Source organism: Sinohyriopsis cumingii, chromosome 18 (assembly GCF_028554795.1).
Source record: "Sinohyriopsis cumingii isolate HCF-2022 chromosome 18, ASM2855479v2, whole genome shotgun sequence".
Lineage (NCBI taxonomy): Eukaryota > Metazoa > Mollusca > Bivalvia > Unionida > Unionidae > Sinohyriopsis > Sinohyriopsis cumingii.
Window position 1 is genome coordinate 41,243,439 of NC_142978.1, and position 144,179 is coordinate 41,387,617.

At 35.0% G+C, this 144,179-nt stretch overlaps 4 protein-coding genes across 4 annotated transcripts in view; 3 read left to right on the top strand and 1 right to left on the bottom strand.

Annotated features, from left to right (window-relative positions):
* Window positions 1-5,646: 5,646 nt before the first annotated feature.
* Window positions 5,647-64,937, top strand: LOC149776475 (CCR4-NOT transcription complex subunit 1-like). Its single transcript, XM_089940908.1, has 20 exons — window positions 5,647-7,693; window positions 13,475-13,681; window positions 29,549-29,708; window positions 42,089-42,166; window positions 44,527-44,638; window positions 46,600-46,767; window positions 47,862-48,007; window positions 48,674-48,881; window positions 49,254-49,321; window positions 51,628-51,862; window positions 52,074-52,310; window positions 52,972-53,135; window positions 54,527-54,644; window positions 55,343-55,444; window positions 56,127-56,378; window positions 57,352-57,420; window positions 58,036-58,219; window positions 59,160-59,292; window positions 61,103-61,234; window positions 63,009-64,937. The coding sequence occupies exons 5-20, from the start codon at window positions 44,564-44,566 to the stop codon at window positions 63,076-63,078; spliced, it is 2,361 nt and encodes a 786-aa protein (XP_089797034.1). The 5' UTR covers window positions 5,647-7,693; window positions 13,475-13,681; window positions 29,549-29,708; window positions 42,089-42,166; window positions 44,527-44,563; the 3' UTR covers window positions 63,079-64,937.
* A 14,267-nt stretch (window positions 64,938-79,204) lies between these two features.
* Window positions 79,205-115,973, top strand: LOC149776476 (CCR4-NOT transcription complex subunit 1-like). The gene is made up of 18 exons (XM_089941309.1): window positions 79,205-79,360; window positions 79,925-79,992; window positions 80,026-80,061; window positions 91,332-91,446; window positions 95,856-96,023; window positions 97,303-97,448; window positions 98,902-99,109; window positions 99,491-99,558; window positions 102,842-103,079; window positions 103,290-103,526; window positions 104,204-104,367; window positions 106,129-106,246; window positions 107,721-107,822; window positions 109,589-109,843; window positions 111,818-111,886; window positions 112,495-112,681; window positions 113,773-113,905; window positions 115,955-115,973. Exons 4-18 carry the CDS (start codon window positions 91,369-91,371, stop codon window positions 115,971-115,973), a joined length of 2,190 nt encoding a protein of 729 aa, XP_089797435.1. The 5' UTR covers window positions 79,205-79,360; window positions 79,925-79,992; window positions 80,026-80,061; window positions 91,332-91,368.
* A 35-nt stretch (window positions 115,974-116,008) lies between these two features.
* Window positions 116,009-119,802, top strand: LOC149776477 (CCR4-NOT transcription complex subunit 1-like). The gene is made up of 2 exons (XM_089942408.1): window positions 116,009-116,137; window positions 118,181-119,802. The coding sequence occupies exons 1-2, from the start codon at window positions 116,022-116,024 to the stop codon at window positions 118,284-118,286; spliced, it is 222 nt and encodes a 73-aa protein (XP_089798534.1). The 5' UTR covers window positions 116,009-116,021; the 3' UTR covers window positions 118,287-119,802.
* Window positions 119,803-143,098: 23,296 nt separating this feature from the next.
* The window catches only part of LOC149776478 (uncharacterized), a 4,480-nt gene continuing 3,399 nt past the window's right edge, over window positions 143,099-144,179 (bottom strand). Inside the window, exons 5-6 of the mRNA XM_089941310.1 lie at window positions 143,990-144,074; window positions 143,099-143,224 (exon numbers count right to left, since the gene is read on the bottom strand). Coding sequence (XP_089797436.1) covers window positions 143,099-143,224; window positions 143,990-144,074 — 211 coding nt within the window. The remainder of the gene's footprint in view (window positions 143,225-143,989; window positions 144,075-144,179) is intronic.

The window sequence follows — 144,179 nt, forward strand, 5'->3', positions numbered from 1 at the left end:
GCTCACTAAGCCACACAGAAATTAGAAATGTGATTACTGGTCTTTTGCATGCATTGGAAAAAGACGAAATTTCCTTTCTTGTTATCGTCTTCCTCTTGATGTTTGGAATGGTAATTCTGAATGAAGCTTTCGTGTTCCTAGTACACAATTTGGCGACAAATGTGACATCGTTTTTTTCCTTGAAAAATGTGTACCTTGGCACTATTTTTGCCTTGTCCACAATTAGGGCAAAATCTCAGCAGTTGAGAATCACTTTTCTTCTGTGAACACTGTGTCTTCAGTTGTTGTTGGTAACAGGTTGGACTGACAAAAGTGCACTGACAAGCTGGGCAAGGCACCCATTCTTGTCCTTCATCAAGACAGGGTTGAGAGGCCAAACATCCTGAGGATTTCGATCCACAATGCTTGTGCTGCTCTTGATTTTTATAGGCATAGTCACATTTCTCACAATGACAGAAGTATTTCAGGAATGTGGCAATACTGGTAATGGCATCGAAATGTTCATCATGATAAATGACATGAATGTATTTTCCGTCTTTGAAATCTTTGCCTCGAAACAACAGAGTTCTATGCATGTCTCGAGGGTGCACTTTCAATTTGTAGAGTGGAGCCAAGACGTCTTGCAATTTTTACATTTCAGGAGTGCCATGGGGTGTTTCTTTGTATAGCCCAGCTTGCTGTAATAGGAGTTCTGTTTCACTTCGTTGTTTGGCTTGGTCTGATTGGCAAATAGTTTTCCAGGGTCTTTTCCATTCTCTCATGTCCTTCTTGTCGGTATACGTTTGTGCTACCTTGATGGCCCTGGCTAAAACATTAGGTCTATGGGGTTGGTAATTTGGGCGAGGTTCTTTTTGGTGCTGAGGAGGTCTTCCACCAATAATAAGTTTTTGCGTCCAGTCCCATGGGGAAGAGACACATGGATCATGAACACTGATGCTTTTCCGTTGGTCATGTGACACTTGCTGGTTTGTTGCACGTGTTGAATCTTGTTGATGACTTTGGAAGGTATTAATTCTGCTGGGCTGCTAAACACGATCAAAATGGGGAACTTCAAACTGTCATGATGAATGGAAAGTCTCAAGTGATTGTCTTCTTTGGCTTGACGTTGTTACAGTGTGGTTAACAAAAATTCCCACACCTCAGTGATGAACTCTTTTGCTTTCTCCTTTGGTACATCAGACTTGAAATCTTTAAACATCACCTTGTACGGGTAGGCCATAGTTTAAAATTTTCTAAAAGACCGCTTTTCTGTCTCTCGAATGTGGTACTATTTTTCGGGTGATACTGGTGGACTTTGGTTGGGGTTAGACTCTCTGGGCCTGAATTCGGACACACTCGTGTCATCTTCAGAATCGTTGGGATGAATTTGATTCAAGGCTGCAACTACTGTGCGAGGTGATAAATCATGTTTCTACCTCTTACTTTCTTCTCCTTTCTCCATGAAATGATGCGATCGTTTCATCTTGACTGCAAAAAGTCAAATGACTACATTTGAAACGCTATGGGTTTTTTATATTCATGTTAAACCAGTGTATATACAGAGGGTCATTGTCTTCCCTTTCAGCATTGATTTCACTCACAAATCGATGGAAGAGCCTGCACAGATCGAACTTTTGATCAGAGCTTTGCGAAGTGTCATACGGAAGTTTTCTTCAGACAAGCCGTTGGACTATTGACACTTGTCAGAAGAGACAAACAATAAGATACTTGTTATCATTGTCAAGAGAAAGGACATTGGTCTTCAGTCTGCCTTAAAAGAAAACCAGGAGCAAGAGGAAGAGAGGGGATCCAAACAGAAAAAAAGAAGAGGTAGCCTCCTAAAAGGAAGAACCCAGACACATAAAGATAGAGAAAAAAGAGAAGAAAAGAAGACAAGACAAAAATCCTGTGACAGTGAAGAAATTCCAAAAAAAGAGAGTGAACAAGGGCACAGAAGAAGTCTATGAACTTTTAAAAATTGTGTTGTGTTGTAAATCGGATTGTATATTGGTACCAGAATAGATCAGAAAGAAAACGTAAGTGTTTCTCGGCTTTGATTTTTTTAGAATAAGGACATACACTCACTCACTCACACATGTACATCATGGACAAAAAAAAATGATTTTGAGTTTTAATTGATTTTGGCAAAATGAATACTATCTCTTTTTGAGAGCGGTTTGTGGCCATGAAAAAGACTGTTGGGTGTTTGTTTTTATATATATAAATGGGACGTAATCAGCTTTAACTGCCTTAAGCCTTTGCCATGGCCATGGCCTACTTCTGGACTTGCTCCTGTCCATGATAATTTGGTCGAAATCACCAGGGTGGGTATCTCAGACATAGTAATAGAGTTGGGCTGTTTGGCCTGGGACGGTCTTTTTCTCTTGGGCCGTAATGAAAAAGTCTGATACATTTGTTTCAGACTCCTTAATTCTGCTAAAATACCTAAGAGTACCGTCACTGTTCGACTTTCACTGTCCTTCTTTTCTTTCAGACATTGTTTCTTCTCTGCTTCTGTTCTTCTTCCTGTGGTTTTCCTTTTTCTTGCCTCTTCTTCTTCTTGTTGATGTTGTTGAAGGAGCAAAGCTTGTTCTGCTTCTTTCTGCTGCTGTAAAACATTCTCCAATTCTTCCTGTCGCTGTTTAAAATCCTCGACATGAGGTAAAGAAGGAGAAGGCGGCAAAGGTACTGATACAAGAACAAATTCTTGTGAAGAAAAAACAATAATCAATTAAATCCCAATTAAAATCAGTCACTTTTGGTAGTAAGACTGTGCTGACTTTATTAGCCGCTGCTATGACATTGAAACCTCTGTTGCATTGATTCACTGCGCACAGATGCTTGCGCATCTATATATGGAATGTGACTTCACAGTCAGCTCTCATTGGATTGGAAGACAAGACTTCACACTGTGACTGAATTTTGTACCGCATGTTAGGTTTGGTGAAAAAGCTCAATCTGTTTTGATCCATTCTTCCACTATAATTAACCACAATTCAATTCATTCCCATCACCTGTTGTCTTCACAAGATGATGACTAACGTTGAATCATCTGCCCTCTTATCATCGATGCTGTTCCAAACGGACTTACTCATGCATGTGAAATCATCATGGACAATCATCTGGATCAATGATACGAGCGTTTGGAAAAGAAGAATGTATGTGGTGAGACTAGGCTGTCTGTGGCGAGTACACATCTTCGTCCGGAAGCCAGAAGAAATTTGAAGAAGAGAAGAAGACTTAGGTGATGACCTCTGTGTTAACAGAATGGTGTTAACATAAAACCAATGGCCCTATTCAGAGCCTCTCCATTTCCTTGAAAAGATTTGCTTTCTTACCTAAAACAATTTTTGTTAGTGTTATACATGTGTTATCTAAGATAGCACATATTCAGATCAACCACTTGCTACATTGTTGCCATTTTCCCCCTAGTATCCAGTGTAGTGATGTTATTGATGCCTGAAATTTTGAGGCTATAAATGTAGACTTCGGGTTTTCCATATAAATTTCAACAAGCTGTAGCTATAAATATATATACTAAGGTTTTCAAACAGGATCGCCATTGTGGATCAATGCCGTCTCACCTCATTCTATGTGGGTTCGAGTCTTGGGTTCGGCTTGTATGGGTATATGAGAAAGCTTGCCAGTAACTTCTAGTGGGACGATGGTCCTTTCCGGGTTTTTTCCCTTCCTCCACCATTACTATTGGCCGCCATGTATTGCCTCTCATGCAGAAAAATGGCATTAAACCCTACAGAAACAACAATGACCCTCTGTGTGGGTAGTATATTTTGGATTTGTTTTTTCTTCATCCATCTGTTTTGTGTGTGTGTGTGTGTGTGTGTGTGTTTTTATGTGTTCATGTATGTTTGTGTGGATATTAGACTGTGTGGATAGTAGAGTGTGTGGGTTTGTGTTCACATACATTTGTGTGGATAGCAGATTTTGAGGTTTGTATGCGTGCATGTACATTTGTGTGGATATTAGAGTTTGTTTGTACGCATGCACGTACACTTGTGTGGATAGTAGATATTGGGGAATTTGATTGTAAATATTGGGGGTTTTGATAGTAAATATGAGGGTATGTTTGATAGTAGATATTGGGTCTTTTACCCTTCCCTTCTATATGGAAAGTAAAATGTGAGTGGGGTTTTTCCCTCTTCCCTCTGTGTGGATGGTAAATTTGGTTTTTGTTTCTTCCCTCTCTGGTGTGTGTGTGTGTGTGTGTGTGTGTGTGTTTGTATGCATTTGCCTATGTTTGTGTGAATAGTAGATATTGTAGTTTTTTAAAGTAAATATTGGGTTATTTTCGATAGTAGATATTGGGTTTTTCACCCTTCCCTTCTGTGTGGATTGTGGAGTGTGTTTATGCGTGTGCATATGTTTGTTTAGATACTTGGGTTTGTTCTTTCTACTTCCCTCTGTTGTGTGTTTGTATGCGTCCATGTATGTTTGTATGGATAGTAGATATTGTGTTTTTTCATCCTTATTGTGTGTGGATAGTATATTTTGGGGTTTGTATGAAAATAGAAGAAACCCAAAGGCCCTTTTTAAGGACCACTCATATGCCTTGAAAAGATTTTCTCCTTGCCTAAAAGTTTTTTTAAGAGAAGAAGACCTATGCTGTGATCTCTATGTTACCGGAATAATGTTAACAAAAAGACCAGAGGCACTTTTCAGGGCCACTCATATGCCTCGAAAAGATTTGTCTTCTTACCTAAATAATTTTTTTGGCAATTTTATAGTTAATTTATGATAGATTGATGTTCATCAATCTGTGTCTATGTGTTGTATATGTGTATGTCTGTATCTCTACTGTATTTGTCTCTCCCTAGAGTAGTGCATATTCAGGTCAGACCCTTGCAACAATGTTGCCGATACCCAGTACCATGATGTCACCCACATGATCCATTCATGTTGTCCCTATACAAAACCCATATATGTCTATGTCTATATCTCTAACGTATTTGTCTTTCCCTAGAGTAGCACGTATTAAGGTGAGCTCCTTGCTACATTGTTACCAATGTCCAGTACCATGATGTCACTACACCTGTTCCATTCCTGTTATCCCTCTACAACAACCCCACTTTCCCTTGACGCTATACAGGCCCAATATTCCCGATGTTCAATACCCCTTGACACTAAACATGCCCAGGATGATCTGAAAAGTCTTGATGCTAAGCATGCCCGAGGGAGTCTGTAATGTATTTTCCCATTGACGCTAAACAGCCTGCATACACTACTTCTATAGTTCCAAATATGTTTTAGCTTGCTCTTTGGATTATAGTCATGTTCACCCTTTGGCATGTGCAACTCGTTATTTGTACACGTTTCGGTACTTCTTAATTTATATGATTAACCACAAATAACAAAGCCTCCCAAGCAATCCACCAAAAGCTAGGTGCCAAAAAAACAAACCTTCTTCTTCCAAGGCTGCCACTAAGTATACTTTATGATAAGTGCATCTATTTAACATCTATGCCCAGTTTCCTATTTTTCCAGGTGGTCCCTAACTTACTAGCTTTTCTCCTTTCCCCTTTTCACTGTTCTGCACTTGGGGCTCCAGTATTTCTCCCTCGACATCCCCTGAGTGAAAAATATGTTTTAGCTATCATGTTGCACCTTAGCGCAAGTAAAAGGATTGAAAACTTCCATCACAAGGACATACTGCAAAACACTGTTGTTAAGCAGTTCTAAATTATATACTGATATTTCAGTTAGTAAGTAAAGAAAATATTCCAATATTTTAGAAAGAAGAGGTATTCCAAAACTTATTTCAGCAATTTGAAAATAGTTCAACCAAGCAAGATTAGCAGTAATCATTTGAAGTAAATTAATCAAGTATTCTTATCATAGGTAAGCTGGATTCTTTAATTATTAAAGTTAATTTATGTGCACTTCAGTGTAAAATTTGGGTTGAAATTATTAATGTGTAGTTCTTGGGTGTATGGTAGAGATGCCAATGTTTTAAAAGGGAGTTATCCTTTGGCAATTTTGAAACTAAATCAATCAAGTTGTCCAGGTAATTGAACAAATTTAATAGTGATCAACTCTGTATTAAATCTTAAATTAGATTAAATATAATTACAAGTAAGCTTGAGTCTTTAAGTATTAGAGTTAATTTGTGTGCACCTTAGCGCAAAAGTCAGATTGGAATTTTCTATCATGCGGATGTGATTGAAAACATTATCAATGTGTAGTTTTGGTTGTATGGTAAAATTGTCAATGTTTTAAAAGAAGAAGAGTTATTCCCTTTGGCAATTTTGAAAGTTATTCAACAAAATCATTATCAGTGTTTTGAAGTAAGATCCCATTTATAATAGTCTGTATTTTGAGTCAAAATCCACATTATAATAGTCCACATTTTGAATCAAAATCCAAGTTATATTAATTTCTGTTTCTATCACATCATTAAAATATTCTCTTCTGAAAGTAATTCTTCAAAATCATAGTCTGTATTTTGAAGCAGAATCCAATTTATAATAGTCCGTATTTTGAATCACAAGTTTTTATAGTCCATATTTTTTAATCAAAATCCAAGTGATATTAATTTCCATCGCATCGTTGAAACATTCTCCAACATGTATCAGTCTAGGTTATTCTTTTTGTTGGTTCATTTTCCTGGGTACGACCGGCATTTTCCTGTTTAGTGTGCGTGTTCTGAGTGGCTCCATTACAGTCTGTGCCAAGCGGGGCATACTTTGTGAGAAGTACCAAGTAATTTGTTTTTTCAGTTCCAAAGTTATTAAGTTAATACTATTCCATTAGAATTTCTTATCCATGTAAATTATCAATATTCCTAGGTCCAAGTCCATTTTCATTTCTGATTCTGTGTCATTGTACGTCAGAATATCCTGTGTCTTAAATCATTATTCTAAATCAAAGTCCTTTTTCATTTCCATTTCTGATCCTTTTTTTGTTTTGTTTAGCTGTTTGTTTGTTTTATGGTTTTTCTCAGGAAAATAGCCCAAGATTTCCTCCCTTACTTCTGCCAGACATGTTCTTGTATTGAAGTTATACCTTGCGCACTTGATACAGACTGAAATATCAAGTACAACCTTATCTCAGAGATTCTGATCATCTTGAAAAAAATAATTAAAAAAATCAGTTTTAATGAATTTATAATTTTTACGTCAGTTATTATTTTTGAATATATTAGGAAGCACTGATGTATTACCCAAAAAGGACGTGTGTCATATCACTAAATAAGAGGGGTAGGGGTGGAGACCAGACAGTGGGGAGATCAAAAAAGGGACCGTGTACGAAACTATCGCCACAAATAATGGATTTGAAAGTCTGGGGGTGGGGTGGGGTGGAATAATCGTCAACATCTCATGCCAGATTTTCAGTGCACTTGGATTGGAATTCTGATCGATTTAAATAGGGATTGTGTAAGATTTGACTAGATCCGACGGAGAGAAGGAGAACAAAATTTGACTATCTCCAAAAAATAAATAAGGTGAAAATAGGTATATCACATATATTGCAGATCAGAAGCAAAAAAAAAAAAAACCCATTTGTGTTTGCCTATAAATGAGACAAAAATTATTTTAAAGAAAGAAAGAACATGGTACCAAACTGCATGATGTAACTGTATCTTTTCAGGTATCTATGTGAAAATACTCTTGAACGTGTAACTTGTATGGGTAAATGGAACACCAAGTGACCATGAGAACAATGACAACTCGAAGGATCAAATACTTGGTTATCCAAGGTCTGTTAATAATGTTAGTCTGTTCGTCTGTATTTAAGAGAGATGGGATGTTAAATCCATGTTGTTGTTGTTGTTGTTGTATAGGTTTAACTCCATTTTTCAGTACATGATATACTTTGATATGCTATACATGGGTGGTCAGTATATTTAGTGGAGGATAATGGTCGACCCACAAGAACAGGGTTCATACAGTCTTTGAAGGTATTTGGCAGTTTATGAAAATGAGGTAGCATTTTCAAGGCCTTGAAAGTTTGGGAAAATTGAGCAGATTACCTTGAGGTCTTTAAAAGTCTTTGAAAATTGAAATAAACCCAAACATTTTAATTTTTTTACATAATCACAAATAAAATTCTCCAAGGTTGTTTAAGATTTGGATGTAATCAAGTTTTCCTGGTTTCTTTCTTTTGATGACCCATTTAATTTCATTTCATCATTAAACATTATTGTAGTATTTTGCATTCATTGTTTCCTCATATAACACAACTTGCATACAAAATGTTAGCAAAAATAGGTCATGGAAATCTATGTTAGCGAAAATAGGTCTTGGAAATCTGTTTATGATCTTTTAAAGTGTGGGAAAAGTCTTTGAATTTACCATTCAGAATTCTGTATGAACCCTGACTATTAGTTTTGCCGTTTGTAAATGAATTTGACATAAAATATGATTATGTTATAACACTGTGTTTTTTCTTCAAGCATGAGAAAATGAGCATTGTGGTTCAACAGTAATAACAGCATATCAGCACTATCAAAAATATAATATACCATCCTGCTACTAGCCACTATTTGATTCACACAGATATCTCGCTTACAAAGTACAGCGTTCTAAAGAAACATATCTTGATATATAAATAAAATTTGTTCTGGTATTATCTATTTTTTGTTCCGGTATTTTCATTTGTACTCCTCTTAATCAACATATAACAAGAATAAAATAACCAACGTCAGTATAAAATTAATTGAAATTAATGGAATCAAAAGTATAACTAGTAATAGAAGTATAATTTGTTGCTTTTTAAACCTTTGTTCCTGTATTATCTATTTTTTGTTCTGGAATTTTTGTTTGATCTGTCTTGTTCCAGATTTTTCTGCTAAATAGTATGATTGACAGGGTCCTATGCCAAAATGAATCATGGGGGTTAATCAGAGGTTATTTTGTCACTCTGTGTGATGTTTTTTTCTTCCTTCAGGTTATTGCATTTTAATTTCAACATTAAACTTGTGTCAGCCACCTGTGGTTTGTTTGTACCTCTGTACCAATGTTAAGTCATTTCATTCATCAATTTATAACTTCTAACCTGAATTCACAGGAGTACCTTAAACCGTTAGCCTATTGGCATGTGAAATCTAACAGAAGCCATCGATGTGAACAAGCTGACAGAATCCCCACTGTCTATTTCTGGTTTATAGAACAGCCCATTTCAGTCAATCCTGTTTTGTCTCCCTGCAGTATTTACATGTCTAGCTTTACACTTTCTCAAACAAATTGAAAAATAACAACGATGAACCATACACATGAGATGTAACTTGAAAATAAATAATTGAGATTATCATAGACAGTAAAGTACATCACAGCTGTTGCTTGTTGTTGTTGTTGTTGTTTTTGTGGGGTTTAGCGCCATTTTTCAGCACACGATAGGCTATACATGGTGGCCAGTATTAATGGTGGAGGAAGAACCCGGGAAAACCCCGGAAGAACCACCGACCCACGAGAAGCTACTGGCAAGCTTTCTCACATACCCACATTGGCTGAATCCAAGACTTGAACCGGCGCAGACAGAGGTGAGATGGCAGTGATCCATAACAGAGAGCGCTTTAGACCACTCGGCCACTCGGGGCCCCAGCTGTTGCTTGAAAATATAGACTCGCTCATGCAAATATGGGAACTGTGTTGTTCAAGAAACTCTTTGTTTGTTTCAAATGCAACAAGTTGACAGTGTTTGGGATCCCCTGGCAATAGTCAGGTTCAAAATGACAAATTGATGAATACAAGGACACAATGAAATGACCAAGTTTTATGCATTTTTTGTGTCCTTGTTGCCATTTATTTTTAAAATCAGTATTGGGTACAATCAATTTGGAGAGTGTGCAAGTGCTATAGATGTGAATAACTTTAGTAGCATTTTAAGTTTTCATCCCAAATCTTGTGATGTGAAGCTGGTTGAGAGATGGTTTACCAGTTTTTCTGCTACAGGAATTTCCATGCTCATCATTTCATCAGCTGCATACATTTTCCATGAAAGAAGTTTCCACATGGATGTTGTCAGCAACCACCACATTAGCAATTAATTGTGTGAAAACTTTGCTATGAATAGAAGAGCTATGAGAAGGTGCAAAATGAAAATATTGCTAATTAATGTGTTAAGTAAATATAAACATGAGATTTCGGCAATTGACCAACATAAAAAACAAATCTTTTTACTGCGCAGTAATTATTATCAAAGACATCATAATAAAACTGTCAGATTTGCACATAAAAAAGAAGGTATGAGTAGTTATTATATGCTCATTTTTTCCCTCTTAACTTTACATTGTCAGAATCATTCAGTATTACCCGATACTGAACTTGCACAACAATACACATATAGCATTCTCGTGCATAAAGGAACTACTTTCTATTGTAAACAAACAATGGATGCAGATGCCATCACTTTTGATTTGTATACAAATCATGTACACTCGCGTAAGAGGCTCTTTACGTTGTGTTTGTTTAAATTTGTTTCTGAATGAACTAATGTTTCATGGACTGCCACATACCAGCTGATTTGGCACAATCTGCGTTGATACATTGTGTTGTTCTAGGGTTTAACGCCATTTTTCAGCACAAGATAGGCCATATATGGCGGCCAGTATAACTGGTGGAGGAAGAACCCTGGAAAACCCAGGAAAGAACCACAGACCCACGAGAAGCTACTGGCAGGCTTTCCCATGTACCCACACTAGCCGAGCCTTGGACTCGAACATATGCAGTCAGAGGTGAGATGGCAGTGATCCGGAACGGTGAGCGCTTTAGACCACTCGGCCAGACGGGGCCCCGCATTGAAACAATATTACGGATTTAGGCTAGCAACATTATATAAGATACGCAAGATAAGGTCCTTACAAATAACATACAAGTGACAAGTCATATACTCTCTTCTTTAGCTGGTGATAAGAATGGAAAAATAAAATATACTTACAGTTTTACATCCTGAATTTCCGCAAAATGTATTTTCTTAATTCTGCAGATCCGAATTACATGAGCCATGTCATAGGTTTTCAATCTGGATTACACATTTCGAAATTGTGCTGTAATTTCGATGATAAGTGCAATCGCATCCTCCTTACTGCACTCAAAATGAAATAAGCATTAAATTCCATAGCGTCTTTTTGATAATTGCAATTGAAAGACTTCATATTTTTCCCACATTATGATTTCAAACATTCAATAACAGAAACACATTTGCAGATGTAAACACGCTTCTCACGCGCTGCTTCAATCCAGTGTATTTCACATATAATTTGCACAGATGAATCCAGTCCAAAGTCACAAACTTTCGTCAAATCGAAACAAAATACCAAAATATATTCATTCCAGATCAGATGGAAAAGTTGTTGCAATGTGCATTCATTCACAATATGACTACAAATTTCAATTTTAACTAGACACGCCATTTTCTTTTGAAAGTTATGTCGAGGACGCATCTAAGTTTAAATTTATCTGGGTGGAGTTATGTGCGCATTAATAATGATGTTATTTTGTAATGACAAATCTGCGCTTGTGTATTTAGTTTGGAATATGGTATTCATTCATTGACATTGTTTCTTGTAGTGTATTTTGTTTATATAATTAAACCTTAGGTAGAATATAAAAAAATGAGCATATAATAAAAAGGTTACTGCTTTTGTTTGGGAAAATACGAAATCGTTTTGTCAGAAAGATATAGTGCACTCCCAAGGTCGTGCAGTATTCCATCCCAAAACGCATTCATATTTTCCAATACAAATGCAGTAACCTATAAATACAAAATATGTTCAGCTCAAGTAACATTGTTCCTTATTATCGCATGAAGTAATGGTTCTGGCAGTTGAGCAAACTAAACTAATCCTTTTAATGTGCAACAATTATTATCAAAATAATCATGATAACAACTGTCATCTTTGTACATATCTGAGGGATGTACAAGTTAGATAGTAAAAACACAAGAACTCGATGCAAGCTTAATGTTGAAAAAAGCAATGACTTGAAGGACAAAACTCATACCAAGTGACCAAATTACCTCAAATTATGCCCATGACTTGTTCTGACATAGGCCCAGATTTTTGCTTTTTTTTTCAACATCAAGCTCGCATTGAGCACCTGTGGTGAAAAAGCGCGCAGGGCAAACAACCAAAATGCTCCTTCAGATTGATACATAATGTAAACATAGACGTGAGATTCCAACAATGGAACCAAATGGCATGTCCTTTTAATGTGCAGAAATTTTCATTCTTGCATTAGTTATAACTGCTTTTAAAATCTCATCGCAAATGCATTATGTATCTCTCCTGGTAATTTAGTCTGATTTTGTACAGGTAAGTCATGGGCTTCATATTTCAAAATCTGTGTAAAATTATAAATGTTAAATGTTGTTAACTGCACATATTTGTTTGAGTTTCATTTGATTAAGTCTAAATTTTAATTTCTTTTTCTGCTTAAGTTTTAAGTCTTTATTACTGCTCTTCTTATTGTCTTCTTAAGATTTAATTTCACTTTTTAATTTTCAGTCGATTTTTTTATATTTATCACCCATCTGCCTTTTGTGAAAATGACAATTAGCAGAAATGCAGGAAATGGAAATGCATGTTGCTGAAATGTCTGACGCTGAAATGCCAGTTGCAGAAAAAAAGGGCAAACTGTTGAGATTGAGGTTTGGTAAAATAATAGTAATAATATTTATGCCAGCTGGAACACAGTGCTGCTTCGCAATGATGTCGTAGTCTCAATGTCCATGAAATAGGAGTATTCATATTTGCACTAGTATTTGCACACCTTTCCGTTTGTTTGTACCTTTCTTGCATTTTTAAAAACAAAAAAGCATGAAGGATATAAAAATGTACAATGGTAAGTCATTTCATTCATTGATTAATAATTTCTAAATTAATTATTGCCAAATGGTCACATGGTTGTCACATGGTATAATTATTGGCACTTCAAGGCAAATGGAAGCTTCTGATGTAAGACAGACTGCTTGCTATCTGTTTCTTGTGTCTAGAATACCAGTAGTTTACTTCAGTAAAAAACTGTTGTTTGCATCCAATGTATGTAGTTTCTAGTTATAATATTTCTACAACAAATTAATTAAATAGGAGGAACTCTTGTATACATGTGTTCAAAGAGATGTAGCTCAAAAATGGATGAAATTATTTGAGATTGTCAAATAAGATGAACTACACCACATCTGTTGCTTGAAAACATGGACTGATCCAAGGAAATATGGCAGCCGTGGTGCTAAAGAAACTCCCATTTGACTTGAAATGTGAACTGGTTGACTGTGTTTGGGAACCCCCTGGCGACAATCAGGTTAGAAGTTATAAATCTATGAATGAAATTTCTAAGATTTGTGGATTGTTTTATATCCTGGATGCCTTCTGTTTTTAAAGTTGATAAAGGGGTACAATTAAACAGGATAATGCGAGAATACTAATAGATGCTGTTTTCTTGTTTCTAGTAATTGTTTTTGCTCTCTGTGTGTGTTTATGGGTCTGTGTGTGCAAAAATAATGTTTATTAATGCAGCTGAGAAATACCTGTCTGTTACAGGGCTGATTCAATCACTATGGAAACTAATTTGCTGCAAGCCACATCAGCACCAGTATTCCCGTGTTCTTTTACTGGAATCTGCAAGACTAATTTTGAATTCTGTGATCATCAGAACAGAAAGTGTCAGAAATGTAAGGATTACTTATATACCTGTGAATCCAGAAATGTACAATGTTGTACCTGTCAATTGCACTAATTTTTGTGCAGGTATGTATCACACTTGTATTTCATTATTTGCTTGTTAATAATTAATTTGTCTATCTGGCCACCATATTATATTCCAAATCACATAATTTCACATAGCTAATTTACTACACAGTCACTTGTCAAACAACATATCTTTTTCCTTCTTTCTACTCACTTATTACCTAATGATCTCTATAACTCATATTCTTTTCCTTCCTTTCTTTCTCTTCTTATTGTTATCTTTATAGCTTTCATAATCTGTATGTATGTGCCATAAACCTAATTTAGAAAGTGTTATCACAATTACTTCAGAGTCAATTTCAGAGTCAAACTTATTCAAATCAAAGTGACAAGAGAAGAGTATTCCAAATGCTGTGAGGAGCATACTATATGGTAGTATCATTTGGAACATCTTGGATAACACAAAAGTATATGTCAAAGTGATATGTAGGTGTAGGTTATTAACCAAGTATTGTAAATTAAGATTTTTTTTTTTTAAATTTAAAAACAAAGCCAAGTGGTAAGGGAGTGACCATTTAATATGTGGATGGGGGTGAGGATTGATGGAAAATATGTAGCTTTTTTGGAATAAATCCAGGCCTCCAGAACGCTTAAATTCTAGTTTGAAGAAATGCAAAAATATCTTGAGGGAAAGGAAAAAATATAATTCTGGAAAATCCCAGTACCCACTGATCCCCTCCTCCCCAGGGCCATGGATGCCTGCACATAGGGGCAAGGGTAGGGACACTTACCCTCTTCCCTTGGATTTCACCTCTTATCATGTTTTGGCCTGCATCCATAAAACAAAACTTATTTGCTTTTCACTACATGTTTTCCCCCTCTCACCAAATTATGCAGGTGCCCCTGTCCAGGGCTTGGCAAAATTAAATGATTGGTCCTTAACAAAGCTGGCTTTCAAGACTTATCTTTAAAAATTGTCTGAGTTGGCAAATTACATAAAACTGAGATGAATTGGAAATTGTCCAAGTTATCCCAAGCCTGGGCTAACTTGATTTTTTGTCTCACTTCTAAGGTTTCTGTTTGAAATGACATTACATTGTTCTTAATCTTTAGTACATGATGGTAGGAATAATGTATCATAGGGCAAACTGTCTCTCTAATTGATGAGTTACAAGTGTGTTAATTAGCGTTTTTTTATGTTTTTTTTTTTTCTAAATTGTTTACTTTCATATTATCTTGTTTGCAAATGACTGGATGAGTATCAAAAAGGTTAGTCTGGCTTAGTAATTACAGTGTGACCCTGCTATAACACGGTAGTTGGGATCCATAGAACCCGATCGCATTATAGACCAAACTATGTTATAGGCAACCAGGTCAGTTAGCTGAAGAAAATTATGCATGTACCCAAACAAAATTTGCGGGGAGCTGGTGTAGGTAATAAATGCAGGCGTTAAAATACGTGCTTCATCGGCACAGTTACCATCTTAAATGGATGCATATTAAATGAGAAATACGCCTATGCTGAAAACAGAGAAGACATATATAATAGTTTACTTTATTTAGAGAACCACGAATTGGTACATATACGTGAATACTGTTTATATATACTTGTCTAATGTATAGCATGAATAGTATCAACACTGTGTACTCACCCAAGAACCTCATCATATACATTGAATCCACAATACAAGTGATTCCATCAAAAATATGCACACACACAGCTTTAAAATATTCAATAATTTTGTCACAGATCATATTGGTCTGAATTCAGTGGAAAAATATAGCACAATCATGTAAAAAATGATGAAGCACATTTACTTTTTAGTACGTCCAAAGTTGGTAAAAGTTAGGCCTAGTTTGCGTTTTAAGCCGCTGTTGCTAGCGTTCGTAAGCATAAACTTTTTCCCTACAAAAAGAAAGTTTTCATGGCACAGTTAATGTGTTCCAGTCACGTTGGAAAATGCAAAAGTCCATCACATTCCATCACTTTCATTTAAGTTTGGTACTGACTTCCTTTGATGAAAAATTCTTTGTTTTTATTGAAAGATTGTAGTCGGCTTACTTTGATGAAGGGTGCATGCGATATTGAAGTCACCGCTAAAGGACAGCTTTGGAGAACCAAACAAATGCCCATTTCTTATTGCGGCGGCAACATCAAATAATTGTATTGCATGATTGAGACCGATTCTTTTTCTCTTTCCATTTGCTGAGTATGTTTTCATAACAGTTGGTGCTTCAGAGGTAATCTGTTTCCTTTGAAATTTCAGCAAACTATTTTATCTGGGTACATTTTTAAAAAGGAATTGGCCATCATTGGGACTATTCTAGTTACTGTCCCTCCATGCCTAGTGAATAAACCAATAAGTAAGATGTAGTTTTTATTTATTTTTCTTTACATTTGTGGTAGCAGCGTGATGCTGCCTTCCACGCATGCGTCTGAAAATTAGCAAAGGGTCAACGGATGATAGAGACGCATGTGTTCTGGTTTGATGACGGGGATTATTATAGAAAATGTGAGTGTTCTGAAGGATTTAATTCTAAGTGAAAAGAAGAGTAATTTTACTTACCATCCACATACAAATGTCCAAACCAATGGTTGTAATTATAAAAGTTTAAACAGCCAAAAAGGTTGCCAATAAAAAAAATTGCTACATGGTATGTTTTGCCGCCAATAAGGAAAAATAATCTAAATTTTGACTTTGGGGAAGACCTGCGTGATCCAAGGATACATTTTTTATGCGTTATTTTTTGTACTTTTAAGAAGAAGAAAAAACTTTTTTGTGTATAAGAAAAACATATACAAAATTTCAGGAGTCATGCCATGATCATCGTGTATTATTCATATGCAATTTCGTCCCCAAACTGATAATAAACTTGTTACGTTTTTTTCTTACTTTTAAGAAAGAATTTGTTTGTGTACAAGAAAAATACATGTATATGAAACTTCGTGAGCCAAACCATGACCATGTTATATCAGAATTCATGTTATAATGGAGCGAGCTCTAACAGACTCACACTGTATGTTTCAGGTGGCATTTATGTATGATTTGATACAAAAGCAAAAATTGCATGAGTTGTTCACTCAAGCATTTTTAAAAAATTATTTTAGAAAGTATTTAATTTTTTTAATAATTTTTTTATGCAGCCTTCATAAGGTGGTGCTTTTTTCATGTTGTTAGTCTTTTCATTCATCTGTGATCACGATGGATGTCTGCCGTCTTCTGTTGCCAAACTCTGTGTATGGCTCGCACTTGGATGTAAGGAAGAACCTATACATTTCAGGCTCAGCAAGAATCAATGTTCAAGGCCACTTTGGCTGAAGGAAGAAATATTTTTTTCTGTGCAATAGCTAGTTTCTGTCATCTGTGGTTTCTTGACTTTGTGAATGACTTGCAGGGTTCTCAACACATTTCAAAACTGAAAACTCTGAGTTTGATGACCCTTGACCCCAAAATTTCAAGAGTCATAACAGACATTTTGAGTCAATTCTTTTGGACAGATATGAGCCTGTACTTATGATTCCTTGGTATTGGTGGTACAAATTAGGTTTAAGATTTCTGGTCTCATGATGAATAATGAGAAACTAGGGTACAGTATTTTGTAAGAAACAAACAATCTGATTTTGGTAAAAGTGTTTCTCTTTCTATGTGTTACTGTGTGTTTATTTGGTGTATAAAACAGACAAATGATTATTTTAATTTTATTTTCAACTTCTCAGCATATTATTATCAACTGCTCAGTAAATTTTAAAAGTAAAAATACACCCATAAACTATGAACTATGAACAATCAAGGTTTTACATTTTTTGCAGAATGAAGCAAATTAATTGCCAATAAAACATGATCTCATGTTGACAACTGGCTTCCCACGAACCATGGTTTCCCATTTTGTTGAACTGATTATAATTTAAAGTACAATAAAAAAATTTATCAGAAATTAATCCATTGAAGTTATAAATCATACCGAATTTTAAACATTCTGCAGAATGAAGCAAATTATTTGGGAACAAAACAGTTAAAGTTGGTCTACGTATGTGAATAACTGACTATTTTCCAGTTGATTATCATTTGATGTGCAATCATACCAGTGGCGACATTTCATCAAAAGGCAATCCATTCATGTCATAATTATTTCCTTTTCCTCTATCATAAACTTCAAATGTATCTTAAAACAATCCAGCCTGATTCAGTTGCACCCAAGCATGGCATCAGTGACCTGTTAGCTCAGCCCAGTTCATGATATTACAGCCCAGTTCATATCTTCTACTGGTGTGATATTACAGCCCAGTTCATACATATCTTCCATTGGTGTGATATTACAGCCCACCATTGGTGTGATAGTACAGCCCAGTTCATACATATCTTCCATTGGTGTGATAGTACAGCCCAGTTCATACATATCTTCCATTGGTGTGATAGTACAGCCCAGTTCATACATATCTTCCATTGGTGTGATATTACAGCCCAGATCATACATATCTTCCATTGGTGTGATAGTACAGCCCAGTTCATACATATCTTCCATTGGTGTGATAGTACAGCCCAGTTCATACATATCTTCCATTGGTGTGATATTACATCCCAGTTCATACATATCTTCCATTGGTGTGATATTACAGCCCAGTTCATACATATCTTCCATTGGTGTGATATTACAGCTCAGTTCATACATATCTTCCATTGGTGTGATATTACAGCCCAGTTCATACATTGTGATACCATTAGCCATCAAGGTGTAAGCCGTTGAATAGCAGACATCATTCATTGTTTCCTTCAGTAAATTTGTTATGGGCAGCACATGCTTAGTAGAAAACTAAGCCATATGTGAATCAAGGGTAATTAAGATTGATGCTCTGACCCAAATCTACGTCATCAAGAAAAACACACAGGTTTCAATTTCCACGAATCAAAAATGGGTCATATTTTAAATTTCACATATCAGAACCAGTAGTTTGTGTCTACTCAGATCCCCTTATTAAGTGGGGAGAACCTTGTTGATTTTGGAGTATGTAGGTCAGTAGTCATTGCAACTGAATCAATAAAGAATGGTTTCTACACGATGACATTAGTTCTATACATGTATTACATATGGAAGCCATCTTTTTTGGATGACTTGCACTTTGGGTATTTAAGAAGCTTATTGTTCTTGGTTTGTGGTCACTTTGACTTTAGAAATGTGGTTATTATTCAATAATGTTAAGGACCTGGACCAAACCTTGAGTATGGCTTGCACCCAGTGTCAGGAAGAAGTCTATTTAAAGATCAATTTCACTGTGACTACAAGGAGAAAAATACTTCATGCACAAATATTTTAATTATCCACATAGAGGACAATGAAACACAGAGCAAATATACAATGTGCCATATTGGTATTTTTGATCTGTTAGGTACATGCAAGTAAACATACAATGTGCCATATTGGTATTTTTGATCTGTTAGATACATGCAAGTAAACATACAATGTGCCATATTGGTACTTTTGATCTGTTAGGTACATGCAAGTAAACATATAATGTGCCATATTTGTACTTTTGATCTGTTAGATACATGCAAGTAAACATACAAAGTGCCATATTGGTACTTTTGATCTGTTAGATACATGCAAGTAAACATACAATGCACCATATTGGTACTTTTGATCTGTTAGGTACATGCAAGTAAACATACAATGCACCATATTGGTACTTTTGATCTGTTAGATACATGCAAGTAAACATACAGTGTGCCATATTGGTACTTTTGATCTATTAGGTACATGCAAGTAAACATACAATGCACCATATTGGTACTTTTGATCTGTTAGGTACATGCAAGTAAACATACAATGTGCCATATTTGTACTTTTGATCTGTTAGATACATGCAAGTAAACATACAATGTGCCATATTTGTACTTTTGATCTGTTAGGTACATGCAAGTAAACATACAATGTGCCATATTGGTACTTTTGATCTGTTAGATACATGCAAGTAAACATACAATGTGCCATATTTGTACTTTTGATCTGTTAGGTACATGCAAGTAAACATACAATGTGCCATATTGGTACTTTTGATCTGTTAGATACATGCAAGTAAACATACAATGCGCCATATTGGTACTTTTGATCTGTTAGATACATGCAAGTAAATATACAATGTGCCATATTGGTACTTTTGATCTGTTAGATACATGCAAGTAAACATACAAAGTGCCATATTGGTACTTTTGATCTGTTAGGTACATGCAAGTAAACATACAATGCGCCATATTGGTACTTTTGATCTGTTAGATACATGCAAGTAAACATACAAAGTGCCATATTAGTACTTTTGATCTGTTAGGTACATGCAAGTAAACATACAATGTGCCATATTGGTACTTTTGATCTGTTAGGTACATGCAAGTAAACATATAATGTGCCATATTGGTACTTTTGATCTGTTAGGTACATGCAAGTAAACATACAAAGTGCCATATTGGTACTTTTGATCTGTTAGATACATGCAAGTAAACATACAATGTGCCATATTTGTACTTTTGATCTGTTAGGTACATGCAAGTAAACATACAATGTGCCATATTGGTACTTTTGATCTGTTAGATACATGCAAGTAAACATACAATGCGCCATATTTGTACTTTTGATCTGTTAGATACATGCAAGTAAACATACAAAGTGCCATATTGGTACTTTTGATCTGTTAGGTACATGCAAGTAAACATACAATGCGCCATATTGGTACTTTTGATCTGTTAGATACATGCAAGTAAACATACAAAGTGCCATATTGGTACTTTTGATCTGTTAGGTACATGCAAGTAAACATACAATGTGCCATATTTGTACTTTTGATCTGTTAGATACATGCAAGTAAACATATAATGTGCCATATTGGTACTTTTGATCTGTTAGGTACATGCAAGTAAACATACAAAGTGCCATATTGGTACTTTTGATCTGTTAGATACATGCAAGTAAACATACAATGTGCCATATTTGTACTTTTGATCTGTTAGGTACATGCAAGTAAACATACAATGTGCCATATTGGTACTTTTGATCTGTTAGATACATGCAAGTAAACATACAATGTGCCATATTTGTACTTTTGATCTGTTAGGTACATGCAAGTAAACATATAATGCTCCATATTTGTACTTTTGATCTATTAGGTACATGCAAGTAAACATACAATGTGCCATATTTGTACTTTTGATCTGTTAGATACATGCAAGTAAACATACAATGTGCCATATTGGTACTTTTGATCTATTAGGTACATGCAAGTAAACATACAAAGTGCCATATTGGTACTTTTGATCTGTTAGATACATGCAATGGTAATCTGAAACCTCACATTATAGTGTATTTGCATATGTTGTCAGAATGGAATGCTCTACTTCTTGTTATGCCTATTCTGTATGATGCCAATGAATTACATGCATACGTGTCCATGCACATGAATGTGTACATACAGATATGTCTGAACCATGTCTGTGCGCTCAATATCTTAAAATATTATTTAATACTTAAGTAACCATACATTTGACCAAGCAAGAGTACATACCATGAACGACACATTACATGCCAGCCCTGTGTTTAATAGTCATCTGTGTTGGCAGTAGTGGGTTAGGTTTGATTTAGGAGTCTATGACCATTGGTTCCCACTGACCTGGGCAGACATGTAGCATGATGTCCCACCCAGTCACATTATCTTGAGAATAGGCTGACCAGTCCTAACACTAACTTCTTAATGCTGAGCATCTAGCGTGTCAACTGTTAGTACCATTTTTGTAAGGTTTTGGTATTATTCGGCTGTGGTTTGAACCTGTGACCTCCCATGTCCAAGGTACCAGAGTGGTCCTTTTGGTCAGTGTATGTCATCTTGAATAAACTTGTGGTGGAGAAATCATTATTTTCTATTTCTTTTTAGACTTACTATAACCATGACTTTTGACCTTTTGACACAAAATCTTTTGGTTTTATTAGTCTAACTGCAAGCCGTCCACAAAGTTTAAACAAGGAACTAAGTATGGAACAAAAGCAAGATGCATTTTTTTGAGTCACAGTGACCTTGACATTTGGCTTTTTACTTCTTCCATACATTATTTATAAGTTCTTCACAAACTTTGGTCAAGATACGTGGTTCTGAACTGAAGTTACTATGTAGCCACAGCAACCTTGACCTTGGACTCATTATTTTTTAACTTTTAATCAGCACATTTCTTTCATATCAAAAGTGTAGATTGTCCACACACTTTGGTACATGGTCAAGAACTGCAGTTGTAAAAATGATATTTTTCAGTCACAATAATCTTGACCTTTGATCCCAGAATCCAGAGATGTACATCATTCTGAGTTGAAGAGCCTATTCATGAATCATGCTGCTGTAGAAAAAAATTCATAGTTATTCCTAAAAACAAAAAATGTTTTTTGAATTTGAAGCCATATGATAGTATTTTTATTTTTTTAAAAGTTTTTTATATGTATGAGAAGTTAAGTTTCTTGCAGCCATTTCCATCCAAATTCCTAAGTTGAATTTCACTTGTATTGAGGAAGCTATATATATATGAATTTGAAGGTAAAAAAGTTTAAATGTCACAGTCACTTGATCTGCATAGTTAATTTTGGTTTCTGACTAATTATTTAAGATTCTTGCCATTAACTTGATTAAAAACTGCATTTGAACAAAGGCAGCACACTCCCTCTTGATTTTAAAGTTAAAAGGTCAAAGGCATTGTCTAGCATGTAAATGAAGTTTCCTGCACCTGAGTCTCATTAAGCTTCATTTGCAGAATACACCTGTGTAGAGGCACCAGCCTACTGATTGTAAGGTTTAAAGGTCAGAGGTAAGGGTCACTGGTCTACTTAGTATTTTATGTTTCCACACAATTGGTCATTTCTAGATGTTTTCCATTTAGTTCCTTGCATCGACTATAATTAGGTTAAAGCAAAATCCTACTGATGTAGGGTTTAAAAATTCAAAGGTCAAGGTCAGTGATAATGCAGTACTCAATTAATTAAGGGAGAGGTGTAGAATAAGGTTTAAATGGTCATGGTCATGCCACCAGTCAGTGGGGAAATGGCCACTTTTCAGGTGCTTTCTTTTAACCAAAAGAAAAATTCAAATATTTTGTTTTCTCCCAGCTACATCATCCACAATGGCAATGCAGACAAGTATGATTTCTTTGATTACAAAGAAAACAGAGGAAAAAAACTTTATAACAGGTTGCCAGTGGATCTGTCTACATCACATTCATGCATTGAAATCAATGGCTCTGTCTACATCATACTCATGCATTGAAATCAATAGATCTTTCTACATCACACTCATGCATTGAAATCAATGGATCTGTCTACATCATACTTGTACATTGAAATCAATGGATCTGTCTACATCATACTTGTACATTGAAATCAATGGATCTGTCTACATCATACTTGTACATTGAAATCAATGGATCTGTCTACATAATACTCCTGCATTGAAATCAATGGATCTGTCTACATCATACTCCTGCATTGAAATCAATGGATCTGTCTTCATCATACTCATGCATTGAAATCAGTAGATCTGTCTACATCACACTAATGCATTGAAATCAGTGGATATGTCTACATCATACTCATGCATTGAAATCAGTGGATCTGTCTTCGTCATACTCATGCATTGAAATCAGCAGATCTGTCTACATCACACTCATGCATTGAAATCAGTGGATCTGTCTACATCATACTCATGCATTGAAATCAGTGGATCTGTCTACATCATACTTGTGAATTGAAATCAATGGCTCTGTCTACATCATACACATGCATTGAAATCAATGGATCTGTATACATCATACTCATGCATTGAAATCAATGGATCTGTTTACATCATACTTGTGCATTGAAATCAATGGATCTGTCTACATCACGCTCATGCATTGAAATCAGTGGATATGTCTACATCATACTCGTGCATTGAAATCAATGGATCTGTCTACATCATACTCGTGCATTGAAATAAATGGATCTGTCTGCATCATACTTGTGCATTGAAATCAATGGATCTGTCTTCATCATACTCATGCATTGAAATCATTGGATCTGTATACATCATACTCATGCATTGAAATCAATGGATCTGTCTACATCATACTCATGCATTGAAATCATTGGATCTGTATACATCATACTCATGCATTGAAATCAATGGATCTGTCTACATCATACTCATGCATTGAAATCAATGGATCTGTCTACATCATACTCATGCATTGAAATCAATGGATCTGTCTACATCATACTTGTGCATTGAAATCAATGGATCTGTCTTCATCATACTCATGCATTGAAATCAGTAGATCTGTCTACATCACACTCATGCATTGAAATCAGTGGATATGTCTACATCATACTCATGCATTGAAATCAATGGATCTGTCTACATCATACTCATGCATTGAAATCAATGGATCTGTCTACATCATACACATGCATTGAAATCAATGGATCTGTCTACATCATACTTGTGCATTGAAATCAATGGATCTGTCTTCATCATACTCATGCATTGAAATCAGTAGATCTGTCTACATCACACTCATACATTGAAATCAGTGGATATGTCTACATCATACTCATGCATTGAAATCAATGGATCTGTCTACATCACACTCATGCATTGAAATCAATGGATCTGTCTACATCATACTCATGCATTGAAATCAATGGATCTGTCTACGTCATACTCATGCATTGAAATCAATGGATCTGTCTACATCATACATGTGCATTGAAATCAATGGATCTGTCTACATCACACTCATGCATTGAAATCAGTGGATATGTCTACATCATACTTGTGCATTGAAATCAATGGATCTGTCTACATCATACTCTTGCATTGAAATCAATGGATCTGTCTACATCATACTCATGCATTAAAATCAGTGGATCTGTCTACATCATACTCATGCATTGAAATCAATGGATATGTCTACATCATACACATGCATTGAAATCAATGGATCTGTATACATCATACTCTTGCATTGAAATCAATGGATCTGTCTACATCATACTCATGCATTGAAATCAGTGGATCTGTCTACATCATACTCATGCATTGAAATCAATGGATCTGTCTACATCATACTCATGCATTGAAATCAATGGATCTGTATACATCACACTCATGCATTGAAATCAATGGATCTGTCTTCATCATACTCATGCATTGAAATCAGTAGATCTGTCCACATCACATTCATGCATTGAAATCAGTGGATCTGTCTACATCATACTTGTGCATTGAAATCAATGGGTCTGTCTACATCATACTCATGCATTGAAATCATTGGATCTATATACATCACACTCATACATTGAAATCAATGGATCTGTCTACATCATACTTGTGCATTGAAATCAATGGATCTGTCTACATCACACTCATGCATTGAAATCAATGGATATGTCTACATCATACTCATGCATTGAAATCAATGGATCTGTATACATCACACTCATGCAGTGAAATCAATGGATCTGTCTATATCATACTCATGCATTGAAATCAATGGATCTGTCTACATCATACTTGTGCATTGAAATCAATGGATCTGTCTACATCATACTCATGCATTGAAATCAATGGATCTGTCTACATCATACTTGTGCATTGAAATCAATGGGTCTGTCTACATCATACTCATGCATTGAAATCACTGGATCTGTATACATCACACTCATGCATTGAAATCAATGGATCTGTCTACATCATACTTGTGCATTGAAATCAGTGGATCTGTCTACATTACACTCATGCATTGAAATCAATGGATATGTCTACATCATACTCATGCATTGAAATCAATGGATATGTATACATCACACTCATGCAGTGAAATCAATGGATCTGTCTATATCATACTCATGCATTGAAATCAGTGGATCTGTCTACATCATACTCGTGCATTGAAATCAATGGATCTGTCTGCATCATACTCGTGCATTGAAATGACTGGATCTGTCTACATCATACTCGTGCACTGAAATCAATGGATCTGTCTACATCATACTCATGCATTGAAATCAATGGATCTGTCTACATCATACTTGTGCATTGAAATCAATGGGTCTGTCTACATCATACTCATGCATTGAAATCACTGGATCTGTATACATCACACTCATGCATTGAAATCAATGGATCTGTCTACATCATACTTGTGCATTGAAATCAATGGATCTGTCTACATCACACTCATGCATTGAAATCAATGGATATGTCTACATCATACTCATGCATTGAAATCACTGGATCTGTATACATCACACTCATGCATTGAAATCAATGGATCTGTCTACATCATACTCATGCATTGAAATCAATGGATCTGTCTACATAATACTCATGCATTGAAATCAGTGGATCTGTCTTCATCACACTCATGCATTGAAATCAATGGATCTGTCTACATCATACTTGTGCATTGAAATCAGTGGATCTGTATACATCACACTCATGCATTGAAATCAATGGATCTGTATACATCACACTCATGCATTGAAATCAATGGATCTGTCTACATCATACTCATGCATTGAAATCAATGGATCTGTCTACATCATACTCATGCATTGAAATCATTGGATCTGTATACATCACACTCGTGCACTGAAATCAATGGATCTGTCTACATCATACTCATGCATTGAAATCAATGGATCTGTCTACATCATACTTGTGCATTGAAATCAATGGGTCTGTCTACATCATAATCATGCATTGAAATCAGTGGATCTGTCTTCATCACACTCATGCATTGAAATCAGTGGATCTGTCTACATCATACTTGTGCATTGAAATCAATGGATCTGTATACATCACACTCATGCATTGAAATCAATGGATCTGTATACATCACACTAATGCATTGAAATCAATGGATCTGTCTACATCATACTCATGCATTGAAATCATTGGATCTGTATACATCACACTCATGCATTGAAATCATTGGATCTGTATACATCACACTCATGCATTGAAATGAATGGATCTGTCTACATCATACTCATGCATTGAAATCATTGGATCTGTATACATCACACTCATGCATTGAAATCAATGGATCTGTCTACATCATACTCGTGCATTGAAATAAATGGATATGTATACATCACACTCATGCATTGAAATCAATGGATCTGTCTACATCATACTTGTGCATTGAAATCAATGGGTCTGTCTGCATCATACTCATGCATTGAAATCAGTGGATCTGTCTTCATCACACTCATGCATTGAAATCAATGGATCTGTCTACATCATACTTGTGCATTGAAATCAGTGGATCTGTATACATCACACTCATGCATTGAAATCAGTGGATCTGTATACATCACACTAATGCATTGAAATCAATGGATCTGTCTACATCATACTCATGCATTGAAATCAATGGATCTGTCTACATCATACTTATGCATTGAAAACATTGGATCTGTATACATCACACTCATGCATTGAAATCAATGGATCTGTCTACATCATACTCATGCATTGAAATCATTGGATCTGTATACATCACACTCATGCATTGAAATCAATGGATCTGTCTACATCATACTCGTGCATTGAAATCAATGGATCTGTCTACATCACACTCATGCATTGAAATCAGTGGATCTGTCTACATCACACTCATGCATTGAAATCAATGGATCTGTCTACATCATACTCGTGCATTGAAATCAGTGGATCTGTCTACATCATACTCATGCATTGAAATCAATGGATCTGTCTACATCATACTCATGCATTGAAATCAATGGATCTGTCTACATCACACTCATGCATTGAAATCAATGGATCTGTCTACATCATACTCGTGCATTGAAATCAATAGATCTGTCTACATCATACTCATGCATTGAAATCATTGGATCTGTATACATCACACTCATGCATTGAAATCAATGGATCTGTCTACATCATACTCGTGCATTGAAATCAATGGATCTGTCTACATCATACTCATTCACTGAAATCATTGGATCTGTATACATCACACTCATGCATTGAAATCAATGGATCTGTCTACATCATACTCATGCATTGAAATCAATGGATCTGTCTACATCATAGTCATGCATTGAAATCATTGGATCTGTATACATCACACTCATGCATTGAAATCAATGGATCTGTCTAGATCATACTCGTGCATTGAAATCAATGGATCTGTCTACATCATACTCATGCATTGAAATCATTGGATCTGTATACATCACACTCATACATTGAAATCAATGGATCTGTCTACATCATACTCATGCATTGAAATCAATGGATCTGTCTACATCATACTCATGCATTGAAATCAATGGATCTGTCTACATCATAAGGTCAATATCAAGGAAAATCAGAATCTGGTCAGGAGAAAAGTAAAATCGTGCTTGAAAATTGAAAACATGAAAATAGTCTTGTTTGAGGGCAGTTAAATCCAATTTAAGCTATAAAAAAAGAAGAGAAAAAGAAAAATAACAAGGAAAATGTGGAAAGATGTTATTGTTCCCAAAATGAACAGTAAAATTACAGCTATCAGAAACAGGAAATATAAAGGTTGAAAATCATTCAAATTGTAGAAGAAATAAAAAGTAAATGATATTAAGATAGAACAAAGGTTTGTGTATTTTATATTAGTAATTTAAAGTAATATTTCTTATTGTAATTTTTATTGAAATGTTTGATATTACAATCATAAAATATCATTTCAGAAAGATTCGCAAAAACTTAAACTGAAATTTTAATCACTAAATCTCACTGACATTTTCAGAAATTTTGGCAAAATCTCAGTGCAATTTCACTGACATTTGGTGAAAAAAGGACATTTGAGTGAATGTCACTGAAGTATTAGTGATTTCACTGAAATTAAAAAATTTCACTTGAGTATGATTTTTGTGGAACATATTTTAGTAGGAAGCCAAAATCTTATTTCTCAGAGCAAATATCAGATCACATCCAAAATCTACCTTGTATCCAATTTTCCAAGTCCAAAAATTCATCTGTGCTTTTAGTTCTTTTGATAAAGTTTAAAAATTATGCCTAACATTTCTGCCAAAATCCATCTGACAGTAGGAAAATGAACTGGACAATCAGAACTTTTCCATCTAACAGTTATCCTTTAGGAGGAATATGAGAAATAGTATGCTTAACTATTAGATTCAGTCTGTCACCTTAGCATTATTCCCAGTCGGTCTAAAGTTTGCCTGAAATTTAGGGGTCTTAAGCAGAATACACATTGAATCCACCTAAATCCAGGCGGAATCTGCCTTAATATTTTGTATGGTGTTCTTAACCATCATCATTGACAAAACTTTGTGGATATATAGCAATTGGGAAGAAGCCTATCATTTAGGGGTCAACAAGTCAAAGGTCACTGGCTGAATGAAGAAAAATGGTTTCAGCAAAAAAAACTGGAGTTTCCCCATTATCTAAACTGATCAAACTTTGTAAAAAAATCAGCATCTTGGGTCATGAGAAAAGTTCATCAGTATTGAGGTAAGGTTAAAGGTCAAGGTTGCAGAAAGAAGAAATATTTCTTTTCAATAACTAGTTTTCTATCATCTTTGTCTATCAAACTTTGTACATGGCTTGTACTTGAGCTTGGTTTTATGGTGTTGTGTCCCCTGTTCAACTTCTAACTTTGCCCTTCATTTTCCACTTTTTTACTTGTAAATGGGTGAATGGATTAAAACATTGTTGCATATAACATTTGATATTAACATTTAGGCCCAATTTTTGTTTTAATGTTCATGGCAAATTTTATGAAGTTATGTCCCTTATTTAAGTTAGTACTTTTCATGGCTTATGATCTCATTTTTCAGCTGAAGATTTCTTTCAATTATTTTCCGTGTGTTGCTGATAGCAATTATCACTTTTCCATATAGGATTTGATCTTGTATCCAGAAGAAAACAAAATGACACTGAGGAGCTACACATCACATGGTTTGGAAACTGACAGCAATCTTGGCCTTGTGCACTTGCCAGGAATGTATGTACATCACGATCTCCACCAACCTCAAAAATACATTAGTGATCACGTTCTGGGTAAGTCAGTCTAGAAAAACACTTTTTTTTATATTGAATAGTATTTTTACTCTGTGTGAAAATATATTTATAGGCAACCAAAGGATATGTGCATTTAAATCTCAGCTTAGTATATAAAATAGCTTGTGCCTACCTTGATCATATTCCTTTTTAATCTTGTTTTTTGTCTCTATTTAAACATAGGTCAGATACAGAGATCAATTTTTTAATATGGGCATCAGCGTGATGTTTTTTCACTTAGCTTAATTTTTCTGACACTGTTGTTTACACAGTCATGAAACTTTATGGTTTATTCATCTTCAAGGACCCTACTCAACACTGGAAAAAGTAGCGTACAGTGACCTAGTTTTTGTGAGCTTGTGACTTTCTAGGTTTTTCAGTTCTGCCTCAGTGTTAGAGATATGACATACAATGGATTTATTATACAGAGTCTTTTAAACTCTGCTAGTCACAGACCAGAAGAACTTACATGATGGTCTGTCATCCATCGTCCTTCCTTCCATTGGCACCAGTTTTGTGGTTGCTGCTCATCTTATAGTACTTAGAAAATTGCCATGAAACTTTACACACATCTTCAAATCAAGGTCAAGTTGGTCCTAAATGAAAATGGTGCTGCCCAGACATCTAATATGGTCACCAGGGGTTTTCACTAAAAGACTTCGTCCAGTAGGGCCTATTATGCTGACCTGACTACAGTAGCAGTCATCTTGAAAATTTGGTTATTGCTACTCCTTCTAAACAAAAAGTCATATTGACATGGAGTTTTCACCAATAATATAATATACCGGCCACAGTGGCCATTTTCAAATCATCTATGTAAGCATCACATTTGGCTAGACCAAAGGTAATCATATTCATGTTACATTGAAAAGTACTTGGCGAACCTTTCATCCCAAATGGCATTACTTTATATTGGTAAAGTCCATCTGGAGTCACAAATGCCGAAATTTCCTTTGCTCTTTCCATTAGTGGAATTTGCCAAAATCCTTTCAGAAAGTCAAATTTGGTGCTATACTTGGCATATCCAATCTTATCAATATAGTTATCAATTTTTGGTAATGGAAATTAATCTGTTTTTGTCACACTATTCACCTTACTATAATCAGTGCACATACAGAAAGTTGTATCAGGTTTTGGAACAATTATGCATGGTGAACTCCAATCACTTTTACTGGGCTCTATAAAATCATCCTCCAGCAAATACTGAATTTCATTTTTCAAGTATTCCTGTTTGAGAGGGTTCATCCTGTATGGGTGTTGTCTCACTGGTTTGAAATTTGCAATTTCATTGTCATGGAAATTTTTGTTCATTCTTGTAGGAACATCTGGAAATAAGTGCTCATATTCAAATAATAACTGTTAAAGTTCATTTCTTTCTTCCTCTTGCAAATGTGAAAGTTTTTGGTCCAGATCTTTCATAATTTCTGAATTCCAAAGATTTGTCAGTCCATTATCAGTAGAATCTGGTGATATTCCTTCACTTAAATCTTCACTGAATGGGACAGGTACAACTAAATTATTAGAGCCCTGAGTGGCTGAGTGGTCTAAAGTGCTCTCCGTTATGGATCACTGCCATCTCACCTCTGGCAGCGTGGGTTTGAGTCTCTGATTCGGGCAGTATGGGTATGTGAGAAAGTTTGCCAGTAGCTTCTCATGGGTCAGTGGTTCTTTCCAGGATTTTCCTGGGTTCTTCCTCCACCATTATTACTGGCCGCCATGTATAGCCATTGTTTGCTGAAAAATGGTATTAAACCCAACAACAACAAAAACAACTAAATTATTACATGTTTAACCTGGCGATCTCTTTCAATATACTGGTACTCCTATAATTTATTTAGATCCCAGGAGCACTAATATTATAATTATCTCATTCATTTTCCTCTTAAACTTGTAAGGCCGTAATATTTAATCTGAAGAAAAATTTGAAGAGAGACAGAAATATACCAGACTCAAAAGTTCTCTCCATTGAAGTTATGTCCAACAAATAATTTCACTTTTGACTTGAACTGCCGAATGCCAAATTCAAGCATAATAGGCTGGAAAGTTCCAGATCTAAAATTTGACTCTTGACCCAAATGGACAGATTTGGGAATGCCAAATCGAGTAAAATAACGTTATTTAAGTTCTAATATTCCTCAAAGGAATTGCACACATAATGGTCAACAAGTATTGGTTACCTGACTTGGTCCTAGGTAAGCAAAGCTGCCAACCTTCATGAATTTGGTGTGAAATTCATGACATTTTCAGCGATTCACAGATTCACGCCGCAAGCCAAAAATTCACAAATTCTCCAATTCTCAATTATTTTAAAGCTTTAATAAAATAACCGATTTCCTGTTAAGCGCTAGTTGTGATATTCTCAGTTGCCAAAACGGTCTGGTACTGCTGATCGCAATATTAGTAGAACTACAGCCGAGTAGCAAGCGTTTTAGCCTATTTTAATCTATATGTATAAGAGTAGTTTTGCAAATGCATGTGAGAGAAACTGGGGCCTAACCAGAAGTTTGCTCCGCGTATGCGTCACCAACACGGATTTAAGTTACCGTTCAGCAGCGCATGTAAGATCTTGAAAATGTCTTCACCACCAAGGAAAAAGAAATGTATTACTCAAAAAGTGAAGTTTAATTTTGAATAAATCAAAAACTGGCTGTGCATTCTGCCATTAAACATTAATATACATCATGCATTTTGCACTCAGTGTGTCACAAATTGTAGTATTGGGCACGGTCGCAGAGACGATGCGAGGAGGCACATCAGTTGCAAAAAACAGGTAGAAGTTGGGAAAATTAAGAATTTGCAGATTTCAGCTCTGGAATATTTTAAGCCACCAGTGGAAGACCTGCAAGCTACCAATGCTGAAGCATTGATTGTGTTTTCTTGTTGAACACAAGCTACTTTTACCAGCTGGAGACCTTGCTAAACATTTGTCCCGGACTTGAACATCACTTCCAAATTTTCCTGTGGAAGAACCAAAAGTGCTGCAGCTCCTGTGTATTCCTCACAGCAACAGTGACAGCGAATGAGTATTTTCTCTAGTGAGGAAAAATGAGACAGACTTTAGGGCCTCCTTAGCTGCAGAAAATTTGTCAGCAATTTTAGTCACCATGATCAACCAGCAGGCAAGAAGTCTGAACTGTTTAGAAAACAAATTTATGATCAAGCAGTTGAGGAAGTTAAAGTCTGCCACAGTATCAAGTCTTCATAAATAAATATTTCTGCATATATGTAGTGTTTTAGTTTTATATTGATATAGTGTAGTATTGACGGTCATAGTGGATGGAGTTATGGTCATTGTATTTTTCACTAATTCATGTCCAAATTCACAACTTTTTATCCCTATTTTCATTAATTGTGAGCCTGGAAGGTTGGCAGCTATGGGTAAGGGACCAACACAATCTACCATAATTCTACTAAATGTTTTGTCAAAGGCAGGAATCGGTTGTAGATGAGCCTTAGATATCTTCTGATTGGGTTTTCCTTCCATTTGACAAGCATGGCAAGATCTACAGTGTTTACGAACATCACTATTGAGTTTTGGCAAATAGAAGTAAGTCAAGATCCTGTGATGAGTCTTATTAATCCCTAAATGACCAGCCAAAGGAGTTTCATGGACCAGACTAAGTATTTCCTGTCTGTAAGGTTTTGGAACTACAATTTAATAGTTCACTGACCACTCATCACCAGCAGGTACCTCGGGAGGTCTCTATTTTCTTGTAAGAATTCCATTTGTAATGAATAACAGACATGAACTTCAGTTTCTTCAGTTTCACTAATGCCCCTTTGAAACAAGTGATTGTCATTTATCACCCTGATTAGAATAAAGAGAATGAGTCGTTAAAAGAGGATGTCTGTGATCAATACCCTTTGATTGATCCAAACAATTAGTGAAAGTTACCTCCTCAAAAGCCTGACCAATACATGTGTCAGCTAAAGGAATACTTTCCTTATCAACATCATTCTCAAGAGCTTTCCTTGCCATAGTTATGGTAAATGCACAAGCTGGAAATAAATCAGGGAATTCTTTTTCAATTTGATCCACTTTCTGATCCCAGCAAGGCTTGTCAGTTACAGGAGGATTAACCACAACCTTTCTCCAGCTAGGCCATTGCCTAGTAATAAATGAATGCCCTCAACGGGTAAAACAGGCACTGTGCCGACTGTCACGGGTCCTGAGAATAAGACTGATGACAAATTTACACAATAGAGAGGAACATTAACAAAGCTGTACTCTACTCCCTGAACAAGAACACTCTCATTAGAAGAAGACTTCTCAGAAAAAGGCAAAATACCTGACAATAAAAACTGAGAAGCTCATGTGTCCCTTAAAATTTTAAACGGAAAGGATTGGCCGAAATAATGTGTCCTTTCTTTTTACAATAGGTACACATAGGAAGAGACAAAGGATCTTGAGTCAACCTTATCTAGAGCTTGATTTTTAGAAATTGTGCCAGTCTGAGATTTAGAAGGGCTTGTATTAGGCTGAAATAATTTCTGCCAGAAGACTGTTGAACAGAAATATTATTTGCCAAAGGAACTTTATGTGTTAAAGAATACTCATCAGCAGCATGAGCAGCATTTTCCAAGGTTTCAATCTGATGGCTTGTCAAGATAAGTCTTAATGTTGCTATGGACACAGTTCTTGAACTCTTCAAGTAATACAAGTTGTTTGAAACTTTCATAATCTTGTTCAACTTTCTTGGTTAAGCACCATCTATCAAATAACTTCTCTTTTTCTCTAGCAAATATGACATGAGTTTGTCCAGCTTCTTTTTTATAGTTTCTGAATTTCTGCCAATAAACTACATGGACTAACTCATAACCCCTTAGGATGTATTCTTTAACCACATCATAGTTACCAATTTGGTGAAATGATAGTGAATTGTAAATACCAGTAACCTTACCAGTGAATACACATTTTAATAATTGAGTCCAATGTTCCATTGGCCATTTCAAATTCAACTTTTTCAAAACAAGTAAAATATTTATCTACTTCTTTTTCTCTGAAAGGTTGCACTAATCTAATATTCTTTGCAAGGTCAAAACTTAAATTTGGATTTGAAGTATGAATGTGCTTTTCATTTGCCAGTTTCTTTCTAAATTGATATTCCTCTCTTTCTCCTCTCTTTCCATTTGCATCTCTTTGTCTCTCTCTTCCTTATCTAATTGCATTTGCATTTGTTTTTCTTTCTCTCCTTCCTGTCTCGCTTTCACCCTATCTCATATTGTAACTGCATTTGTTTTTCTTGTAACTGCATTTGTCTTTCTTTTTCTTTTTCTTCTGCTTGTAATTGTATTTGTTTTCCTCTTTCTTCTTTCTGAAGCTCCAGCTTCCTCAACTCCAATTCGATCTTGTATTTTAATTCCAATTCCATTACTTTTGTGTCAGAGTCTGATATCAACTTACTGATTGAAACCAAAGCACTTTTATCAAAAACATTCTTTTCTACCAAGTACTGATCCAAAATATTTCTTATTTCCTATTTCGTTAAGGAAGCCTTTACCTCAGAAAGATGGTATTTTCTGGCAAGTTGAATTAATTCATCTTTTTTGAAAAGATCTAATTGTTCCTGGGTAGGATTTTAGAAAAAGCCAGCCAATTTCAATTAAAATTTCTGAAATATTCTAGCCAAAATTCAAAATTATCCTTTGGACAAGCACCCAATTCTTTTGTTTAGGCTTGAATAAACAGTAACACAAGAAAGAGAAAAACAACAAGCTTTGAAAACTATAACAATTTATTTCCCTGGAAATATACTGTAAAAACAAAAAAATATGAACTTATGGTTTTAAGAATCAAATCGAAAAATAATCCAAGATTAATCCACAAATAATATTTTAGAAGTCCTAATAATAAAATGTTAACAATGATTTCAAGTTCGAGTCCCGATGAAGAATCCAAGATGGAAGATGATGATGTATGCTGTAACCTGTAGTGTGTTGAAGTCTACAGTTTCTTGTAGAAACAAGAAATATCACTCCGGTTTTAGGAATCTAAATAAATTCTTATAAGAGCTGTTATGGTTCAAGAATTTCATTTGAGCACATGCATTTAACAGGAAAAAATTTTAATCGTTTTGAATCCAAATAATTTGAAATAACTCCAAATGACACAAGAGACACTTTCCACTGTAAAGAAAAAACCCAACTAACTGAGAATATTTTTCTAAAACACAGGTTATAGAGAATATTTCTCTAAAACACAGGTTATATCATATTCTAAAATGCAGATTTGAAATTTCTCAAGGAAATCGAATGGAGGGTCATGTGATCATGTTTATATAACGTACGCCTAACATGACTGATGAAAGCTAATCATTTTACTCTAAGAAATAAAATTAAAAAAACATTTTACTCTTAAATCCCGTAGTCCCATCATTACTTTGAGAACACCCAATCATTTTAAAATTAAAATAAAACTTAATTTACGTGGCTGCTACTAATATTGAATCAAGGTCAGGATCTAGGTCAACATTTGGTAGTTTACAAAAATATGATTCAGGTCAATTGATTTTCTGGAAAAATATCTTCAGTGAATACATTTACATTACAATAGCATGTAATAAAAAATATAAAAAATTAAACTGACAAAGAAACAAATTAAAAAATATATATTAAATCAGATATAATTAAGTCAAATATACATAACACCACTTAGACTACTGGAGCGGTGTCAAGAGCTGGGGAAAATTCTTGCTTTCATCTATAGCAAAAGTAACACCATACCATACCCATATTATTTGGAAAAATATTAATTATCTTGAGATAAAACAAATGAAAATATTTGAGCTCAAAAATATATATCTCCCCCCCCCCCCCGGAAAATTAAATGGTCAGCACTTTTTAGTAGATGAATTTGCTATGTGGATTTTCCTTGTTGTGTAAGATGCAGTCTAGAAGCTGTAATTAAAGTGGGATGGTTAAGCTTACACTATAGCTGATACTGTAAAAGATGATACTGATATCAGTGAACCTATTTATACAGATAGAAAGTGTTGATACTGACATAGTGGGCCTATTTATACAGATAGAAAGTGTTGATACTGACATAGTGGGCCTATTTATACAGATAGAAAGTGTTGATACTGACATAGTGGGCCTATTTATACAGATAGAAAGTGTTGATACTGATATCAGTGAGCCTATTTATACAGATAGTGTTGATAGTGACATCAGTGGGCCTATTTATACAGGCAGAAAGTGTTGATACTGACATCAGTGGGCCTATTTATACAGATAGAAAGTGTTGATACTGACATCAGTGGGCCTATTTATACAGATAGAAAGTGTTGACACTGACATCAGTGGGCCTATTTAAACAGGCAGAAAGTGTTGATACTGACATCAGTGAGACTATTTATACAGGCAGAAAGTGTTGATACTGACATCAGTGAGCCTGTTTGTACAGGCAGAAAGTGTTGATAGTGAGCATACAATATTGTAACCACACTAATAATAGAATTGGCTGTGAAATTTTGAGTGGAGTACCATTACCCATGTATATATTTATCAGAGAGGACCAGCAAACAAAAAACATACATGCTCAACTTTTATGACCCTATACCAGCAAACAAAAAACATACATGCTCAACTTTTATGACCCTGTGGTCTTAAACTAAGTGACTGAAAAGAACAAAAACCAACAGGTTTTGTAAAATTCAACAAATAATTTATTTCCCTTGAAACTGCTGTTGTGGCCTAGTGGTTAGAGTGTCTGCCCCAGATGTGAGAGGTCATGGGTTTGAAACCCGGCCGAGTTATACCAAAGACTTCTAAAAATGGTATTAAGAGCTGCCTCATTAGGCACTCAGCATTAAGAGGTTAGTGCTAGGACTGGTCAGCTTGGTGTCAGGATAATGTAACTGGGTGGGACATCATGCTACATGTATGCGGCTTAATGCCTCAGTGCTAGACATCACTTTAAACTGCCACATTGCAGACATCATAGTATTATGACTGGGAAATTGTTAAACCTACGTTAAAAATCTACGTCACACACACACACACATTTCCATAGAATATGAAGTGAAAGCTTAAGAAGAACTTACAGTAATGCGAAGTAAATCCCAAATAGTCCTAAATGATTGATCACAAATCTAAATGTATAAAGTTCTAACTGAATTCCAGTGGAAATCTAATTCATTTCCAATATTGAATGTGCTGATGTCTGTAGTCTTGAAAGTGGTAATGTGCCAGTAGCCTGAATTGTGATGATGTGCCAACAGTCTTTTTTGATATATCACAATAATATAATCCAAAAATGTTCTTTTCTGAAATCATTACAATTTCAAATTAATGTTCCTTTCCAAGAACATTACAGATGAGCACTTTGTGTTTCCATTGAATAATAATTTGAATAAATAATTTCATCCAAATGAAATACTGAACACAACAATAAAACTGATTCTGTGTCAGGTGTAAAATGCATCAATGGATAATTTCTCAAGTAAACAAAATTACTTAAAAACTAAGACACAAAAGTAGAACCAGGATGAAGGTCCAAGTTCATTTCCACATTTTTTAAAATTGTCAATAAGATAAAATCTACTAAAATTATAATAAAGAATGTGGTAAACATCGATTAGACTGGACTGGTTATTCTGTGGGGAATTCAAATGTTCTAGACTCAATAAAATAAACATGTTTTCAGTAATAATAACCTTAAATGTTTAATCCTTAATGTTAGGAAAAATATTAGCTGTGTGTTTTTGTTGGATACAAAACAAATTTTACTGGTCAGGTACAACATGAACTTGATTTTAGACATGTTAAAGTCAAAAATACGATTATACATAATGTATAATCATGGAGGAAACAAACCTAACAAACAGTACAAATTGAATAATATACAATACACAGCAAACAAGAAAATGTTTAGTAAAATGTGATCCTGTAAAGTGTAGGATAATCGTATTACAAAGAATACATATATAACGACTAAGACATGATCTCTGTTTTGTTTACTTATTTTTTTATAAAAAAATTAAATCTGAAAGTTGGATTTGGATCAGATATGTTTCTATCACATTTCATTTGCTCATGGTGGTGACATGAAAAGTGTCGAGCATGTTATTAAAGGATCATGAATATAATTACATTTGTAATTTGTGACAGGTACAACCATTTAATAAAAAAGATAATGTTTGAACTATTTTGTCATGAAAACACTGTTAATATCATTAAAGTTATGACAAGATTCCTCAGGAAGTTCTGTACATTCCATACTGACAGAAACCACAGACGTACCGGCACAGTCAGAAAATACAATGGTACATACTACCCCAAAAAATACCAATTTCATGACAAATTCCCTATAAAGACAGACTTAACTTGGGTAAGACAGATGGGCCCTAGGAAAAAGCTACTTAGGGGGAGGACAAATGCCCCTTGATCATTCCTATTTACAGTATTAAGCATGTTCATTGTTCATTTCTATTGAACTGTTTATGTGTATGATTGAGATTTTATTTACCTATTGTAACTATATTTACTATGTACAATTGTCTTCTTTGCATTATTTAGTTTCTATCATGTGTAATGTAATGTGTAATAACTACGAAACAGTTTAATAAAAGTATTTTATATATTTTTTCTTTTGATACAATACAGTCATATTTTGGTAAATATCAAACATAAATCAAATGTATCGAACCCATCTGCGTATTGCATACTATGCTACAAATTATTACTACACAGAGTAATCCAAAATGCATGCTATATTTAAACACATTTGTAAAATTAATGTTATACTTAATTACACCCACAAAATCCTACAAACTAATGGCCTTAAAGTTTATGTGATTAAAACTAAACCAAATGGTTTCAATAAATGTAGGTGTATATTGATAAAAGAATCAAAGTAGATGACATAATAGTAGTTTGCTATTGACAGGTGTTATTGGAACAAAAGTACTCCCACATAATACCTTTTGTTACTCTCAGCATTTAATTGGAGTTCATCATTGTTCATGGTGCAGTTCTGCTTCATTGCACCTTTTCTCACACAAAATCAATTAAGCACTTTATCTTGGATAACTACACTTGTAAACAGTTAACTGTTTAAACATGAATAAGTATACAATTCTGTACTTAAAATTATGAAGCATAAAATAAAAGATTCTATTTTAACAGTTATATTGCTTGAGAAATATTATAAATAATTTTTTTCATTTTAATCAATCACTATCTGTGATTTCATGTTAAAATTTCTGTGATTCATAGCAAAATTTAAACATTAAAAACCATAACTCAATTATTTATTTTCAAAAATGTAAATTTGGGAAGGGGGGCTTTTGTCCTTTTCCAGAGTGGCATTTTTCTTAAAAAGATTTTATCATACCCATGTCAGGGGACTTTTGTCTCTATCCCAAAAATACCAAGCTATACTGGTAATACAGCGAAGTTTTAGTCCCATCTATGTTTTACTTGAACAGCCCTTATTATTTCATGCCAGCAAAGCAATGCTTCAAATATTTAATAGATTTTGTATCATCATGGAATCATATCAAGACAAGGTCCTTGATTTGTCAATGGCAGATCTATATATGGGCTAATTCCTAAACTCATATGCATTTAAACCATCCATCTACATTATTCTTGGATTGTAATATTTGCTGTTTTAATTTAATGACCTTATTGAACTGAAGAAAAATAAAGAAGCTCTGGTGGCACAGTGGTTAGAGCATCTGCCTTGGATGCAGGAGGTTGCAGGTTCAACTCCAAGCCAAGTCATATCAAAGACTTATAAAAATGGTACTAAAAGCTACCTCGCTTCATGCTCAGCGTTAAGAGGTTAATGTTAGGACTGTTTGTCCTGGTGACTCGGAATAATGTGACTGGGTGAGACATCATGCTACATGTCTGCAGCATGGTGCCCCAGTTCTAGACATCACTGCAAACTACCACAATGCAGACATCGTAGTGACATGACTAATGCTGTGCTAAATCACACAATAAATCACCATGTCTTGATCCATTACTAAATTTCATGACAGTGACATGTATATGTTTTGCATATTCAGATAATAAATGTATGTACTTGTACAAGGGCAATGATTAGTGTATTTACATATTTTTAAACAGTATTGTTTACACTGCAGAAAGAAATATTTGGGCATTTATTGTTGATTGAACATAAAATTGGTACATGCACACCCCTAGCTTCCATTTGGATAAACTTAAATCCATAAGAGTGGTTCAGCTATAGAATACAAATGTCCATATGGATATTTCTGTAAAAGTACTTATGGATTCCATATTCAATCCATGTGGAAAATTTTGTATGGGTTGCCACACTGCAGACATCTTAAAGCTAGGTTAAAATACTAAATCACACATTAAATCATTTTGTCTTAGTCCAGTACTAAATTTCATGACAGTTACACGTATACGTTTTGCACATTCTGATAATAACATGTATGTACAAGGGCAACCACCAGTGTATTTGTATATTTATAAACAATTTCTTTAAATTCAGAAGCATTTTGGGACATTTATGTAAAAAAGCTAAATTTTAAGCATTTAGTCCAGGCTTGAATTGTCTGTTGCTCCTGTCATAAGCACATTCTTTGTTTTCAGGTAACACATTTAATTAATATAAACTATGCCATAAATAGATGTTCCTGATGTTTGTACATGTCCAAAATGATAGTACTTTATTAGTGTGTCAACACTAACTCTGATATAATTTGATACACTTTCCAAAAGTCTTGATCTACATTAAGCCATTGGATTTTATTCAAAAAGTCATCATAAATCTCTCCCTAATTAAGACTCGAGCTGCAATGCTAAGTTTGTGTTTTGAGATGTTTATAAAATACCCCATCTGATTTTTTTAAAACCCCAGATAGTTTTAATCTTTGGAGTAAAAAATGAAACCAATTTAGTCAGTTCATATACAGAGCACTGTAAATGTAAATACATGTATGTATTAGGGTTTACTGCATGCTCATTAAAGCAATGGTATTTTTACACCTTAGAGAAAAACAGTTTAGACTTCCTAATTAAATATATGTAAAAAAGAATATATTTTATGCCCATGATATTTAGCTAACATCTTGTACAATTATCTTGATTAAAATCACTAAATTTGGAAAAATACCTTTTGTGTGAGAGTTTTTGATCTTGTGTCTGTTTAGCAAGTCACCTTCCTGCAATTAAAAAACACAATACCTGTCTAATTCTTAGCTTGGGGTACTCAAGAAGAGGGTCTCAGTGACATCCTGTATATTAGCCCCAAGGTGTTTAGATAAGCTCTCAAAACAGATGTAATTAATTTAATATGGCACCCCTAATACTCAGTGCCAAACTTGGCATACTTATGTTTTGTTTAATAATTAGACCAGGGCTATAAAAAGGGTATTCATCTTTTCTGTATCAAACAGTTGGATTATTACTGACGAAGTAAACAGCTGAAGTCATCATTTTGGACAAAATTTTCAGCACCAGCTTCATACTGAAAGGTAGGTGTTTTGACTTTACTTTTTTCTTCTTTGTGCTAAGATTATAACTGTTACAGTGAGAAAACAATTTCATTAGACAAGGTTTTGCTGATTAGGATCAGAAGCAGATTACAGACTAAACCAAATTTGTCACATTTGTTTGCTGACCCATATATTTTTTGTGCACTTTTTTCAAACAATAATCTTGTACCTTGATCTGAAAGTTTAAAAATAAAACATCAAATGATTGGATGAGCTTTGTCAGGCACTATCCATATTTGTATTGCATTGTACTATATTAAACTTTTTAAATTTTCAATTTTGTTATTAAAGTAATGTTTTAATGTTGTTTGAACATAAAATTGGTAGTCATTCACACCCCTAGTTGCAACCTTTTATTTCACATTGTGACAACAATATATATTCTTAAAATTGTTAATAAATGTTCATTCATGAGTTATTTAAGAAAATAATTATATTACTAAGATACATACAGTAGTAGTATGACAATTTTATAATAGTATTAAAAATAGTATAAAGTATTAAAAACAAACATTTAATGGAACAAAGGCAGATATAATAATAATACTAATAGAAAAATAATATGAAAATTGTATATTGCGTTATTTTAATATAAGTATATGAAAATAACAGTTACATATACAGTAACAAAGCTAGATACAATGCTCACATGACACACTGCAGATTTTATACAACAAAATTGCATGAATATATTAAAAGAACAGCAATATTATAGTCCTAATTATGCTGCCTCATTGATATATATTGACTAACATTCCCTGAAATAGATGCACTGTCCTCCTGATTTTGAACTATTGGAGCAGTTACCATTGGTATGGCCAAAAGAAATAGTGAATGAGATTTTATCATTTCTTTCAAAGTTTTACTAAAAGATTTCTACTTTGGAAAAAGTTTCTTAACCTTATTACATTTGTCAAGCATCAGTCGTAATTGACAACATTTCTTTCACTGAAATATGTAAGTAGTTTTTAAAAAAATAAATATAATGTAATCAATGCATACCAAAGTCAGTATGTATATGTGGCTAGCTTTGGGTTTTTATGGACAGTGTATTTTTAATCCAAAGATGTTAATCCTGGAACACTAGTAGAGTTTACAAGTGAAGTGTTGCTGTTTCCAATGTCCAATGTTTTCAGATAAAAGTTACCCATCCTTTATTGATAGTGCTGATTTTGTAATGGCATTATTATATAAAATTATTGCCTTTGTTCGATTAAGCATTCATATTAAACTTATGTAACATATTACTTTGGTAATATTATCTCTCAATAAGAAACTGGTAATTATTTTATAAAATTATTAAATCTGGCTTTGTCACATTGAGTCTGCCTTTGTCATTTGTTGGGGTACATAACTGTCCTACTCTATCTGCAATTATTCTATTAAATATGTATGCAGTATAATATAATTATTTTTTAAACGACTAGTTACTGAAGACTTATTAATGTTGGCATTAAAAAGACTTTGTCTAAATTTGCATGACTGTCTGACTTTGCATGACTGTCTGACTTTGAAGTGTTTAGACATGCTTTACTCTTGGAGCTAATTAAAGAGTAAATGTCTCAACATGGTCATGTAGGTTCATTTACTCAGATTAAATGAGTTATTATTTTTTATACACAGTTTGATATTAATATATTTTAATCAAATCAATTCAATCCTGATTATTGAATACTTGGCACCTTGAAGGGTCCTCAGCTAAACACCACAAAGTCAAAGTTAGGCTAAATTAGTCAGACAGTCATATATAAGTCTGTTTATTTTTGTTTTATTTGTACATATTAACTTTACTTTGACAATATTACAATTAAAATTTTGAAAAACCAACTTTTTCATGTTGTTTGAAAACAAAATTGGTATATATGTACCCTTAGTTGAGTCCCTTTATTTAGTACCATGGCAACAAAATATATGCTGACAATTGGTAATAAACATTCATTAACTATTTATTATACTTTCATATTATATTATTGACATACAAAAATAATATGAAAGTATATGTTGCTTAAAATTAATATAAATATTTAATAGAACAAAGGCAGATTGAGTTGACAGACTAATAACACTGTTTGACATAGGCAGATATTAATCTCACAAAAACAGATTTAATAATTTTATAAATTTTTTTTCATAGAAATACATGTATAGCCAAGCCAAACTATTATTTGATGGCTCCTGTTGACATATCTCAAGAGTACATGCAGTCTGTAATTGAATTTGCTTCTTGTTTATGCTGAATGAATGTCACTAAGAAATAGCCTTATTTAAAACATCTATGGGAACATCAAGCATGTAAACTATCTTGAAACTTATATGATCATGGTTTCTTATTTATTAAGGTTTGTGACGTGACCCCTTGGCAGATTGCAGTGTACAATGGATTTATTTGAAGCGTTCGAGGATTTATCCAGTAACATTTTCCACTTTACCACCTGGAATGAGAGTCCTCAGGTAAGTGATCCATTTGACAGGCACATGAATCAATCCTGATCCTTATTCAGCTTCTGCTTGTAGCTGGCCATCATGATATGGATGAATGGACAACCTCCCCACCCCCAAAAATGATAGATAGGAAAAATACCCCACCCCCCTTCCTCGTGTAAGTATTTAAAAATTTTAAACTGTTTCATATATACTGGCCTGTTTTAAAACATAATAGGGGAAAAACGTTGTAATGAAATATTAATATTTAATTTAATTATGAAATTTCATGTTAATACAGTCATGTTATGGCTTAGATTTGAAGTACTTACATGCTAGGGAAAAAAGATGTGTCAAAGCATTAATATATCTCACACTAAATTATATGAAAATTGAAGTACTAAATAACTCGAGAAAGAATTTATTGCAGTGGATGTATATAGTATGTATAGGTACAAAGACGTACAAAGATCCATACTAGTATTGGTTTGAAAAGTTAAAAATGGGCTCCACTTCACATGGGATGGGGATTGTGTCCTGTTTTTCATTTTTGTTGTTGTTGTTTCTGGAGACTTACTGACAGTTGAAATATGTCACTACATTCAACAGAAAACCTTATGAAGCCTCAGCAGAGAATAAAATACAGTGAAACCTGACCACCCCTTCTGCCAAAACTTAATAGCCTCATAGCAATGGTCTCTCAAGACAGGTTTTACTGTACCGAGTTTTGTTGCCTTTTTATACTTTTTGTATGGGATGACAAAGCAGACAGTTGGAAACAGTTTATATCGGTTGGGTATCTTTACATAAGTGTCCTACTGGTCTAAGATTTATGGTCAATTATGACATTTGGTGATTGTGCAGATGTTGGTCAGGTAATTGATGTCAGACACACTTTGGCCTCTTGTTCCTTTTTGCATTAACACATGTTACCCAGATTTAATGATGATTAACTGCTGTATAGACTTATTATTGCCCTACATGTTGCATGAATGTTTTGTTAAAATTGTTGTACCAGTTAAATTGTCAGGGCTCAAAAATGTTTACACAGGCCCTATTAATCAATCTATATCATGTCTGCAATCATTTTGAAATGACAATTAACTAATTGGAATGTTCATTGCTGAATATGTTACATATGGGTGGTCTCAGACTCTTATTTTGACAGACATGGCAAACACAGAAATGAGAAGTTTGCCACCTGTTCAAAGAAATAAATATTAAATCCCCAGCTGTCTTTTTACTGGCATTCTTTATTTTAGAATTATTTACTTCCTAAATTGCCTTCAAGAATGAATCACACATGAACACACAAAGAATAAACATGCATTCTATTATATATATATGGGGTAAACTCCAACTAAAAAGAAATATTGCCACTGTTAATAAATTGGGTTGTTCCACTTGAATCTTTTTTTACTTATGCAAATTAGCACAACAGGATCACCTACTGCATTCTTTAAATGCATTAAACAAGCAATCATCAGCCAATTAAGTAAACTGAATTTACTGACCTCTTTGCCATGTAATTGTTTTTATTTAACCTTCCCAAAACATAGCTCCAATTATGACTGCTTACTGTGTATACTTGCTTCATGTGACACGCATGTAGTGAAGCGTTTACTGTTTTGTTCTATTTTACTGAAAATTATATTTTTTGAAATAGATTACTGTAATTGCATCTTTTTGACAAGCCCAATAAGTTCATCACTTAGAATACAGGATGGGATGGATCTGAAATTAGAGAGGCCCTGGGGCATCAGGCTATCAAAGTTTTTGTGCAATGCCAGAATCGTTATTGTGTCTTGTGTAGAGCACAAGGTGCTTGATAATATTCTGATCTAGGGTTCAATATGCAGTTGCAAATGTTACCTAGTTTGTAAAATCCCTTTTTATCTTCCATTATGAGACCATATCTTGCAACATCAAATAAATATGGCTTTCCTTAAGTTTTTTTTTCCTTCTTCTTATAAGATCATATTTTATTTCAGCCAATGACGCTAATTTTTGACCGGATTGTAGAGGAGATCAAGCGGAGCATGCTGCAGGTATGGAATATCCCTGGAACAGACCGGATGTCCAGTCAGCTTAACTCTCTTCTTAATGACATCATACTTGTCAGGAAGTCTCCGTTCCATGTTTATATTTTACTTGAAAAGGTATGTAGAACATTGGAAAATATTTTTTTATATCATGTGTTTCTAATATGTAGTGACCCACTGAGCCATTATTTTTGTTTGATTTTGTAATTTAGATAATGACCACTAGTTAGTGTAGGATATTTGGGAGTATGTATTGGTCAGTAAGAAATTTATCTCCCATTTGTATTCATTTTTATCAACATTAGTTTGATTTTTTCTAAATCAAGAAAAACATTGTATAAAGAATCATTAGTGCATACAATTTAAAATATTAGTGGTGGTTCATTTTGATATGTTGCTATCAAAAATATATAATCTTTGGACAGATTTTCTGAGTGTCTTGTTAAGAAGTAAATTGAATGGGTTATAAGATGTATTTTACTTTTTTGTTGCTTTTATTTTGCCTGCAACAAAAGCTTTGTGGGAATTGTCACCAGAACAAGTAAAGCACAGACAAGAGTTTACATAATTTATCCCTGTTAGTCTCTGCCATCCTATGCATTAGTTTTCTCACCAGTTCATTAAGTTTGATTCCAACAATAATAAACATTCACTTTCATTCAGACAAGATTGTTTTTTTGTTGACATGCAGTTGTCATCACTCTCAAGGGTCGTTGGTTACATGAATAGTGCAGTGTTGTAACTCACCTTATCACAATCCTTATGATTTGTCACATGGCTAAGAGAAAGTATTTAGCATGTTAATCTATACATCTGATGTCAATGCATTGTTCTATTTCTTTCTGTCCATGGTCAACTTTTGTGGTGAAATGTTTGTTTAGATTTTGAGCAGATTGTCTCTTGGATTTAATGGTACAATTGACTGCTGTCATTAAATGTCAGCAAACATAGTAATAAGCTTGTCATGGGGCATCCAATAATTTATTGCTATGGATGTTGAAAGGTCAAGGTCATATTGGGCTGTTTTTATGTAAAACCAAATTGACCATTATACAGTGAAAGCATGTAGACCGTACATACCTTAATCAACGTTATCTCAAATTAATTTCCACCTAATTACATTGCTTGAAAATAAATTATCTCAAGCTTTTGGATTTTTGGATGTATGTATTAAGGATGAAGGGAAATATATTGCTGTTTTTTTATTTCAGGCAATGAAGGGGTTTCTTGACAGCTACAGTATGATGGCAGATGTTGCATTGTTGATGCAATACAGAGACTGTCATTTGTTGGTGCCAAAGGGGCTGCGAAACATGCAAATGTATGGACCTCGTTGGACAACAAGTCAGGTCACAAGGTTTGCTTTCATAGTCACATCCGCATTCCACATTGTAGGCACTGTCCATAAATGTAACTGTGAAGAAGTGAAGAAGAGATTAGAATGCATACATGTACCAAATTGAATAGATCAAATGCCTTTAGAAGAGCAACTGGACTGTCAATAACCCACACAGTATGGTTTGTGTGCCTTACAACTTACCATACATTGATTTCTGAAAAGGCCTTAATTTAAAAAAAAATGATTCATTGATTTAACAGTCCATTCATCTGTAAAAAAAATTGTTCTCTCAAATGCATGATATAAAAGGAGTGCAGACTGAATCTTATACATTCACTAAATGCCCCCTTGGCAGTTTGTAACCGCTTTATTTTAAACACTAGGACCTTGAAAAATATAATAAAATGTAAAAATATTCAATCATTATAATCTGTAACCCATTGTCATTGGGGTGGTGGGTTACCTAACAATGTGTTTTGAAGTTAATTTCCCCTTCTTAGAAAAGCATAGTGGAGCATTGGGATCTTTGGACTGCACATACCTATGTATGGTTAACACAAGCATATGTGGTGCAATTTGAAATCTCTCAAGGCCGTTTACCGGTATTTTAAAAATTGGAAGAGGGGTGCAAACTACAAGGGGATGAGGTGAATACTAATATAGTTTTTATATCTTTCTGTACAGATGTTTGATAGAGCATGAGGATGATGCAAAGTACAACATTGAATTAATAGACATGCTGGTCAGCTGTGAGCTGATTAACATGGAAGAGTATGCGATGGAGCTTGCGCAGCTGATGGAAGGTGGCAAGAATCTTAAGGCGGTCACATTTGCCATGCAGCTCGTACAGTACTACTGCATCGACAGGGAGATCAAAACGTTTTTCACTGTGGTAAGCTAATAGAGTGGAAGGAATACATTTATTATACAATGAAGATATATTTTAATTCTATAGTCATTGAACATATTCTTCAAATGTATTTCAAATTTGTTTTTCCCTAGCTAGTGTTAAAAATTGTGAATAAGCTTCTGAATAAATATACAATACATGAAATAGAATAAAAAACATTTATACTGTTGTGAGTAGGTTTATCTACAGGTTTAATGTTTGCTTTCTAATTTCTAAATAAGTCTTAATTTAAGTACAAAATGGTAAATCATGTACGCACCTTGTACATTTATGTACTTCACTGCATTTACTTCCAACAAGTTTTGAATCAAAAAAGTAAATACTTGCTCAGATGTCTGCTTGTCTTATCTTCAGATTGATTTAAGTTCCACAATTGAAACCCTGACACAGATTTCTGCAAACTCAAGTACGGCACCAGATGGGTAAGTGTACTTTCTTAATTTTCTACTATACCGTCATTATTAGCCCACCTTTTTAAAAAGTCATTGAGCTTATGGTATTATTCTGTGACTTCTAATATTGGCGCAACTTGTAAAACAACATTATGGAGAACATCTTTTTAGATTTCTTCGTAACAGCTGTGCTGATTTTGATAAAACTTGATTGGCTCATCTCTTACCTCATACTTCTGAACAGCTTCAATAAAAAAATGTACATTCCTTGGGAACCATATAGAAAAGCTATATCAATGTTTCAAAATGACTGAGCCAGTCAGAACTGGCAAAAAGATTTAAAAAGACAGCATACATTCCAAATGTGTTCCTGATGTATAATGAAGTACCACTTTCACACTTTTCTACTTTGAATTGTATCTCAACTCCTTTGGTCAATTTGAAAGCTATGCTTCTGGTGTGATGTACATTGAAATATGTTACATTAAATTCCAGTGTCCGAGTGGTCTTAAGTGCTCACCATTACGGATCACTGCCATCTCACCTCTGTCTGCATGTTTTTGGTTTATGTGGGCATGTGAGAAAGCTTCCCAGTAGCTTCTAGTGGGTCGGTGCTTCTTTCCAGTGTTTTCCCGGGTTCTTCCTCCACCATTAATACTGGCTGCTATGTATTTCCTATCTTGTGATGAAATATGGTATTTAAACCCCACAACAACATCAACAACTACATTTAATTCTCATTTGTTATTGTTTGTTCCGATCCAGGCTAAAAAATAAAAACCAATTAGAAATCAATGTAGCTTTTTCTCTGCATGACAAACAGGGAGTATTGGCAAAGCAACAGAGTCTTTGTGAGAAAGTCATAAGATATGTCAAGTACTTACGTGGAGATGCTGTAAAAATTTGTACAAATTCGCGCACTGGAAAACAGAGTAATGCAAGAACACAATGCATATTTGTTGAAAGTCCCACATATGAAGATGTGCTTGGTGATTTTGTTCAGTAAATACTTGATGATAGTGATGATGACAATGCAGGTATAGTGCAATTTTAATTGTTTTAATAAATTAGTTTTGCCCTGCAGATCATATACTACAAAACCTGATACATGTATTTTGATTAGGGCTATGATAAATTGAATAAAATAAGAGCATAAAAGATATTAAAAAGCATTGACAGACTAAATACCATTATACAGCATTAAACGAGATTTTCTTCACATGGGGGAAATTGCATTATTTCTTCTGTTTTGAAGATAACATCGTAATGTTTTCATGTGCAAAGTTAAATGGAGCCACCAGAAAGACCAAAAGTTCATGTCTGTATGTGATATTTATGATATCGCAGGCTGTGTATCATGAACTGTATATCATCTCACTCTTAGTGGTGGCTCCAGTAGAAATGGTCTGGCTTCCATATCCACATTGATAAAGTATTTTCACTCAAAATAACACCATCTTGGTTAGAATGTTGGGACATGCTTTGTGTGTCTCTTTTAGTAGTGATTTAACTTCCTAAGCAACCAGGTATGAAATCTGTTTTCAACTTTTCTTGAACATTGCTTAAAAAATTTAATCTCATTTATATATTGTTTGGACATTGTCTATCTTTGTGACTAGTGTGGTATTTCAGCAGTGATATGGTATCTGTAGCAATCACTTGGAAAACCTCTTTTCCAGAACAATTAAGCTACTTGTTATCGGTCACACAAACTTCTATGAAACTAGTAGGTGGATAACTTGGGTGACAGATTATATCATTTTCCATGAGGAATCACATAGAAAGCAAATTCCCGTGTTTCTAGTCAGTCAGTCAATCCAACTATTCATTCACATATATAACATTAAAACAATAAAGATATTTGAATGAAGATTTTATAATTATTTATTCAGTTGTTCAGCCATTAACTCTGTTCCATGTTCACAGCAAGGAATAATGTAAATCATTTGCCTTTTTCTGTTTCATGGCTGTCACTTTTTAAACTGCTACAGTTATTTTTATTAAACTTTTCTCAATTTCACACTGATCAAATCTCCAGCTCGAAGATCAAGGCTACAAGAAATGCTTAGACTTGCGACAGTCATTACATCATGTCATTTATAATCAAGATATAATATGTCACCACTGCTCATTTGGACGCAATTGTAGACACCATGTTCCTTGACTATATATATATGTATTAAGTTTGTTTCATAATTATGCATAAATCTTTACATTAAAAACTTGGAGGTATAATTTGCTAAAGAACTCCCTTACTTTACAATGGAAAATAACTTCATTTACACAGGAAACATTCCCATTTCTCACTAATAAGACAATATCTGTACTCCTTGCAGCCTTACCACACTGATAGAAAACCTGTACCAAAGTAACTGGAGTTCGGGCATACCGGATGAACTGCATAGAGACCCCAGTGCCTTGATGCAATCCAGTATTTTACAGGCTCGCAGGATGGATGACCCCCCAGGGCTGCATGGAAAGACACAATTCCTGCTATTGGAATGGATCAACATGCTACACTGGCTACCTGACAAAGAAAATCGCCTGGCTTTTGCAACGTTCTTGCGAAAGGTACAGTATATTAGTTTGAAAACTGGCAATTCATTTTGAAAATGGAAGCTCTATAATAATTTGCAAACAATGAGTTGTTTTGTGAAATTTAGTGATTTTGATTCTTATATTTTAACTGCTTGTGGAATTTTAACTATCACTTTATATTCAAATTCATTTTAGTTCCCTAAGAAATCTTATTAACAATACTTTTTACTTGTACAATTTACAGGCAGATCAGCTTGGAATACTACAAACAGATGACTTTATCTCCCGCTTCTTCCGTCTGTGTATAGAGATTTGTGTAGGCTTCTGTAACAGTGAACTATGTCAGCGGTACCGTAGCTCAAGTAGCATCAGGACTAAATGTTGCTTCATATGGGATGCTTGTGCCCGTTTGTTAGCTATGCTGATCAAGCACTCGGGAGGCATTGCAAACACTGTTACCAAGATCAGTATGCAGAATAAGGTAAAGCTTTGGGTGATTATAATTAAACATACTTGGGACCCAGGGATGATACAACATTGATCTCTGTAATTTTTGATAATTTTCATCCATATTTTAAAGAAAAGAAACTGCCTTGACAAAGTAACTGCATCTGCTCATGGTTTAAAAGTTTTCAGGATAAAGTTAAAGGGTTGAGCAATAAGCAGTTGATCATTTGAATCTTTATGCAAAAACTTGCATACTATTGCCCCAGCCTTAATAAAATATTAAGTTTAGCCATAAATATGTGTCTATTTCTGCAGTGCAAATGGCAGCTGTAAAGTTATGTGAGTGTTATGATTTTGCACAAGGAAAGATGCCGTTGTTTTAAAACTGTGAAGGGTATGTTTTTTTTATAGTACTTTCAATAACCATCTTTTAAACAGTACTGAAGCAGTTATTTGTATTTTGTTGTTGGTTCCATTGTCAAAATAGTTTTCTACATGACTTTGATTTACAATTTAAGTCTGGGAACACTTTATTAAAGCTGCTTAAAAAACTTAACATAGCCATCCAGGTTCAGTTACTGCTGTGCTGATGCATGTGTTGAAACTTTATATTGACATAATTTGTACAGAACCAAGTATCTGCTTCACCCCAAAGCAAACTTAAGGCCTTTATGGTTTTAAAATTTTGTTTCCAGGTGCTAGGTATTGTGGCTGGAGTGTTACTACGAGATCTTGAGGCCATCCAGACAGCATTTTGGCAGGTGCCCTACCACAAAATCTTGATTGGGCTTTTGATAGAACTCAATGCTGCAGATCCTATCCTTGAAAACATCAACTTGCAAGTGATTACTACCTTCTGGTATGTGTTTCCTTTTTTTATTCTAGGAAAATTGTCGATTTAATTTTCATCACATATGACTGTATAGATTTCATGTCTTTTTGTACTCTCACCCACCACTTTGTATTTATTGCCACATTTGATTAATTTCAGGAAGATAATTTAATTCTCTATTACCAAGTTGTGTAACCATTTTTTCCATCAATACAAACACCATTAATGCATAATGACCATTTGAAGAGATTAACATCAGTACAAACCATCATTTAAGATAGCTTTTTGAAGTGATTAACATCATTTCAAGAACCATTTCAGTGGGCCTTTTGAAGTGATTTTCATTGATGTCAATGCAAAGACCATATCAGTGGGTCTTGTGATGTGATTGTCACTGTCATCAATGCAAAGACCATATCAGTGGGTCTTGTGATGTGATTGTCACTGTCATCAATGCAAAGACCATATCATGGGGCCTTTTTAAGTGATTGTCATTGATATCAATGCAAAGACCATATCATGGGGCCTTTTTAAGTGATTGACACTGTCATCAATGCAAAGACCATATCGGTGGGCCTTTTGAAGTGATTGTCATTGATATCAATGCAAAGACCATATCATGGGGCCTTTTTAAGTGATTGACACTGTCATCAATGCAACGACCATGTCAGTGGGTCTTTTTAAGTAATTGACACTGTCATCAATGCAAAGACCATGTCAGTGGGTCTTTTTAAGTGATTGACACTGTCATCAATGCAAAGACCATGTCAGTGGGCCTTTTGAAGTGATTGACACTGTCATCAATGCAAAGACCATGTCGGTGGGTCTTTTTAAGTGATTGACACTGTCATCAATGCAAAGACATGTCAGTGGGTCTTTTTAAGTGATTGACAGTCATCAATGCAGAGACCATGTCAGTGGGTCTTTTTAAGTGATTGACACTGTCAAGTGGGTCTTTTTAAGTGATTGACACTGTCAAGTGGGTCTTTGGATGTGAATGTCATCAATTTAATGCTGATCATATCCTTCAGCTTTTAATATCATGTTTAGGGGGCGAGGGCAGGCTGTCCAAATATGTTGATGGATTTCAAAGTTCTGGAATTTGCATGGATATCTTATTTATTCTCACTGGACCATAACTCTGTTAATAACTGTTACAGCTGTGTGTAGCATATATAAATACAGTAAAGAGGTGCATAGACCATTCTAAATGATGTCATACTAGAATTCTGGATAAGATTTCTTAAAATTAAGATCATTTAGGTTGAGGCAGTAAATATTGATGAAACCTTGAGTATTTGCAAGATGGTACTTTGGTAAACTCGTATGCAAGACAGTTCATTAAATATTTTTTATAGAAATTTCACCCTATGTTTGTAGAATCTTTAGATCATGCTTCATTTTTTTTTACTTTCCAGCAACATGTTACATGTTTTGAAGCCTACTAATGCCCCAGGATTTGCCACAGCCTGGATGGATATTATGTCACACAGGGTCTTCATGGACAGAATGTTTGTTTACACTTCAGAACAGAAGGTATGGTCCCATTTTAACCAGATTTTTCCAAAAGTGTTCAGTGTGTATTTTACCATTCATTTAATGTAAAGAGAACTATGCTTAAAAACTTACTAATGTTGTTGATTTCCATACATCTGGGATAAAAAAATGTCTTTTCCTATCAAATCATGTACCAAAAAATCCATTCCTTAACATCTCCGCCTACTCCAAATGAAAATTAAACATTTGATTGGCTACGTGGTTGGACTGTATGAGAGAATGTCACATACTTTTTTTCAGAGTAAATCTGGATGGGTCGAAAGATTTTTGAAAAAAGTTATTTTGTGGTCCTTTTGAAAATTACTTTTGTTCTCAGCAAAATTTGCAAATCACAGACCAGTAAGTTTGTATGAAAGTGGGTAAGGGATTCCATTTTAATTTATGGTAAATTGCTCTAAATCCAGAGGAAATATGTGTGAACTCATATGAGAATGATCTTGTATGGATTGTTAAAGGTGAAATACTAAAAAATACATAAATGATATGGCATCTATATTATCACAGATATTTATAGGGATAAAAATAACTGTGCTTGTCTTTCTTTTGTTTCAATGAAATGTTTTCACTTCAATAGTTTTCAGTCATTATAGATCTGAGAAGTGATACGAAAAGCATGGTTCAATATTATGCAGTGATTTCATTTAATACTTAGGATGTTGTTTGATTTACATTTTCAGATTTGCAGTATGTATGCCCAGTTATTCATTGATCTCTTCAAGTTCATGTCTTCATTGCTCAGGACTACCTGGCGTGTAAACCCATCAGTTAGGCTGCACAAGGTAAGCATTGCTAACTATGGATTTGTTGCAATTCTTTATTTGAAAAATTAGTATAGTTGTATAGATCATATTATTTGAGGTCTTTAATCCTTGATCTCAGAGATCTGTTGCAGTTCTTTCTTTGTATAGTTTTTTATATAGATCATATTATTTGAGGTCTTTAAACCTTGATCTCAGAGATCTGTTGCAATTCTTTCTTTGTATAGTTGTTTAGATCATATTATTTGAGGTCTTTAAACCTTGATCTATTGCAATTCTTTCTTTGTATAGTTATATAGATCATATTATTTGAGGTCTTTAAACCTTGACCTCAGAGATCTGTTGCAATTCTTTCTTTGTATAGTTGTATAGATCATATTATTTGAGGTCTTTAAACCTTGACCTCAGAGATCTGTTGCAATTCTTTCTTTGTATAATTGTATAGATCATATTATTTGAGGTCTTTAAACCTTCATCTCAGATCTATTGCAATTCTTTCTTTGTATAGTTATATAGATCATAATATTTGAGGTCTCAGAGACATAAGCTTTATAATCCATTTCAAAGCATTTTTAAAAGGATGCCAGATTTAAAAAGAATCGTTGGACAGATTGATTTCCTTCATATTTTTCAAGCAATTAATTGAATTAGATCTCAATAGACCATGTTTGATATACAATAACTAAATATCATCTTTTTGCAGACTATGGTAACAATGTTGCTAGGCCTTCATGACTTCCCAGAGTTTCTATGTGATCATAACAAATTCAGTGATGCCATATCACCATACTGCAATGAGATGCGCAACTTAATCTTGAGTACCGTTTCACATAACGTACCTGTGCCAGATCCATATACACCTGACCTGAAGGTTGACATGCTACCAGAAACAGCACACCCTCCACACATTAGCACTAGCTATACAAACATGATCCAATCAGCACCTTTCAAAAAGGTAAGGTATCTTCATTCACAGTTCGCTCTGGTTTATAGATATTCATGATTTATGTAACATAAATAATTGGTACATATGCAAGAGCTAATGAGGCAAGACTTTCTGTTTGATAAATGTTTTATATATTTCTTGAAAAACAAATTGTATGCACCAGTTTTTCAGCAACTTTTTTCACAATGTATGAATTTTTTTCCCTGTGTGTTCTTGAGAATTATCTGTACTGTTGTAACAAATTAACCACTTGATTAAATTGGTTAATAACAAGAAGGATTATAGTGTTTGTATAAATCCCAATTTGTTTGTACCTCTACTGACCCTAACACTCATGGTCTACATACATATTTCAGTCTTAACTGAGTTACCATGCTAACAGAACACCATACTGCATAAACTATGGGTGAGTCTATTTTCCTCAGACACCAGAGTGACATAATTCATCCAATTCAGTAACTGCTCGATTATTCCATCAATTACCTTGAAGTAAAGAGTTATATCCCTTTGTACACTTGTACACAAAAATTACATCACTTGTTAAATCCACATGAAAGGTAAATTTGTTTTTGTTACTCTTTTTGATTTGACATTGTAAATATTGGAAGCTGACAAAGTAGTATTTTCCTTCTATGTAAATACATTTGTCATATCCCCCACTTGTGTTAGGGTTCCCCTATTCATAATCAGATTTGAAAATATAAATCAACAAATGAAATGACTAAATTTTGTGCATCTTTTATCTCATGTATGCTTTTGTTTTTTAAATTTTTTGGGGGGGAGACAAATAAATGGGGAGGTATATTCAGACTATAATTTCTATTTGTTTCTAGCTTCTATAAATTGTTCTTACAGATATAACAGTTGTGTGATTGTTTACTTAACACAGACATCTAAATTCCAATAAATATTGTAAAACATTGGGTAGAAAAGCAGTGGCATAAATGAACTGAATAAAAATACATGCTGTTTTTGTTCACAGGATTTGGATTTGTATCTGAGAAGAGGATCTCCAGTAACCTTCATTTCTAACCTAATAATGAATCTTAAGGTGAGCATTAATGAAACTGACTCCATTATTTGGAATCCACCAATTACAAAATGTGTTTGTATGATTATGTGTTTTATCATTGCATTCCATACAGAAACCCATTGTAATATAATTACGTCTCTGGAATCAAAATTTTATTTTCTATAGCAAAGTAAGACAGAAAGGCAGGCCTTTTGTTATGTGCTTATTTATTAGCATGCATCAACAGTTTAGGTTTCATTTGAACAGTTTTTTATTGCTTATAAGTCATTCATAATACGTTACAAGGATTTTTTTTACAGTATGATTATTCCCACCACTTGGTGATATGTCTGTCACTGGTTAGCACCACTGCCATGTCCAGCCATTTTAGAGTTACACACAATGTGTAGATTCAAATGTTGTTTGTCATGTCATGGGTCAGCCACATATGAATGTGTTATTGTCTTCATCCTTGGAAACTTTTGTTGTGTTGTCCTGCAGGTGGCATAGTGCCCTCACCTTTGGCTCTGGCACCTGTATTCAACCACAATATGGTATAGCATAACAGTGCCCTTAGGAGAAAGCAATAATAATTTTTTTTTGCAGTTTTCATACAGATATAGTTTCCTTTCACAATGCTATTTTTTGTTTCAGTCAAATGAAGTCTACGGCTACAGCTGTTACAATGTCCCATTGATCAATGCACTTGTTCTTGATGTGGGAACTCAGGCCAGCGAGTGCATCAACAGCAAAGGTCTGACACCCAGCATGAGTACCATCAGAGACTCAAAATACACGGAATTCTTTGATGATCTTGTATCTCAATTAGATACAATGGGTATGTACTTTTTGGCTAAATACTTGCTATAATTGCCATTAACATGATGGCAGTGTTATCATACAGTAAGAAATGGGTATTTTCATCATTGTCTTCGCTAATATATAGGTATGACATATTTTCACAAGTTGTACTTAGAAAACAAGATTAACGAGATTCCCACTGTCCCTATCTATTGTTTATCAAAAGCTTTGTCACATAGAGAATGTGAAACTACTTTATGCATAGGATTCTAGTTGTTGGTGTACAGTTTGCTTATATTTGAAAGTGTGCATACCATTGTCTTCTTTTTTTCTTCCTGTAAACATGCTGTCATAAGAAATTTTGATCCATGTCCCAATGACACCAGGAGGGAAAATTGCTTACACACAGTATTTGTTGACTCAACAACTCTCCTTCACTATCAATTACAAGCTACAGTCGTCTCAGGTGCAAATTGTCAATAAATTTTTTGCCTTCCTCTGCCAGCTGTATTTAAGAGACTGCAGTACATATTCCACTATAGTGATTGGTTCCTTTCCATAAAGAATTTCATATTGGTTCCTGGTTCATGTTTCAAAACAAATTGCAAAAAAGCATCCTACTGACCTTGACCTATTGCTCTAAAGCCGTTGTCACATGAGCAATCTTAGTCCCATTCATGGCAGTATGTCTGTTAGTATTTGACTTAGCATGCATACACATTTCCTGGTTTCTGAAATTTGCACTCCTCCTTAATGATTTAGAACAGTTCCTGGTTAGACAAAAATGATTAAAATTGAAGAATTTCCTGATGATTTCATGTATGAAAGAAATTCACGGACACCTAAGACAAAGGGACAAATTCACATTGTATGTTTTTCTCAGCTACTGTTGTAAAAAATGTGGTCACTTATTACTTTTTCTGCATTTTTTTTTGCTTTCAGTTATAGTTTACTTACAATTTGAACTTTTTTCCCAGGTTGTTATTTGTTCCTTACTGCCATCTGTAACCAGCTCACATACCCAAACAGGCACATACACTACTTCAGCTTCCTGCTGCAGCACTTGTTTAATACCACCACGAAAGAGGAAATCCATAAAGAAATTACCAGGCAAGTACTCCAAAAAACTACTACCAATTTTTCTTGTATCACTGAATCTAAATGCAATCTTTATTAGAAATTGTCAAAAAGATGATGAAATAATTTAAACAAGATTATTGGAGGGTCGACAAGTCAAACATGCTATTTATAGCATTCATTGAGGATGGAGATAATATTATTTTTTATAAGGCATAGATTCAGACTGTTGAAGCTTTACTGTAGTTTTCAGCACCAAAATACAGTGAGGTCATTTATTATCATGGGATCGTTTTTTTTACTGTCTTATTTTTAAAACAAATTAAAAAAATAATAATGACATTAAATGTACAGAAGCATAGGAAAATATTTATAGCAGATGCTAAGCTCACCTGGCCAGAAGCTCAAGGGATGGCCTTAAATTTAGTATATATTATGTGTGCATCATCAACAATTTATTGTTGGAGTCTCTGTTTTATATTCAATTGAAATGAATTGTGGAATATTGGTTTATACCATCAAAATCTCAGATGTGTTCATTAAATGACCATAATCCATGAATATTATTGTGATCTTGCATCCGATTGGCTAACCTTGTTTTCATTCAAAACATCACATTTTTTTTATCTAATTGTGGTCAAATATTCCAAAATGAGTTCAGTAATGAACAAAATCCACCCATATTAGGTGATGTATCAGATTGGTAGAAGTCATCACGGAGGCCATATTTGTGATGGCATTTTTATGTAATATGGAAGGAATACATGAATGATAAGGTGAGTTCAGTATATAAGCAGAATCTAATGAAACTAATGAGGCAATCTTGATCTGATTGGCTGAGCGTGTTACCCTACTGGAAAAAAATTCTGATACAAATTTGATAAAACTTGCAGTGTGGTTTTATGTCACCAAGATCAGCAATGGGCAAATCTTGCATAGAGTTGGCTGGGCTTATTGCCTCACTAGGGACTTGTTACCACTATGAGGCTGAATTTTAGGTATGATTTTCATCAGACTTTGAATATATCCCAGTCTTATCAAGTCTCAGACAAGTTTGATAATGAACGAGATCCACACACAAATGAGGTGACCTTGTCCAGTTTGAAATATAAGATTATATCATCAAGATAATTTAAATAACGAGTGAGGTCCATTGATATTAATGTTGTATATTACTGGATGACCTTATTACCACCATGGAGGATGGATTTATAACCCGATTTGATACAAACTTGGAGGGTATGCTTATGTTATCAAGATCTTTTGTATTTTTGATAATGATTGACATTCATGAATATTAATGAGTTAATCTTGCATCAGAAACCATATTTTTATCCGAATTTGATCAAACTTGACATTGGCTTATGCCATCTTGGATGAGTTTGATAATATGTATAGTCTTTTAATGCTCTAATCTTACAATTGATAGACTGAGCCACTCTAAAAACAATATTTGTACTCTGATTTTTATCAAACTGAATGTATGCTTCACAGTGCATATTAATGGAGGTCTTGACCATGAACAAGAAAACATTATGCCTTCAACTTTAGAAAGAATCTAGATCAGGATGTCCTAAAAGTTTACATAGTATGAATTCCTATACTACTACTAGTTTTGAAACAGTGGAGTTATGTAAGCCAAGTAAATAATATGCCCACTTGGGTTTCTTGTTTATATGTATTACATATGTTATTTATAACATATCAATGTGCCAGGTAGATACAGTACAGTTATCCACTGACTTACGTTATTTTAACTTCATTGATTTCCATGAGTTCATATTTGAATCAGGTTGTCTGCCTTTGCATGATGTTAAATAATATCTCCATTCTTTTCTAACAGAGTAGTACTGGAGAGGATGGCTGTTAAGCGCCAGTATTCATGGGGCCTGCTTATCACGGCCATTGAGCTCATGAAGAACCCCATCTTCAAGTCCTTGGGTCATGACTATATCTCAGCTCCAGAAATAGAATCGTGAGTACATAACAATAAATTGGTTACATGTGTGTGATATCATGAGATTTTTAAGTAATGGCCTAGGCAGTATTATATTATTTGTCAGTTAACTAATAATGTGTCATAAAAGTCATTTGTCAGTGAGAAAGGGTATGAAGTAATATTTGTCTACACTACAGTGACATGATACTCCATGAAGTAATCTTTGTCTACACAACAGTTCCATCATACTCCATGAAGTAATCTCTGTCTACACAACAGTTCCATCATACTCCATGAAGTAATCTTTGTCTATGCTAGTTACATCATGCTCCACGAAGTAATCTTTGTCTACACAACAGTTCCATCATACTCCGTGAAGTAATCTGTCTCTGATACAGTTACATTATACTCCATGAAGTAATCGTTGTCTACACTACAGTTACATCATACTCCATGAAGTAATATTTCTGTGATACAGTTACATCATTCTCCACAACAGTTCCATCATACTCCACAAAGTAATATTTAGCACTACAGTGACATGATACTCTATGAAGTAATCTTTCTGTGATACAGTTTCATCATTCTCCATGAAGTAATCATTGTCTATAATACAGCTACACCATACTCCATGAAGTAATCTTTGTCTACATTACAATTGCAAAGTAGTTCTATTTCTGATTGCATACAAGTTCATTTCTGTTTGCATTTGAAATGCTCAGTACCTAGAAGGATTTTAGTTTCATTAGTTGCTACCTTAAAAGCTGCTTTTTTTCATTCCTTTGTTGCTTCATACTGACAAAGGCCTATATACTTGTAATACAGTTATGAATATATTTAGCATCATTGGTCAAAAATCAGAAGAACTTACTCTGTGGCATGTTGTCCCATTTCTGTCCATCAGCTGGCACATTTATTGTCTCTACTCCTAATAAACCATATGTGTGTGTGATTTGGAATTTTTAACATATCTTTAACAGTGTCGGCAGTGTGGCAGTTTATAGTGATGTCTAGCACTGGGGCATCATGCCACAGACATGTAGCATGATGTCCCACCCAGTCACTTTATCCTGACACCAGGCTGACCAGTCCTAACACTAACCTGTTTCTGCTGAGCACCTTGCGAGGCAGCTGTTATTACCATTTGGTATGACTTGGCTGGGATTGAACCCATGGCCTCACACATCCATGGCAGATGCTCTAACCACTAGGCCACCAGAGCAGTAATAAACCACAGGGATTACCATGAAACTTTACTCACACATTTGCCAGGTTAAAATTTTCCTTATAATAAATTGGCACACTTCAGACAATCAGTATCACTGCCAAAGTGGCCATCTTGAAATTTTTCTTATCACTACGTTTCCTGACTGGATGGTCATATAACTATAAGGTTTTCACCCCAAAAAAAGTGAAAGTAATGTTGATGTGACAGTGTGCAAGAATTAACCACATGGTGTATTTTAGATCCTACGATCATATCAACTTATCGGTTGCTGTGCTAATAAACACAAAACCAAACATAGCCAGTTTGACCCTCAACATCTCGAAAATGCCATGTTTCCCTTTTTTTTAAATTGATGATTTGACCAAACTTATGGTGTGGGTAGTATCTTAAATAGATTCACAAATCTTTTATCCATCAAATTCCATGACAATTATTTTTGTACTGAACTTCATATGAATGTGTTAAATAAAAAAAAAAATTTTAAAACTAGGCTGGTTCAGATTTGGCTTTGAAGTTGCATCACATGTGCAAAGTGTATGGCATATTATGTTTGATGTTTGATATTTCCATTTTTTGTTGCAGATTGTATGATTATGTGGCCCAAATAGAGCAGCGAGAATCAAATCCTACTATGTATGAACCAGTCTGCTGAGATACATGAAGAAAGATAGTACTAGAAGTTTTAGTGGCATTGTTTGATGAGAACTAGTTGTGGACACTGTATGAAATAATTGTATGGCATATATGTCACGATAATTGATTTAATACTATGTGTTTCTGAGGGGTCCAGTTTTATAATAAATTGATGGATGGATATTTCAGCATTTATACACACAACTGTTATTTTTTCCCAGGAAAAAATATCCTGTACTTTCTAAAATATTTTAGATCTGTTAAACACATGCATGTTTTTCATTTCATTCAAATTTAAGAATTGCTAAGCATGAATGAAGATCTGAGTCAATATCGACCTTTGAAAATGTGTTGCACATCTTTATAACTTTTATGAAATATTCATTTATTATTAAATCTAATATTTTGTACTTTTTGTCCATCTTCATACAAAGTTCTTCATAATTTAATATGGGATTATACCAATAAGTATCATGCCATATTTAATCCCAGTATTATGAGAGGATATATGTATTAAAGTCATGACATCTTAGCATTCATTGTAACATGAGAGTGTATGTTATTATTAACAGGGCTACAAGTGCAGGTGTCAAATGAATGTGGTTTGATTATCCTTGTAAATATTCCATTATTACCAATATTTCTTTGTGCTACATTGAATAACATTATTTACCAATAACTGTTTTTTGGTAATGACCAAATAATATTGGCAATATAGGAGTTGTGTATAAGGCTTTGAAAGAACAAATTTGGCTTGTGAAAAATTCAGATATATTGGATCTTTTGAAACTTTTCCGTATCAGATCAGTTTTGTGCTTTCTTCATTTGTACAGTTAAAATGTTTTTATTGATAAATAATTAGCAGTTTCAGGTTGGTCTTTTTAGGTTATTACTGTATGTTTACACATTTTCTTAAAACAAAGTATGCCATATGGAACAAGTTTAATTTCATGTTTACAAATCTGTGAAATGAAAAAAAAATTGCCACAAATCCTTTCATAGAGATTGACAAATTGTGCTCAGAGACATAATCCTGTGTGTTGTCAGTGGTATTTTTGTTAGGGAGAGCAATAGTCATATCTTTTAGTGCTTGCAATAGATTACTAAATTTGAGCTAGGTAACTAGGCATTGTCACGGTTGGTGCAAGACACAACGTGATTTTGAAATTTGTCAGACCTTGGTTAGTATTTGTTTTTTTTTGAAAAATCCCTGCCACATTATCTCTCATATTGGTGACATCATGACTCATACATATAACTGTTGTTTGCATATTGTTGATAAACACTAGATTTATATCAAAATATGTTTCATTGTGTTTTTGTATGTTTTTCTTTCTTGCTGAAAAGAAGCCATAACATACAGCTGAAAGTCTCAGAAGCCACTGAATAACCTAGCTATTTGTCAACATTATATTATAGTTAGTGTAAATGATTTTATAGCAATTCGAATTTATCAGCTGTATTGCATATGCATGTTTTACCGATTAGAAATATTGTATGTGCAGATGTCAATATTTTCCATGAGTTTGATAAATGTTATTTGTTAACATTTGTGTGCATAAGATTTTGTAACAATTTGAATTTAGCAGCTGCATTGGATATGCATGTTTTACTGATTAGAAATATTTTCTCTGTATATATCAATGTTTCCATTACTAGAAAAGAATGATTTTGACAAAGGTAAAATTTTGTAATGTCTTACCTAAGGTCCAGTCAGTCTGAAGGCCTCAGCAGGGCCTTAGTAATGTTATGTTGTTTTAATATCGTAGTGCAAAACAAAGGTTGATGATATATCCTATATGGATGCTTTATATATAACTGGTATCTATGAAGTCCACCATTTGTACATATTTTGTAATAAAGTAAGATTATTGCTGCCATCCATGTCTTTGTAGTTTATTTCAAGGTGATTCACACTGTTTATTTCTTTGCCATGAAAAAAGTTTTTCATCCATTCTGATAAATAGATGACGTAAGCTGGAATGTTTGTAGCAGAAAATAGTGGTTTTGTTATCGATTGGTTGTACTAGCAATCTTTTATAACAGTTAATCCTAATGTTTTACTACCAAATTAACTTGTGTGGTCAGGGTTTACAGGTAATTTTGGGGTAAAGCTGTACCAACTTCTGGAATTAATATTTTCAGAAAGTAAGTGTATCTTCAAGTTGGCACATAAAATTTCTTATAATCGTGGAATATTTTAATGCATTGCCTGCAGTGAATTTCATCAGTTGCAAATGATAATTGATCAATGGTAAATTTTATATTCGAGTTTGCAGTTGTTGTCAAAGATTTTGTTTTTAACAAAATAAATTCCACAGTTTAGCAAACACTCTCATATTGGTTTGGGCAGCAAAATTAGGTCATGGTAGTTTAGATTACCCTTGCAGTGAAGTCTGCAGGGAATGTAGAAATGGGTTACATCCAGCTGTCCATAACTTGAAAATTGTTCATGATATTGCATTGAAAAACATGATACATTTATTAGTCTAGTGTTTGAGAAGTCTTTTCCTATTCAAAATTCAGTTTTTTTGTTGTTGTTGGTTTTTCATTCTTCCTGTGAGTTGGCAGCATGATTGAGCAGTAGTAACTGACTGTGTGCATGTTCAAATCCTTAATAGCCTGGGTCGGTCATGTTGACTCAAGTCACCTTGGCACTAAATAACCTATTGTGCTGTGTTACGGATCACTGCCATCTCACCTCTGTCTGCATGAGTTCGAGTCTCGGATTCGGCTAATGTGGGTATGTGAGAAAGCTTGTCAGTAGCTTCTCGTGGGTCGGTGGTTCTTTCCGGGGTTTTCCCGGGTTCTTCCTCCACCATTAATACTGGCCGCCATGTATAGCCTATCGTGTGCTGAAAAATGGCGTTAAATCCTACAACAACTTTGAGTTGTTTGATTTAGATTCATTTAAGAAATCTTGGATTTTTTGATAGACTAACTTTTTTAAATTTTGACCCTTTATTTTTAAGCAGTTTTGCCATTAGCTTTTACTGTACACTTTAAATTATTTAACTTCTTTATCTTGTAGTACATATTTTCTTTTTTATTTGGAATAGTAGATATGATAAAATATTTTGGCAATTTGTATTATTTACATTTTTAGAATCTAGATTTTAATTGGCTGTTGAGTTGATGAGCAGTTAAATCCAAAATACCATCTTTCCATCATTCACTTTTGTTTCTGCAGTAAACTCAAAAACTGTTTCAAGATATGTCATTGAACCTTGGAACACGTTAGTTTTGTGGTATAAATGTTAACTTTTGTTGTCAATTTCTTCTGTTTCAATAGTGTATAGCAATTATTTTATATACCTTATTGTCCTTAATATGTCCCACAGTTTAAGTGAGGCAATGTTAGTACCATTTTTATAAGTTTTGGTATGACTCACCTATGGTAAAAACTGTCTACCTCCTGCAACCACTTAGGCCACCATGTTGGTTCCTGGGAGAAAGGGGTAACATTATATATATATATATATATATATATATATATATATATATATATATATATATATATATATATATATATATAGCTTCAAGTCATTCATCCCTATGATTTCCCCACCCCCAAGAAAAAATCTTATGGATGCCCATGCCTCCGGCATTATGTACACCACAATGGCATTCTTGAAAATCTTGTTACTGCTGCAGCTCCTGAACAGATGGTTAATTAAACCCTTGTTTCATTATTTAGTTGGTTCAGAAAATGGAAGACGTTTTAAAACTTGGCCATTCTTATATTCTTTATGTCCACCATAAGACAGACTATCATGTTATACCAGCCCTAAATGCTTATGATACTGAATTGTAAATGTCAAAAGTTGTGTGAAAACGCCAAATGGCTTGACAGAAATATTTATCTCTCTTGCTGGAGCAAGGCAAGGTTGTGCTTCCTTATTCCTAAACGATTTAACAAAACACATTTCTGACTAGAATTTCAGTGTAAAACTAGAATTTGCCAATTTATCTGCATTGTTGTATGCAGAAGACATAGTTGTCTTCAATGAAACTGCCACTCAACTTCAAAGAAATCAAAATAAATTGAAACATTACTGCAACATCTAGATATTAAAGATAAACCTGGTAAAACTCAAATTGTAATCTTTTGAAAACGGGGATATTTGAGAAATGAATTAGGTTGACTTTGCTGACAAAGGGCTAGGAAGAAGGCGACTTCCAGATAGGCGGCCAGAGGTCCGCTACATACTCTTGATCGGACCTCCACATCTGAACCGCCATGACCACCACTTGCATAGCACTTTCCTCATCCTTTTTCAACATACATTCTTTTCTATTCATGAGTCTGTTAAGATTGTTTTATTGCAACTAACATTCCAGTTTCAATTCACAAAAATGCAAGCATGGGAGTGAACAAAATTGACACAAGTCTAGTATCTACTAGTAAAACTTAAACATTTGGTGTGCAAATAAATATGTGATGATAGTGATTATTGTCATCTTAGGTTTTCCTTCACATATAAATCCATGAAAGTTTGGGAGTGCTTTTTGCTGATTCCAAAAATCTTTGTTCATTTCAGCTCATCTGGTTGCAAGGCCATTTGAGCATTTTTATGGTAAGGTCCTCTTCATTTAGCATCATCATCATGCTTATTACACAAAGATCAAAATCTGTTTCACAGATGTGCACATTATTTTACAGGGATTGTTCAGGTATCCATGTCCAAATTTGTTAGATGATAATGATTTATCTTGATTCTGTTGCTAAAACCAGAAAATGGGGGCCCCGAGTGGCCGAGTGGTATAAAGCGCTGACCGTTCTGGATCACTGCCATCTCACCTCTATCTGTGTGGGTTCGAGTCCAAGGCTCGGCTAGCATGGGTACGTGGGAAAGCCTGCCAGTAGATTCTGGTGGGTCGGTGGTTCTTCTCTGCGTTTTCCAGGGTTCTTCTCCGCCAGTTATACTGGATGCCCTGTATAGCCTATTTTGTGCTGAAAAATGGCGTTAAACCCTAGAAAAACAACAACAACAAAACCAGAAAATGAGCAAATTTGGCAGAAATAGCCCTGACAAAGGAGTTCAGATTTTGTATAGATCATTGACTTCTGCCATATAATCTGGTCAAACATAGCTACAAACAAAAACTTTGAATAATATTTTTTGGGTCAATGGGCACTCTGTTTTATTGTACCAAATATGACATGAAGCCTACTGGAAAAGAGGGCTTGACATTTTTATAAAATCATGCTGATCCACCACCTAATATGACTTCTGTTAAAAAAAAAACTTCAAGGTTTGTGCCCATCTTAATCATTACACCATGTATTGGTCAAGATACTTCCCAAAGCACATCAGAAACTATTCATTGTAATTCTTAATGATAGGTGATATTGTTATAATTACAAATAGGTATAAATAGTTAAAAATAGGTGTAAATATTTACAACTGTCTTTAAAACAAGATATTTGTTGTTTGGGGGCAGTGGGGTGTTTTGAATCCTCTCCCAAAACCTGTAATTTTAAGGTTAGTTTTAGATCCAAAACATCAGTGACCACTGTGTTCCAAATAGAAGAACAAAAATTGTTGTGTGAAGATACTTGTGCATGGTCTTTGTACATTTTTAATGGTTGTGTCAAATTTTTATTTTAACTTAGATTTTCATGTCAGATGTTTGATTGCATAATTTTACGTTGTTTAATAATTGATCTATTTGTATTGGTTGTGATTAATTACATAATTTTGCCTGTATGGAATTACACAATAATATAATTTAGGTACTCATATCAGTTTAGATTAATTACACATTTTTTTAAACAATTTGTAATTACAATACCATAAGCAAGGTACTCCTATCAGGTGAGATTGTTTAAAATATATAGTTTCAGCTATACTCACTGGAAGCCATGTGGTCAAAATATAGTGTGGCATGGATTTGACATTCTCAATAAACACTTGTGATTATTAATCCTGGATTTTCAGTACAACATTTTAGAAAATATAGTTCCTGAATAGAAAGTGTTTTCGTCCAAACAACAACATAGCAAGCATATTATGCATGTTGCAAAAGGTGTGAATGGATTTTTTTAAACAAAAGCCAGTTTGTGGATATATTTGCAGAATACCTTAAATGATAGGTTGTCTTTTGTTTGTTTTTATTTTCTTCACAAATTTTATTTGGGATAAAAATCAAAGAAATATATCTTGACATTTTGTGACAAGTAAAGTGACAACAAGGATATTTTGTTTTATACTGCACTTGTCTTGTGAACATGTCAATGCTAACATGTAAGAAAATATTTGCTATAAAATTTTGGTATGGTGGTGTTTCTTGAGAATATCTAAAATAATTTCAATACACTTTACTATAAAGAAAGCAAGATGAAAGGTGGGAAGAATGAATTCCTACCTATTTATTTCCATTCATTAGAGCATCAATCCTATTGAGTGACTTTTGTTGGAGATGGTATGTTTTATGTGATCCATCACATTGTACTCTTTTCAGCAGGTTGGCTATGCCAACAATCATGGTCGTGACTGGCAACTTGCATGGTGCGGTGACTGTGGAAACTCTCGTGGAGGTGATCTTTCCAACTCTTGTGGAGGCCCACACAATCGAATTCAATGGGGTCCAAACAGAAGTAATTTTTCAGACAACCAAAACCTGCCACTGAGGTAAGTGAAATATAGCTGCACCAGGCACCATACTGATAAATGATCTAAAGAGATCCATGCACAAATTGGCAGATCTGCACTCCATTTCTTATATTATTTTTTTTTATGGGGCCTTTAATCACAAAGAGCATATCAAGTGCATTTAAATGTAAATTGAAACAGTAAATAAACTAAAATTAGAGATCTGCCAACCATTAGTATTTTGCTTCAAATCTTGAGAGAATGACCCTGAAAATATGGACTTGTTGAATAAAGCAACAACTACATAAATATGATTTTCGTGGTAAAATCTGGATAACTGGCTCATGCTTGTTTGATTTGGATCTGGGTTTCATGTTAGATTTAGTGGAGTTAGGGAACCAGACTAAATTTACAGCAGTACCTCTGACACTTTTCATATAAATCATCTGCATCATCAAACTCTATTATAGAATGTTTTCAAAATGGCGTCCAGCAAACGATACATGTTGAAGATAAAATGGAAAAAAAGCCTCTTAATAATCATTACAGTAATGATAAAGGAGTATTATAATTATTGTGAATAAAAGCAGGAAGGAATACAACTACATTTATTGGACATGCGTGTCAGTTTAAGTATGTCTCATTACAGGAGATATGACTGCCATCATGTGAAATATTAAAGAATTCAAAGGTTTATGTTTAAGAGATTACAACCAGCCATTGAGCTACATAGAGTTTAGAACTGAAATTTGTGCAATTGTACTCGAGGTAAATAAGAACTATGTATACCTTACAAACTTGTCAGTTAAATAAAAGGTTTACTGTTGCTGTCTGCATGTTTCAAATGCTGAACTTGTGTTGAACCAGTCTGGATAAAACTATTATTGCACATAGGAGACCAGTTCTGGTATCAATGTGCATGGACCTCCAAACTCTGCTGTAGTAGATTGAAAAAATTGGCATTGTCTGCAATTCTCTCTAAATATGAAATGCTCTTCAAGTAACGTTGATATCATTTACTTGCAAAGCCCCACTAGAAATAGAAATGCAAATTCCAGTAGAAATAGAAATGGAAAGCCCCACTAGAAATGGAAATGCAAAGTGCCAGAAGAAATGGAAATGTAAAGCCCCAGTAGAAATGGAAATGCAAAGTTCCAGTAGAAATTCTTGTTATGAAGTCTTCAGTTCAAATTTTGACAGCTTAATCCTAGTCCTGCTGGAATCCCTAGAGGTAAAGAAAAAGTCCCAAGGTTACAGACTAAAAAATATGAGTTCAGCACAGTAACTTTGGTTTTTTCATTACATACTCAGTCCAAACTGGGTTCTTTGCATTTTCAAGACCAATCTTTGAAAGATCATTAAAAACATTGTGGGTTATGTTATTGTTTTTGTTTGTGTTTTTGAGTGCATTCAGTAATATTTCCAATTCAGAATAGAACTAGATTCTTTTTCTTTTTGCTTTCAATAAAGACAGTTACCTCAAGAAACACTGACAATCTTATATCCACACAGTTTGCACATGTATTAAAATTGGTTATGTACTTTCACAGTCCTTTTTTCTATCCATTTATTAGGCTTTGTAACCTGCACTCAGTCTGCAATGATTGAACACAGAGAAGCTGTGTGACGATTAAGAAAATTCATTGATAAACAGCAAGTGTTTTAAATATTGAATGAACCACCATTTTGTCTGATGGAGTTGGATTTGAGGTAATGACAAATTATGTGTAGATAACTGTGATGTTGTACATTTCTAGTTTTGGAACTTGTACAAATAGCTTCATCATTGTTCCCCCACCCCACCCCAAATACTTCTCAAAGAAAATGTGTGAATTTTGGTACCATGTCCATTTGCATTGATTTTGTTATGATGTTAAATAAGTACTTCACCCTTTAAGGTAGAAGTTTTGTACAAAACTATACGATTAGAGATATGTTGTGAATGTACATGATGGATATGAAATCTAATGTTCTTCCAAGGGGAGTTAGTTTGGTTGTGCATTTTATGACAAAGAAACACATTTAAGTTCAGCAACAATATGAAAGGTCAAATGGTAGGATTAAAACCTGTCACAAGTCCATCATACTTTCCAGTGAGCCACTTTGTCACAAGTCCATCATACTTTCCAGTGAGCCACTTTGGATCCCCCATAAAAGAAGTATGATCAATTGTGAAACTTTGCATGATTTCTGCAGATTTCAAGTTTGTGTTTCACATGTCATAGAAAGGACCATAAAAACTTGGAATCTCTTTAGATATCTTTAGAAAAATGAAAATATTAAGCCCCATTATGCCCCGGTACACTGATTAAATCTCTATATATCTTCATGTTGTCATATGTTACTTAACTGTTTACTATCATCAGTGCCTACACTCCAACCATGGCCAATCCAGATGAAAAAAAGGACAAATGTTTATAAAGAACTCCATTCCTTCATAAACTCTGTTCCCAAATCTGACAAGCTCAACCTCCTTGGTGACATCAATGCAAGAGATGGCTCTGACAACATCTCATGGGAAGGGTTCAATGGAAAGTATGGTGTTGGCTGCTGCAACAGCAATGGTCTTCTGTTGCTTCAGACCTGCACAGAGCATGAACTGCTCATCACCAAGACAGTCTTCCACCTCCCTACCTGCAACAGGATGACATGGATGCATCCCCAATCTAAGTACTGGCATCTCAATTGACTATTCTACAGTCAGAAAGAGGGATAGGCAGGACGTATGGGTGACCAAGTCCATGTGTGGTGCAGAATGTTAGACTGACCAACAGCTTGTATTCTCCAAGCTAAACATCCGTATCCAACCTAAAAGACGCCTGCAAAGCAAGAAGATTCCAAAATGGCTAAACATCACCAAGCTGAAGAACTTCAACTCCAAATTGACCATTGTTAGCACTCTAGAAAAGTAGCTTCACTCCACCTCTCTGGACACCCAGAATGTGGAGGCAGCATGGGTGACCCTTATATAGCTGGTCTACAACACTGCCATAGAGATCTTAGGCCCTTCCCCCAGAAAGCACAAGGACTGGTTGAATGAGAATTGTGAAAACATCAGACATCTGTTGGATGAAAAACGGCACCTCCACAAAGCATACCTAAATTATCCAAAGTCCACTTGAATGAAAGATGCCTTCAATAACATCTGCATGACTGTTCAACAGAAACTCCATCAGATGCAAGACTCCTGGCTGAGTAACAAAGCTAACGAAATCCAAAGCCACACTGTCAAGCATCATATAAAGAGGTATTATGTTGCGCTAAATGAAGTCTATGGCCCATCATCATCAGGATCATTCCCTCTCCTCAGTGCAGATGGGAACACACTGATCACAGACAAAGAGAAGATCCTTGAAAGGCGGGCTGAGCACTTCATCTGTGTCCTGAATCACCCAACATCCATCAATAATAGTAATAATAATAATAATGCTTTATTTATAGAGGTTGACTCATTAGTCAAGGACTATTCTCCCTAGAGGCCCTCTTAAGGAGAGTATAACAATGCACATTTTATGAAGATAGCAATAATTAGTGTTTATTTTAACATGTTTAGTATTAAAATACTAAATCTCATTATCTATTAGAAACACATACATGCTCATGATATCTTTTCTTAAATACTCTAATATTTTCAGCAGATTTTACATGTAGTGGAAGCTAATTCCACAGAACTGTACCAGAGTATTGAAAACTCTTTTTAAATTGCTCAATGATGAAGCCATTGGTCGGCTGCCCCAAGTGTCTGTTAATGAATCACCGACCCAGAAAGCATTACATCTGCTCTGTAGTGGAAAGGCTCCTGGCTCAGACTCAATCCCAGCAGAGATATACAAGGAAGATGGTTCAGTTCTGACTGAAAAGCTCCGTCAGTTGTTTGATATCATGTAGTAAAAGGACACAATCCCATAGGAATTCAAGGATACTACTATTATACACCTGTATAAGTACAAATGAAATCTTCAGGTTCAAGACAACTACCGAGGTATCTCTTTGCTCTCCATTGCAGGTAAGATACTTGCCAGGATTCTCCTCAACCATCTCACGCCACACCTTGACCATGGACTCCTACCAGAAAGCCAGTGTGGATTTCGAAAGGAGCATAGAGCCATCAGCATATCTGCTACTAGGCAGTTGCTAAAGAAAAGCCAAGAGCATAATGCTGACCTTTTCTCTACCTAAGTTGACCTGACCAAGGCCTTCGACACTGTTAGCAGAGAGGGCCGGTGGAAGATCATGGCCAGGTAAGGATGCCCAAGAATGTCGTAATAAATGATGAAGTTAATGCCAGGATTCAAGGATTCAAAGGCCATTACAGCATTTGGCAGACTATATGCTAAGGTCTGGAACAGAAGAGGCATTAGTCTTGAGACAAATTTAAAGGTGTACAGAGCGATAGTACTACCTGTTTTATTATACGCCTGTGAATCCTGTACCAGCGCTATGCAAAGAAGTTCAAGCACTTCCACACTACCTGCCTCACAAGATTCCTAAACATTAAGCAGCAAGACAGGATCCTGAATACTAATGTTGTTGCACTTTGGTCCTCAGCGACTTTATTTGTGAAACTGTATACTGTTTACTTTAATTATGCAACTTGCATGCCAGATCACCAGCTTCCAAAAAACTCTTTTATGATGGGTTTGAACAAGGAAAGCACAACAAAGGAGGCCAGAGAAAATGTTAAAAGGACACCCTGAAATTGTCATTGAAGAACTTTGACATTAACTATGACATGTGGGAGCAGACTAACCAGGACAGGGTCATGTGGTGCAGTTCCATCACTAAAGTTGCTGTCTCTTGCGAGACCAACAAGACAGCCATGGCAGAACAATGGAGGCACTCCAGGAATTCCCAATCCAGTAGCCCCACATTCAGTGTTGCTACCATCCCTTGTCCACAATGCCACAAAATATTCAGGGTGCACATTGGCCTCATCAGCCACCTATGCATCCACAGACCATTTGTTCTTGATAAAACACTGGATGACTAAAGTGGTCCTGAACAACTTGATGGACGAACTATATACTGTTTACTTCTGTGACCAATAATGCATGTCTGATTCTTTTAATTTAAATTATTTCAGAGTTGATATCCATCACGGTGACAACTTGGCATTTCAGAAACTTTAAGTGTTTTTAATTTTATTGAATTGTGTTCTCCTTCATCCCATGCAGCATGCTAAATTCCTGCCACTCCAATGGCAGCCAATTTCACAAAGACAGGAGCAACAAAATGAGTGGCCCAACCATCAGGCCAGTTGGATTTTCAGACATATCCTGTAAATCTAATGTACAAATTGTAGATATTTTTTATACTATTAAAAGAAATTAAAACATTCAAATTAATAAGTCAGTATGGTTACGTGCCTTGAACAATTAAACATGCATACCTTCTCATAAATATTTCCTCAGTTTGTAAGATTACTTATATCATTGAAAATGAGTGTATGATTCAACATAAATGAGACAGTGTGATAGTTTATAGTGATGTCTGGCACTGGGGCATCATGCCGCAGACATATAGCATGATGTCCCAGAAATTTCTGGATACTGACAAGACCTTTGTACTGAATTCTGTTGTCTGTAACAGGCATATCGTAGAATTTCCTGTTAGTACAGGCAATAGCTCAATGAACTGCCTTCAAGATTGTACCCAATTGTATGCATTTAGTACAGGCCACAGAAACAGATGTAACCCTTGTACTATGTGCCTGAAAATTGTGTGTGTCAAAACCTGACTTCCTCATAAGTCTTTATTCAGTTTGATATTGTGTCTCTTGCACATTTTTTTTGGAGGTTGTGTGCTGATGAACAACTGTGTTTCAGAATTTTGCAAACTTTAGTGTGACGGTTGCACGCATTGGGGTGGGGTTCTTCCAATATATATTAATTAAATTATGATGAAAGTTCCACCCGGGTTCGTGGGGTTAGAAAGTTAAATTAGTGACGAGGTAGATTTACAGCTCTGAGCCCCCAGTCAGCAATGCCGATGGTTAAATTATAGAGAACACGAAGATGAAATTCAATTAATAACAGTTTAATAAATTCGATAATTTAAAACGATAAACTCTCAATCACCTGTCTTTCCCTCGACCAAGTGACAGCCTAATTCATCCCGTGATTTACAGTGTGAGTTCGATTTTCCCCTGTCCTTGTGTCTACTCATCTCTTTCTTTCCTGCTAATTCCTTCCTTCCTTCTGTTCTCCAGCACCTCCTTCGACTCCATTTCCCTCTCGACTATCTCCTCCTCCAATTTCGCTCCCAATTTCCTCTTCCTCCCTTCTCTCCCCTTTTCCTCCTAGACCTCAACTTCTCCTGACTTCTTTCCTTTCTTCTCCTTTCCTCCGTCTCTCTGAGACTACAGGACCAAACTGTAACTGGTCTGTCCCTCAAAGCTTCCTTATTTGAAGCTGTCTGTACTTAGAATTTCCTGTTCTAAGATATTCCCCCAATAACGAAAGGCTGTTCGGAGTTACGCTATCCTCCTCTGGGCAATCTCTCTAGCATGCTAATTCTTGCCGGAAGATGCGGAGATATCATTCTAGCCAAATCAGGGTCTCTCCCCTATCTCGATTCTGATTGGGTGGCTCTGTGACCCTGTCCAGTCGTCTTAGCGGCCAGTTCAACCTGGCTGTCTGTCTGCAGGGAAAAGAAGTTAAGACACTCCCACTTCTTCGGGCAACTTCTTTTGATCTGGACAAACGTTTCCACATCTAGGTGATAATTGACTATCTGGCGGCCTCGCAGCTCCTAGGTGTGGCTCTCCGCTTCTAGCCACGGCAATCTTACGTAAGGGATTAGTGCTAGCCTGTGGCAATGTTTAACATCAAACAATGGCTTGTCAGAATTACCTTGATTATACATGTTTCAGACTAGGGCTACTCTGGGTCGGGGTAAATGTGACATTTAGTCTGTTGCAAAATAACACGGTAAAAAAGACCCAACACACAATTTTTGGTCATATGGATAAGATTTTTTTTAAAAAGGGCTCCGCATGGCTCCCTGGTTTAGATTGTTTCAGCAATGAAGGAATGCATATTTGTACACTGTTAACATCAATGTTATGCTATTTGGGGGGGGGGGCACCAGACAGATACCCCCCCCCACTTGTCCAAAAAAATAAAAGGTGTGTTATGTGTAATTGTGTCCCCCTGATGTGTTGTTTGTCTACTTTATTCAAAAGAATTTCGGTCAAAAAGATTTTTAAGAATTTTGACGGGGTATTTTTGATTTCCCTAGTGTATTCTATAGGGTTGTTCATCCGAATAGGTTTCAATCACATGACTCGGGATTCCTTCCCTATTCTTTTTAGTTGACCTTGGCTAGAGGTCTCCTAATATCCCATGTGTGCTATTTATGTATATGCTATATTGTATGTGTGTTATACTTTGTTTTTGTGTCGTGATAGCCATCTATTTCAAATTTTTCCCAGTTGTTCTAAGATCCTTATTTTTGGATCAAATATTTAAAATTTTATTTATTTAGTCTGGTTAGATAATTTTGAATTTGGCGAAGTAACAGTGTACTAAGGTTTTACAGAAGAGAAAAAAACCTAATGTATCATGAGTGCTATATGATGTGTTGTTCTTCACATTACTAGTTTTGGGAAATGAGGTAAGCTGTGTTCGGGTGGTGTCAATACTCTCTTTATTTTTATGTATATCTCTCAACTCAAATTAGGCTGCCTCTGTTTATTTATTAGTATATTGCCAAAGATTTTCTAAAGGGTTTAGATTCCCCTTTAAAGAGGAAAATTCTGTACAGTAAGGGAGCTGTATAGTAGGAAGGTTTTACTATAAGAGGAGAAAGATTTGGAACTTGGTTTTCATGTATTGTTGTGTGAGTGTATTCCCTATGGGGACATTTTTCTGGAGTCTTTCATAGACCTGTACACTTCGCATGGCACCATGTGACATAGCCCTATGATGTCATTATCACGTACTTTTCCCCATAGGGGTCCCTGTTCCCCATCTAAATAGTAATTTTTTTTTTTTTAAATTTAAACTTTTAAATGCTATTTGTCTGCATAAGATGAAGTGTCTCACATATCTGGCTTAAAACTTCATAATAAGTTCCTCACTGACAATTGGTCATTGCTTTGTAAAGAGAGAAAGTAGTTCAACATAATACATTATTGTTCACAGTGGATTGGAAAGTAACACTAACTAATGACAAAAGTTCAGTACTAGCTGTATCCACAGAACTATAACCTAAACCTTTATCTACTAAATCAGTTAAAACTCATTAACAAAAGTCACAGGTGGGTCAAGTGGATAAATCTGTCTTTTATTTGAAAACAACATCCACTTTTGGAGATGACCCCAGTGCTGTTTTTTAGTTGATGTTCTCCATGAAAATGATTATGAGGAAGGCATCCCTGTCTGATAATCCTTCATTATTCATTGCTGGCATGAGAAGTTAATATGATGCAGTTTTTCCTTTTGATCCCAATAGCCACCTGTCAAAGGTATAAACAATCTGCGGTTCACTACGTGAGACTAATTTAAAACTGGAGTGCACATTAGATATCCACCAAGATACACACTGTCTGCTCTCTGCTGAAAGACACAAACAAGCATCAAAATCACCTTTATGTATCTTTAAGTGTTTATATTTCTCATGTTTTGGATCTTTATAATATAAAGATGCATACTCTACACCTGGTTAGCTATTTATAGTTCTCATGTTCTGTCTTGATCAGCCGCATGACCAATGTCATCTCATGGGATCACGAGGCACTTATGGGGGAAGTGAAATTGGATTATGGGCTCAGATGCTCATCATTCCAAATTTGGCAGAAGTGTCTCAAAATGCTGAGCCTCTTCATGAATTATGCCATTGCAAAAAAACATCTCAATTTTTACTAAAGAATAAACCTAAAGAAAACTTGGGAAGTAAAAGTCACGTGAGAGTTTTTTTCCATTCTTTTCGTGTCTTTTCTGGTAAATTGTAACGTATAATCAGTTTCCAGCATATAAGTAGAGTGTTGTCAGTTATTTCCCATCTTTCTGGTAATGTGCTACATAAGGCCATTGTATAATTGTCCTACAGCACAATTGTCGCCAGTTTGTTGGTCTACTAAAATGACTATGTCTACTAGTTGGATCATGGCTAATTTAGTTGAGAAGAAAGTTTGATCAAACTGCTGTAGATGGACTTGACAATGATGACGAATGTATAACACTGGAAAAGTGAATATTTATTCTGGAATTTAATAAATACATGACCCATATGACCATAATTAATTAGGATTAAATAACTCTTATGTTTCTGTTCCAGTCTGATTAGATCACAGCATCTGTAGCTGGAAATTTTACTGTGAATCATTGTCTGCCCTTCCATTATTCATTAGTGTTTTTTGTTTTTCATTTAGCTGGTCATGGATTGCCTGCACAAAATATTGGTACTTTGTTACTATAAGAAGGCATAGTTGTTTTGCCTCTGCTTTTTATTGTCATGGAAGCTATCAGTTAAATAACAGATGTTATTCCCCACTGTTGTTTCCAAATGATTTTGATCAAACATTTGAATTGTACATTTCAGGGGAACTCTTTCTTTAATGGTCTTTTTAGTGGAATTGACCCAAACAACAACCCCCTAACAGCTTGAAGTCACCTTACCCTTTACATACTGGAGTCAACAGTTGGTGCTGTAATTGGCAACAAAGGGTCAAATATAAACAATATCATGAGTGCTAGAATCAAGGTAAGGACTTGTTTAATATATCATTTAGATTTATTTAAAGGCACTATACACCAATGCTACAAGCAAGGCTACAAGTAAGGTTAGTACTTGTTTAATGCATCTTTTTACGTTTATTTGAGGGCACTAACAAACTAACAAAGGATGAAAATCTTGTAATGCAAAAGAGGTAGCTGACAGAAGGAACAACAGCAAGAAACAGAACTTGAAACTGGGCGATTCATCAAAGAAATCGGCTCTGTATGATAGTATCTCTGTAGTCAAAGTTGATTGGTCAATGTAATGGATGTTCTTGTATATAAATTGGTGTGGGAATTCAACAAGAGCATTGCTGAAATTTGGTATGGTTTATGCTGGTGCATTACATATGCCTACTGCAAGTAGAAATAGTCCTGTTTCCAGTTTCAACCTGGTCCATGGTCATACAAGTTCACCCACCTTGAGTCATTAACTGGAAGAAATGTGAACCTTCCATGGGAATTTTGCTAGAACTGTGGTGTTATTTTTAGAAATTTTAACTGAAACTTCTGTAGTTGAAGAAATGACCATTCAAATTTCATATTTTAGCCCAGAATAAGAATGGCGAGACAAATGGAGAGAAGAGAGGACCATCTGGTCAAGCTGAAGAAAGAAAGGTCATCAGCACAGGGAATGCTGAGGAAAGAAAGGTCATCAGCACAGGGAATCCAGAGGTACATTGGAAGGTAGGTTGGATGGAGTCAAGAAGTTCTCTCAATCAGTATGGATTTATGGGTTCAGAGATGCAGTTGTTTGTCCTCTTATTTTCTGTTCCAGTCTGATTAGATCACAGCATCTGTAGCAAGCTTATGATATCACAGCATCTGTAGCAAGTGTATGATATGGTCTGGTGTATATCATTATTCTGTCTGCATGTATATACATATGTATAAATGTATGTATATCATTTAACAGCATGTCTGTACAATATTGGCTGTTGGAAATGGGTACCATGGTATACCGCTGTAAATGTTTCTTACATAAAATTATCTCTATATGTACCATGATATATCAAATTAAATTATGGACCAACTGAAGCAGGGAAACACTTTCCTGAACATTTCCCACTGTCATGAAGATGGAAAAATATATATCTTGTTTTGCTTGAAAGCAATCCAACAACATATTGTATCCACTATATTGTTTTCAAAATTAACCATATTGAAGTTGAAGGAAATGAAATAACTTGGCTAAAATAATTATCAGCCCCCCCCCATTAAGTGGTCACTTTGCTATGTGTATGTTAATTGTTGTACAAGTTAAAATCTGCCTAGGGTGGGTTAATGCTTACACTGTGCTGATGATTCAAAGCTTGTTCATGAAAAAAAGAAAGTGTTGACACTGAAGCCTACAGTTTGCTAGCCATGCCGTTGATATAATATGCAGAGAAACATAGAGTGGGAAGCTAACACCCAGGGAAAGATGTTTATTAGAGTTAGTAAACAAGAAATGCACTTGCTTGACAAGAACATATTTAGTGGACTAGAAAAATGGCATATTATTCAGACAGAAAACAACTGATCTGCTGAAAATCTTTTGATGATTTGCATTGCATAAAGGAACATGTTTCCTTAGCAAATTAACATGCACTAGTACATGATGAAATTGTGGCCCTGGGTGGTGTAATTTTAAGCATTTATAAATCACATACATCTCACTCCATCTGTGTGGGTTCAAGTCTCAGGTTTAGCCACTGCAGTTGTACGAGAGAGCTTAAACTTCAACACAACAAAAATAAACTAGACTTTAATTATATTTTTTAAAAAGTTTGATTTGATTCAAATATATTTCCCATTCAAAATTACATTGTTACCTCCAAAAATTCTGTAAAAAGATTTTTAAAAAAACATAATCCTGGATTCATTTGGTCATGAAAAATGAAGCCAAACTTGTAATATCCATAGACATTTCTATGAAGATTACTCTGGAATTTCCATACATCCATGGTCCTGTGGGTCCTGGAATCCTGGAAACCTTTTGGCATTTTAAAAAATTTCAGGGGCCTTGAAAAGTCATGGGATTTTTCAAAACTTTGCAAAGTTTTGGAAAAGTAGTGAAATTGTTTACAATGGATTTTAAAAAAATGTATAACTTTGCATGTCATAGTGCTCAAAGCACTGAGTAAGAAGCTTATTTTATACAGTTATGATCAATAGACGGTTTCATCTCAACATAATTTGGTCCTTGAGTTTTGTGAAATAGCCCTGGTTTTGAAGTCTGTAGAAACCCTGACATTCTTTACTGATGGAAACTACTGAAGTACTGAAAAAGTATGTGTTGTGTACCATGGGAAATAAATACCACTGTAAACAAGTATACTAGTATTACTGCACATATCATGGCCATATTGAATGTGTTGATTAAAAAGGTCAGGATAATTTTTAAAATAGCCCTTTACATGCAAAAGGGTCCTACATTTTATCTTGTCATTTTAAATTTTCTGTATGATAAATAATATTTGTAAGGCTTATAGGTGAAAACTTTGTAGAGACTATGTAATCATTGATTAAAGTCTGGTTTAACAGTCAGTTAAATGCAATTGGAATACAGGGTGTAATGTGAAATGAGGATTGCTAGTTCACCAGGCCATAAGGCCAAATGTGATTATCTATGGTCCTGTCTCCATTTTGCAACATTGATCATCTATACATTAGCAATCACATTTTACTGCTCTAAATTTCACATTTCTGCTAAGATTTCACTCCTAGGACAAAAATCCACCCTTGTTTGGTCTTTTCAGACCAGTTAAGGGAGACCCCTGCTCTAATGATATTGTTCCCAAGCTTTATGTTTTTTTTTATTGGTGTGTACTATGTTTTCAATTTTCTATATATATAATTTTTATTTTAAAAAATGTATATTTGTTCTGAGTTAGATCTCACGTGAGAATCTCATGTGCAGAAGGGTAGGCATTTTTTTGTGTGGGTTGTTCTGATTGTATTATTTTCAAACTTACTTTTGTCATTACAGATCTTTTCCTTTTAATGCTGTGTTCATTAGGATTCTAAGTACCGGTACTTGTTGAAATCCATTAAGTATAATTCCATCATTTTTTTTTTTCTTTTGTCTTGTTTGTATCCTTCTGGCTCTCATTTTAATTCTTTCCAATTTCATTCCTTTCTTTTGTTCATTAATTGTTATCTCTTGTTTTAGCTTCTGTTTGTGTTGCTATCCTTGCTGCTGCTTTTGGTTTTATACTCTATTCTATTGTTTTTGTACTTGTTCTTCTTCCAATTTTTTGTGTTCTGTTATTCTTGGTGCTGCAATTCTTTGTTATTTGATGTTGTCTCTTGCTGTTTTCCCTGCATTGTGTTGTTGTTGTTGTTGTTTGTGCTGTTGTTTCTTTTGTTGGTTTTGTTCTTGTTTCTGTTCTTGTTTGGTGTTCCAGTGTTCTTCCTGCTGTTCTTTTTTTTATTAGGGACCTGCACTTGTTGTTTTTGTTTCTGCTGTTCTTGCTGTTTTTGGTTCAGGACAATTGTTGTTTCCAATACAAAAATGTCTGTGGTATGTGTACAATGTTCCCACATTTGGTGCACTTTCTGTGGTGGATGCATCTTTTCTACCATGATTTTGTTAGGAAGCCATATAGGAAAAAGACTATCATTAATTTGTTTATTTCTGATTTTCCTATTTCCAATATCTTTATTGCGTGTTTGATAGGAATAAGGAGGATAATGTCCATTCTTGCTTTCATCACTCTTATTTTAAATTTCCCTTTGAACCTCTCAACCATTGCCTGTAGGTGGATTTTCATTGGTGTGTCTGACAGGTGTAATTCCGCAGTTTTCTTTTTAATTTTGTCTTAATAGTCGAAGTGGTTCTTTAACCAATACTTTCTTTCCTCCCTTTATTATTTCTCCTATTGGTAGTATGGGCTTAGTTCCCTTGAGTCTTAGAATATATCCCTTGAACCCTTTTCTGTTGAGGGATTCTGTTAAACTGATAAAGTCTTTGTTCATCAATTGTAGAGTTGTCATTATCGTTGCCATACCAGTCTTTGTTCATCAATTGTAGAGTTGTCATTATCGTTCCCATACTAATGGTCTACTTTCCAGGGTTATTTCAGTTAAATCATTTTCCTAAGTGCCCTCTTTATAAGCACATTTTAAAATCTGCATTCTTTGTCTCTATCTGTCTAATTCTAAAACATTTATCCAATTTTGTCAGTTCCTTGTTTGCCACCATTTTGTCATGTGCAGCTTGTGTTTTTTGCAATCATTTTTCAACATTTTTAATGAAGAACAATTTCTCAGATGACCCATATAAAGTTCCATGGAATATGATCCAAAATTTGGATGACATAGATGAAGCTCTGAAGGTGAGGACTGACTTATTTATGGATATAGTCTCTAAGCATGCACCCCTGAAAGTACATCAATTGAAGAATGAAATTCAACCTAATTGGCTTACTACTGAAATCCTAGATGCTATGAAAACATGAGACCAATTGAAGGCTATGGAAAACCATGCACAATATAAAGTATGGAGAAATAAAATAACAAGTAGGATTTTAAAAAAGCTATAAAAAAAAATTAATATCAATCAATGCTTGAAAACAAAAAGAGCAACACAAACTCCATTTGAAAAGTCTTCAATGAATTCGCTGGAGGAACACACAAAGATCAGACAAGTAAAGTTCACTCACATTTTGTAAATGACACCATAGTCACTGATAACACATACATTGATAATGTTTACAATGATTATTTTTCATTAACATCGCCATAAAGTTAAAAGAACCAGTGATAGAAAACAACTTGAATTAACTGAAAATGTTCTGCAGCAGCAAAATCTTTTAGGATGTATGTTTCTTTATCCCACCAGTTTCAAAAAATCTTTGTTAAAAATGTCTTGGTGAACTTGATACCAAGAAAGCTGCAGGACTTGATCAGAAGCTCCACAACTCATTAAATCTAGTGCATCTGCTATTTCAGATAGCATAACATTCATAATCAATTTAAGTACATGTATTGCAACCTCATCTGTCCCCAAAATATGGAAAACTACAAAAGTAACTCCTATTCACAAATCTGGTTCTAAGGCTGGTGCTGATAAACTACCAGCCAATCTTGATAATACCAAACTTGTGAAAATTGAGTGAAAAACGTCCTTGACTCATTCATGTCATATTTAACCAAACACTGCTGTTAAACCCAAATCATTCAGGTTTAGACAGAAATATTCATGTGAGACTGCCTTGATCTCACTATAAATTGCCACACTGCAGACATCTTAAAGGTAGGTTAAAATCTAAATCACACAATTCACACAATAAATCATTTTGTCTTGATTCAATAGTAAATTTCATGACAGTTACATGTATATGTTTTGAATATTCTGATAATAACATGTATGTACTTGTACAAGGGCAACCACCAGTATATTTGCATATTTATGAGCATTTCTTTAATCTCAGCATTTAGTTCAGGCTTTAATTGTCTGTTGCTCCTGTCATAAGCACATTCTTTGTTTTCAGGTTACACATTTAATAAACTATGCCATAAATAGATGTTCCTGACATTTATCATGTCCAAAATGATAGTACTTTATTAGTGTGTGAACACTCACTCTGATATAATTTGATACACTTTCCAAAAGTCTTGAGCTACATTAAGCTATTTGATTTTATTCAGAAAGTCATCATAAATCTCCCTAATTAAGAGTCAGTCTGCAATGGTAAGTTTGTGCTTTGAGACGTTACAAAATACCCGATTGACTTTTATTTTTAAAAAACCATTTGTAATCTTTGGAGTAAAAAAAAAACAATTTAGTAAATTATGATAGAGAGCACTGTAAGTATAAGTAAATGTATGTATAAGTGTTTACTTTTAACTCGGTGCTATATCTGCATATTCATTAAAGGGATTTTAAAAACCCCAGATAGTTTTAATCTTTGGGGTTAAAAAAAAAATAATTTAGTAAGTTCTTATATAGAGCACTGTAAATGTAAATAAATGTATGCATTAGAGTCTACTACATCATCATTAAAGCTATGGTATTTGTACACCTTAGAGAAAAACAGTGTAGACTTCCTAATTAAATATATTTATAAAAGATTCTTTTATGCCCATGATATTTAGCTAACATCTTGTACAAGTATCTTGATTAAAATCACTAAATTTGGAAAAATACCTTTTGTGTCATAGTGTTTGATCTTGTGTCTGTTTAGCAAGTCACTTTCCTGCAATTAAAAAACACAATACCTGTCTAATTCTTAGCTTGGGGTACTCAAGAAGAGGGTCTCAGTGACATCCTGTATATTTGCCCCAAGGGCGTTTAGATAAGGTCTCAAAACAGATGTAATTAATTTAATATGGCACCCCTAATACTCAATGCCAAACTTGGCATACTTATGTTTTGTTTAATAGTTAGACCAGGGATATAAAAAGGGTATTTGTCTTTTCTGTATAAAACAGTTGGAGTATTACTGGTTTCAAGTCATTAGCTTAATTCAGCATTTTGGACAAACATTGTCAGCATCAACTTTATACTGAAAGGTAGGTGTTTTTACTTGTTGTTGCTTTGTGAGAAAACCATTTCATTAGACAAGTTATTACCAGATTAGGATCAAAACCAGATGACAGACTTGAAACCAAATTTATCACATTTGTTTCATCGCCCATATATTATTTGTGCCCTTTTTTCAGACTACCAACTTGTACTTTGATCTGAAAATGAAAGTTTAAAGATAAAACATCAAATGACTCGAAGAGCTTTGTCAAAGTAACATTTGGTTACTGAATTGATCGATATACACAATCATTATATTTTAATTACAACACTAACTCATTCAGGAAATCATTTATAGCATTTGGTTATTATGTCATAAATTTGTTTGTGGGCACATAATTGTGTTATAAGCCTCCTTTTGAAATTATTAAGGTCAACACATAAATTAATGGGAAAATGTAATCTGTAAAGATAATGTTTTATTATCTTTGCTCAGAATGTTTTGCACTCAGATAAAATAAATACCCATATGCAAGAGACATTAATGTTTGTAGACTACATTTTAACCATTAACTGATGAAGATAAAACTTCAGGCCGCCGGTCTCTGTTATTGAATGTAGACATGCTTTGCATACACTGTAACATTGACTGTGAGCACATGACATCCAAAGTCAGACAGATTCCTGCAAAGTCTGTTCATTTTTGCTTAATTTACTATATTAAACATTTTTTGACAATTTTATAAATAAAGTAAGCATTGTTTGAACATAAAATTAGTACATACACACACCTAGTTGCATCCCTATATTCCAAAAATTGTTAACAAATGTTCATTCATGAATTTTAAAAAAGTAGTTATATTATTGAGATAAATACAGTAATAGTATCACAATTTTTATTACATAAGTATAAAAGCAAATAATTGATGGAACAAAGGCAGATAGAGTATGACAAAGGCAGACCACCCATACAGAAATTTCTCATGGATTCCATATGGAATACTTCAGGAATCCATATGGAAGAGATAGGGACTGAAAAACTTATGGAATCAGACAATTTATCCCATATCAATTCCATAAGTACTTCACAGCAAGTGAAAATTCCATATGGAATAAAGTTGCATCTTTAATCCATAAGCACTTTTTTTCCATTTGGAAAGCAGGCTCATGTATTATAGCATCATGGAAAATACTCTGAAGAATTAATAATCTAAACTATCTGATTCAAAAATAGAAATATTGGTGGGAGTTAGAGTACATCTATATGTCAGTGTAGCTGATGTGGAAGGATGAATTTATACTCATATTAATTTGAAGAAAATACATGCATGTCACTTATTTCCACAGATGTTTAAAAACAGACAAAAACATGACCCAAAAAGTATAGAAAATGTAAACATGATCAGAATATTAATATCTATACAAGCATAGATGAATATGTGGACTTTTTTTTCTTTGCTTCCTGTTAAAATATGCTCTACAATAATCATACCCGAGTGAAAATGTGACTGAAATTTCATCAAATTCACATTGAAATTGTTTTGACATTCACTCAAATGTCCTTTTTTTCACTCAAATTATGGTATTTAGAAAGATTTTACCAAAATTATCAATGAAATTTTGTGATTGAAATATCACTAAGAGTTTGTAAAAACAATTCTGAAAATATAGTGATATTTTGTGATTGTAATATCAGTGACATTTCAATAAAAAATATCTTTTACAATTTGAACGATTTTCAGCAGCATTTATATTTCCTGTTTCTGATAGCTGTACTTTTATTGTTTATTTTGGGCACAATAACTTATTTCCACATCTTTCCTTGTTTTATTTCTTTTTCAAATTTTGTAGTCGTTGTTGTATTTTTGTTTAACTTATAATGGATTTAACTGCCCTCAAACAATTTTTCTTGTTTTCCCATTTAAATCAGAATTTCACTTTTCTCCTGACCTGAATCTGATTTTCCTCAATACGGACCTCTTTTTTTAAAAAAATATCGTCTCCGAAACATTTTTTTAAATAATGCTTTATCGAGTCACAATCCGCAACGAGCTTTCTAATAAGTATCTGTTCCATTTATTATTTAAAACTTGATCGCTGTAAAGAGCTTTCTGATTGGTCAACATTTTGTACTTGCCCAATGAATCGTTGCATAATGGAAACTGATGGGAATGAGCATGCTTGCTAAACATGGCGATTCAAATTTTTGAGCGGGATACAAGATTGAATAACCATTTGAAAAATGTGTTGCAATGAGAATAGCTTGAATGCAAAGTCGATGGGAATGTAATTGGTCAATCTATATGAAAACTGAATGCCAGGACTAGCATTTTGCTTTTTGTGCCATAAAGAGCTTTACAGTAGCGTCTAACGTACTAAATAGGACAAGGAATTAAACCAGGATGATTTCGAAGTTATATAACTCAAAACTGATTAACTTCCAGAATGAATTTAAGGAGGGACAACGTGGGAATTGTTGCCAAATACCCATGTCAATCGAAGATAGTCATATCTTTGCAGAATGTTCTTGGCCCCCACGTATAATCATCTTTGAATATTGTGAGGCATTATTGTGTATATTATCAAAATATTCTAGGTGTGTTAGAATTCATTGTAAAATAAGAGTAATTATATCATGATAAACGTTTGTCACGGCTGCTTATGGAATAAGGACTAAGTCAAGAGATCGCAACAGCATCATAGTTTTACATTAATATAAAATGAAGTCTACAGCACAAGTGACATAAGACAGGTTTGGAGCATTTCTTTTTATAATCAGTGTCATAAATGTATGCTTTTCTGTAATTTCGCATTATTTTCACAGTTGAATTTTTCAATGCATATTAATATTCGATTCTTTATATATGTTTATGTGTTCACAGATGCCTGTGCATATGTTCCAGGCTTGATACTTTGATAATTATTTAGTGTCAAGCCAGATTCTTCACATCATGTTGTATATATTGTACATAACAGATAGAAGGTCTCAAGGTAGATTAGTTCTATAACTAACTGAGTTACCTTCTCTAAATAAAGTCATTATTAGTATTATTATTATTATCAACACCCATATCTCTTGCCTTCGATGTCTTATAATTACAACATCTGTATATTTGTTTTAATGCACACTTAATGTCATCTTGGTTAATAAAGTCATATCTATTATTAATTTGAAACCTTCTAAAATGTCTGAAAAACTACTTGAAACTTCAGTGAAATACCATATAATGATCAAAATTCTAGTTGAGTCTGACAAAAGTTTTAGTCAGATTTGTGAAACCTCACAAATATTTCAGTGAAATTTTAGTGAGATCTCACCACATTTTCAATGAATGTTTTGGTCAAAATATTTGTGAAATATAACCAAACCTAAAGTAAAATGAAAAAGACTTAAGAATATTTGTGAAATCTAACCAAACCTAAAGTAAAATGAAAAAGACTTAAGTAATGCCATCATGGATTAGGTTTTGTATGCAATGTCTTATTTTATAATGTCTGTCAAAATAATCTATTTAAAAAATTGTGAATATTTATCACTGATTCCAAGTAATGTCTAAGAATCATTAGGCAGTTTAATAGAAAGCTGAAGCAGACTTTTTATTGGTTTAGGCAGAAAGCGCTTAAAAAACCCACCTGAAATCTGCTTTAAGTACGCCTGGAAAATTTTGTACGGGATGGACTATTACCAAATGAAACATTTACAAATTCTATATGGATTAATCAGAAATTCCATATGGATTATTACCAAATTCCAAATGGGATTTTAATTTTATTCCATATGGACAACCTACAGATTTCAAGGCCCAATTTGCATATTTTGTGGGATTTTCCATATGGAGAACGTATGGAATTCATAACATTTCCATATGGATACATTGAAATCCATAAGATGGTTCAGCTATGGAATAAAAATGTCCATGTGGAAAATTTTGTACGGGTCCACCTGGAAAATTCCCTACGAGATGGACTATTACCAAATTCCATATGGATTATTCATTAATTTCATACAGACAATTGCCAAATTCCATATGGATTATTCACAAATTTTAATTTTATTCCATATGGACAATACAGCTCTCATGGACTAATTTGCATATATTCCATGAGATTTTCCATAAGAAGTATGTAAGGAATCCATAACATTTCCATATGGATACACTGAAATCCATAAGAGTGGTTCAACTATAGAATATGGATATTTCTGTAAAAGTATGTATGGATTCCGTATCCAGACCATTTGTAAAATAGACAAAGCCAGATTTAATAATTTTATAAAATAATTATCTTATTGAGAGACAAATATATACAATTTTCATATTATTATTATTATTATTATTATTATTATTATTGTTATTATTATACAGTATACTACTGTCATAATATTACTGCATATATCTTAATAATACAATTATTTTTAAACAACTAGTTAATGACAGTTTATTAGCAATTGTTGGCATACTGAACAATGCAAAATAAAGGGAGACAACTAAGGTTGCAAATTTACCAATTTTACTTTCAACCAACATTAAAATGCCCTTTTTAAAACTTAAAATAAAGTTTGCCACTATGTACAAATAAAACAAGCATAAACAGAATATGACTTTGCCTGAATTTGCAGTGTTTAGACATACTTTTAATCTTTAATTAAAGAGTAAATCAACTTGGTCATATAGGTTCATTTACTCATTTGGTATAGGGTTTAACGCCATTTTGCAGGACAAGATAGGCTATACATGGTGGCCAGTATTAATGGTGGAGGAAGAACCCAAGAAAAATCCTGGAAAGAACCACTGACCCACGAGAAGCTACCAGCAAGCTTTCTCACATATCCACATCGGCTGAGCCCAAGACTCGAACCCTTGCAAACAGAGGTGAGATGGCAGTGATCCGTGAGAGTGCTTTAGACCACTCGGGGCCCCTCATTTACTCAGACTAAATGAGATTATTTTTGTTTGATTTTTTGTAATATATATATACAATAAAATATTAAGATATTTTAATCAAATCAGTTCAATCCTGATTGTTGAATATTTGGCACCTTAAGGGTCCTACTAAACACCAAAAATTCATGCAAAGTCACAGTCATACAAAGTCTGTTTATTTTTGTTTTATTTGTACATATTAACTTTACCTAGACAATATTACAATTAAAACAAAAAGGGTATATGTGCCCTTAGCTGTATCCCTTTATTTAGCATCATGACAACAAAATATATGCTGACAATTGTTAATAAATGCTCATTAACTAGTTATTGAGAATAATTATCTCTTCGAGAGCAATCAAGAATTTCCATAGAAATTGGTACCAATTGGTCTTGATCCAATGTTACGTGTATGGCCAAGCTCAACTATTATTTGGCAACTCCTGTTTAGGTTATCACATTTCTCGAGTACTTGCAGTTTGTAATTGAAATTGATTATTGTTTATGCTGAATGAATATCACTAAGAAATGCTTGATGTTCCCAATCTTGAAACTTAAATGATCATGGTTTCTTATTTATTAAGGTTTGTGACGTGACCCCAAGGCAGATTGCAGTGTACAATGGATTTATTTGAAGCATTCCAGGATTTTTTCAGTAACAATTTACGTTTTACCGCCTGGAATGAGAGGCCTCATCAGGTAAGTGATCCATTTGACAGGCACATTAATCAATCCTGATCCCAAAGCTTGTTAGTCCTTGATGGACAACCCCCCCCCCCCAAATGATAGATAGGAAAAATCCCCCAACCCTCTTACTAGTGTAATTTTTTAAACTGTCACAAATATACTGGCCTGTTTTGAAACAGGATAGGGGAAAAAGGTTGAAATGAGATATCAATATTTAATTTAATTATGAAATTTCATGTTAATACAGTAAAGTTATTGCTAAGTACTAACACACTAGGGAAAAAGACAAAGCATTAATAAACCTCACATATAATTTAATTGTGGAATTTCATGTTTATACAATAAAATTAAGCCAAGATTTGAAGTACTTGCATGCTAAAAAAAGATATAGATTGTTAAGTGTTTTCACATACATTATAATTACAGTGTATTCCCCAACAATGTAAAACTGAGGGTTAAAAAAAACACCCTTGGTGTCAGAACTGGGGGTCAATGCATTGGATAGTAAATAAATCCTTTGTGTCAGAAAAATGCACGGCAACAAAATGTGTCAATTTTCTCCAGCGTGCGTCCCTGACGCACACATGTGCGTAACGGGAAACACTCAGACTTGAAGTTACAATGCAGCTTTATTATATGATTATTTATGCAGGGTTCCCATACTATCGGGAAAAAGTCAGGATAAATGAAATTTTTTTCACAACCATGAAAACTCCTGGAATTTTGCAAATATCGAAGAAAGTTGTGAAAAACCTGGGAATTTTCCGCCACCACTTGATGCCTTGACGCCTGAAACAGTCACGTAATTAAGTGGTAACTAAACTGATCATAAGTTAAATTTATTCAAATTCTAACCAGAATATTCAGAGGGTGCAGTATGGATTATTTGGTTGCTTGCAGTAAATTGCTGGGTCAATTCAAATGCCCAGTGGATTAGATTTGTCTAGTAGACTTTTAATTTCAAAGTCAGCATAATATCTGTCTTTTTTCTTACATGATAGCATCACAAGAGGCCATAATTGTGGTGGCAAAGCATAGCTGCTTGGACCAGATGGCCTAGCAGACTTTTAAAAGTTGCTAGATCAAGTGATACATGCATGAAATCAATATGAAAATTACTTATTTTCTCAGAAATCATTGTCTTTAATCTGCTTAAAGACAAGATAAAACTACGTCATTTTAATAAATGTAACCTATTGCTCATGATTTGCATTGCTAGTTGCACGAGTACTATACACAAATGTAACAACCTGCCTTTTCAAATGTTGTAGAGAAAAAGAAAAAATTAAAGGAAAGTCATATACTTGTAATAAAAATACAAAAATGAAAGAACACAAAATTCTCCATATTTGTATATTCAGAGAACAACTTTTGGAGTATTGTTTTATCACGTGACCACCGTGTTGATGTGATCTGTGCTTGATAAATCAGACTGGCCAGATTGCTAGTTTTTACAAAAAGTATCTGACTTTCATTTAATTGAATTTCTGTATGACAACATTATAAAGGAGTTGTTATCATGTGAATAATGGACTTCCGACATCCTCATTTGAGATTTGTGAAGTCATGTGACTAGTAATGCAAATGGCGAGTACTGGGTAAGGTTTTATCTACACTGTAGTTTCATCTTGTTTGACTGCGGATTACCAACATAAAAAATATAATACTTGCCATTTCTGAGAAAATAATGGTGAAAATAAAGGTTAATTCATCGGATTGGATTCATGCGTTGGTTGTCCGAGAGTTCTGCATTGGTACATCACTGTCTTTTGAATGTATGTGTAGTTTTTCAGTCTGCTTGCATTTCTGAAGCGATAAAGACGCATGAGAAAAGTCAAATTGAGCGGAGGGTTGTGGTCACACTTGCACTCCTTGTGTGTTCATTTTTATTACTGAGAAGGTGCTTCATGTTGTCAGAGATTTCGCCATACTTTATTGATGTGCTTGAACCTGTAACCTAGAAAATCCTATTTACTATGTATTTGTTAGAATCATACAAATAACTACATTTTATAAAAGATGGAAATTTATACCTTAAAAAAAATTATGCATCTTAATCAAGTTTACAATTTTGCAAGTTGTCTCACACGTACAAAATCGTCTGCTACCCAATATGTGAGCTTGCCACTAGAATGGGATTTTCAAAATTTCCCATCATATAGTCTGTTTCTAAATTCTTTAGTACTTTTCCACATAAACAAGACATAGTAAACACCTTGCACCCTATTCATTGTTGTTTCTCTTCCACATAATACTTCATTTTTTAAATATAAAATATTGAATTTTACTTTTAAAAAATGTACAAGATTGGTTTAGTTGGCTTAATATCACTTGCCATTTATTGGCAATGTTATGTTGAATTTTGTAAAACTATAAACCTGATCAAATTACTCGACGTAACTGGTGTATTTATTTTTTTCATACTGTAATAGGAAATGTTACTTTCTGTGAAATGCATATATATATATATATATATATATATATATATATATATATATATATATATATATATATATATATATATATATATTGCTATAGAATTCTTTAGAATTAATGGTTTGAAAGGAAACAAAATATAATGTATTTTCATTATGTTCTCACTTAGCAGCATAATGAAGAAAAATAAAGTTGGAATTTTATCCTGTACATTGAAATGACTTTACATGCTACTTTATAGGAATAAGCAAACTTGTTTCGTGTAATACATTTTGTGGTTTTGTACATGATCATCATTTCTGACTTTGATGTTTTTGGAGAGTCTTGCAAGAGAAACATCTTTAGATTTCGAAAATGCATGTTTTATAATCTAAAATGTTCTTTTAAGTTCCATTCAGTAATTTCATCCTGGAAATGACCTGAAAATTTGTCCTTAGAAAAGCATGATTATTAACGTGAGAGGTTTTATTCCTCCGACAAATAAAATCTTGGTAGCATTTTTCTAAATACATCATACAATAAAAAATTGAAGTGTTAAATTCATTATAGAAGGATTTATTGCAATGGATTAAAAGTGTATATAGTGATACTTATGAAAGGGAGGTAACAAAGCATATGCACATGCAATTAGTCTTTAGATCAAAAGGATCATTAGGAATCTTAATCTCCTTTCCTGCTAAGATGTAATATCTAACCTGAACACTTGTAATTTATCTAATCAAGGGAAGCCAACACAACGTCTCAAATGGCCCAAACCGACATAAAAAGATGTACAAAGATATATACTAGTATTGGTTTGAAAAGTTAAAAATGGGCTACACTTCAGATGGGATGGGGATTGTGTCCTGTTTTTCATTTTTCAGTGTGGGGATTGTATGTATCTGGTGCTAGCATGGCTATCAAAAAGTTTTTTTTTGTTGTTTCTGGAGACTTGCAGACAGTTGAAAAATGTTACTGGAAATTTTCAAAGCAGATAAGTGTAAGTCATTTGATTCCAAAAATATCACTTGCACAGATATTTAGGGAAACATTTAGAGTGCTAAACCATTTTGGTATTGAAATTTATACACAAGCATCACACTGACCTAAGATATATGGTAAATTATGGCAGTTGGTGATTGTGCAGATGTTGGTCAGGTAATTGATGTCAGACACACTTTGGCCTCTTGTTCCTTTTTGCATTAACACATGTTACCCAGATTTAATGATGATTAACTGCTGTATAGACTTATTATTGCCCTACGTGTTGCATGAATATTTTGTTAAAATTGTACCAGTTAAATTGTCAGGGCTCAAAAATGTTTACACAGGCCCTATCAATCAATCTATATCATGTCTGCAATCATTTTGAAATGACAGTTAACTAATTGGAATGTTCATTGTTGAATGTGTTACAAATGGATTGTCTCCGACTCAATTTGACAGACATGGTAAACACAGAAATGAATTGTGTTGTTTGCCACCTGTGCAAAGAATTAAATATTAAATCCCCAGCTGTCTTTTTTAATCACAAATGAACACACAAACAATAAACATGCTTTCCATTATATATACATGGGGTAAACATGGGGTAAACTCCAACTTAAAAGAAATATTGCCACTATTAATATATTGGGTTGTTCCACTTGATCTTTTTTACCTATGCAAATTAGCACAACAGAATCACCTACTCATTCTTTCAGTGCACTACACAAGTAATCGTCAACCAATTAAGTAAACTGAATTTACCGACCTCTTTGCTGTGTAATTGTTTTTATTTAACCTGCCCAAATGATAGCTCCAATTATGACTGCTTACTGTTTATACTTGCTTCATGTAACAGGCATATACTGAAGTGTTTACATTTGTTACATAGTTTGTAAAATCCCTTTATTTTGTTTATTTTGTTTACCATCCACTATGGGACCATATCTTGCAACATTAAATAAATACGGTTTTCATTAAGTTTTTTTTCCTTCTGCTTATAAGATCATATTTTGTTTCAGCCAATGACGCTAATTTTTGACCGTATTGTTGAGGAGATCAAGCAAAGCATGCTGCAGATAGGGAATGTCCCTGGAACAGACCAGATGTCCAGTCAGCTTAACTCTTTTCTTAATGGTGTCATACTTGCCAGGAACTCTCAGGACAATGTTTATAGTTTACTTATAAAGGTATGTAGAACAGAGGTTAATATTTTTTATTGTTTCTAATATATAGTGACTCACTGAGCCATTCTTATTGCTTGATTTTGTAATTTAGATAATGAGTGCTAGTTTGTAGGATATCTGGGAGGGTGTATTGGTCAGTGAGATGTTTATCTCCCAGTTGTATTAATTTTTATCAACATTAGTTTGATTTTTTCTAAATCAAGAAAAGCATTGTATAAAAAATCATTAGTTCATACAATTTAAAATATGAGTGGTGGCTCATTTTGATACAGTGCAACCCCGCTATAACATGTGGCTCCATAAAATTTGTATATTCGCACATGAAAAAAATATTTTTTTTCAAAGTACATGAAATAGTGTATAAATAAATTAGTATCATTATAGAGAGGAGATCATGTATGAATTCCAATTTAATATGATTGTGGCATGGTTCCTGAAATTTTAAATACATGTATGTGTATTTTTCTCGTACCAGGAATTATTTTTTTTTTAAGTATGAGAAATAGTGTAGTGTGTATAACATTTATTATCATTTTGGGGAAGAGTTCGTGTATAAATTTTAATATAATACAATCGTGGCAGAGCTTCTGAAATTTAACAATTTGCCACTTTATGCAAAAAACGTATTATCATTTTGGGGACGAGATCGTGTATGAATTCGAATATAATACGATCGTGGCATGGTTCCTGAAATTTTAAATACATGTACATGTACGTGTATTTTTCTAGTACGAGAAATAGTGTGTAAAATGGTTATTATCATTTTTGGGAACAGTTCATGGACAAATTTCGAATCTAATACAATCGTAGCTTGGCTTCTGAAATTTAACAATTTCACCAGGTTCTTGAAGTGTTATGCCAAAGTAAACATTATTGAAAATGTTACTTATTACTGATCAGTGAGTAAAGCCAGTAAGTCGTCTTTGTGAGTGTCTTCAATTAATTCTGTATACAATCATTGCTCAAACAATAGCCGACCTGTGTTTCTTTAACTGCATACACAACCTAGCAGCAGACAATGTGGTGGTTGATAAAAGATTCTCACAATTTAATAAACATAAATAATAAAAAAATGAAAGCTGGGCTGTTTTTATGTATTAGACTTAAAACCAAATTGACCATTATACAGTGAAAGCATGTAGACTATACATACCGTAATCAACATTATCCCATATTTATTCCCACCCAATTACAGTGCTTGAAAATTCATTATCTCAAGTTTTTGGATTTTGGGATGTGTGTATTAAGGGTGAAGGGAGATATATTGCTGTTTTTATTTCAGGCAATGGAGGGGTTTCTGGACAGCAACACTGTGACAACTGATGTTGCTTTGTTGATGCACTACAGAGACTGTCACTTGCTGGTGCCAAAGGGGCTGAAAAACATGCAAATGTATGGACCTCATTGGACCAGAAGTCATGTCACAAGGTTAGTTTTCATAGTCGAACTTGTAATCCACATTGTAGGCACTATCGATAAATGTAACTTTGCAGAAGGGGTTAGAATTCGTACACTTACTTCTATCAACTTCAGATTGAAAAGATCTGATACTTGCAAAATATGAGGAAAGTGCAACTTAAGACTCAGTAACCCACACAGTATGGTTTGTGCGCCTTCCGACCTACCATAAATTGATTTCTGGAAAAGCCCTAATTTGAAAAAAGATACATTGATCTAACAGTCTGTAAATAATTGTTGAAAGCCTCTCTAATTTCATGTATGAATTAATACTACTACTTTATAAAGCTGGAAGTATTGTAAGTGTTTTTATAAATGGTAGTCTTTAGGTAAATCATGAAAGAATGTTCAGCTTTTTATTTCATATCAACTCTGCAGCAATGAAGTTTTATGAATTTAAACCACATGTTGGCATTAAGGACTAAATGTCAGCCTTGGTTAGTGAGTATCTAAGAGAAAAAAATATCCCTGTAAATGACATCCTTGCAAAGATAACTACTTACCCATTCATGATATAGCATGACTGCAGACTGAATCTTATTCTGCTATACATTTGCGGGGCCCCGAGTGGCAGAGTGGTCTAAAGCACTCTCTGCCATCTCACCTCTGTCTGCATGGTTTCAAGTCTTAGATTCGACTAATGTGGGTATGTGAGAAAGCTTGCCAGTAGCTTCTCATGGGTCGGTGGTTCCTTCCCGGGTTCTTCCTCCACCATTAATACTGGCCGCCATGTATAGCCTATCGTGTGCTGAAAAATGGCATTAAACCCTACATCAACAACAACTATACATTTGCCAAATGCACCCTTGGCAGTTTGCACCTGCTTTATTTTAAAAACAATTACCTTGAAAAATATAATGTACAAAACTTCCATTCATTATAATCTGTAACCCATTGTCACTGGGTGGAGGGGTACCTAACACTGTGAGTATTACATTCTCAACCAAACAAGTTTTGAGTGTAAACAAGCCAGCATTACTGTTCTTAGAAAAGCATAGTGGAACAGTGAGGTATTTGGACTGTACATACAAATGTAAGGTTAAACACAAGTATTTATAATTTTTAGTAATAATATTTTGCCAAAAATAGAAAAGGTAAAAATTATGACAATGATTTTGATAACATGCACAGTAATTCATTAAAAAAATTGTAGCTCTGATGTACAAATTCATCAAAACAGACTCACCCTCACAAATATGGATGCCATGATAGTACAGAAAGTCCCATTTTGACTATGAAATATTATTATTATGGACCCTCTAGTGACAGCCAGCATATAAATTAGAAACCAGTCAATGAAATCATGACATTTAATGCATTTTTAAATCTCCTTGAGGCTGTTTATTTTAAAAATTGGAAGAGGGGTGCAAACTGCAAGGGGATAAGGTGAATACTAATTTAGTTTTTATATCTTTCTGCACAGATGCATGATAGAGCAGGACAATGATGCAAAGTACAACATTGAATTAATAGACATGCTGGTCAGCTGTGAGCTGATTAACATGGAACAGTATGCCATGGGCCTTGTGCAGCTGATGGAAGGTGGCAAGAATCTTAAGTCGGTCACATTTGCCATGCAGCTTGCACAGTGCTACTGCATCGACAGGGAGATCAAAAGTTTTTTCACTGTGGTAAGCTAATAGAGTGGAAGGAATACATTTACTGTACAATGAAGATATATTTTAATTCTTTAGTCACTGAACGTAGAGTCTTCAAATGTATTTCAAATTTGTTTTTCCCGAACTAGCATTAAAAATTGTGAATAAGCTTCTGAATAGATATACAATACATGGAATAGAATAAAAATGATTTATACTGTTGTGAGTAGGTTTATCTAGAGGTTTAATGTTTGCTTTCTATTTAGAACAACCCTTAAGTCTTAATTAAGTACAAAATGGTAAATCATGTAAGCACCTTTACATTGTATGTACTTCATTGAATTTACTTCCAACAGCTAAGTTTTGAATCAGAAAGTAAATACGTGCTCAGATGTCTGCTTGTCTTAATTACAGACTGATTTAAGTTCTACTATTGAAGCCCTGGCACTGATTTCTGCAAACCCAAGTAAGGCACCAGAAGGGTAATGTACTTTCTTAATTTTCTACTATACAATCATTTGTGTTTAGAAAACAGTTGGGATGCTAACAATAGAGGTTTCTGCTTTCACAAAAATGTTAATATTAGCTCACCTGTTTCAAAAATTCAGCTAGTTTACGGTATTATTCTGTGACTTCTAATATTGGCATGACTTGTAAAACAAAATGATGGAAAACCTATTTTTAGATTTCTTCATAACAGCTGTGCTGATTTTGATAAAACTTGATTGGCTCATCTCTTACCCCATACTTCTGAACAGCTTCAATACAAACAATGTAGATTCCTTAGGAACCATATAGAAAAGTTATATCAATCATTTTAAAATGACAGCCAGTCAAAATTGGCAAAATTATTTAATAAGGCACTCACGTTTATTATTAAAAATGAAAAAGACTGTTTGAGAATACCCATTTGCCATCTGCAAGTTGACACAAAGTGATATGGTTCATATTCTGGTCCCCCCAATCCATGCTGACTATCTTAACCCAGAAATATGTTAAGCATACATTCCAAATGTGTTCCATGAAGTACTTTACTTTCATTTAATAACCACTTTCACTCAGAGTTTCTACTTTTAATTGTATCTTACTGGTTTGGTCAATTTGAAAGCTATACTTCCGGAGTAATGCACATTGAAATTTAATTCTCATTTGTGGTTATTGATTGTTCTTGTCCAGGTTTAAAGAAAACCACCAATCAGCAATCATTATAGCTTATTCTCTGCATGACAAACAGGAAGTATTGGCAAAGCAACAGTCTTTGTGAGAAAGTCATTAGACGTGTCAAGTACTTACGTGGAGATGCTTTTGAGGTGTGCCATTGCCCAAATTGTGCAAATTTGTTGAAAGTCCCACATATGAAGATGTGTGCTCGGTGAAGTATACAATTTTTATTTAACTGTTCTAGTTGCAACATCTATTTTTCATATAGCAACTGTTCCGCATCTGCTTTCTTCATGATTATCATGACTTTGATTAGCACGATGTTTCTGGATATAAGCATTATGGCATAGCTTGAAACCATTCATGAAGAAAGTTTTACCAATGCAAGTTTAAAATATAGGCTACCTAGTAAACCCAAAATATCTGCTTCCTGGCATGGTTCATTATGATTTTCTTCGGTAAATACTTCATGACAATTTAAAAGTATAATGCAATTGTCATTGTTTTAATTAATCAGTTTTGCCCTACAGGTCAAATACTACAAAACCAAATCCATGTATTTTTTTATCAGGGCTAAGCTAAATTGAATAAAATAAGGTCAAAAAAGATATTAAGAAGTAGAGGTATTTATTTTAGTGCCTCTGTCTACACAAGCATTGATGAACTAAATACCCTTATACAGAATTATAGATTTGGCATAGTAAACTAATGATTTAACAAATGGTGATGGTGAAGGAAAACCCTGGAAGAACCAACAACCAAAAAGCTACTGGCAAGCTTTCTCATATACCCACATTTACCGAATCCGAGACTCAAACCCACACAGACAAAGGTGAGATGGCAATGGTCCACAACAGTGAGTGCTTTAGACCAATCAGCCACACAGGGTCTCTACTTAAATTGTACAACAAATATGGAATTTCTCTTTCATGCAGAGATATTTAACCCATGAATGAAAGTGATAATGGAATAAATATAATAGATTAAGCTATGGGGCAGATTTCAAACTGCTCAAGTTTATCACCATGTGTTAGTTAAAAAAGTGTAGAATAGGACTGGGTGTAGTCAATAGCATTCCTTCACTAACAATTACAAGTACCTATGACTGCAGCAGTCTTTTGCATCTGCAGGAAGTAAAATGTGATGAATGTTTTTGGCATTCAGCCTTATTCCCATGCCAAAATTTGTTCTAAATGAGACTTTCTTCACATGGGGAAATTGCATTATTTCTTCTGTTTTGAAGATAACATCGTAATGTCTTCCATGTGCAACTGAAACGTGAAATTGGTAACGTTTTCAAATTATTCATGTTGTATAAAATGAAGGGAGGTTAATGGAGCCTACCTAATGGCAGCTCCTAGAAATGGTTTGGCTTCCATATTCACATTGATAAAATATTTTGATTCAAAACAGCAGCACCATCTTGGTTAGAATATTGGGACATGCTTTGTATGTCTCTTTTTGAAGTGACTTAGCTTCATAAGCAAATTATGAAATCTATTTTCAACTTTTCTTGAACAGTGCTTTAAAAATTCAGATGTAATCTCATTTATATATTGTTTGGACATTGTCTATCTTTGTGACTCATGTGGTATTTCAGCAATGATATGGCATCTGTAGCAGTCACATGGAAAACCTCTATTCCAGAACAATTAAGCCACTTGTTATCATTCGCTACACGGTCACACAAACTCCTATGAAACTAGTAGTTGGATAACTTGGGTGACAAATTATATCATTTTCTATGAGGAATCATATCGCCAGAAAGCAAATGACCATGTTTCCAGTAAGTTCAGTCTATCCCCCTATTCATAGTCATTTCCTCTGTTCCATGTCACATCAAGGAATAATGTAAATCATTTCTCTGTTTCCTTTTTGTGGCTGTCACTTTTTGAACTGCTACAGTTATTTTTATTAAACTTCAAACAATTTCATGCTGTATAAGGCTGCAAGAAATGCTTAGACATGTGACATTACACCAATGATTTCAGCATTCTGATCTTAATGTCATTTATAATCAAGAAATAATATTTGTCACCACTGCTCGTTTTGACGCAATTGCTGACACCATGTTCCATGATTCACACTTGGCTCACGTATGTAATATATGTATTAATTTGTTTCATAATAACTCCCTTACTTTACAAATATTTCATTGACACCATAAACTCAGGTTTGCATTTATGACATCAAGCATCACCTGTAGTGTACATTTGTGGTACTCTTATTTGAATATATTATCAATTGGTGAGGGAAGAACATTGCAAACTCTTTCTGATCCAATATTGTTTTGAACTTTCAAATAGAGTTGCTTTTATTCTTTAAACACAAAGAGTAAATTGGTCAAATCAATCTGAATAAAAGTAAAATTATACCAGACCGTATGTTTTGGTTTCCACGTTTTCATTTTGCTTCGTTTATTATTTTAATGAATAAAAGTCTTAACAATGGCTACAATTACAATTATATTTGTTTTCAAAAATGTGTTATATTGCTGCAGTAATTTTTGAATAATTTGATTTTGTAAGAATCATTAAGTTACAAATTCTGTACAGGAAACATTCTCATTTCTCACTAATAAGAAAATATATGTACTCCTTGCAGTCTTACCACACTGATAGAAAACCTGTACCAAAGTAATTGGAGTTTGGGCATACCGGATGAACTGCATAGAGACCCCAATGCCTTGATGCAATCCAGTATTTTCCAGGCCCGCAGGATGGATGACCCCCCAGGGCTGCATGGAAAGACACAATACCTGCTATGGGAATGGATCAATGTGCTCCACTGGCTACCTGCCTCCAGAGACAGTCGCCTGGCTTTTGCAACGTTCTTGCGAAAGGTACAATATGTTAAGTCTTTAATTTGGACATTAACAATTCAGTTTGAAAATGGAAGCTCTATAATTTGTGAACAATGAATTGTTTTGTGAAATTTAGTGATTTTGATTCTTTGATTTTTCCTGGTTGTGGAATTTTAACTTTTACTTTATATTCAAATTCAGTTTGGATCTCTAACAAATCTTAATAATTTTTACTTGTACAATTTACAGGCACATCAGCTTGAAGTACTACAGACAGATGACCTTATTTCCTGCTTTTTCCGTCTGTGTATAGAGATGTGTGTGGACTTATGCAACAGGGAACTATGTCAGCAGTTCCTGAGCTCCATTAACATCAGGACTAAATGTTATTTCATATGGAATTCTTGTGCCCGTTTGTTAGCTCTGCTGATCAAGCACTCGGGAGGCGTTGCAAACACTGTTACCAAGATCAATATGCTGAATAAGGTAAAGCTTTGGGTGATTATAATTAAACATACTTGGGACCCAGGGATGATACAACATTGATCTCTGTAATTTTTGAGAATTTTCATCCATATTTTAAAGAAAAGAAACTGCCTTGACAAAGTAACTGCATCTGCTCATGGTTTAAAAGTTTTCAGGATAAAGTTAAAGGGTTGAGCAATAAGCAGTTGATCAATTGAATCTTGATTCAAAAACTTGTATACAATTGCCCCAGCCTTGATAAAATATAAAGTTATGATATAAATATCTTACTAATTTTGCAGTGCAAACGGCAGCTGTAACATTTTGTGAGTGGTATGATTTTGCATAAGGAAAGATGCTGTTTTATTAAATCTGAAGGGTAGGTTTTTTTTAAAGTACTTTCAATAATCATCTTTCAACCAGCACTGAAGCAGTAATTGGTATTCTTTAGGCATGTTGGTTCCATTGTCAAAATATTTTTCTACATGACTTTGATTTACAATTTAAGTCTGCCAAGAGGGAACACTTTATTAAAGTTGCTTCAAAAACTGTTCTTTACATCAGCCATTCAGGTTCAGTTACTGCTGTGCTGATGCATGTGTTGAAACTTTATATTGACATGACTTGTACAGAACCAAGTATCTGCTTCATCCATAAGCAAACTCAGGGCCTTTATGGTTTTAAACTTTTGTTCCCAGGTACTAGGTATTGTGGCTGGAGTGTTACTACGAAATCATGAGGTCATCCAAACATCATTTTGGCAGGTACCCTACCACAAAATCATCATTGGGCTTTTCACAGAACTCAATGCTGCAGATCCTATCCTTGAAAACATCAACTTGCAAGTGCTCACTACCTTCTGGTATGTGTTCCTTTTCTATTATTCTAGGAAAATTGTCGATTTAATTTTCGTCCAATATGATGCATAGATTCAATTGTCTTTTTGTACTCTCGCCCACCATTTTGTATTTATTGCCACATTTGATTACTTTCAGGAAGATAATTTAATTCGATATTACCAAGTTGTCTAACTATTTTTTCCATCAATGCAAACACCTTCATTTCAGATGACCATTTGAAGAGATTAACATCAGTACAAACCATCATTTCAGATTTCTTCTTGATGTGAATGACATCTGTGCAAAGATCCTTTTGGATAGCCTTTTGAAGTGATTGTCATTGATATAAATGCAAAGACCATGTCAGTGGGCCTTCTGAAGTCGTTGACATTGACATGAATGCAAAGACCATGTCAGTGGGCTTTTGACATGATTGTCACTGTCATCAATGAAAAGACCATGTCATGGGTCTTTTGATGTGAATGACATTAATGTATTGCTGATCATATCCTTCATCTTTGCTTTTGTTATCATTAAATGATTCCTATCTCTGAAAGATTGGTATTATATGAATATCTACAGGAAAACCAAATTTACATAATGGGCACTAAGGGAGAATTAATAGGATATTACTCACTTATGAGAGATAACATTTGTTAGTAAGGATATAATGTATGGTATGGTCATGTGTCACCCTTTAAGTGTCGCTACTATTTTTAATGCATAAAACATTTCATTGTATCCACACATTATGTGTCACAACACTGAATTCCTGTTTTTAATGCAAATAACATTTCAGTGTGTCCACCCATTATGTGTCACCACACTCAAGGCCAGTTTTTAATGCAAAAACATTTCATTTTGTCCACAAAATTATGCACCATCACTCTCAAGACCTGGTTTAATCCAGTATTGATCAAAATTGGAATATTGGTTTAGATCATCAGGTATCTTGTACAGATTTGAATAAGACTGAGAATCATGCATCTTGTTGATTTGATTTTGTGTCTGCTTGGCTGACCCTGTTACCACTCAAGAGTCAATATTTTTTTTCTGATTTTGTTTCTGTCTTCTAAAATCATGCTTGTATGATCAAAATGTTAGGAAGTTTGACACTGAGCGAAATCAGTGTTTATTAATGAATTATACTAAATTATGATTTTATTTTTAATATTTTACATTTTGAATTATTTTGAGAAAATTGCAGTTTCCTATGGATACAGGTTTTGAAGTACTTAACCACCAATATAAGAGACTGGTAGACAGAATACAGTTTCTCTGTGCCAACATAAAAACAATACAATCTATGAAACTGCAAACATGTGATTTGTCAACAAATAATTGAAAAATGGTAGCATTGATAAAATAATTTACAAGAAAAACTGTTTATGGGTTTTTTTGTGGTGGATAGGCAGGTTGGCCAAATATGTTGATGGATTTCAAAGTTCTGGAAATTGCATGGATATCTTATTTATTCTTACTGGACCATAACTCTGTTAATGACTGTTACATCTGTTTGTAGGCATATATAAATACAGTTAAGAGGTGCATAGGCCATTCTGGATGATGTCATGCTAGAATTCTGGATAAGATTACTTATGGGTGGACATTTCTTAAAATTAAGATCATTTAGGTCATGGTTGAGGCAGTAAATATTGATGAAACCTTGATTATTTGCAAGATGGTCTTTTGGTAAACTCGTATGCAAGACAGTTCATTTAATTTTTTTTAGAAATTTTACTTTTGTAGGATCTGTAGAGCTTGCTTCATTTTTTACTTTACAGCAACTTGTTGCATGTTTTGAAGCCTACTAATGCCCCAGGATTTGCCATTGCTTGGCTGGATATTATGTCACACAGGGTCTTCATGGACAGAATGCTTGTTTACACTTCAGAACAGAAGGTATGGTCCCATTTTACCCAGATTTTTCCAAAAGTGTTCAGTGTGTATTTTACCATTACATTTAATGTAAAGGGAACTATGCTTAAAATCTAAATTTATTGTTGATTTCCATAAATCTGAGATAAAAAAATGTCTTTTCCTATGAAATCATGTACCAAACAATCCATTCCTTAACACCTCTGCCAACTCCAAATTAAAATTAAACATTTGATTGGCTTTATGGTTGGACTGTTTGAGAGGATGCCACAGCCTTTGTTTTTAGAGATTATCTGGATGGGTCAAAAATTTGTTTTAAAAAGTTATTTTGGGGTCCTTGTGCAGACCTGCCAACACTTTACGATTTTGCCATAAGTCTTACGAAAATTACCCTTAAAATATGGACTTTAGGCATATTAGCAAAAACTACTGAAACATTATCATTGCCAAAACATCTGGATCATTGTTTCAGTCGTGTTATTTAAAATTCTAGTTTCATCTTAGAATTAGTGATGTTAGTCAGGAAACCAGACTAACTTTACAGTAGCACCCCAGACACTTAAAAACTGCACATATTTGTTCATGCGCAGAGTCTGTTAATTATAGAATTTTTTAAAATGGTATCCAGAAAGTGATGCATATTTAAGACGAAAGGCAACATAAGCTAGAAAAGTGTTCATAATCAACACAGAAGAATAAAAAGGAGTACTTTGATTCTTGTGAATAAAAGCTGGAAAGGACACAAGTTTATTGCACATCATGTGCCAATTTGAGTATGTCTTGTAGCAGTCAAGAACGATTGCCATCGCCAAGTGAAATGGAACAGAATTTCCAAGAATTGTCAAGTTGAGAGATAGCAAAAAGCCATTGAGCTGCATAGGGTTTGGAACTAGAGTTTGTGCAACTGTACTAGTGGTAAATAAAGTCTCCGCTTGCTTTACAAACATTTTAGTTGACTATATAGTTTATCATCATTGCGTTAAATTTTTAATTACGTTTTCCAGCTTTTTAATAACAGTCATTGATATTTTGTTACACCTTACTGAAAACTGGTCAATCTTCCGGAAAAACGTCAACTGCCTTATTGAGACTGACTCCTCAGGTTGGCAGGTGTGCTTTTAAAATTATTTTTGTTCTCAGCAAATTTTGCAAATCACAGACTTTAAGACCAGTAAGTTTGTATGACAGTGCGTAAGGGATTCCATTTTAATTTTTGGTAAATAGCTCTAAATAGAGAGGAGGTAGGTGTGAGCTCACATGAGAATGATCTGGTATGAATTGTTAAAGGTGAAATACTACAAACTACACAAACGATATGGTATCCATGTTATCACATATATTGATAGGGAGAAAAAAAACTTTGCTTGTCTTTTGTTTCCATGACATTTTTTCACTTCAGTATTTTTCAGCCATTATTGATCTGTTATGAAAATCATGATTCAGCATTATGTAGTGATTTTCTTTAATACTTAGGATGTGATCTGATTTACATTTTCAGATTTGGGGGATGTATGCACAGTTTTTAATTGATCTCTTCAAGTTCCTCTCTCCATTCCTCAGGACTACCTGTCTTGAAAACCCAGCACTTACATTGCACAAGGTAAGCATGGATAAATATAGATCTGTTGCAATTCTTTCTTTGAAAAATTAGTATAGTTGTATAGATCATATTAAATGAGGTCTTTAAACCTTCATCTCAGAGATAAGCTATCGTTTATAAATCCAAGTTCCTATCTCCATTTCTCAGGAATACCCGTCTTGAAAATCCAATACTTAAGCATTGTTAAATATGAGTCTGTTGCAATTCTTTCTTTGAAAAATTAGTGTAGTTATATAGATCATATTATGAGTCTTTAAACCTTAATCTCAGAGATAGGCTAATCTTTATAATCCCCTTCAAAGCGTTTTTAACTGGATGCCAGATTTACATCAGGTTTAATCATGCAGGGTAATTTGTTTAAAGAATCGATGGACAGATTGATTGCATTCATATTTTTTAAAGCATTTGAATTAGATCTCAATAGACCATGTTGGTATACAATACTGTAGTATCATCATTTTTCATGGGGGACCAATTTTCATGGTTTTCGTTGTTGCCCCAAACCACAAATTTAATACCCCAACAAAAAATGAGCCATGTAGTGTGATGCACACCCCCCCCCCCCCGTCTATTTTCTTACCGTGTTTCATTCCTAGAGATAAACACAGCTACTAGTATTTGATAAATTAAGGTCAATACTGTAATCTGGTAATTAAATATTAGCTTTTACTTCATTTTTGTTTTATATTTTAATCTTTTGAAACAAGAATTATAAATCATTTTATATTGTTTAAATGCACACATTTGATAAGGTATCTGATAGGTCTAATTTTACAATCACTGCCTTAAATTGATATGTGAGGTAAGTAAGGATAGAGAGAAAATAGAGAAAAAGCATAAGGTATTCAAACAATAGTCAAGCAAAAATGAAAGAAAAAATGACACAAAATGACAGTATATGAAACTTAAATTTAATGATTATTCAAATCGATACTTCATTCGATTACAACTGTTCTTGAAACATTTAAATCCTTCTGAAAGCATATTTCATTTTATCCATGCATTTATAATCCAAAAGAACAATCCTGTAAAATACTATAACTATTTCTTGAAACACTATTATTAATGAAACACTTTGTACATACACTAATTACAGCAGAGTATTAAAGCTAACACTTCACATATTTTTGGACAAAGCCACTGTATCAACATGCCAATCATGTCTCATGGTACTCACAAATGCTTCTCAGGTAAATAATCCCCAAACTGCTGAATTAAACAAGTCCAGCTTTCTCAAAACCACTGATAATTATGTCCTATCTTTCACTCATTGTCATGTGAGCTGCAGTTACCCATTCAGCATGAATCGGCTTGATTAATGAGGTTATAAGATTTACTAATACTGTGCACTGATCGTCACCAGTAGCATCTTTTTCCTTAATGGCATCCATGACCTGTTTAGGATCCCACTCATGGAAGTGTGACTTTAGTTCTTCTTTAATAACGATTGGCCTAGTGTTGTTGGCTGCATCAGCTTCCTTTGATGTTGAGTACTTGCCAAGTCTTTGATTTGTGCTCATATAGGTGGTAGTATTGCTTTAAACATTAAAGTGACCACTATTTGCATCGGCATATTCTTTTGTGTTTATTTTGGGTATTTGTAGAGGTTAAACCCTTGAATTAAATATCTATTAATATGCAAACATTTACAGGCAAAACCACAAATTTAAGTACCCACGAAAATGACTTTTTTTTAAGCAATCCATGAAAATTGAGCCCAACGAAAATAAATGATACTACAGTAACTGAATGTCATATTTTCACAGACTGCACTAACAATGTTGCTAGTCCTTCATGACTTCCCAGAGTTTCTCTGTGATCATCATTATGAATTCTGTGATGCCATGTCACCATACTGCATCGAGATGCGCAACATAATCTTGAGTACCGTTCCACGTAACATACCTGTGCCAGATCCATATACACCTGACCTGAAGGTTGACATGCTACCAGAAATAGCACACCCTCCACGCATTAACACTAGCTATACAAACATGATTCAGTCAGCACCTTTCAAGAAGGTAAGGTATCTTCATTCACAGTTCTCTCTGGCTTATATATATTCATGATTTATGTAACATAAAAAAATTGGTACATTTGCAATAGCTAAAGAGGCTAGACTTTCTCTTTAATAAATATGTTATATATTTCTTGAAAAACAAATTTTATGCACCAGTTTTTCAGCAACTTTTTTCACATTTGAATTTTTTCCCTGTGTTTTCTTGAAAATTATCTGTACTGTTGTAACAAAATAACCTCTAGTTTAACTTGGTTAATAACAAGAAGGAATATAGTTTTTGTATAAATCCCAATTTGTACCCCTACAGATTGCAGTAATGAAAAACTTTAATGCTAATGTAATAAAAATGTGCACAAAACATTAATTTATAATTTTTAACCTGACTGACCAGAGTGACCCTAAATGTGGCATGGTCTACATACATATTTCAGTCTTAACTGAGTTTCCATGCTAACAGAGCACCATATTGCATATGGGGGCACTCACCAGTTATTATGTACTTAAATTGAGAGAGTGACATATGTAAGGTGAAGTTGTTCACATTTAAAACATGCACAATGGAGAGAATTTTGGCATACATCTATGCTACATTAATGTAATGTGGATGATATTTCTTTGGATATTGTACTTTAGGAAATTGGACATGATTTAAGCACACTGCTAACTAAAATTAATGCTCCCTTGTGCTAAAAAATGAGCCTGAATTAGTCTAAAGTACACTATACATAGCAGCTATTGAAATAAAGAAAATGAATTTTGCCAGACTAGACAATACCAGCTTCTGAAAGTGCAATGAATGAATTACCAAATATATAAAATGTAAAAAAAAGTTATTGGCTCTTTTTTATACAATTTACCTATGAAGTTAAGGAAGTGAAAATGACCAAGTAGAGCTAGCACTTTTTTGAAAGGTGCACATCTGGAGTAAGGCCAAGCTGTATAATCTATAACCCATATTACACCCATCAATCATACATCAAAATAAAGGGAATTAAAGGTTCTTTGAATTATACCTAAGATATACAAGGTCTTTTTTAAATAGCCAGGATAATCAGTGAGAAAAGCCGTGGGAAATTCTTTTTCTTTAAAATTCTAACCCATGCAAAATACGAAACTGTAGAGCGCCACCTCTACTATGGACGAGTCTATTTTCCCTCAGACAACAGAGTGACATAGTTCATCCTATTCAGTAACTGCTTCAATTACCATGAAGTTGAGAGATATATCCCATTGTAAACATGCACACAAAAATTACATCACTTATCAAATCCACATGAAAGGTAAATTTGTTTTTGTTCTTTTCCTTTGGTTGATTTGACATTGTAAATATTGGAAGCTGACAAAGTAGTATTTTCCTTCTATGTAAATACATTTGTCATGTCCCCCAATAGTGTTAGGGTTTCCCTTTTCATAATCAGATTTGAAATTATAAATCAACGAATGAACTGACTAAATTTTGTGCATCTTTTATCATGTATGCTTTTCTTTTTTAAATTGTTGGGGAGGGGGGAGACAAATAAATGGGGAGGTATATTCAGACTATAGTTTCTATTTATTTCTAGCTTCTATTAATTGTTCTTACAGATATAACAGTTGTATGATTGTTTACTTAAAGGTCACCAGCCATACTCCAACATTTTCCTATTTATATCAGATTTGCATTACATGATTAAAAATAGTTATACTCGCACAAAAAAAACAAAAAAATTATCAAGGGTAAAGAAGAGATAATAATTTAATTACTTGAAACAGAAGTATATGATGCTCTTACTTCCCCTTAGTTACGATTTCCCACCTATAGAGGACGCAACCGGAAATGTTTCTAGCTTCTATAAATTGTTCTTACAGATATAACAGTTGTGTGATTGTTTACTTAGCACAGACATCTAAATTCCAATAAATATTGTAAAACATTGGGTAGAAAAGCAGTGGCATAAATGAACTGAATAAAAATACATGCTGTTTTTGCTCACAGGATTTGGATTTGTATCTGAGAAGAGGATCTCCAGTAACCTTCCTTTCTAACCTCATAATGAATCTTAAGGTGAGCATTAATGTAACTCCATTATTTGGAATCCACCAATTACAAAATGTGTTTGTATGATTATGTGTTTTATCATTGCATTCCATACAGAAACCCATTGTAAGATAATTGCCTCTCTGGAATCAAAATTTTATTTTCTATAGCAAAGTAAGACAGAAAGGCAGGCCTTTTGTTATGTGCTTATTTATTAACATGCATCAACAGTTTAGGTTTCATTTGAACATTTTTTATTGATTATAAGTCATACATAATACATTACAAGGATTTTTTTACAGTATGATTTTTCCCATAACTGTGATAATATGTCTGGCAATGGTTAGCACCACTGACATGTCCAGCCATTTTAGAGTTACGCACAATGTGTAGATTCAAATTTTGTTTGTCATGTCATGAGTCAGCCATGTATGAATGTGTTATTATCTTCATCCTTGGAAACTTCTGTTGTGTTATCATACAGGTGGCATAGCACCCTCACCTGGCTCTGGCACCTGTATTCAACCACAATATGGTATAGCATAACAGTGCCCTTAGGAGAAAGCAATAGAAAAATAATTGTGCAGTTTGCGTATCAGAATAGTTTACTTTCACAATGCTATTTTTTGTTTCAGTCAAATGAACTCTACAGCCCTTTCAATTACAATGTCCCACTGATCAATGCACTTGTGCTTTATGTGGGAACTCAGGCAATCGACTGCATCAACAGCAAAGGTCTGACACCCAGCATGTCTCGCACCATCGCCGACTCCAAATACACGGAATTCTTTGATGATCTTGTATCTCAATTAGACACAATGGGTATGTAATTTTTGTCTAAATGCTATCTATCATGGCAATGCTAGCATACAGTAAGAAATAGGTATTTTCATCATTGTCTTTGATGATCTTGTATCTCAATTAGATACAATGGGTATGTACTTTTTGGCTAAATACTTGCTATAATTGCCATTAACATGATGGCAGTGTTATCATACAGTAAGAAATGGGTATTTTCATCATTGTCTTCGCTAATATATAGGTATAACATATTTTCACAAGTTGTACTTAGCAAACAAGATTAACGAGATTCCCACTGTCCGTATATATTGTCTAACAAAAGCTTTGTCGCAGAGAGAATGTGAAACTACTTTATGCATAGGATTCCAGTTGTTGGTGTACAGTTTGCTTATATTTAAAAGTGTGCATACCATTGTCTTCTTGTTTTTTTCTTCCTATAAACATACAATCATAAGAAATTTTGATCCACATTGCAAGGATTCCAGGAAGGAAAATTGCTCACATAATATTTGGTGACTCAACAACTTTCCTTCACTATCCCAAAATATTGTTGCAAGCTACAGTCGTCTCAGGTGCAACTTGTTAATAAATGTTTTGGCTACCTTAGCCAACTATATTTAAGAGACTGCAATACATATTCCACTATAGTGATTGGTTACTTTCCATAAAGCGTTTCATATTGGTTCCTAGTTCATGTTTTGATAGTAACGGTTTTGAAAGAAATTGCAAAAAAAGCATCCTACTGACCTTGACTTCTTGACCTTTTGGACTAAAGCAGATGAGTAATCTCAGTCCCACATGGACCTGTTGTTGCTAATCATTCATGGCAGTATGTCTGTTAGTATTTGTCATAGCATGCATATGAATTTCTTGGTTTCTGAAATTTCAGCTCCTCCTTAATGATCTAGACCAGTTCCTGGTTTGATTAAAATTGAAGAATTCCCTGATGATTTCATGTATGAAGGAAATTCATGGACACCTAAGACAAAGGGACAAATTCACATTGTATGTTTTTCTCAGCTACTGTTGTAAAAAATGTGGCCACTTATTACTTTTTCTGCATTTTTTTGCTTTCAGTTATAGTTTACTTACAATTTGAACTTTTTCCCCAGGTTGTTATTTGTTCCTTACTGCCATCTGCAACCAGCTCACATACCCAAACAGCCACACACACTACTTCAGCTGCTTGCTGCAGCACTTGTTTAATGCCACCATGAAAGAGGAAATTCATAAAGAAATTACCAGGCAAGTATTTAAACAGCTACTGCCATTTTTCTTGTATCATCACTGAATCTAAATGCAGTCTTTATTAGAAATTGTCAGAAAGATGATGGAATAATTTCGACAGGATTATTGGAGGGACAACAAGTCAAACATGCTATTTACAGTATTCATTGAGGATGGAGATAATGTTTTATAAGTCATATTTTCGACTGTTGTACTTTGCAGTTTTCATCACCGAAATACAATGTGAGGTCATTTATTTTCATGGCATCATTTTTTTACTGTCATTGTTTCAAGGGAGCCTATGGTATGGCTTTAAATTTAGTGTATGTAATGTGTGCATCATCAACAATTTATTGTTGGAGTCTCTGTTTCTTATTCAACTGAAATGAATTGTGGAATATAGGTTTATACCATCAAAATCTCACATTCATTAATGACCATAATCCAGGAATATTATTGTGATCTTGCATCTGATTGGCTAACCTTGTTTCCATTCAAAACACCATATTTTTGATCTAATTGTGGTCAAATATTCCAAAATGAATTCAGTAATGACCAAAATCCACCCATATTAGGTAATTTATCAAACTGGTAGAATTCATTACTGAGGCCATATTTGTGATTGCATTTTGATATAACCCTTTACCTCATGCAAGCATCTTTGGACGCCTCTACTCCATTCACATGGAAGCGCCTTTTGATGCCTGCTGTAAACTTCAGCCATTTTGAGCTGGTTTTCGTAGCACCACCTTCAGGGGAAAACCCCTCTTTTAAATACTACATTAATTTCTGCAAATGACAATTACGTCAGATCATGTGGTCACTGTTTATGCACTGGTTGATATTTGCTATTTAAAGTAACTGGGTCGTAATCTCCACTTTCCAAAATGGCGGTCGTGGATTTCATGTAGTACTTACAAAGTTTTCACGATTAGAATCACAACTATGAAAGATTCAATAACTTAAGTAAATGCTCTGATATTGATGTAGGCAGCAATTAGTTTTTATAAAGTATCAAATTCAGATGACTTAGTGATGTAGACGCAGACGATAAACATGTAAATTTCGTGTATGGGAAATGGCAGCTACGGTTGGTCATGTGGCCTCACTGTCATGATGTTGAACAAGTTCTCTCAAGATTTTAAAGCACATAAAAAATTCTTCCATGAAAATTAATTACACAGCTATAACAATCGGACTTTACTCTTAAATTTTTCTACACATAATAGATGTGTACCAAAAATGTAAAAAGGTTAAAATTGCTGTTAAATGTAACACACACTACATTGCTTAACAGTTCACAGGCAGGATTTCATTCAATACTTACGAAGTTTTCATGATTAGAATTACAACTATGAAAGATTTAATAACTATGGTTGAATGTAAAATGGTTAAAATTGCTGTTAAACATAACATACACTACATTGCTTAACAGTTCACAGGCAGGCCTATGCGTATATGGTCAGCATGGTAACAGGTGTTCTATTTATAGCACGCTGCACTTTGTCACTATGCTCTATGAGGTAAAGGGATAATGTGAAATACATGAATGATATCAGGTGAGTTCAATAAATAGCAGAATCTAATGAAACTAATGAGGTAATATTGCTTCTGATTGGCTGAGCTTTGTTTCCCCAATGGACAAAATTCTGATCCAAATTTGATCAGACTTGCAGTGATAATATGTAAGGTCTTTTAATGATCTAATCTTACAACTGATAGATTGAGCCACTCTAAAAACAATATTTTTACTCTGATTTTTATCAAACTGAATGTATGCTTCATAGTGCATATTAATGGAGGTCTTGACCATGAACAAGAAAATATTATGCCTTCAACTTTAGAAAGAATCTATATCAGGAAGTCCTAAAATTTTACATAGTATGAATTCTTATACTGCTACTAGTTTTGAAACAGTGGAATTATGTAAGCCAAGTGAATGATATGCCCATTTGGGTGTCTTGTTTATCTGTATTACATATGTTATTTATATCAGTGTACCAGGTAGATACACTGACTTATGTGATTTTAACTTCATTGATTTCCATGAGTTCTTATTTGAATCAGGTTGTCTGCCTTTGCATGATGTTAAATAATATCTCCATTCTTTTCTAACAGAGTAGTACTGGAGAGGATGGCTGTTAATCGCCATTATCCATGGGGCCTGCTTATCACGGCCATTGAGCTCATGAAGAACCCCATCTTCAAGTCCTTGGGTCATGATTATATCTCAGCTCCAGAAATAGAATCGTGAGTACATAACAGTAGATTGGTTACATGGGTGTGATATCGTGAGATTTATAAGTAATGGCCTAGGCAGTATTATAGAATTTGTCAGTTGACAAATAATGTGTCATAAAAGTCATTTGTCAGTGAGAAAGGCTATCTTGGAAAATAATTATTTTCAATTTAATACATCCAAATAATGGGTTCAGCAATGGGTAGTCCTATGGCTTCCTTCATTTGCTTTCCTTTCCATTGGTAAATCAGAAAAAGATTTTCTTCAAAGTGAAAAGTTTAATCCATCTGTTTGGTTCAGGTTTTAGATGATGTATTTATGATCTGGAACCATTCAACTGAAGAACTGAAAAAATGTATTGATTGCCTAAATCATTTTCATCGGACGATTAAATTTACTTAAACTGTTTTTAGTACGCATGTTTAATTTTTAGATGTAAATGTAATAAAAAATATTGATAACACTATCTCTGCAAATATTAATATCAAGGAAACTAATATGTTGAATATTCTTCATGTCATCCCAAGTCATGTAAAAACGGTATACCATATAGCCAGGCCAAAAGATACCAATGCATTATTTCAGATGATTGTCAATTACAAAATTGGTTGAATAAATTACAAACATATTTCCATAATAGAAATTATCCTACACATATAATTGATTCTGCGCTGAACAAAGCTCGTAATCTTACTCAACACAAGGATTTAAACACAGCAGAATGTAAAATAGAGCAAAATATAATTCCTTTCACAATACAATATAATCCGTAATTACTTAATATAGGTCATATAATTAATAATATTATAGTCTCCTAAATTTATCAATTTAGAAAAATAAACCAATTTTCGCATATAGAAGACCCAAGAATTTGCAAGATTTTCTAATTAGAACTAAAAGAGACAGAAAAAAACTTTTGTCATTAAATGTAACAGACACCAGTGCTCTCCATGTGCAAACATAAGAGAAAGTACTTCTTTCAGTAGTGCTAATACAAAAGAGGTATTTTCTCTACGTGATAACACTAACTGCATGTCAGCTGATGTGATTTATTTGATAACCTGTAAAAAAAGCATGCAGTATGTTGGACAAACACTACAGCAATCATCATCACTTTCATATAAAAGATTACAGAGATTCTCAGTTTTCCTCTAATATTTCAACACACTTTAGCTTCAGTAATCACTCTCTACTAAATTTTTCTTTCATGCCAATAGATATTGTGCTTGATGATATGAAAAGACTCATAAAAGAAACTTAATGGATTCATAAGTTATGTACTTCGTATCATAATGGCCATAATGCCAATCCACTATAAAGTCACATAATTTTTTAAAATTGATATATTTTATATCCTTTATTGTTTGCTTGACTTCGCTTGCGAATATTTAGGAAGGGCCAATACGTGAAGAGCCCAATACGTGATAGGCACATCCTTTATAACAATATAATTATATGTATGACTGTTTGTCTCTATTTTATTTTATTATATAATTGTAATAAATCTATGAATATATTTAGCTTCATTGGTCAAAAGTCAAGAGCTTATTCTATGGCATATTGTCTAGTTTCTGTCCATTAGCTAAAGAAAACGATGTTTATCTGATAGCATGCCAGAATTAGCCACAAGGTGTAAGTTTAGATCCTGCCATCAGGTCAACCCTGATCATCTGTTGCTGTGATAATAAACAAAAAACCTAGTTTGACCCTCAAAATGGCTACCATCAGGTCAACCCTGATCATCTGTTGCTGTGCCAATGAACACAAAACCAGACATAACTAGTTTGACTCTCAACATCTGGAAAATACCATATTTCCCTTTTTTTAAAACTAATTATGGACTTGACCAAACTTATGGTGTTGGCAGTATCTTAAATAGATTCACAAATCGAATTCCATGACAATTGCTTTTGTACTGAACTTTATATGAATGTGTTAAATCCTGAGTTTTTTAATAGGCCAGTTAACATTTGGCTTTGAAGTTGCATCATGTGTCATATGTACACACTAAGTGTATGGGATATAATGTTTGATATTTCCTACTTTTGTTGCAGATTGTACGATTATGTGGCCCAATTAGAGCAGCGAGAATCAAATCCTACCACACATGAACCAGAGTCTGCTGAGATACATGAAGAAAGGGAGTGCTATAAGTTTTAATGGCATTGTTTGATGAGAAGTAGTAATAGAGATTGTCCTAAGAAATAATTGTATGGGCTTACATCCAGAATTTATAAATGTAAACAAATGTATTTTTGTTAGGCATATATGTCACGATAATTGATTTAATGCTATGTGTTTCTGAGGGGTCCAATTTTATACTAAAATACATGGATGGGTATTTCAACCTTTATACACGTAGCTATTTTTTTTTCCTGGTAAGGATATCCTGTACTTTCTAAAAATATTTTAGATCTGTTCAACACATGCATGTTTTTCATTTCATTCAATATCAGGAATTGCAACAATCTGAGTCAATATCGACCTTTGAAAATGTGTCACACATCTTTATAACATTCATGAAATATTCATTATTAAATCTAATATTTTTGTACTTTTTGTCCATCTTCCTAGAGAGTGTCGCACATCTTTTTAGGTTAGTTCCTATAACTTTCATGAAATATTCATTCATTATTAAATCTAATATTTTTGTACTTTTTGTCCATCTTCCTACAGAGTGTCATACATCTTTTAAGGTTAGTTCCTATAACTTTCATGAAATATTCCTTCATTATTAAATCTAATATTTTTGTACTTTTTGTCCATCTTCCTACAGAGTGTCGCACATCTTTTTAGGTTAGTTCCTATAACTTTCATGAAATATTCCTTCATTATTAAATCTAATATTTTTGTACTTTTTGTCCATCTTCATACAGAGTGTCGCACATTATTTTAGGTTAGTTCCTATAACTTTCATGAAATATTCATTCATTATTAAATCTAATATTTTTGTACTTTTTGTCCATCTTCCTACAGAGTGTCGCACATTTTTTTAGGTTAGTTCCTATAACTTTCATGAAATATTCATTCATTATTAAATCTAATATTTTTGTACTTTTTGTCCATCTTCATACAGAGTGTCGCACATTTTTTTAGGTTAGTTCCTATAACTTTCATGAAATATTCATTCATTATTAAATCTAATATTTTTGTACTTTTTGTCCCTCTTCATACAGAGTGTCTCACATCTTTTTAGGTTAGTTCCTATAACTTTCATGAAATATTCATTCATTATTAAGTCTAATATTTTGTACATTTTGTCCATCTTCATACAGAGTACTTCATAATTTAATATTGGATTATACCATTAAGTATCATACCATATTTAATCCCAGTATCATGAGAGGATATATGTATTAAAGTCATGAAATCTTAGCATTCATTGGAACATGAGAGTGTATGTTATTGTTAACAGGGCTACAAGTGCAGGTGTCAAATGAGTGTGGTTTGATTGTGAAGACATCAAAAAGAGATTATTCTTGTAAACTTTACATTGCTACTAATTTTTATTTTTTTGGCATTACAGGAGTTGTGTGTAAGGCTTCAAAAGAATAAATTTATGTCAAAAATTCAGATACATTGGATCTTTCAAAACTTTTTTCCGTATCAGATCAATTTTGTACTGTCTTCATTTGTACTAAAAAATATTTTGATGGATAAATAATTTGCAGTATCATATTGGGCTCGATCAATTTATTTCTGTATGTTTACACATTTTCTTGAAACAAAGTATGCCATATGAACAAGTTTAATTTCATGTTTAAGAAACTGAAATGGAAAATATGGCCACAAATCCTTTCATAGAGATTGACAAATTATGCTCAGAGACATAATCCTGTGTCTTGTTTGTGGTATTTTTGTTAGGGAGAGCAATAGTCACATCTTTTAGTGCTTGCAGTAGATTACTAAATTTGAGCTAGGTAACTAGGCATTGTCATGGTTGGTCCAAGACATCATGTGATTTTGAAATTTGTCAGAGTCTGGTCTGTATTTTTTCTTTTCATTTTAATAAGTGCAAGTCACTGCCAACATTATCTCTCATGCTGACATCATGACTGTTGTTTATATACACTATAGATTTATATCAAAATAGTTTTCATTGTGGTTATTTTATTTTTCTTCCTTGCTGAATAAAAAGCCATAACTTACAACTGAAAGTGATCAAAAGCCACTGAATAAGTTTTTTGTATTATAATTTATGTAAATAAGATTTTATAAGATTTGAATTTACCAGCAGCATTGCCAGTACATTATATGCTCATTTTTCTCTCCATTAACTTTACATTGTCAGAATCATACAATATTTTATGATATTGCACACCTCTGTATTGCACTCATGTGCATGACACATGCCCAGTAGTGTATTAGAAAGTACTTTATAAACAAATCATGTACACTCATGTAATATATGCTTTACGTTTTGGTTGACTAAATTTTTTTCTGAATGAACTAAAGCAGATGTTTCATTGAATGCCACATACCAACTGCTTTGCAATATTCTGTATGAACTTTTTTATACAATTTTTTCAGATTTAGGCTAGCAATAGATGCCACACAGATAAAAAAATTGGTGGGCACCGACAAATAGCATACAAGTGACAAGGCATAAATTTGTCTTCTTTAGCTGGTAATAAGAATGGCAAAAATATACTTTTTTACAGCCTGAATTTCCTCAAAATTTTCTTTCTTAGTTCTACAAAACCGAATTACATGAGCCATGTCATGGGTTCAAAAGCTTGATTACACATTTCAATATTGTACTGTAATTTCGACTACATTCTAAGTGAAATTACATCCTCCTTACTGCACTCAAAATGAAAAAAACATTACATTGCATAGCATCTTTTTGATAATTACAATTGAAAGACTTCATATTTCTCCCACATTATGATTTCAAACATTCAATGACAGAACAGAAACAAACTTGTAGAAGTCAACATGCTGCTCCCTCACAGCTGATATCAGATGTACTTCATGTAGAACTGACACAGATAAATCCAATCTTCATCACACAGTTTAGTAGAATTTACAGAAATCCCAAAATGTATTCATTCCAGACTAAATGGAAAAGTTGTTGCAATGCGCATTCATTCACAATGACTCTAAATTTCAATTTCAAGTAGACCAAAATGCCATTTTCTTTTGAAAGTGATGTCTAGCATGCGACTAACTTCAAATTTATCTGGGACGAGTTATGTGCATAATGTTGTTGTTATGTAATGATGAATTTGCACTTGTGTATTTAGTTTGGAATACAACATAAATTCAGTTACTTTGTTCCTTGAAAAGTATTTTTGTTTATATAATTAAGCCTTAGGTAATTAAGAAAATGAGCATAAATCCATCATTGGATGGACATACTGCACTCCCAAGGTCATGCAGTATATCCATCCGAAAAACTTGTTCATAAAATATTAGTTGTTGAATAAATTTCTTGACCAAACTTTCGATGGCTTGCACTTAGGTTATTTTTGGTGTTCAGATTTTAAAAACCATGGCCACTAGTAGATTTAGTTAGAGACCATGTACATTTACCCCAAGTCCAGCTCACTGAGACCAGTTGGGCAATAATCTTCCGAGCAGCGCTACTAATACCTATTTGTAAGACTGTTAAAGACAAGGAGGAAGATTTATGATAATCTTTGTCTACATTATGTCATAGAATCCCCAATGTTTTATATCTGTGTTCTATCTCTGTTACTATACTTATTTTGGGAATTTGTTGATGAACTGTGTGGCACTGACCAATTTCTAACAAAGAGCATAAGTTTCGACTGGGTTACTGGTAACTTTTAATAAAGCATGTTTTCCCAGGGTTTTAAGGGTTTTATACAGTTTTGCATGAATATACAAATGCACGTGAAAAGAATCACAACCCTCGTGTAAGCAGGGGATGCCCTCTTGTGTGGGTGAGAAGATACATTCATGTGTGAGCATGTGATAAAATAGGAATTGAACGATATCATTATCCCAATTCATTTGACTGGCAAGAGTAGCTTTGCATTTAAAGGATATATATGTTTATGTCACAGCATGCAGCAGTGGTAATCTGCGGACCAAAAAGCTGGTATCACTTAAAAAATCCATAATTGTACATCACAAACACATCAGGTAAATCATATTTTTATAAGCATGTGGACATATATAAGCAAATGAAGAATTATATAGATTTAGGTCAAAATAATTAGAGCTGGTAAATGCCAGTAGTTCACTTGTAGAATCAGAATCGTGTGGGTTCCAATCCTAAACAGACAATGCCAGGTCAGCTACAGGATGGGAAGACTCTTTGCATGACCTAACCTTTGCTGTGTTGGTGTACTCTTAAATGCCAATGAGATTAATCCTTTTAAACTTGATCACAGCTGTAAAAGTAGGAATGCCTTTAGCACAACTGTAAAAATACTGTTACATGATAGATACAGTTGTTTAAAAAGGCCACATAACCATAAATCTGCTAAATTTTTAAAGCAGACTTTTTTAATCAAACCCCAATCTTCGAGGTAAATCCTTCAGACAATACCTCGAATATATGTAATGAACTGCCTATCAAATCACCTCGCCTATTTACCAAACATGGATTGATGGACAAATTAAGAATGATGTGAAAAACTCTAATTATTTGTAACTTCTTGGTCAATCCTACAGTAAATCCAGTTGCAGAAATAGTCAAAGTGGCCCGAATAGATTAGGTTTGATTTTTAGGTGGGTACATTTCTGGTGAATAACTTGTACAAGTTTTATGTAAATTACTGAACTTAGATACTTCCAAGGAATATTTTTATCTCGCAGAAATAGCCAAAGTATCTCCAAGTGAATTTAGTTGCCGCAAACTTGAAGGATTCAAGTGTTTTTCAAAACAGATCACTTCTCTGTAGGCACCATGGTATTGCACATATTTTGTTTACTTCAGAAATCAAAGCGCTTGATGACGTGTAAACTAGTCAAAACCAAAATTTTGTCAGTTAAAGTGCTTCAGTAAAGCATTCACAAATTATAATGCATTTTTACTCAGAATTTGGCTTAGTTACTTTACAATTAAGACAGATCGACCTTAGCAAGTCATGAAAATAAATAAATGGGGCCAAGTATTTGGAACTATTTGTTACTTTTAACATACACATATCCCCTCCTAGATAGTCAGCATCGGGATACTATCCACAATTGAACAGTAAATCGTCCGAGACTTGAACAAGTCATCATTTGCACTGACTCTGTTTATGTTACTCTGTTTATCAAATAAATATGCATCTTTTGAAGTTTAAGTTTGTTTTCAAATATTAACAACATATTAACAACTGAAAATTAATTAGATGTTATTTAGAAAAACCTTTTGTTTTTTGTTATTTCAAATATTAATTATTTTACTTAATGAACTATGCGGCCCGTGACAAGGTGTAAATTTGTGTATGCGGCACTTGCACTGGAAAGTTTCCCCACCTCTGCTCTACTCTGTTCAACCAAGCCCCCCACACACACACATCACCATTATCACCATTTGTTGCGAAGCGAAACCCATCAACTCCAAAAAACCAAAAGAAATTTTATATATATATATATATATATATATATATATATATATATATATATATATATATATATATATATATATATATATAAATATATATATGTATGTGTGTGTGTGTGTTTGGACTGAAGATTTGATTTTCTTTTTAATTCTGTAAACAACTAATACAGTACATAATAGCTAAATAGTTTCATAATGAGTATGGTGTGACTATTTTAATGATATTATTGTATTTTCCTCATTTCGTGGATGGGATAATTTTATGTTGGGCTGGAGGTGGTGTACCATTTATTTATTCAATTTCAGTATACATCTGTGTAAATAATTTCAAAGTTATCAATAAGGTTAGTGAAGAGATTTGCAGAAACGGAAGTCATGATAAGGTTACCAGCATGTAGGTGGATATGTTCCGATTTATTGATAGATAGACTAACGGTACTTGATCTGGATGTGCAGGTGGCTTGTGCATAACAGAGACCATGACAGCAGGTTGGACGTCGCTGAAGTCTCATTTAGATAGTATTCCATCCTAGCAGCAGAGGGGCTGTACAGACCGAAACTTTTTGCACAATAAACCCCTCCAGGAAACTATTCCTCGATAGAGGGCTTATTTCGACGAAATAAACCCTTCTATTCAGAATACAGGACAAAAAAAAATGTCCCCCGAAAACTCGAAGAGTTTCCAGGGACAAACTCGTTGAGTTTGCACTGACAACTTGGGTTACTTCAATAAATCTGAAACAGTTTCCGTGGCGGGGTCGTTATTGAAAAATCCATGGGTCGGGTCCATCCCCTCTGCTGCTCTGGGAAATGAGTTTCCAAGGAAAAACATTTTTATGTTGCAAATAGTGTATCAAGTCCAATACGGTATCTTGTTCTGGGATCGTGTAAATTTATTGTCACAAATCCGTGAGGTTTTCTTTGAGCATGACTGAAGAAATTTTTAAATTTATTTAAATCCATATCGCCACCACACCAGGTTTGATGAATATTTCTCAGTGTATGTGTATCAACTCCATTGAATATCGCAAGAAGATTACAATTATCCCTGATTACTTTAGGAATTTGTGTATAACGCTGAGTAACATAAATCACATCAGTGTTTTTGTGACGTCCCCGGGAAAATATTCTTGCGGGATTTTTTTGCTTGTCCAACATAACATCATCATACACTACTAGGTTGTTAATTGATTCATCAAGATCCTCGACGCTGGGGGCTTCTTCGATATCAGTGATAAATTCAACAACATCCTCACCGTCTTTACTCAGCGCGCTTGCACTCTCATTAAAATCTTTTATAACGTTATAGCATCGTTGATCATCTACAGATGGAGCTATCAAATACAGTTTATCCCATTTCATCCACTTCATTATCAAGTTCAGCAACAGCTGTGTTTTACCTGAACCGGATGGCCCAATTATAATCGCGCGGATAGAGTTTGGTAGCACTGAATTATGCTTAACTGGCTCTTTCTTTTTTGTCGCAGAAAAATCTGTAATTTCCATTTGTATATAAAGAATAATAATTATGGATCTATATTGTGTGAAGTGTAAGGCACGAACCCCTACGAATGATCTAACAACCATTACAACAAAAAATAACAGACAAGCACTTTCTGGTAAGTGTACGCGATGTGGCACAAAAAAATTTAGATTTCAAAAAAAAAGCGAGAATTTAGCGGAGGTGACATTGCAGCCAAACTTGGAAAGCTCCCCGGAACTCCCTGGGCAAAGTATCCCGGAGAAAAACATCTCCCAGGATACAATTACTGCGGTCCAGGGACCCGACTAGATATCAGACTTGATGAACAATCTAAACCAAAACCGGGAGAGTATCCGATAAACGCTATCGACGCAGCGTGTCACATACATGATGTTGCTTATCGAAGTAATGATCTACAAGACAGGCATATCGCGGATGTGAAATTAATTCATGCACTAAGCGCCATAAAAAATAAATCATTTAAGGAGTCACTCGCTAATTGGTTAGTAAGATCAGCGATGAAATCTAAATTAGTATTAGGCGCTGGATAATTAAATAAAAATGCAAGCGATTTATTATTCCCCAATCGGATACTGGAGAGGTAACTCAGCAATTAATAAACTCGCCAACGCGGCATCAGTAACACGCGAGGTTGCCAAAAATTGGCTATCAAAACAAGCAATATGGCAAATCTACTTACCACCACCTCGACAAATCAACTTTGCACATTTTGATGTTAGTGTGCCCAATGAAGTTCATCAGGCTGACATACTATTCCTGCCTCATGATACTGTCCGTAGAAAAATATACAAATACGCGCTAACAGTAGTTGATGTTGCCAGTAGATACAAAGAAGCAGAACCGTTAGCGACTAAAACAGCGTCCGAAGTCGCCTCTGCGTTTAAACGAATTTATCAACGAGGACCTCTAAACTGGCCACGATTATTACAAGTTGATCCTGGCAAGGAATTTCAGGGCGCGGTGTCATCACTGACAAGGCACCATAACGTTACCATACGACGAGGACATACTGAAATTCATCGGGATCAGGCAATTGTTGAGCGATTTAATAGAACACTCGCTGAGAGATTATTCGGATACCAGTACGCGAGGGAATTCATTTACGATACGAGATCTCGTGAATGGGTTGCAAGACTGCCAAACGTGATAGCCGCACTGAATAATGAAATTACCAGAACAACAAACATGAGACCTGTAAATGCAATCACAAAAAAATATATACCCCGCGTCAGTGAACGCGGACAACAGCAACAAAATGTTTCAACGCAGCCAGGGACGCTAGCGTCCCCACTGCTGGGTAATGTCACCGTTAGGTATTTATACGAACCAGGCGAACTAGAAGGAGGAAAAAAAAGAGCAACCGATCCCACATGGAGTGTTACTACACATAAGATATCCAGCATAACCAGATCAACTGGGAGAAACGCAATCTACAGATTAGATTCGACTGCTCCTCAACGCGGATTTAAACGCGAGCAACTTCAGGTGATTCCCGAGGATACACAATTACCACCCCGATCACTAAAGTGATCCGCACTGAAGTGATTCAATCATTTAAATAACTGCAGCAACACCTCTGCGTCGGTTACACTCAAGACAGGTCAACATCACATTTTCACGTGTATGACCGCGACTGCTATCTATTCTATCTACGGTGAATTGCCTTGGGTCGTTTTTCGAATACTGCCACAGCAATAAACAATTACAACTCGCACAGTGATTATTCTGCTGTTGTTGTAATTGTATTACAAATTCAACATCCAAACTTTGTTTGGGATCAAACTCTCTACCATTTTTTTTGTCGCTCTGTTTGTAACCGGCTAATTTCTTTCTTATTGTGTCATCAGCGATTGAGCTGTCGTTGACAACATCATCTAATACAATTCTTCGTAACTGACCTATCCTTCTTACTCTTGACACGGCTAAATAAACTAAATTTGACCACTCGATGCGATCATCAACAATCCAAACTGTTGTATCTGAAATAGTTAGTCCCTGCGAACTGTGGATGGTCATAGCGTATCCTAGCGTCCACGGGGATTTGCTCATTTTCAGTACCTGTTCAACAGCATCAACATCAACTGTGACAATATCATTTAATACTAAATTCTGTTTCTCCGGACCCGACGCAGTCAGGCGCCCTGGAATATCAACATCAATATTCTGCAATCGCGTATCAGCTGGTCTATAACACAACGGCACTGGCAACATGGGAAATTTCTTCTGATGTAACTGAAATAACCGCTGCTGAAGTGTGTCCCTGACTATCTTTCTACTTGCCACAATTAAATCACCTGGTTTCCACGTTTCCCAAAAGTCGCTCAGCGAAGTCTCTGGAATTATTTCACGCATTATCTCACACTGGACTTTATTGGTTTGTAGCCTGATCAGTGCCTTAAACTCTTTCAGCGTTTCATCGAGTGCTCTAACATCGTTAGTTATTTCCTCATAATAATCTACAAAAGTTTTCAGCCACTCGTGTGGAGATTCACCTGTAAATGGGGGTGGTTGACCATGATCGCCGCACATCACCACTGCGGTATTTTTCTTTAGCAGCCAATCCAGAAACTGTTTTAATGTATCCAACGGCACAGTGTCTATCTCATCCCAGATGATTTTCTCGGGAATATATTTCGTTCCCATTCGTTCAGGTGTCCACGTGCCGCCGCTGTATTTGAAAAAACTGTGATACGTGCACGCGTTAACATCCCGTTGTCTCATCTCCCTGGCAAGTCTGTGTGTGGGTGTTAGCACAATCATGTCAGAGTTTCTAAATAATTCAATCGCTCGAGTTGTTTTACCAGAACCACCAGGACCGTTCAGATAAACTGTTTTGTGTCTTGTAACAGGATCGTGCACCGGCGGCAACAACGAAGTTGCCCCCGACGAAACCATCGAAGATATTTCTGCGCTGCGATACTCATCCTCGATTTCAACATCAGCCGATTTACAATATCCGTGTAACATTTCATTCTTTATTCTCCACGAGCCCCACGATGGATCATCCGATATAACATTATCCAACAGCGCTGAGTGTTTTTTATCAATATAAAATGAATCCGTTGCAACTCTCACTGCGGCAACAGGGAATCTATTGATCATCGACAACAAATTTATGGATACATAAGCCAGCATCGAAGATCTCAAATGTATGTACTGAGATGATTCTCCGTCAATATAACTAAAAACAGTCCCTAGTTTTTCCCCGTTTGACAGAAACACATCTTTGCGGTTACAGAACATGTTGTTCGTGGCTGCATCAGCGACAATAAGATCCAATTCAGTCTTGTCCATGATTAATCGACTGTGATGTTGTTTATGATCATACGCTCCACCTTGAGTGAATTTCCCTATTATTCTTCGTCCTAGATCTTTTGCTGTGCTTTCATCATTTCTGAGTTTGCTTTTAAGTACTTCAGGAGCTTTCTTGATGATAGCGTCGATAGAAGTTTCTGGATATTCTCGTGACCAATCTTCGATGACTTCTTCTAACGTAACCGGCGTTGGAGTTGGCAACCAAACTTCGGTTTGACGACAATAACATATAATCGCTTCGCTGACCGTCAGCGACAACAGTATTCGACTGTCAAGCATGTATCGCAATAACACTATCGGTGCCCATCGCTTCTCAACGAAATGTCTGCCAAACCAAACATAACACACAGGATGTAAATCCTTAGCGAATTTAAACGACGACACACAAGCAAATCCGGTCAAGTCAAAATCGGGTAAAACACCGTTGACAGCTACTCTTGTCATGGTATTGCCAGCGTGGCCAAACCGTTTAAAATATTCGCTGCATTCTCCACGCCCAAGGAAACTTCCTGGATAACACGCCGTCATGTCCACGGATATCATACCGCGGTGATCATACTGAGTATTCCACAAACCGCCGTGTCCGTATTCGACACAGCTCTGCTGGATATCAGCAAGAAAACTTTTCGGAGTTGGTCTCCATGAATTTCGTTCCCGGGCTACATGCGCGACAACACCCGGGACAGTAAAACAGTGTGTCAGTAACGTATCAGTGTTGCCAGCATGATATTTTTCTGCGAGTTTTTTCATTTCCTGCTGTAACGCCATTGTTCTGTATATTTCCCCGTTGGGTCTCACAAACTGATCATATTCTCCATCTTCGCTACTTCTGAATAACCACACAGACACTGGATCGGTTTTACTTATCTGATAAATAAAATCAAACATGCTCCCAGAATTGCTTTGCAATTCCGGATAATACTTCACAACACGGTCTTGCGGAAATATCCTAACCGAGTCAGTCCAGGCGTGACTGTTATGATCGATAATAGTTATTGGTGTTCCACGGGAATTGTATTTACACTCATACAATACCTCACCGGTTAACGATGAAACCGTTATAGGAAATTTTAGTAATCGCTCTAGCTCAGCAACATCATTTATTGACGCTCCTTTATCCGCTACTCGTGTCGCCAACGCTGTTATTTTAGTTTGTCTTAGCGGTGTTAGGCCGTTTCCTCGCATTGCATTTTTAAAATGTTCCATTACTCGCTCAGCTACACAATTCAACACCGACACCTTCATCGGTTTGAGTTTATCAACGCGTGGTTTCTTCATCGGATAAATTCCATAAACAACTGCGGTCACAGGATACGCTCTGGCATAATATGGTATATCAATCCCAACAAGTACTCCCGGTTTTGAGTCTTTACTTAACAGAACGGTTTTTCCACGAACGCCTCTGGCATCAAGAACAGGGTCTAGTTTGTCTCTGATAATCCACGTTCCCTCGCCGACTCCAACAATAAATTTTATCTGTACGAAATATCTTCTATCGTCGAGATACCCAATTATGTTACGCGCGATTGTATCGTTCATGGTAGCATCAATGATACGGTCACGAGAAATGCTTTGCATTTCCCGAGAAACGCTCGCGTTTCCGAGGATAATTTTATACGAAGACCACGTGTGTGCGGCACCATCACGACGAAACTCTTCTTTGGCATTCTTGATAACACCAATTACCTCTGCTAACTCTCTTCGTCGTGGATCAGCGGTTAACCGGTCAAGATCGAATCTAGAACCTGATATGGGTTTTATTCTGGATAGTCTTTCAAAACCCATTATTATAATTAAGACAAATATTTAAATAGACAAATATATTATATGATGAACCAATGCAAGTGGATCAAACTAAATTCATCAGCGCCGTGTAGCAAACCCTGCAGAGGCGAATACTGTGGACAACATGCTCAACAGGTCCGCGGTGGGAGTCTAGGACCGATACCGTGTATCAGATGCGGCATTGGAGTACGAGGAAAAACGCAATTATGTTCAGCGTGTGGTGGAAAACGCTATCGAGAACTAAAACGGTATTATGATAAAAAAAATCCAGACTGTGATAACGCTCTCAAATGCGAGCGTGATTACATAAATAAGTTTTCAGACAAATTATGAATTAGACAATGATTTGCTTATAGTATAATGAATCAAGAATTCGTCCGACATCCAACTATTCCAAATTATGAGGCAAACCGAGATGGCATAGTGAGAAACTACAGGCTGAGGAAACAAGTTGGTACAGTTGATAATGCTGGTTATTTAAGATTTACTGTTAGGAAAGGGAGGTATTTATGTCATCGTTTCGTCTATGAGGTTTTTAACGGAGAGATCCCTAAAGGCCTTGTCATTGATCATATTAACGGGAACAGACTTGATAACAGTATTGAAAACCTTCAAGCGATCACTCAGAGCAAGAATACCATACGAGGAAGAGTTAAATGTAAAACAGCTATAAGAAGAGCAGTGAAATCTGTGAATGTTGAGACTCGTGAAGAAATAATATTTCAATCAATGAGCGCAGCCGGTAGGTATTTCGGTATTTGTCCACCTTCTGTACAGCATGTCGCAGATGGGATCTACAAAACAGCATTTTCAAAGAAGCTCAAACAGAAGATTTCATTCTGTTATATAACTCTTATCGTTGACACAAACGACGATAACTCCTCCGAGAGTGTGTAACGCTTTGCAGAGTTGTCGTTGCTGGTCAGAGGATTTGCTCCCCCTAAGAAAGCCACCTTGATAAATTATTTTATCGAGTTCATAACATGTAATCATTTATTTACCGTAGAATATATATTTTTTTACAAACAATATCCTCGTTTTACTGAATATATCCGACTGTTTTGCTCTTCTGTGCTTGTTATATGACCGCGCTTAAGAAAACATACAATTAAAATATTTTAAACAAGTCCCGCCCACTGCTAGAGCGAATTTCCAACTCGCAAGTAACAGTTGGGTTATATACGAAATCGCTCCCTAAGACCTTTGGGTCGATCGAAAGTCAGCACGCGCAAGCAAAACCATAAATTTAATCCGCCAATGGCGGGTGTCTTTTGTGCACCATCCAATGGTCGATTCAATGGATGGTTTTGCTCTGCTGCTGACCGTAGAAAATGACCCACCTGTGTATGTTTGTGTCGTCATAGGATAAGGTCTTAGGATAAGTTAGGATAAGACTACATGTTCATTGTGCCTTTACTTGCTGTCATACTCGAATCAGAGGTTAAAGGTTGTCTGTTCTGTACCGTCTCTTAGGATAAGATTACATGTTCATTGTACCTTTGCTTGCTGTGATACTCGAATCAGAGGTAAAGGTTGTTTGTGTTGTCAAATAAATGTTTGCCGGGCCTGCTAGAGAACTCGATCCTAGAAGCCAGGGCTGTCTCGTCTTGTAAATAAATGTGCCTCTGAGTCACTTGGCAGTCAGAGGGGTCCGTCCTTAGGATAAGTTACGTGTTATATGTTTGTCCTTGTCAATTCACTAAACACGTCCTCTTGAGCCTATAGAACGTTATTTGACGATCTAGAGGCTCTTGCAGGGGATAAAGTGTTTCGTGTTACATGTTGTATTGTCATGTCGGAAGCAGTCCTCGTGGGGTTCTAGAACGTTATTTGACGATCTAGGCCCTTGCAGGGGATAAATGTTTCCGACTGTCTCGTTTTGTTTTGGAAAGCTAGCGTTTCTCATGCAAAGTGTTTCTATTAAAAATATAAAAATATATAATAATATGAATCACGAAAATATAAATACCATACTTGTTGAAATTAAAGAATTACAACAGCGAGGTTTTAATATTTTACTAGACACTGAAACAATTATGTCAGATTTTGAATCCTTGAATGAGCTATCACGCTTGGGGAAGAACAATCTCCCTGCTCGTTATAGGTTCATTAAGGGTTTGCAAGATCGTGTTTACAGATCACTTGCCGGGATAACTGAAAATCAGGTATCTGAATTTATTCCACTGTGCCGTGCAGTTGAGAAGATTCGTCTTGGATTGTCACAAGAGTATGAGACTCGAAAATTAATTAGCACCAGGGTGAGACGGTTAAAAGGTTATATAAAGAATCTAGACACGGAAATGCCTTGCATTTCTGACAAAAATACTAGTGTTTCTGACTACGAGGCCGACAAGGAAGTATAAACCGCATAGCGTGTGACTCACAGCACAAAGTGAAAGTAGAACCTGAGAACGCTAGCGCCCCCCCCCCCCCCGCTTGGAGTGTAAAGCACATTTCCACGGGTAAAAAAAAAAGTGTATTATTTTTTTTGCCCTTGGAAACTCAAAGAGTTTCTCAAGTGAAGGGCGCTTTCAGATTTTCAGGATTTGCTTAAGCGTTTCAACATCAATACAGGAATGAGAATAGTTCATAATCTGTTCTCGTTGACACCAAACTATGATCATATGATTTTGCTGTAGCTCTGTTAATTGTGACGGAGTTAACAAGAAGTCTTCGTCACCATACACGTCAATAACTATTTTAACGGGGAAATACTGTTCTGGGAATGTCTGTATTTGAAATGCGGTTTTTATTGCCTCGTAAAGAATTTGCTTATCATGAATATGAACTCGTGCATGAATGTACTCGGGTTGATACATTATACACAACCGTTTTTTTTAAAATGCGTGCTAGCACTTTCAACGATAACTTATGCTGGTTTTGATAGGGTATTTGCACGATAAAATGACGAAAATGGATCAGTGCAGAAAAAAAAACTATTATAAATATTATGGATCCCTTGACTTAGGACTTCACCAGTAAGTTTATACTAACAGTCTCGTCACGCAGGTCCAACAAATTCCCCCTCTGGTCGGTGAGTTTGAAATTTATCGTTGACAACCACGGGTTATGACACCGTAGATAGACCGGATTGATTGGTTCTTGCACAATCAGAAAACCAGGGGGGTCTCTTGGTGTGAACGTATACAGGATAAACCCCTGTTGTGCCGTCGTAGTATCTGATGCGCTGTAACTGCCATCGATGACGTCACATACAAGATTGACCGCAATAACATCTGTGATATTTACGATCCCGGGTGAGATGTGTCTGCCATCGGATGCTGTACTGTTGTCGTGCTTGAGAATAACAGGTTGTGGTTTTATTCGTTCGTACGCGGCAAGAATATCTTCGAAAGATTGATCGATGAGATCAGAGACTGATTTTCTCAGCTCGGGCACGTTATATCCAGGAAATTTAAAATCTGAAATATCATTCACTTGAATACCATATTTAATTGCAAAATCTGCTCTGGCTATCTGTCTATAATTATCATCGATATAGTCTTTAAGATCCAGTAAAGCCTGAATTATTCTTAGATTTATAGTTTCCATGGCCGATGCGAGTTTGTTTAGTTTTTCTATGGTTGTGATAATATTATCACGCGGACTTGTTAAATCAGAAATATAATCTTGGAAATATACTCGCAGGAGTTGTAGCTGTTGTTTATGTACTAGATTGATCGGAATAAATAATTCAGATTCTATATCATCTAGACGGTAAACACGGAGCTCCTGCCCCCCCTTAACACGTGGAGCTTCTATACTCCAAGTATCGGGCATTAAAGTACTTTTTCTTGCTAGTAATTGATCTGCAAGGAGTAAATAATAATTGTACTCGAGGTCGTGTAGTGCTTCTTTATAGGTCATAAAATCCGATTTTTCAGGTTTTGGTGGACGAGGTTTAACCTCGGGGGCCTTTGGCCATCCTAATAATGTTCGGATTGAGCTGTTATAAATATCCACGGCGTATCCTGGCGTTGAGATTTCAATGACCGCAGACAGCGTTGGTTCATGAGCTGTTATAGATATTTTGGCTTCCTTGCCGGTGATTCGTTTTATTTGGCGTTGTATCTCATTATTGATTTCTTCGATCTGATAACTCCCAGTGGGAAGTGTAATTGTATTCCAGTCAAGTTCACCCTGTTCGCCGGAGTCGGCTTTGCTTTTCCCGAACACGAATGAATTATTTGGCTGCAGACCACCAAATGATGCCGACCTAACATTGGGCCAGCTGTGATACACACTGAGCTTTGCTAACGCGATTTCACTCACTGGAATTGGAGTTCGAAAATTAATACCGAATTCTGGTGTCGTCGAGGACACTGAGATCATTGTGGTCCTTACCGGTGTTGTGTTTGTGACTATTTGTTGAAGCAGTTCTATTGACATTATTTATTTGTTTAGTTTTCAAATAGTCATTGTACGCATCTGACATTAGTTTGAATTCAGAATCTGATATCGTAGCGTCGCTACTTTGCACGTCTAACGATGATGATATCAGCGATGATAATTTCTGATATGCGGTCGTGGCTGTATTTAATTTTGTCGTGTAATCGTGTAATTTTGTGCTAGCACATGATGATATTTTTTTTGCTATGATGCCGAAAACTCCAGCTGTTGTTGTGGCCGCGGAAACACAGATCGTGGCGGCGACTGCTGCAGTTACCGGAGTGACCGCTGATAGTATTGCTCCGGCAGATGCAACAACGGCAGATACTGAATAAACCATAATATCCAGCACTGTTATGCGGCGCTTGTATTTTTTTACTTTTTGACTAGTTACTTCGATGACAGTTTTTAACTCAGATTGCCACTCACGGACTTGATTGTATCGATATTGTTGAGCATCTGGCGTCGTTGACATTATTCAATTACGCGGTAACCAATTGAGGCGTTGCAGCGACGAATTCCAAACAAAACCAGTAAGATGTTGCTGTTAAACTATCGTCCTCGGCTTCAAGCATAAATGTTTCCTCGGTTCCGCTGTTTAGTATTACAGTGCAAACCCCGGAATACTTATCGGTGGAATGTCTCCAAGGATATGTTGTGAAGATTTCAAATTTAGCGGCTGAAAACACAGACAACCTGTAAACACCGGTGGCTGTTGCTGTATATTTGATAGTGTTATTTTGTCGTGACCATGTTGCGAATCCCGATGATACCGTGAATACGATGTTGGTGATATGCCCCGGAGTAACTCCAGTGGGAACTTTAATCAAACTGGTTTTGTTAACGATATCAGGAATACCCGATACGATATCCTGCTGTGTTTGTTTGATCGTGTTAATGTCGGTCTTTACATCAGCGAGTTTTACATCGACGACTGGAGGAGTCCCAAAGAACTTATCCACGACCTCATCAGTTTTTACGAAGTTTCTTCGAAATCTTGTAAACGCGCCCACGTGAACATCATGCTCTGCACGCAGCGTATTTAGTTTACCGTTGACGATGTCCACGTATTGTTTGTTTGACGCATCCTGGTCGGATTCGGGATTCGCTAACGCGGTTATTTTGTTGCCGCTCATGCTGAGTTCGCCTGTCATCGTGTCACCGGCTTTTTTCACACATTTATCAACACCTTTATCAATACTGTCTTTGATGCTTGCGATTGATATATTCGAGTCCTTGATCCGGCCGCCATCACTAAATGCAACGAAGTTATCCTTGGTAGCTCCAAGAACTCTGCGAATTATATCATTCCACTTAATGTTGCTCGTTCTTAGTTTTCCTTGCCTGTCTTGGAAAATAGCAACTTCATCTGGGTCAACTCCAGCTATATTCAAAAGATTATCGACTTCATCTTTGGTCGCATATTTTGAGAGATCAGCATCTGTGCTTGGTTTACCTCCTCGTGTGAAAGGTCTTCCGTAAATATCCACCATTATTCTTATTGCTGTTTTTCAAATGCTAGCATTTCTCGATGCGGTATATTCATACACTACTTTATGAGGAGGAGTTGCTGGATTTCTTGAGATTGCATCAAGAACATTTAAAACCTCCCTCCCACAAATGGGCGGATCAATTAATGTTTGTGTTGGTAACGTCGACTGCCACACTGGAACATTAGAAAATCTGCTGACATACTTGAGAAACTCAACTGGCGGTGCTAAACCGTACGAATCAAAATAGATAATTCCACGTGGATCGATCGCGTAAGCAACCCAGTGAGTTCCCGGACCATCTTTGTTGTCGAGATTGATAATGCCAGTTTCTGGATTATTCGGTCGTTGCGGTAATTGATCTCGCATAAATACGCCTCTGAAATGTTTTACACGCAATTTTTTAACAGCATCGAGTAAATCAAAATTGCTCAACGGCGTTAGAATTTTTTTGGATACCATGATGGTGGAGTTCCTGGTAGTCTTAGACCGCGTCCCTTTTTTTTCTTGTATCCTTTTCCCGTTGCCTTTTTTAGTGCCATTCCAGCTGCAGTTCCAACTGCACCGAGTGCTGCGGCTTTTGCTACGGCTGGTGCTGCCGCGGCAATCAACGCCGGTATTGCTGCGAGAAGAGGAAATATTCCACCGGTTTTAGTCATGTCCTTGATAGCTGCAGCAGAGAAATCAAGTCGGACACCGGTTTTTGCTGTTAGTGCCTTATTAAAATGTTTAAGCTGAGTATTAGTCAACGACAATTTGTTTGGACCACCAGTAATCTGATCTCGTTTTAGTGTTATTGATGTCCCGCACGTGCTTGCGTTCTTTGATTGCAATTTCTTCGTTTGACCGGAAGTCAAGGTGACATTAACATGACTGTATGACATTATATCCTAAGTTTGATTTTAATTGCGTTACATATTCTCGATTGGAGCGTCGATGACCCTCATTCGTCCGCCAACACCTTCAAGCAGCATTGCTTTATCGGAGAGTATGACAGCAATCGCTCTGTAACCACCAGCAGGAACACCTACACGAGCTCGGAAATGTAGGTCGACAACAGATTGTTTAACCAGATCAAGATGTTTCAGCGAAAAGTAATAAATCGGATATAAACTCATAAAGTCTCGCTGTGATATTTGCAGGCCAGTGTCTACATTAAGGTCGCGCCCCATAAATGACATCAGACGATGATACGCGCGTGCGACACGATGATGTTCGAAATCTATTAATATATCCTCAGATGGCTCCTGATGCCCATTTATTCTCAACGAAACTTCAGAAACTCCAAGTGTATCAAATACCATTGGATTTCTTTCCTGGCTATCTGTTCTAGCACGGTATTGAAATGCAATGAAAATATGTCGTGGTGCTGATACTCCTTGTTGCGATGATATATGCCATGTAAACAACCCACCATTATCACCCTGAATAACGTCTGTGGTTGTTGTTTTCCAGGATAGCAGTGATTTACCGCCCGTGTCCATGAAAGACAACAGTCGTTGTTCTTCGGTGATTGACGGAGACAACACTGGCATCCACAACCACAGTTTAGTTAGTATTACCTGACCAGGGGCAACAGCAGCATCTCGCCAGATAGCGTCATTATCATCAGGTTTTCGCACAAGTACAACTGTGTGTTTGGCACCGAATATGACCTTGTGGACATCTCTGCAGAATCCAAAGATGTGAGACAATGGAATCACACCTGAGAACTCTTCATCTCCACTTAACATCGATCTACGTGTTGCAAAACCCAAATTAAAATTTTCGTTCATCGATGCAACTGCGTCACCGGCATTATTCATTGTTACATTCCTGTTCTCGGGGCTGTCGGTTATATCCTTTGCAAACATCATTGATGGTCCGGCTGATCTGGTGTAATCATCCGAGTATCTCGCCAACCCGAGAATTGTTGTGGCAACGTCGACGTTATCATGAATTGTTTCAATTTCTTTTCCATCTATCATGTAAATAGCGGATTTAAATAACGCCATGATGCCGTTGTTAACAAATCCAACTCGGTCGCCGATTCCGTAGTTAGTGTTATCATTCTTTAAAAGCCTACCTTCAACTTCGATGAAGGCCTCAGCGGGCAAGAAGTATCTACTTGTATCCTGGACCTGTAGTTCAATTCTTCCGCGTTGGTTAGGATCACGTGCTTCATAAGAATAATATTGAAAATCACGTACAGAATCATCTTTAAGTACTGGTTTGGACATATCAAACGCGTAATTGGATTTTCGTGCAAACATTATTATTATTTGTGATGATCTAATTAAAATGTTATCGTCACCGGAAACCACTACCAGCTATCAAATTAGCAGTTACACTATCTTGCAACGCTTTGGAGGTAATTCCTGCTGTTGCGATCTCAGCTAATTTCTGATTTACGGCCTTATTTACTACGCTACTAACATTTGCCGGCATAGCTTCAGTGGATGGTAGTTTTACTGGCACCAACCTCTCGACTGGGTTTTTTTTTCGTATCAGCTGTGCTAGTCGATCCTTGATTGATTGAAATGCTTTCCCGGCAAGACTACCAACAGTGCCAATGGCTTTATCCTTGACAACATCAGCGGCTTTCATCGCGAATTGTTTTGCTAACGGTCCAGCTTTCGGAGCGATTCTTGTGACTAAATCCCTAACAACATCACCGACTCCATCTCCGTAAACAACCTCGTATACTGGTAATCGTGAGTTTACTACTCTGACACTTCTTGGTCTGCGAAAAGAATCGTGTAGTATCATTTTATTTAATTATTGTTTATCTAACTGAATTTGCTAGCAAATTTAATTATTAGTCGCTGTGGTAACCGTCTGCGAGTTCATCAATGAGCCCCCGGTAGATGCTGATATCCATGATGCCACGCTGAAATAGTCTCTGACAGATATCTGCGGCTTCATTTATAATTTCCGGAGAATTGTTTCCGGCACGTCTTCCTCCGATGAGAACTTCCAACCGTGATACATCATCGATGATATTATTAGGGCAGGCAATAAAACCGGATCCTAAACCCTCCCCTGTTGATGGTACAATTCTTGGGGATAAAATGTCTTGAGGCAAACTTTCAGAAGATGTTGTTAAGCTAATTATCGGCGACCTAGTTTGTTTGAATTTTTGGCCCCGCGGACTTCCTTCAGATGCAGCCTCGTATTCACTTAACGGAGTTAGGTCAGGATCTATTGCTCTTCGCCGTGAAGGATATTGTTGTCGTTCTGTGTGTTGCAACGGTGATTTTTCTTCTTGAGGTTGCGATGGTGGAATTTCAAGTTTACGTATAGCATCTACAAGTCTATCGTATTTTGTATCGTCCCTGCTGATTTGTTTTTTATTTTCACGTATACGATACGAATATTTGATAAAATTATCATCTGTCATAGAACCGTGTTCTGGGTTTAAAGACACATCTCTTCTAATCAATCCTAACAGTATTGTCTCAGGTAATTTCTCTTCTGGTACATTTTTAAGAAGTTCAATATAATCCGGCGTAAATCTTTTGGCGGGGTCAGTAATTCTCCCTGTTACTCGCTTACCAGCAGGTACTGACACAACAACTTCATCGGGTGGAGGCGGGGGTTTAAGTCCAGCTGAAATATCCTGTAAAATTTTCCTTTGCTCTATTAAAGCCTCTTTGGTAACAGCTGCGGATTTTTCAGTAGCTTTGGTCACGGGTTTAAATAATTCCTCCGTAGTCTCTGCAAAGCCTTCCCGTGCTTGCTGTCTTAGTTGTAATTTTTGTCTGACACTATCACGGACAGGAAGAAATTTCTGAATTGCTTCGAGACGTTCTCGAGCTAATCTAGTCGTATGTGCTTCTCCAATATTTGCCATTATTTATTTGTCAATGATTTAATTCCGCTAACATAAAAATGTTTTTCCTTGGAAACTCATTTCCCAGAGCAGCAGAGGGGATGGACCCGACCCATGGATTTTTCAATAACGACCCCGCCACGGAAACTGTTTCAGATTTATTGAAGTAACCCAAGTTGTCAGTGCAAACTCAACGAGTTTGTCCCTGGAAACTCTTCGAGTTTTCGGGGGACATTTTTTTTTGTCCTGTATTCTGAATAGAAGGGTTTATTTCGTCGAAATAAGCCCTCTATCGAGGAATAGTTTCCTGGAGGGGTTTATTGTGCAAAAAGTTTCGGTCTGTACAGCCCCTCTGCTGCTATCCTACCAAATATATGGACTGTCATTGATATAAAACAATCAACATTAAAAGTATAAATACATTTTAGAAAAGATTCACCCACCCTTACCCCTCTGAGACAGAAGAAATTTAAAGATCGTGAGCTGAGAAAGATCTCGTACTACAAGAAGGATTACAGGAAACTGCTGAAGAGATTTACAAACAGAGCAATGACACAAAAACGAAATATGTCGACTGAGGAAATATATTTATACATGGATTTAAGCAACTGATAGAAGATACATAAATACATGAAATGTCATCATATAGAGTGAGAAATAACTTGTAGAAAAAAATGAAAAAATCTTATTGCTTCCACAAGCAATGCTGAATATGCCTTAATTTATAATAAATCAGGATTTGGAGCTCTTTCCAAATAGTAAATAATCCACTCCTTGCTGGAAAAAATAGAGCGCCTTGTCCAGCCAAATCCTTTACCAGCATCTGTTGAAATTATCTTCTGCTTGACTGGTCTCTCTAATAAAAGAATTTTTGACAAATAACATACAAATATCATACAATAGACATCAGAAAGATCTTATAGTAATTTATTATAACTATGACATTTTCAAATGGAATATATGGTGTTAGAATCAGCGAGTTTTTCACCACATTATTTTAGATCTATTTCTTTTTTTTTCGATTTAAATTTTGTTTAAAGATTGCAAAATGCTTGTGAATGTAAAGCCATGTAATTATCACCTATATAAATTATCAAGTTTGAATGTTGAATGTCAAATACTCTACAATCGGCTTAAGTTATAAAAGTTTTCAAATATGTGTTATCATCATGTGACATACTTAAATGTGGCGTGTCATCGTTTTACTTACTTTAATAAAATAATACATTTCAATCGAGAGAAAAAAACAAAAGAACAATGAAACAGAAAACAGACAATATCGTTTGTCTATGACTTTTGGAAAATAAGTTTTGCTTATTAAAAAAGGATAGAACAATTAATTTTTTGTTGAGAAGGGATGAATTTATGTAATAATGACATATGTGAAAAATCCGCAAAGGAAATCTTTACACACCAAATGGGTTAACAATTACAATTACATCATATAAACCCAGATCACCCCACCCCAACACAGCTTTCTATAGTTTGTCTGTCCTAAAGTAAGTATCCGTAAGTTCTTTCAGTATTTTAATTGTCATTTCTTTTGAACAATTTACCTTATTGTAGAAGTTTCTCTTACCACAAGTAAATTTTCCTCTCTCCTTTGGGTCAAGGATTTGTCCCCAGTAGGTCACATAGATTTTCTTTGGCAGAACAACCCTACCTGAAAGAGTAATTTATCACGTTTACGATGCACATTATGCTATTGTATTACGTTGCATTGTACAAAATAATGGTGGAAATGCTTGTATTTGCGCACATGTTTCTTATTATTGAAATTGTTTTATTATAAAGACAGGAAACAAAACTTACTGATAAAATATGATGAGAGACAACGTGTACCTATTCATCCATCAGGGCATTCATGGATTCATACGTCTAGGCATCCGTACATTCATACGTCTAGGCATCCATACATTTATACGTCTAGGCATCCATACATTCATACGTTTAGGCATCCATACATTCATACGTCTAGGCATCCATGCATTCATACGTCTAGGCATCCATACATTTATACGTCTAGGCATCCATACATTCATACGTTTAGGCATCCATACATTCATACGTCTAGGCATCCATGCATTCATACGTCTAGGCATCCATACATTCATACGTCTAGGCATCCATACATTCATACCTTTAGGCATCCATACATTCATACGTCTAGGCATCCATACATTCATACGTCTAGGCATCCATACATTCATACGTTTAGGCATCCATGCATTCATACGTCTAGGCATCCATACATTCATACGTCTAGGCATCCATACATTTATACGTCTAGGCATCCATACATTCATACGTTTATGCATCCATACATTCATTCGTTTAGGCATCCATACATTCATACGTCTAGGCATCCATACATTCATACGTCTAGGCATCCATACATTCATACGTCTAGGTATCCATACATTTATACGTCTAGGCATCCATACATTCATACGTTTAGGCATCCATACATTCATACGTCTAGGCATCCATACATCCATACGTCTAGGCATCCATACATTCAAAAGTTTAGGCATCCATACATTCATACGTCTAGACATCCATACATTCATACGTCTAGGCATCCATACGTTCATACGTCTAGGCATCCATACGTTCATACGTACTTTCTACCATCGTAAGTACTTGTACACCTATCGACCGACTGATCCAAATTTATCATCATGATAATCATCATCGTCTTCATTAATATTGCTGTTATTTTTCATCCTTCTCCTCATTATTGCTATTTTTATTGTTGTTGCTATCATTGTCCTTATCTTCTTTTTACCGCTTCGGTGGCCCAAGTGGTTGGTCCGTCCGCCTCGGATGCTAGACGTCGCGGGTTCGAATCCCTACCGAGTCATATCAAAGACTTATAAAAATGGTACTAGTAGCTGCCTCGCTTGGCGCTCAACATTAAGAAGTATCTGTTTAGTACCATTCCGCCTGGTGTCAGGATAATGTGACTTGATGGGGCATGAAACTAAATGTCTGCAGCATGATGCCCCAATGCTAGACATCACATTAAACTGCCAAACGGCAGACATCGTAGTGATATGACTGGAAAATTGTTCAAGTTAAGTTAAAAGTCCAAATCACACACACACACACACATCTTTTTTAGTAGTAGTAGTAGAATAGAAAGAAAAGAAATCAATAGTTAATTTCCTTACTGGGTCTTGGTCCTTTCTTGGCTTCATCTGTCAACTTTACAAATTTACTTGAGTCGACTTTTGTTCTTATGACCTCCGGAAGAAATCCGTGGTTGGCGTTGATATCCTGGAAATATTGTTACGTAAATAAATTTCTTCACAAGTTTCTGGGATCGATACATGATATATTGTGACTGGGTTGGGTTGTTTACAAAATAACACATGAATATTGTTTCATCTTCATGCATTCTACACTAATTACATTTTGTTCGTGTGCTTTATAGCAGTGTATCCATTCAAGACGAACTCTGTGAAATGAGTAATTACTCGATGTTATTATGTAATACTCATTGTCATCCCATTATTTTGGACAAAGTCTTTTTCAATTACTTTGGCTGTGACATGGTGAGCTCTTTTACAATTCATAATTTATCTGCAATATATTTGGGTCGCAGTTTTCTTTGCCAGTCACATAATTGGACTGGGAAGAATAGCGAAAGCTATTGACAGGAAATCTTTGGAGAAAAGGTAAACAACCTTGAAACAATCATTATTTTCTGATTGACACTGCAAACAGAGCTTTCAAAATAATAATAACGACAACAACAAGAACAACATCAGCTTTTCAATTGGAAGAGACACATGTGTCCAAAGCAAAACATGAAACAAATTTAATAAATATGTTTGCCAACAGGATTGGGTACCAGGCTGAAAGCCATATAACCACACTGTACGTGGTGGACTTACCATGACTAACATGAAATGCCCTGCATATAAAGGGATAAGAATGAAAGAATGAATGAAATAATGAATGAATGAACGAATGAATAATAATAATAATAATAATAATAATAATGGTTGAAAGTAATAACGATGTGGTCATAATTCTCACCTTTATGTTGGAATCGACGTATGAATATTTTTTGGATGTCAAAGCATAAGTCCTTGCACATATTTCCGCAATGTCGATTTCAGGACTGAAAATGAGAATTAATACACTGTATGTACTGCCTTCGACTTAATGCAACCGAGATAGTGAATCGGTACATCTCTGTACTATTCAGTTCTTTAATGTATTATCT

Bases quoted from the DNA above. Each gene is read 5' to 3' on its own strand.
- LOC149776475 (XM_089940908.1), top strand. From the start codon at position 44,564: ATGGATTTATTTGAAGCGTTCGAGGATTTATCCAGTAACATTTTCCAC. The intron at 46,768-47,861 runs GTATGTAGAACA...TTTTTATTTCAG, and splicing joins TTTATATTTTACTTGAAAAG to GCAATGAAGGGGTTTCTTGA. The intron at 57,421-58,035 runs GTGAGCATTAAT...TTTTTGTTTCAG, and splicing joins ACCTAATAATGAATCTTAAG to TCAAATGAAGTCTACGGCTA.
- LOC149776476 (XM_089941309.1), top strand. From the start codon at position 91,369: ATGGATTTATTTGAAGCATTCCAGGATTTTTTCAGTAACAATTTACGT. The intron at 103,527-104,203 runs GTAAAGCTTTGG...TTTTGTTCCCAG, and splicing joins AGATCAATATGCTGAATAAG to GTACTAGGTATTGTGGCTGG. The intron at 104,368-106,128 runs GTATGTGTTCCT...TTTACTTTACAG, and splicing joins CAAGTGCTCACTACCTTCTG to CAACTTGTTGCATGTTTTGA.
- LOC149776477 (XM_089942408.1), top strand. From the start codon at position 116,022: ATGGCTGTTAATCGCCATTATCCATGGGGCCTGCTTATCACGGCCATT. The intron at 116,138-118,180 runs GTGAGTACATAA...CTTTTGTTGCAG, and splicing joins TCAGCTCCAGAAATAGAATC to ATTGTACGATTATGTGGCCC.